Below are 127,896 nucleotides of genomic sequence, written 5' to 3' on the forward strand. Positions count from 1 at the left end.
CGTTCAATTTCTTTAAAACTTTCAATTTTAGCGTGTAACTAAACACAGCCAAAGTCTCCTTTTCATCCTGAAGCAACAGTATTTCTGTAACTGTCAATCACACAACACTACTGCTGATGATCAGTTCATGCAGACTTGCAGATTGAATCTTTTTTTTTCCTTTTGAGTTCTCTCCCTACTTTTCTGCACCAATATCAACGGATTAAGATCGAAACGGTTTGGTTTGTTACATACTTACATTACAAAAATATTTATTAACGTTAAAAGATCCTGATCATCACTGAATAATTAACTGTTTACAAACTTCTTCTGCTGCCTAGCCTGGATTAACATTGGCCAAACAAAAGGGAGAGATCACAGGACAGTACTGTAAAGGCCATGATATAATACAGCTAAGCTGCTAACTGCTGCAGCAGCTAGCAATAATCACACAAATTATTCTTATCCCCTCTTATTGCCAACATGTACATGCTCCGTAGATGGGGCAGGTTTTGCAACTAATTGCTGTACGCCTTCGGCTACTGTTGCACATTGAATCACCAGCTTGGTGTTAACCTAAGAAAGAGAGAACAATATCAATTAAATTATTATTCATGCCATTTGCCACTGCATATCGGATGTAGTATAATGCATGAACAGTATTAATTACTTCACCTGTCTCCGACACTTTTGATTGGTTGATTTCTTCTTCATGTTCACAATTGTTTTGATTATTGCTACTGATGGGTGGGATTAACGAGTCGACAGATCAAATTAAAGATCTGAACACTGGTGATCTTCTTTCTCTTTCTCGAACGGTTATGACATTGCTGACATTTTATATATGCGTACGAAAGAACAATGTGCTCTATTAATTTTAAGAAAAAAAAAATAAAACGGGACCAAACTCTACAGTTGCACAGCTAATTAAAAAAAACTAGACGAAAATCACAACTACGGCCAACATTGGTGATCTTGTCAGTGTACTGCAAATATCACCCTTATGAGGCCGTGCGTTCGTTCGTTAAAGTCTGGCTCATGATCATCATTCATCATGATGAACTGATGATGATAACGGTGACTCCTGTAGTAATCAACGTGAGACTACTGTAGTAATTAACCTTGTTGATTTTTCTGATGGAATTAAGCAGTTGGAGGAAGTTAATTGGAGACGGACACGGCCTGAATGCGTGATGGGTCTGAATCTGCACATGCAGACATGCAGTACGGGGAAGAGAAGAGAGCGATGCAGGCTACTAGGTGCAGATCGACTCTAAAACAGTTTCAGGATTGGACATGGGGGTTGTAGAGTAATTAAGCCAGACAGCCTGTGACTGAAACCAACTGAACCAAACACAATCGTAAGGTCAGTCATCGTATTAATTCTGAAGTAACTAGCTACTAGTACAGTACTCCTAGTAGAAAAGAACACAACTCGATTGAGAAATTCAGAACTAATAGGAAGAACACAACTTCTGAAAATGATAAAATGGTTATAAGGTAGAGGCTCTCTACCTTTCAGCGTCAAAAAATGAACATAGTTTATCATTTTCAGAAGTAGAAATTAAAAACAAAACAAAAGAACACAATCTCAAAGTCAGTTCGTCATCTTTACAACTAGCTGCTAGTAAAGAACAGAAGAACAATCGCGCAGGATCAGCTTGTGAAAATACTGATCAGAAGAAAATAGCAAAAAGAGCAAGAAAAAAATCAGAGGAAAATAGAAAAAAGAGCAAGAAAAGAACACAATCGCAGCGCAGGATCAGCTTGTGAAAAATATTCAGAAGAAAATAGCAAAAAGAGCAAGAAAAAAATCAGAGGAAAATAGAAAAAAGAGCAAGGTCGCAGCGCAGGATCAGCTTGTGAAAAATATTCAGAAGAAAATAGCAAAAAGAGCAAGAAAAAAAATGCTGTTACAGATGGAGATGCGGGGTATCGATCCCCGTACCTCTCGCATGCTAAGCGAGCGCTCTACCATCTGAGCTACATCCCCATTATGGTAATTGTGATTTTTTTTTACAATTTATAACTAATACTACCTCAATTCTACAATATTACTTCATCGGAAGGAGTAGATTGATAGCTAAAATTTCCTATCGGAAGGAGTAGAAAAATAAATCTCCATATTCGTCACCCTTTGCATGCATGGATGCCGGGCCCAACTCAACATATCAGTCGTCATTAGCCTTTTCCTTCTAACATCGATCCTACCAAATGTGCCTGATTAATGTACCTACCAGATCACGTACTTAATTAAACTGACACTAATAAGACTGACTACTGAGTACGTCTTGACAGTTGACACACGCACATCACTGTCTGTACTTGTACATTAATATCACTCGATGATCATTAGTCAACTACTAACCAATATGACACCTCCGCACGACGACTTAGCTAGCTAGCTAGCCCTAATTAATCACAGTCACTCTCACTGCAGAAAAAGGCTATAAATGGGGCTTAATTAGGGTATATATACACATTATATTCATACACACAAATTTGATCCCGATCGACCAACATTATATCCATGCATATATATTATTCCCAATAATCCATGTACGCATTCATCGATCAATCTGCAGTTTGCTTTCCAACTACTAAGCTATAGAACATGCATGCATGGTCCATTAATTTGCAGCTATGGCTAAGCTAGCTCGATCAGGGACCAGGGAAGAAGATGGATCATATCATATGGATGCAGATGGTTCAACTAATTAATGCATAGATCGATACGTACCCATCATATCTCTAATGCTAATGGCCACGCATGAACATAGATAGTGATAGTGTTGTTACACAGATCGACATCTCCAGATCTGAGATTTCTTTCATTGATTCCATTATTCCAATAATCTAGATGTGTATAATCAGCGGTTAGCAATCGATTATGCAGTTAGAGGATCATGTCATCATCTATTCATCCATCTTCATATCTTCTAGATGTCTTCCATGATCCGGAGAGAAAGGGTTAACTTAAAATTAAACTATCATTAGTACATTGTTAATTACAGTGTAGCTCATCACTTGATTGATCTCTGAAGCATTTGCAATTCTCTGCACTACCTCTCTGATTCTGAAGAACTCTGAAGATGCAAAGCTTAGCTGCATATGCTGCTCCTTTTGGGTCGCGTGGGCCCACCTGCAGCTGCCTGCGGCCCAATCCTAGCGATCTACAGAAAGTGGGCCCCACGCGCATCCCGATCGATGTAGACCGGGCCCACATGTCCGGGAGGTGCGTGCACCGCGGCATGTGCATGTGTGTGTGTCCCGTTGCATTTTTTTTTCTGGCGGCAATATATCTCATCTCGATCGAATGGGACTTTTCGCCTCACTCTCTTTCGCTTTTCGGCTCAGCTTGGACAAAGAAAGGATCAAGGAGGAAGAATCATGATTCATGAATCGTGTCACGTGCAGGGTTTATCAAATCGTTTTGAGTGGGGTTACCGATCACCCTATGATTTTACGGTTATCGCGAGGTATACCGTGATTCTAAGAACCGAGAAGTTTATCGTACGTGATAACCGTACGATAATCGTGTGGTTTTGTAAAACCTGGTTGCGTGATGCAAGAAGGGTGAGACGGTGAGAGGCTGCAATATATACTCATCATGTCATGTGCATGGCTTGCTTGCAGCAGGGTGGATGGATGGATGGGCTCATGGGCATGCCAAGTCCATAGCAGATGGGGCCATGAACTTTTAATGGACACATCACACATGGAGGAATGGCCATGCTTGATTAATAAAGTGTCACACATGATCATGCTAACACAATCATGACCGTCTTGTGACTTGTGTTTATGCTGTGTGCGTGAGTCATCTTTTGCAACTGTTTTTTTTTCCTTTAATCAAATGGAACTACATTAAAATAGGGATTTTATGATCTTTGAAAAATTACCTCGAGATTGCACTATAAAATTTTACTATTTTCAAAGATAGTAAAATTACCTACACTAAAATATAGGAGAGCTAATTAGGTCCGTTTGAGAAGCTCCCAATAGCTACAATCTCTTCTAATATTAAAAGTTCCATCGAACATTTTAACTTTTTATCTATATTATGATAATCTGTACGTAGTTGCAGAATCTAGAAAAAAAAACTCAAAACTACCAGAATCTGTTTTTTCTAACTTCTCCAGATTTTTATCAGCTAGATGGATTCGGAATCTAAATCCCCTCTCCCCAAAGAGGGCCTTAAATAATGTGTGCATATAAGTAACGTTCCTTTGAAGCACATGCGTTAGTTCAAATCCCGTGAATTTCCTGCGTAGATACAAATTACTGATAGCACGTCAATGCAAAGCAGGGGGGATTTCCTTGAATACTAAGCTTGTTGTTTGCGTGTGTTGTAAAGTTGACATGGATTTTCTGCCCCTGATATAGGAGGGTATACGGCAAATAGCATCCAGGCATGCACCTAGCTAGCAGACAGTGAGACAGAACAGTGGATTGATCAGTTAATTGGGACCTATTATTATTGGTGAGATGCTGATATAGACAGAGAGCAAAATAATACAACAATCTTTAGCATGATTGGTTAGGTGTTGTGTGTATGTATGTTTTACAGTGTGAGACATTTTCATTGCAACAAGGTACCTTGTCCCTTTCTTTTCTTGAGAAACAAGGCAGTTTTCACTCATGCACATCAGCACATGCTTGGAACAAGGAATTTTTTGGCAGGGTATTGCTTTCACAAGACAATGGTGTGTATTTGGGGTAGGGTGCAAGAACCTTGGTAGCCCTTCTAGTGAGGAATTGTATCCCCCACTGACTTCTAAACATGCACAACTGTTGTTAAGGTATAGCATCTATGCTCTTCATTTCTTACTCCAAGTATAGAATTCATCATTTCACACACACACACAAATAAAAAACCCCTCCGTTTCCTCTTGATATTATATGAGTCCAGTTCAAAATGTCGTTTGTGTTTACCTCTAAACTAATTGAACTCTAGAATTTATTTTCTGTTAAAGAAGTGACTAAACAAACTACTATGACTGACTAATACTCTTCCGTTCTAAAATGCAGTCAGATGTTTTAGTTTTGTACTACTAAGTTAAATAAGTTAAACTTTTTAAAAGTTGGACCAAATCTAGATCAGAAGAACGTAGTAACACTTCCAACACCAAATAAAATATATTCTAAAAATATATTCAATGGAAGATTTGATTTGGTGTTGCAGATGTTACTACTTTTATATAAAAACCAAATACTAATACCATTAGTAACATCTGTTGGGTCCTTTTATGCAAACATGATAGTATATCAACAGTACTCACCTGGCTCTGACACTCTGACAACCATGGTTGCTGCTTGATTGCTACTAGCTTCAACATCAACAGCATTTACATTAACCGGTGAAACCATGGGCGCATTAATCGTATCACGTCCTGCATTAGCGCCATATAACAGTATAACACAACATGTGCCATTTGGTTTTGAAAATCTTAGAGACTATAAATTTCTAACAATCTAACACGAGGGGATAAAAACAGGGGAACAGCTTGTTAACACAAAGGGGGGAGAACCCAAAGAAAAACAGACCTACATTTCATCCTCAGAGTAGTTCAGATTATGCGATTCCTATTTATTTAAATAAAACTAGTTTAAATAAAATGCTATATGAAATCTAAATATATAAAATAAACAGTGCTTGCAACTTAAGTTACATAAATATCATGAACAGTAATTATAGGAGGTACCATAATTCATTGATTGTACTTCGTAAGATTTATCTGTTAACTTTATAATTATACAAAAGGATCACTATTTAGGAAATTTTTCGACGAGGCGGGCTTCTTCGATATGTGAGTGAGGGAAGGAGGACGAGGGGGGGTTGCTTCAATACGACATACAATGTTTTCTGTTTGATAGTACATAGATTACTTATCTTTTCTAATCTAATACATCATGTCTATTTATACTTACATCTTAACTACTAGTAATAAAATTCTTTTTACTATAGTAGTAATAATAGAATTAATAAATCAGTGGTTAAGATCACTTCTACCGGTGACGATACTGATAGCAGAAGACTTGACAATACTGATAGCATAACACTAATAGTAGAGGTACTCAATGAGCACACGTTCTAGATGTATCAATAAATAAAACACAACCCTCTCACTTTTCACCAAAATAAAACAATAGCCTTAATTCAACTGTCCTTCCATTCATAAGGAGCTCGTGAGAAAAGCGAGTAGCTCACGCCTCGCTCACTCACACAGGCACATGCCCAACGACGTACTGATCGATTGGATGGATAGATCACAAGCTACTAACTAGGTTGATTGATTATTCGCGACTTATGCTGCAATTATACAAGGACACACCCTACAGCAATTAAATTAAATTCTTAATAGAAAAGTTAGCACTGCATGCACTGAAAAAGTTCAGACTCAGATCGATCAGGTCGTCATCAAGATGACAAATATTCTTGCACCAAACCAAACGATCCATCTCATGGTCTCGATCAAATTGGGAATTAAGAAGAAAGGGGATTAAATTATCCGAGGTGCTTTTTGGGAGTTGCATTCTTTTCAGATTCGAAGCCCGTGCATGATCTGAATAAATTATCTGCATCATGCATCTCGTCACTTGTTCAGTATTCTGTGTCCCTCTTTTTGATCCCTTCTCATGCTATATATTAATTTAGCCTTCTTTTGATTTACGGAGAAATCATAAGGAACTTGGAGGATTTCGATCCTACAGAAAAAAATTTCTGAGGCCTTTAAAACAAAAGATAGAATCCTGTTACTTCCTTCAAAATTCCTAATATTGATGGCATTGCTCAATCTGAAGGCTTCTTTATACTTTTTTTTATACAATTGTGAATTAATCTTTAGGATAAGATTGGTAAAAGAAGTTCTGTGCTTGAAATGTTAGGTGCTTTTGCATAAACTGGATGGCTGTGCAGTGGTCCTGAATTACTACATATATATAGGCAGTTGAGACTTGGGATCGATCATGTGAGCTCGACAGTACCTTACCTAGCAGGCAAGGTAACATGCATTCATGCCAGTATCCTGGCCACATCGTTTTGTAACTAAATGTGTTATAATTTAGGCCTTGTTTAGATCAAAAAATTTTAGCCAAAAATATCACATCAAATATTTGGACACATGCATGGAGCATTAAATGTGGAAAAAAAAATCAATTACACAGTTTGCATGTAAATTGCGAGAAATCTTTTAAGCCTAATTATGCCACGATTTGACAGTGTGATGCTACAATAAGCATTTGCTAATGACAGATTAATTAGACTTAATAAATTCGTCTTACGGTTTACAAGCGGAATCTATAATTTGTTTTGTTATTAGTCTACGTTTAATACTTTAAATGTGTGTCCGTATACTTCAAAGCTTTTTACATCCAAAGAACTAAAAACACCCTTAGTACATGATGTACTGAGTTACTGACCCTGAATTGATCAGGTTAACAGGTTGACGCTTCATCCGTATCAAAATATAATAACTCAGGTATCATGGAAAATATATTCTAGTATGTTAGCAGTAAAAAGAAGTGATTTAATTTGGTCTGAAATTGACTTGGATTTTGAGTTTTGACTATTCGGTGTTTGCATTTTTCCTGATAATTGGAGAAGCAGCTAAGCTAGCTGCATGCCATGGTGGACCTTTTCTAGATCTCGATCGATTCTGACTACGCAACCAAACGTAGCGAACGAATTGATTGATTAGCTAGTGCTGCACTGCGCAATAATCAAGCATAATTATTTTTTTTCCTTTTTGCTGTGACAAGCTGGCAATTAAGATTTAGACAACACTATATCTGGGAAAATGGATAATAATATATAATGTAGGAGTATTCACTATTACACCCTTCTCTCAAGATTATGCACTACACTTGCTACTCCCAACGTCAAATAATTCCGTTCGTTCAAAAATATAACCAGTTATAAAGTTTTTCACGGAGATTAAATAGCGAGATGACAATGATTAATTGAGATGAAAAAATAGATAAATAAATTACTCCTTAAAATATAACTTATAGCCCTTAGGATTTATTCCAAAATATAACAAACTCTCCATCGACATTCTCTTCCTAACCAATGACAACCCTCCACCATTCACTTTTTTCACCTATCTCCACTACTCATCCAATTACAGCTCTCCACCACTCATTCTACATACTTTCTTAATAACCGTGTCTAACCCTCAAACAAACTTCCTATATTCTGGGATGGGTGGAGTAAATGTGACGGTGTTTTGATTGATTGAAACAGGATAGTACGCAGATAAGCAACTATATTTTAGGACGAAAAACTAAACAGCAAGTTACATTTTTAAGGGTGGACGGAGTACTAATTACGAGAATATGTTTCAATCTCAACAAGTAGCTTTAAACATCCAGTCAAAGATCAATAGAAAACTCAGCTCTTTCTGCTTAAAAAAAACACTCTTTCTAATTTAAAATCAGCAGACAAAACATGAACCAAACCTTCATTGTTTTTTCTCTTTCCAGGTCTTCGTTCGAACCACCACCGAATTTTAAACCGCAAGAGACAAACCAAATCAAGCCAATTTGGACGGCCAATTTATAGTACTAAGTTTTGTATGGTTCAAACTTCAAACAAAGCGCTGACAAAACGAGCTGCCGCCCCTGTGGCGCGCAGCGACCCGGTCTCTCGAGCCGCATCCTGCGACCCGCTCCCGTCCGTCCGATCTCCATGAGACTCCATCCGACGGCTGCCGTTCAAAACGGCAAACGAGACGTTGGGACCTTATCCACACCGTGAGAGGCCGGAGTTTTTTTTTTACCGGCTACTGTTGCAGCGTGCGCCACGTCACCCCCGCTCCTCAATAATGGCGTGGATTTTAGCGAGTGCGAATTTACGCATTTACCCCTAGTGGTAACTGCCGGGAGGCGGCGTAGGTAGGCGGCTGGGATTTCACTGCGGGGTGGGCCCCGTTCATTGCTCCGTGGTGCACAAAGGTTGCAAGGTAGGAGTACGGTAAAAGACACGTTGGTTGTGTCACTGACAAGGTGTCCCGACGGGAGGTGGGGTCCACTTGTCGGTGTGTGATTTGGTGCAGTTTCTTTAGTATGGGTTTGGCTCCACGGTCGTGACGAATTATATATTTAGTTCTATCTGCTCGTGGTGTGCCACCTGTAAAGTAAAAGTGCTGTGCAAAGTGCTGAATCACTGCCTAAACTGTCGCGTAATTATAAATACTCTTTTCGTCTTATAAAAAACAAATACTGAACGTAACACATCTATTAGTCGTTCACTACGGAGCCTATATTATTACGAATATATATATATATATATACACTAAAATATGTTATATCCTGTCTTAGATTTATTTTTTCTAAGATGGATGGAGTATATGGAATTTTCACAATAATTTCATGGAAGTCAATTCATTTCACATAGAAATTGGAAAGCACTTATAAATTGGACTCTAGTAGAAGTGTAGGATCACTTTGTTTAAATCTTGAAAGTTTCAGGGGCTCTCCTGCCATTTCAGCGCGACAAAGACAGCCACAAACTTGGACCACGCAGCCGTTACCACCGTTAACCCTGCCGTTAGCCACCGGTTACTGACTCCTCCTCTGCTTTTCATTTTTTTTTCTTCTCTTCGATTTCTTCCCCCCTCCGGATCTGACGAATTATGTGCGTGCGTGTGGGCATCGCCATGTGGTCGCCGCCGATTCAAAACCTTCCCAATAACGAAACCTCCCCACCCACCCCCTCCTCCCCCACATTTAAATTTAAACATTTTTAAACCAAACCCCCCACGAAATTCGCCCTACGCAAAAAGCGAACCCCCTCTTAAATTCCATTAAAATATTTTTCTCCCCCTCTTCCCGTGCCACACCTCCTCTCTCTTCCTCTGTCTCTGTCGCTGCAGAGAGGGAGAGAGAGAGAGAGAGGCTCGTCCACGCGAGCTGCCGGGAAGGAGGAGGAGGAGGAGGAGGAGGCGCGCATCGGAGGCGGAGGAGCTCGCCTGCGCGGCCATTCGTGCGGGATCGGCGGTTTCTGCGGTGTTTTTTGGAGGATTTGTGGTGGTGTTTTGAGTTTTGAGGTGGTTTTTGGGAGGGTGGATTTGGGGGGGAGATCCCGCGGGGATGGCGTCAGTGGAGGTGCGGTCGGTGAGGAAGTCGGCGGCGCTGAGGCCGCGGGGGCCGGGGAAGCTGCAGCCGGCGAGGTCGATGCCGCTGGACTACAGGTACTCGGCGGCGGGTGGTAGGAAGGCGGCGAACGGCGTCGGGGCACGGGCGGCGGTGGCGCCGGAGGAGGAGGAGGAGGAGGGGGTGGAGGTGGGGGTGGTGGGGTTTGAGGGGGACGCGGACTCGCCGTACAGCTCACAGGCGGCGACGACGGAGGAGGTGGAGGAGGAGGGGGATGGGGAGAGGGGTGGAGGTGACGCGGAGGTGGATTCGGCGGCTGCTGCTACTGGTGCTCGGGCCACGGCGGCGACGACACCACGGAGGCAGTCTCCGGCGGGAGCTGGGAGCCCCTCGCAGCGCGACGCGCGGTGGGGTGACACGAGCTCCTACGGTGCTAGAAAGGTGGATCCTTTCCCCCTCCTTTAGTTCATTTTTCTTATTATTTCTAATGTTTTTGGAAGACGAACTTGTTGACGGTTTCATGTTAAAAAGTTTGGTCAGTTTGTGTAGAATTATGCTTGCGATTTTGTGAGCACTTTGACCAGTGATCCCGAGACGTCTTATAGTTTCCATGGAATGTCATAGTGCAGGCTTTAGGGAATTTTCCAGTAATCAGCAAAACAGTGCTAGGCTGAGCTATACCAAGATGTGGTTTTTTATGCTCGTGATCCACTCTTGTGCGTGTTATTGCTTGTTAGGAAATGTTGCCACTTGTCAACTGAGTTGTGGTGAGGGATTTCGGAATGTGAATTTCGAGAACATGTGAATTTCGTAAGTCTAGATTTCTATGTAATTATTACAATGTAGGTAAAGATCTCCATATGTGTCACCTTCAGGATAATTTCTACTGCAAGACAGAATCTTCTTTACTTCCAGCCTCTCAGGAAGTAGGAGACATTAAACATTAACTAGTAGAGCTTTGTTAAATGAGTTAACAGGGCTTGGTATCTTAAAATTTTATCAGCTAATAGTTTTCCAACTATTAGTACTTTTCTCTGTTGCCACCTTGATAATTCAAGATATGCTCTCCATTTTGGCATCTTTTCCCACTTTGATCGTCATGCATTACTCATATGCCTTGCAAACTAGGACTTCCAGTACACTAAGTGACTAAGGCACCGAAAGCTTATTTCTCAGTGAATGATTGAATCATAATTAAAGTATACCTGCTATTTGCAGAAACATATACACATCTTCGTTTTCCCTTGTATGAAATTTGTAAGCTCTGTTATTGTATGTACCACTAGCACATTTAATAACTGTAGCAACATCAAGCTAGTTATTAAGACATGCAATTTCTACTCTATGTATAATTTTGAAACCAGAGGCAGGCATTTGTGATATTCACCTATTTATATTCTATATGAAGCGTAGCATAGCACCCAGTTATCATATTTTACACCGTCTGACTTTTGCAATTATACAAGCTAGCTTGTTTTGCGTCTTTGTAACAACTTGGCAGTGTCAGCTGACCGTCTACCCTAAACTTGCTGCAGAAGCACAGGGTTTTTTGCCAGCTTCCAAATAGTGATTGGGCCTTATGCACTGTAATTACAACCTCCGGTGACGATTCCGTACTAAAGCTTCCTGAAGGAAAAGTAAGCAACCTAATTTGCTTTGTTGAAGGCCTTATGGTTGGTTTCAGAGTATGATAATCTGATTCTCAGTCATCTGATTTAAGGTACTGAGGTTGAAAACAGAGAGCCTTGAAGCTGCAAATCCTGAAATTCTTGACGGGGTGGATGATCTTATGCAGCTAAGTTATCTAAGTGAGCCATCCGTTCTGTACAATTTGCAGTACAGATACTCTCAAGACTTGATATATGTAAGGATAAATCTGAACTTCTTTTCTCCTTTATTTGGGAGTTCTATGGCTTTTATAGTGATACTATATTGTACTGTAGACTAAAGCAGGTCCAGTTTTGGTGGCGGTCAATCCTTTTAAGAAAGTTCCTCTATATGGTAATGAGTACATTGATGCATATAGAAATAAAACAAAGGATAGCCCACACGTTTATGCAATAGCAGATTCAGCCCTCCGTGAAATGAAAAGAGGTAATTCCACTTCTGTTAATACAACTACATATGTCTTGATGGCGCCATCTAAATTGAGAACTAACTAAGTATTATGTTCATTTACAGATGAAGTTAACCAGTCTATCATCATAAGGTTGGTATTCTTTTTTCCAAGTTGGAAGCATTTAATGGAATTCTTAGTGCAAGGAAGTCTTGCACCATAGTTGATGTACCATATTAATATGTTAAGCCACACAAGTATGCATTTTCATAGTAATAGGTTTCATTTTCTGTTACTTTTGCTGCATGTAAGTAGAATTAATAGTGCCCCAACTACCAGCCAACATACTTGCTGAACTAGTTTTCTCATTGACAGATGGATTCCTGTATTGTTCATTTATCAAGATCAGAACATAAGGGTTTTACTGAGATGATTAAACGATCCCACTGTTCTTTGGCTTTCTAGAGTTAGAAATTTAATGGTTGCCTAAGATATACAATTGGCGAGTCAACATTCAAATATTATGCACATTTTCCATTATGTTACCCTTGTTTTTTTCTCTTTTCTTTCCTGTAACACCAAAACTTTTACCTTTTTGTATGTCTATCAAATCCTGTGAAAAATCCGATGACAACATAATGCCATCTGGTAGAAATATTTTACTTTGATTACAAGTTAACAGTTAGCTTGTTTTTTGAGGTCATTTTTTTAATTGATGTCATTTTTAATTATACCATGGTATATATTGATTATATGAATGAAGGATGTCTTCTTTTTAATATATATAGTGGTGAGAGTGGAGCAGGAAAGACAGAAACTGCAAAGATTGCTATGCAGTATTTGGCTTCTCTTGGAGGTGGGGGTGGCATAGAATATGAGATCCTACAAACCAACCCAATACTCGAGGCTTTTGGCAACGCAAAGACACTAAGAAATGACAACTCAAGTCGCTTTGTAAGTAATTTCTTGTGGGTATTGTAATACCACAATGTAGAACAAAGAGTTTGATTGATATCCTTGTTTTGTATTACAGGGAAAGCTCATTGAAATTCATTTTAGTACAACTGGAAGGATTTGTGGTGCCATGATTCAAACATGTATGTGAATTTGTACTGAGTACCCATTTTCAATATAATGTACCATTTTCTGGTTTCAGATTGATTTTCTTACTTTTACTGACAATCTCCCCTAATGTTTCACCGTATGGCCAGTTCTACTTGAGAAGGTAACTCCTAAATTTGTGAATGTCCCTTTTCCTTATAAAAACGAATATGATATTTCACGAAGTGTAATTTAAACTGACATCCATTTTAACCTATGCCAGTCAAGGGTTGTACAATGTGCAGTTGGCGAGCGCTCCTACCATATTTTTTATCAACTATGTGCCGGTGCTCCTGCGTCCCTCAGAGGTACATATGACAGTGTCTGATTATACCATCACAGGCTTGTTTTTAGTATATCGTATCTTTTCTATGTATTGAAAGATTTCTTGTCTGTCTCGCTCAGTTTTTAACACAGATTCTATGCTACGTTTTCACTGTTGACAGTTCTCTGTTTCTTCTTTGTTGCTCATCTATTTTGCTCTGTGGACAGTACTTGGCAAGAGCAAACCATTGTTACCTTGTAAACTTACTTCTAGTGTTCTGATACAGATAAGTTGAATATGAAGAAAGCGGATGAATACAAATATTTGAAGCAGAGTTGCTGCTATTCAATTGCCGGTGTGGATGATGCTCAAATGTTCCGTACTGTAACGGTATGACACTTCTGATGTCTCATTCTACACATGCCCCTTTTTGTGTGCAATAGGACTATACCATACCATGTTACAATAATCCTATCGATGCATGTCAGTAGTATTATATTTTTGCTGCTACCACGTTTCTGACTGCTTGGCATTTCAGGAAGCTATGAACATCGTTCATATCAGCAAAGAGGACCAAGATAATGTTTTCACGATGGTTTCTGCAATTCTATGGCTAGGAGATGTCTCTTTCACGGTCATTGACAACGAAAACCATGTTGAGATTGTTGTAGATGAAGGTAAAGGAAAATATTTATGTTTTCACTCAATAATGCTATGAGTTATGACCATGTTTTGTATGATCTAATTCTAATACTCTCCAATGCCGACTGTTCTTTTGACACCGGTATTGCAAACTATTGGTGTAACTATCAGCAGTTGGTTTAGAATTGAACTAATTAATCTCCCATGCCTTGCACCTTGCCTCCTCTGACCTTGTTTTGTTGGGACCAGTATTTCATCACCATTTCAGAAAAATAGCCTTAGTTTCATTTGAGCACACATTGTGATGAAAAGAACATTACTTTTTGCATATCTTGTAATAATTTTTTCTTCTATCTTGTTCTCTTATATTTTTGGATTCTGAGGGTATTACTAGGTGGCTTTTACTATTTTGCTAACGAAGAAGTACTGATTTTGCAGCGGCAGAAACGGTCGCAAGACTTCTTGGCTGCAGTATTGAAGATCTCAATTTAGCTTTGTCGAAGAGGCACATGAAAGTTAATAATGAAAATATTGTACAGAAACTCACCCTTTCACAGGTTAGTGAGTTTTGTTCTTAACTAAATGCAAGGTAGCAACAACAGCCATGAAAGTATTGTTAAATTCACAGTTCTGCACCCACCTCTTTGAATATTGCAGGCAATCGACACAAGAGATGCGTTGGCCAAGTCACTCTATGCCAGTTTGTTTGAGTGGCTTGTTGAACAAATTAACAAGTCTCTTTCAGTTGGCAAGCGTCGAACTGGGAGATCAATCAGCATTCTTGATATCTATGGCTTTGAATCATTCGATGTAATGTACTTCCATTTGACATGCTGTCATCATATTTTAATTGGCAAATGGTTTCTCATGTCATAACACAAAATTGCAGAGGAACAGTTTTGAACAGTTCTGTATTAACTATGCTAATGAAAGGCTCCAACAACATTTCAATCGCCATTTGTTTAAGCTTGAACAAGAGGTGAGCTATTGCTATGGTTAAAATCCAGAATATATGTTTCAGGATTGCAACCTTCAACCTCTTATTTTTTTCCCATCATCGGCAGTGGCACTTTTTTAGAGTAATGATTTTCTTGTCATGCTATGAAGTTCCAATGCATATTTTTTTTCCACAAGATCTGGTGATCTTCTCTTTCTCTTTGTGCACTTCTTGAACATGCTTTTCTGTGCTTTTTGTTAACTAAATGGAAGACTTGGTAGGTGTTACTAATTCACAGCAGAGATTTTTCTCTAAATTTTCTCTGATGTCTTCGAACAGGAATACGTTGAAGATGGCATTGACTGGGCAAAGGTTGAGTTTGAGGACAATCAGAACTGTTTGAATCTCTTTGAGAAAGTATGGGCCACTACATCTTGCCTGCTACTTATATTTATCTATAGAGAGTACTGTGCATTCATTGTTTAGTAGCACTGCATTAAAGTTTACTACCTAAGTTACTATAGACATAAGCACGTGAATGGTGGTGAACTACTGCCTAAAGCACACATGGATGAATTTACTATGGGTGAGGGAAACCTAGTCCATTTCTTTCAACTTTTGTAATGTGTCGCTGCAATTTTTTCTTGTTATCTTTTATGCAGACGCATCTTTACTACTAGTTAATTGTATGTGCTTTGCTAAAGGATAAAATAAACTATACCATCTGATGTGTTGACTTACCATCATTAGTTTGGTCCGCTTCACATCCTTGGTTCCACTTCTGTGGCTAGTATCATCATCTGCTGCTGTGTTCTTAGCATTGCTTCCACACCCAGTCGAATTTTGAAGGAGATTGTTGGGATATAAGTATATATGTGCTAGTTATTTGCTTGTTTGGAGGTGTTTTTTTCTCAACATAAAAGGACAGCTGTTTTGTTAGAAAGATATTTAAGTTCACTTGGTTTTATTATCTGTGTAAATTGGCTTAAAAACAGCATACTAATATGCTAGTTCTTACTATCTAACGTTCTTTATCTCATCTACATTACTGGATATAGAAGCCACTGGGGTTGTTGTCTCTGCTAGATGAAGAATCTACCTTCCCCAATGCCACAGATCTTACTTTTGCGAACAAGCTTAAGCAACATCTGAACAATAATTCTTGCTTCCGAGGAGAAAGAGGCAAGGCTTTTGCAGTCCGTCACTATGCAGGAGAGGTTGGGAATTGACACTTATCCACAGCTGTTTACATCATGTTTCTTTTATCATGTGTTAACTTCATTTATCTTCTTGATAATCAGGTGGCTTATGACACGTCAGGTTTTCTAGAGAAGAATAGAGATTTATTGCACATGGACTCAATTCAGTTCCTTGCCAAATGCAAATCCTCACTACCACAAATGTTTGCATCCAAAATGCTTTCTCAATCTGATAATCCGTTACCTGTTCCATATAGAAATAGTGCTGCTGACTCACAGAAGTTAAGTGTTGCGATGAAGTTTAAGGTAATTTTTTTTGGCCCCAAATAACAATTTGCTAGATCATGAATGAAGTAGATTAGTTTTATTGACAGTGTCTGTCCAATTTTTTTTAAAGGGACAATTGTTCCAACTTATGCAAAGACTCGAAAGTACAACACCACACTTTATACGTTGTATTAAGCCAAACAATTTGCAACTCCCTGCAATTTATGAACAAGGACTTGTGCTTCAACAACTCAAATGTTGTGGGGTTCTTGAGGTTGTCCGAATTTCAAGATCTGGATATCCAACAAGAATGACTCATCAGAAATTTGCTCGACGGTAAATAAAATATTTGAACAGTAGTATTGCATTTCTAGTTACCTTTTATTTTGCAATACTGTAACAGTTCATTTTATCAGGTATGGCTTTCTTCTTCTTGAGGATGTCGCATCTCAAGACCCACTTAGTGTTTCGGTTGCAATTCTTCACCAGTTTAACATTTTGCCTGAGATGTATCAAGTTGGGTACACAAAATTGTTCTTTCGAACTGGCCAGGTGAGCTAAGCAGCCTTTGTTTTATTTATTCACTTCCTGGTAATGAGTGTATTGCCAATAACTGTTGGCCTTGTTTTTCTGAATGAGCGTTAAATGTTTGCAAACTAAATATGTTTGCAGTTTCTTCATAAAATTTGTTCTGCAATTTTTATGGTGCCCCAGAATGGTCTATAGCATTTAATGACAATTATCTTCTATTGCTGATTTCTTATTTTTTGGGAACTGAAGATTGGCAAACTTGAAGACACTCGGAACCGTACTCTGCATGGTATTTTAAGGGTTCAAAGCTGTTTCAGAGGGCATCAAGCCCGTCGCCATGCAAGGGAACGAATAAGAGGAGTTTTGGCTCTTCAATCATGTACTTCCAAACTATTACAATTATATGTTGTATCTGTTCCATTTTCTTGTTGCTATAACTTCTCTCTCAGCTTACAATTCACCCTTCTTATCTTGTAGTTATTCGAGGTGAGAATGCAAGAAAAATGTATTCGTCTCTGGCAAGGAAACACAGGGCAGCCATTATTTTACAGAGAAATCTAAAATGCTGGCTTGCAAGAAGATATTTCGTTAACATACGGAAGGCTTCAGTAGTAATACAATCTGGTAAGAAGATCCTTGACATCGTCATTTAGAACTTCACATGGGACTATGGAAGTGGTAATCTGGATTACTGATTATGGTTCCTTGCTATCTTTAAGGCATTCGTGGTTGTCTTGTTCGAAGATGTGCTGGCAATGTTGATCTATTGAATGTGCTAAGAGAATTCGAATCAAAGAAGGTAAGATAAGTCCTGGTTTTGCCTTTATATGCATGAGTTGGATCATCCAGTCAAAACTGAAGTTAGTATTTCTCCTGGTCCATTTGGTTCATTCAGAACTAACATAAATGGCCATTAGACTATTTTGCTTGTGTCTGAAATCATTCCTAAAATTCTTCAGGAGGCAGAGGGTGACCAAATTTTGATTAAGGCATCATTCCTGGCTGAGCTACAAAGGCGAATATTAAAGGCCGAGGCGACAGTCCGAGAAAAGGATGAAGAGAACGAGATGCTTCAGCAGCGACTTCAGCAATATGAAAACCGATGGTCAGAATACGAGCAGAAAATGAAAGCGATGGAGGAAATGTGGCAGAAGCAAATGCGGTCATTACAATCAAGCCTATCCGTAGCAAAGAAGAGCCTTGCTCTTGATGAGACGCCTAGGATGTCCGACTCATCGGTCGACCAGAGCTGGGAGAGCAATGGGGTTCACATTGGCAGCGCGTCGCAGCTGGTTCCACGCACCGTTGGACGGGAGATGAATGCCAGCATCAGCGTCATCAGCCGCTTGGCCGAAGAGTTCGAGCAGCGCAGCCAGGTCTTCGCTGATGATGCCAAGTTCTTGGTTGAGGTCAAGTCCGGACAGGCCGATGCCAGCCTGAACCCTGACATGGAGCTCCGCAGGCTGAAGCAGAACTTCGACTCATGGAAGAAGGACTTCGGCTCGCGCATAAGGGAGACGAAGGTGATCCTCAACAAGCTGGGGAGCGGCAACGAATCGTCGCCCAACTCGGTGAAGCGAAAATGGTGGGGGAGGCTGAACACATCCAAGTTTTCATGAGCTACCATGTAATGGTGTAGAAGATGCGGCGCTGGTATTTTACAAAGCCGGCGAGGTTGGTTGCTAGTGCTAGAGTTTCTTCTCAACTGAGTATTGGTGAAAGCCCAGCGTTTTGGGCTGGATTTGTGATTTGTGGAGGGCGAGTTTGTATAGTTCTTCCACTGAGGCCTTCTTTGCAGGGGCCAAAAGAACCACTGAGTTGTGATGTAATTACTTGTTAAGATAGCTGCTAAACGGGAGGAGATTGGAGATTGTTCAGTGCCGTTTCCTTCTCTTGTCCGATCTCAGCTTGTAGGTCTGTAGTTTTGTAGTTTGTATCAGGTATTATCATCACTGAATAATGGGAAAATGTATCTGCCTGTGCCAACGCATTTCTCCTTGGTCGCTGCTTGTTGCAAAGTTGCAATGTGCTCGAGCATCTTATCAGTGCTTTTTATGTGGGCCCACCTGTCAGTTATCATGTTTTTTTTCCTTCAAATTTTTATAATATCTTAAATAAATTTCCCAAAAATACAATCATTTGGTTAAAACCCTTTGTATGACTTTAGCCGAGTTCTCCCTCGGTCCCAAAATATAAGTGATTTTAAATAGATGTGATGCATCCTATATTCATATTATTAAGATGTGTTACCCTACAAAATCATTTATATTTTAAGACGAAGAAAGTATTTTATAAAATTATAACAATGGCAAATGGTTTTATAAAAAACTGCAACTTAATTCTTTGTGTGTGTGACATACGGGCCAACTTGCAATTTGCATGTGTAAATCAGTAAATTATAGGTCGGTTCAAAATTATCACAAACAAGGTTGTATTTCCTTTCCTTTTTTAAAAAAAGAATCATACACTGCCGTTGCAGCTCTCGGAAAATATCGAGCTCTAATGGTTTTGATAAAACATTTCTAAACTTTTAAACTTTATTTACGCCGTGTTTAGTTCCGAAATATTTCTTCAAACTTCAAATTTTCCATCACATCAAACTTTTCTACACACATAAACTTTCAACTTTTCACGTCGTTTCAATTTCAACCAAACTTTCAATTTTAGCTTGAACTAAACACAGCCTTATTTATGAAACAAAATTTCATAATACTCTTGGCCCGAAACACACGTTGGCTGCCTCTCACTGCCACTCGGGCCCCACCCTCATGGCGAAGTATTGGGGCCAGCGGCTATGGCGGCCGCCGGCGCCGGACGCCGCCACGACCGTTCACCTGGCCTCCCTCCTCCAGTCGTGCGGCCGCGCCGGCGACCTCCGCCGGGGCCGCCTCCTCCACGCGCGGCTCGTGCTCTCCGGCGCGGCCGCCGCGTCCACCTTCCTCGCCAACCACCTCATCACCATGTACTCCCACTGCGCCGACCTCGCCTCCGCGCTCCGCCTCTTCGCCGCCATGCCCCGCCGCAACGCCGTCTCCTGGACCACCCTCGTCTCGGGCCTCTCCCAGAACCTCATGCACGCCGACGCGCTCGCCGCCTTCGCCGCCATGCGCCGCGCGGGCGTCGCGCCCACGCGGTTCGCGCTCTCCAGCGCCGCGCGCGCCGCGGCCGCGCTCGGGGCCCCGCTCCCGGGCGCGCAGCTGCACTGCGTCGGCGTCAGGCTCGGCTTCGACACCGAGCTCTTCGTCGCGAGCAACCTCGCGGATATGTACTCCAAGTGCGGGCTCTTGTCTGAAGCATGCAGGGTGTTCGACCAAATGCCTCAGAAGGATGCCGTTGCCTGGACAGCCATGATCGATGGGTATGCCAAGAATGGGAGCCTTGAGGCGGCTGTTTTGTCTTTCCGGGACATGAAACGCGAGGGACTGGTTGGTGCTGATCAGCATGTGTTCTGCAGTGTGTTGAGTGCGTCGGGAGGGCTCAAGGATGGGTGGCTCAGCAAAAGCATCCATTGTTGTGTGACAAAGGCAGGGTTTGAACTGGAGGTTGCTGTGAGGAATGCACTCATTGACATGTACGCTAAGTCCATGGATGTGGAGAGTGCCTCTCGCGTGCTGAAGATTGACCCTGGAGGTTGGAATGTTGTATCAGGCACCTCTATGATTGATGGTTACATTGAGACCGATTGTGTTGAGGAGGCCCTTGTAATATATGTTGAACTGCGGAGACAAGGAGTCGAGCCTAACGAATTCACTTTCTCGAGCATGATCAAGGGCTGTGCCATGCAGGCTCTGCTTGAGCAAGGTGCTCAATTGCATGCTCAAGTGATCAAAACGGATTTGATCAGGGACTCCTTCGTTGGTTCCACCCTAGTGGATATGTATGGGAAGTGTGGCCTTATAAGTTTGTCCATGCAGTTATTTAATGAGATTGAATACAGAACAGATATTGCTTGGAATGCGGTAATCAATGTATTCGCACAACATGGTCATGGAAGGGAAGCAATCCAAGCTTTCGATAGGATGATCTATAGTGGTATCAGGCCAAATCACATTGCATTTGTCAGCCTGCTCACAGCATGCAGTCATGCTGGATTAGTGGATGAAGGACTCAAGTATTTTTACTCTATGAAGGAAGCCCATGGTATTGAGCCTAAAGAGGAGCACTATTCCTGTATCATTGATACGTATGGTCGAGCTGGGAGATTAGATGAAGCATATAAGTTCATATCTGAGATGCCCATCAAGCCCAATGCCTATGGCTGGTGCTCTTTGCTTGGAGCTTGCCGTATGCGAGGGAGCAAGGAGCTGGGGGAGGTTGCGGCACAAAATCTTATGAAGCTTGAACCAGGTAACACTGGTATTCATGTGTCCCTTTCTGGGATCTATGCATCCCTGGGCCAATGGGAGGATGTGAAGGCAGTCAGGAAGTTGATGAGAGATAGCAGGATTAAGAAACTTCCTGGTTTTAGCTGGGTCGATTCTAACAAAAAAACCCATGTGTTTGGATCCGAGGATTGGTCACATCCACAGCAGAAGGACATATATGAAAAACTTGAGGAACTCACTACGAGGATAAAGGAGGAAGGTTATATCCCGGATACAAGCTTCTTGCCATGTAATTTAGAAGACATCGCAAAAGAGAGGATTCTTCGTTATCACAGTGAGAGAATAGCTGTAGCTTTTGCTTTGATAAGCATGCCAGCTACAAAACCAATCATTGTGAAGAAGAATTTGCGGATATGTATAGACTGCCACACTGCATTCAAGTTCATTTGTAAGGTAGAAAGAAGGGATATTATTGTGAGAGATAATTCCAGGTTTCACCATTTTGTGAATGGTAGGTGTTCCTGTGGAGATTACTGGTGATTAACTCTTATCCTTTTTCGAGCTAGAAAGGTACAATAGGAACTTCTACACTGCTGGCAACTGACCTTTTTACAGTGCTTAAATTTCCATGTTAGTTGTTACTGTTTTTTTTATGTACTTGTATACAGTTGCTAGTTGTAACAATATTGATTCAGAAAAAAAAAAGGTAAAATCTTACTTAGAAAGGGGTAGAAATGCAAGAGCATACCTCATGTGTATGCACTAACTGCTCATCAGGCAAACACATGCAAATCTAGCCCATTTTCTCCTTAACTTTTTTCCAGTGGTTTTGTGTCTTTGTTGGGGTGGTGGTGGTGTGTGTGGGGGGTGGGTGGGGTTGAAATATGTAGGTCACAGATGTTCCATTTTTCACCAGCACCTTTCATGTAGCCTTTACATTTTGTACACAGTTTTCTCATGAAATTAATGCATGGACTCTGGACCCTATGTACCTTCAGCAAAGCAGCATGTGGATACTCTCTGCCAACCACGTATACTGCATCCTTGGGAATGGAGTGAGGGTATAATGGTTTTACTTTCTTAAGATCAAAGAACGCTGTTCAATTATTTCTTTATTAACTTTCATTAGAATGGGCTCCGGAAGACGTGTTCTAGCTTAATAGCCTCAGTTTTGACACTTTGAATAACCTCTCTTTGACTGTTCCTCCAAGAAATGTTTCCACATGGAAAATGTGCCCCTTGAACCAGTTTCGTATACCATATACCTCTTTTATTAGGCAGAAGAACCTAACAAACAAATATTCGAAGGAGTAAATCAGCATTGCCGAATTGGTACAGTTTGCTTTCGTACCGATAAAAGGAACTCAGTCAGGTGGGGTGTGGAGGTTGGATAAGGATGAGCTCATCAACTGAAAGCTTGAATTCTTTGAACTGATATGTGAAGGTGATGGTGGTGTGGTTTCTGGAAGCCTGTTGTTTGTTTCAAGAGTAGGTATGGCTATTCCCTGGCTTCCTAATACTTTCCAGCATAACATGAGAACCTGTTAATGGTGAAACATGATATTGTTTGACATTTCCTTCACTGCTACTGAATGGAGAAAACACACACATTTTATAACATGGTTCCATACTACCATTTAGAGTTGTAGTTACAACATGCTCTTGATCTATTTTTAGGCATAACATTCACTAACTCTGATATTTCATGTAGCTTGTCATTAGTGTTATGCTGGTTGAGGCAGTTGAACCTTTATCATCTGCAAAACCTGGCTATAGTTCTCTGTTAACTTCCTTTCCTTGTAAGAAATGGTCATTTGTTCTTATCCATTAAAAAATACTGATACAACGTAAGAATTGAGAATGGGCTTTCTTTGACAGAATAATGTAGTGTAATCAAGTCAGCACTTTTTCCTGCAGAGTCATCATCTGATCACCACGTTATAAATAAACAATACTTTATTGACCTAACTGGAAAGCTGTCTTCTAATGCTCTGTTGTTGCCTTTTATTTTAATTGTTGGTACCTTGGATTTTACCATGGCAGTAAAACTTGCAAAAAAAAGAAGCTAAACAACAAAGGGCACTGATGGAGAACTAACAAGGGCGTGGAAATCTATCTGATGTGTAAAGTAGATCTTTTTTTATCGAACTGGGATTTAATCAAATCAACACATGGTTTGCTCTTTTTTTCCATGTTATGCGTCAGTTTCAACTAGCTTCCATGTAGTGATGTTGAACTGAATTTGTAACCATGTGCTACCAACTGTAGAAAGTTATTTAGCATACAGCTGATCGCTTTCAAAGCAAGAAGTACTATTGGGCATTTGGAGGAGGCTTTCAATTTACATTCTCTGTGGTTCCTATATGCACTTATTACTGCAATTTTTTATGTATCATTTTTGCAACAATATTCAGCCATATTCTGGATTCTCTATGTGCTTGTGATTGCCCCAACTCCTTATGCAATTATGCTTGACAGTTTTGGCTGTTCAGTTTTATTTACATGATGCTCTCTTCTGTAACTATCATAGTACATAAGGCCAGTTAATCTACAGGAACACAGAACATCACCATTGATCACACATCAGAATCCAGAGGCCCCACGCCTAAAATGATGACACACATAAAAGAAAAATATATAAAAGATGGCCAAATAAAAGCAAGTTGAGCATAGCAAAGTAGAAGTGTAGAATATGATAATCCCTTCATATGAAAATGATCCATAGACTGATTTGGTGGCAAAGTTCATAGCTAATTTCCTAGAGCTGTCATTTCCTTGAAGTAGAAAAACTGCCGAGGAGCAGGCATTCTCCTCAATTGACATTAAATAAGGCCTTAGCTTGAACAATCGACAAATCCACTCTCTTGCTTTATTAGATTAATATGAGGTTCCATAGAGAACCAAATCGCTATATAGTAAGTGTTGGTTTGATGCTTTGGACTTTGAGCATATTATAAGTCCATAACATTCAAAAACCTTGTTTTGTGAAGAAAAAAAATGATTTTCCTTGTTCAATTGTATATTTTCAATGTACATATACCATATCAACATGGTATGCAGTATGTTTCAATTACAGAACTGGGTGTATCATCTAAATTCTGAAATTACACGCTGAAGATATTCAAATGATTTTGTGTGGCTGATGAACCCCATAAACCAAAAATCAAAGCCGTCAACAGTAACTACATCGATGTACTTCTCGTCAGGATTGTACAAATTTTCTCTCACTGCAGCACTCTTTATCCTCTTTGCTGGGATCAAGACCTGTAGAAGGTAAAAAAGTTCCCGTCAGCTTTGATTTCAAGTGCACATCCAAATATTTCTGAGCCAGGACTTTCTATTTATAAGCTCTATCTATGTAACATTGAACAGGGAATTTTGCTTTATTTACCTTGTAGGGCACCCTTGTTATGCCTCCTTTTGGTGATGTCAAATCCAAAGGCCTATCACTGTGGAAGGCAATCTTTTCAGTGGAGATGAAAAGCATGCCAGCTATAGGGCCAGCTGTGGTTGAAAGATAGCACTGGAAAGCCTTCAATAGCTTCTCATCTTTGTCGACTTGAAAGTATTGCCTGAACACTTTGTCGATGCTACCAGCTTGGAGAACCTTTGCACCTAAACTCAATTTCCCTTTGAGTGTGTCTGAAATCTTTGGTCCCAGAGTTACTGCAAGGACAAAAGAAAGGGGTTGGGAATAAGTTATTGCCTGATCCATACAAACAAAACTTCTAACTGGTAGAAGTGCATCGCAGAATACTCACTGTGTTCTTTGAAACCCTGCACATAACTATCTGTTTTCTGGCTCAGTTTGCTCATCCGATAAATGATGGAATTCTTTTTGCCTGGACAACAAAAAGGATACGAAAATCAGTATTGGCATTCTCAGAGTATAGCTGCTGGAAAAGGAGAAATCAGAAACAAGGGCATGGGGTTATTACCCTTCTTATGAACCAAAGAAGACCGGGAAGTTTTCCTTTCTATTTTCTCCTCAGCATATGCGAAGGAAGCCAGAGGAATTCCAATGACATGCTCCTGGCTGAAGCCCTCCATTGCCTGGTAAGATAGCTCTCTCTCTTTCTCTGCTTGTGCACTGGAGCTTTAAGAGTTTCTTTCCCTGTGAGTAGTTGGCTCCCTGCTCCAGGCCATGTATGGGGTTATATAAGGAGAAGCTACCTAAAGGTACTAGCTTATCTTTATTCCATTGGAACAAAGTGGCGCAACTGAATCATCACTTTATGCTGCATACTCACCGTCGCCTCATCAGGATCAAAAAGCAAGCAAAACCTTCCTTGACTAAAGCAATGGACGTGAGAAGAACTCCTTGAGCTTTCAGCCCAGCTAATGAGGAGGTATCGATGCTTCCCTTTTTAAGATGAACTTTCTGTTGCGATACTGTTTATCATGAGGTGGTTGATAGCATGCTAAACTGTTATCTTTATAAGTTGATGATAGGAGAACATTGTAGGGTTTCCTTTTTGCCATTAACTCTTTAAGTGGGTTATTTGATACGTGGTGATAAACAGGTTCTCTGTTTTTCCAGTTCAGGCATCGGGCAAACACGTGGTTGATTACTTGGTTCAAATTTCAGACCAAACTGCGGGTACATATTTGGTCACCTTTCCACTTACATTTTGGTCACGTTTTTGTGATGAATGTTGTTCAGGATGCTCGACCATACTAAGAATGTCCACTTCTCAAGTTCGTATGACAAGATCGATGCTTCGATGAACCTGATGTGAAATTACTACAGAATATAGCTAGTAATGAGCAAAGCTAAACTATAAACACTGCTTCCTACTGAGAGAGTGCAATCAGGTCCAGAATCAAACCAGACTTACTGACTGAGGCTGTAAAGAGCTGCAAAGATTCTTCAATGAATACTCAAAAAAATCTTCAATGTTTTGTTTCCAATCCTGCTGATGAAGAGGTAATGACGACATGCAATTGAGCACTTTGACTACTTTTCAATGGCAATGACGACATGCCTTAAGTTACTTACAAACCTTATTAATAGTCGCTACTATATTAGTGATCAATACATAACTAGAAAAATACTTCTGTGCTGACCCTTTCGGCCCTTTTTTTCAGGTAAGTAGAAAATGAAAAGAGCAAAAAGGGAGAAAAAAAAGGCAGGCAGGTTGTTGGTGAAGGGCTTAAGTCTTAAGATCTTCTTTTTGTTGTGGCACCACATTGGCTATGTCCCTTTTGCTTATACCTTGGGGCCACACCCTTTTAGCTGGGGATCATTTAGAATCTAAACAAACAAATAAAAAGAATCCCTTCCATTGACAGATTCAGAGTTCAAGAACATGGTGGCCCCAGGTGATGGCTGGGGCCTCTGATCTGATGTGTGATGAGACTAATCTGATGTGTAAAACTGCTCACTTTCCGCTAATTATGACTTAATTTAAGGGCGTCATAGTTACGCGTTTTTTATAAGCGTTGGTTGTGCTGCGTCTTAATGACAAGTGTTGATCTGACAGACCTGGAGCTTATGCGTAACCTCGTCAGAATTGCGACCATGCTGGCATGTTCGATAAAAGGCGTTGGTATGAGCTGTTGTTGTGACATCCCAGGTCTTAGTTTTATGCTTGATAATTGAGGGATTATTTTATGGATATACTAGATCTGCACTTTGACAACTTTTTCAGTTGAACTTTAGCTTAACTAGCATACACAGTTATAGTCAGTTACCAAACTTAGAAAAATGATAATATTTTACAGGCAATAATCCTCTTCTTTGCAAGGTGAAAACAACTCGAAATAATCTTAAAAGCAATAACAATAATATTCGGTTGAAAATATTCGTGTAACCAATGTTACAATGCTTTTCTAAGAGGGTGTGCACGTACCAACCACACTCACACGTGTCAGCCTGTCATCTACACATTTTAGATGAAATTCAGCTGGTTTTTAGAATTTTTAGATGGATTCTATCTCCTCTTCTTTAATTAATGAAGCATTTGTACACAAAGCTGGGCCATAAATTTGGTCCCAAAAGGAGCCCAGCCCAACGGGCCTTCGGCCCATCCCGAAGCAGTGGTCTCCTCGCCTCGTCGCCCACTGCCACCGCTGACGTCACCGCACTCTCGCTGCTGCTGCTGCTGCTCGCGACGCCCCGAACCCCCCCATGTTCGCCGGCGGCGCGGATGGCGGCAACGGCCACCTGCCGCGGCCGCGGAGGGCGCGGCGCGGCGGCGGAGGCGGAGGAGGAATGGGGTCTCCTCCTCTGGGGCCGCCACCGCCGCCCTGCACCGACTACGACATGGCCTACTTCAAGGCGTACTCCCACATCGGCGTCCACGAGGAGATGCTCAAGGTAAGTCGCCCTACCTGTGCATCTCTCTCTCTCTCACTCTCCGTGGTTTCGGGTTCGTGCTGGAGAGGAGAGTTGGGGGGAACCGCGCGTACCGGCGGATGGATGCGTAGGTGGGTTAGGGTTTATATTTCAGTGGCGATTTTGGGGATCGGATTCGTGGGATCATGGTACAAAATGGGGTTGTCTTGGGATCCTCGTTGTTGCGCTGCTATGTGTAAGGAGAAGCTAGTGTTTGCATTAGTCTAATTAGCATAAAAACCTGCATAGATGGGGATGTTTTAGTCTCGAATGCTATGACAGAGATCATGCTATTCGATGAAAAAATTGAGTAAGCTCCATTTCCATGCCCGCGATCATATGCATTTGGGATTGAATGTATGTAACAAGTTCGCTTACCTTGTCAAGGAACAATGGCCACTCTTTGGGTAACAGTATTTAAACATATACCACAAAGGGAATAATGGGATGATCCTATGTACTTTCATTTGTCAGATAGTAAACGAAAACTGTGACCGTAAACGTGGATGGATGTGTCCCCTGTTCCTTGTCGAGGTACTATCACTGAGACACCAACTGTTTCCAAAACGGTTATGTTAAGGTGCTAGTATATTGTTTCCCACAAACCTTGAAGTTTGAAAATCCTGATATTCTCTTCCCTTTCTTTGAAACCTTTTGTTTAATGAGACCTCTTTGCGCATGAGAAAGTCATTTCTTGTTTATGGGTGTTTCTCCCCCCTCCCTCTTTATTTTTTTAAATAAAGAGAAGGATCATGTGACTGACATTTATGCTGCTGACTGCAGGACCATGTGAGAACTAATACTTACAGAAATGCTATCATGCATCACCAGGATTTAATTTCAGGCAAAGTAATAATATTTTTTGACTTATTTATTTTCTGGACTACATGGTATTCTTGGCAAGACGGCAGATTGGATACAACTTTCTGTCCTACTAATTTAGCTCTTGTGTTTTTTTTTTTTTTTTGAAATGGCAACTTTCAGGTTGTGTTGGATGTGGGCTGTGGCACTGGTGTACTTTCTATATTTTGTGCTTTTGCTGGTGCCGCTCGGGTAACTTCATTAGTTAGTTATTAGCTGTGCACTTGTGTTCTGATGATGATACTACAATTTGACGTTGTGCTGATTTTTTTTTAAGTATCTCTCATCCTCTAACATTCCTTTTGCTCTCGAACTATTCTGAAAATTGCAATGGCATATCTTGATGGTTACCAAATACTAGTTAAATCCACGATTAATCTTTTCTATGCATCAAATTATGATTCATAATTCAGCAGTTTACCTTTTTAAAAGACATGTGAGTGAGCATGTAATATGCTGTACGAATCTATGAGTTCCTTTTGTACATGCTTGAGGGCTGTAGATTATTCTTCAGTTATTTCCATGTGGTACTTCATTTCGTGACATAGATGAAAAGATTACTGTTTTGGTCTATATAATTCATCTCTCGAATGAGATTATGTTGTTTTCACTTTTCAGGTCTATGCAGTTGATGCAAGTGATATTGCCTTACAGGTAGAGCCTTCCAACACCCTGTTTTACTTCTGTAGTTTTCCAAACTACAGTTGTATTTATTAATCATGAGCCGAGCTGCAAGACTTATTTGGTAGCATGAAAATTGGTAAATCATATAGCAAAAGATTTTGTTGCTTTATATTTTGTGATATGTCAGTACTCTGCTAAATATGCATATTCTTGAAATGCTTTTGCAGTTATGCCAGCATATGATTTTACCTTCTGCATTCTATTATTACCTTCTGCAAATTGTGGTGTTGATTCTGATTACATTTGTAATCTGAAAATGTTTAGGCTATGGAAATTGTGAGAGAAAATGAGTTATCTGACAAAGTCATTGTTCTGCACGGTCGAATTGAGGTGCGTGTTTCTATTTAATCTTTGACATTCCCCACAATTGCATCTACTGAGCTTTATCATACTTTTCATGTGAGGCTGTAACACTTTCTGGCTTAGACCATATCCTTCTTTTGCAACCATCCTTAAAGTTCTATCTTTTATTGTGGTTTTGTTACTATCCTTATAATTCTACTTTGAGGTCCTCCTTGTGTTATCCAGTATTATTATATTAGAATATTTGAAAATCAGGATGTCGAAATTGAAGAAAAAGTCGATGTCATCATATCTGAATGGATGGGCTACATGCTTCTGTATGAGGTATATATAAGTTCCATGTTTATGCTGCTGATCTTACTCCACACATCATTTTACATGTGTGCTATCTGTGGAATTTGAAATTAGTCATGTTGATGGTAGAGTATGCTGGGGAGTGTAATCTTTGCTAGAGATAAATGGCTTAAACCAGGGGGTCTTATTCTTCCATCGCATGCATCGGTAAGATTTGAGAAAAATGTCATGCTGGAATTTAACTAGCTGAGAGTTGATATAGTTATTGAAAATTGTCAGGCTGACATACAAGAATAATTTTGTGTTGCAGCTTTACCTGGCACCTATTACAAATTCCCACAGATATCAGGATAGTGTTTACTTCTGGCAAGACGTGTATGGTATAAAAAGTGAGTTGGTGTTGCGCCCATAATCCATATAGGAGTATATCCTCTCTTTCTGACTAATATATATTCTTAGTATGAGACTTAGTTATTTTGTTCATGATATGCACAATAGCTCGCAGTGCAGATAGCTTGATGAGGAAGCTAACAGTTGTTTCTTATTCTCAGAATAATTTGTAGTGTTTTCTTTGCTTGACTTCAGTGTCTTCTATGATGCCTCTTGCAAAACAATGTGCATTCATGGAGCCATCTGTTGAGACGATTAGTGGAGAGAATGTTCTGACCTGGCCATCAGTGGTGAGGTTCTAACAATTAGTTCTTGGCGAACCATTTCTCTCTTCTTGACATGAATTTAATGTGCATACCACACACAAGCCTCAAAATATAATTTCTGTTTGTGTTTCTTGCTATTTTATCTGGAGTTTTGCATTGAGTACTTGAGTTTCTGAAGCAGGTGGCGCAGGTGGATTGTTATACCATACAAGCTCCGGAGCTTGAAACTATCACTGCTACATTTAACTATACGTCGATGTTGCAAGGTAACTTGTACTAGTTTATTTTTTTACATGTGCATTTTGGTATAGGTGGCAACCAACTATGTAATAGTTTCCAACATCTGTCCCCCCCCCCCCCCCCTCTCTTTTTTACTTCACTTGCTGGGAAACTGTTGCTGATCCTGCTCTCTTCTGTCTTGTCTTGTTATTTTAGCTCCATTGCATGGTTTTGCATTTTGGTTCGATGTCGAGTTTAATGGACCAGTGCGCCAGAGATCCAAGAAGCAAGCAAACCAATGCTTGGATGGGAACACACAAGATGCCAGCCCAAGTAATAAAAAGAAAAAGGCAGATGCCCCAATTGTTCTGTCGACTGCACCGGAGGATGCACCTACCCACTGGCAGCAGGTGATTGCTTTGTGCCCTATCTATTTTCCTTTTTGTTTGGGTATATTGAAATACCTAGAGAATTACAGTTAAAATCCACAATAGTGATAGCATTCTCTCGTTCAGACCCTATTGTACTTGTTTGAACCTATCGAGCTAAAGAAAGATCAAAATATTGAGGGTTCTGTTACCATATCTCAAAGCCAGCAACATGCTCGCTTCCTCAACATCTGCCTGAAATATTTGTAAGTCTGATTACTCTAGCGCAGTTTCATTCTTATCATGATCTTCTGCTACTAAAGCTTGATATAATTCTGAATCCCTCACGTATTTGCAGTACTAGAGATCAATGGTATGTTAAAGAATCGGTGATGAAATAAGACGGGGGTAGCTTCAAGAGTGGACTGCAGGATCTCATATTTGTTTTTCCTGTGCACGTTGAAGCTTACTTGCAATTTTGGAGAATCTTTGACAAGCGTCACGTACTGACATCCTGATGACAAGCGTCTTTTGGTTCCTATTTGGAAAGCTGGATTTTTTTTTTTAGGAATTGAGTGCAACTCCGCTAGAATTCGTACAGAAATCCTTTTTTTCTTGAAAAGGGCCTGATTAGATTAACAGCCTGATGATCATGTGCATTCAGCTGATGAAAGGAGCAGTGAGAAACTCATAATTACATGCCGACCAAGGGTGGGATAGGTTTTCCTGTTAAGTTTGTCTTAGCTCATGTCATTTGGTTACGCTTTGTTATTTTTTCCTATAGACTAAGATAGCAATGTTCTTTTCTTTGTAAGAACAAATTGTCAACATTCATGCGGCCCTTGTGGTAGGCTATCAGCGGCGTGATTTTCTGATTTTCCATATGCTCGTCTTTATTGTCTAACAAATTAGTGTTGATGCCGCCTTCCTGAGGTGTTCTTATGAGTTAGTATCACTTGTAACAAAACTTGAAAGAATTCGAGAAATGGCATTTACGGCGCAATTTTTCAGAGAATCAGAGGAATTAGAGGAGATCAAGTCCCCAACCCTGTGTAGAATGAATTTCATTCCAATCTATGAGCCGTCAGTTGGAATGATAACATGTTTAGAACATCAGTGAACGATGGATTTTTTTTAAAAAAAATCAAACAGTGCATGTCTAGATAAAAATCAAACAGTGCCCTTGCCAATCGAAGGGTCACTCATGTTATCATGTATGTACATCTCAGGTTAACAGGAAGGTTTGTATTAGCGCCACACGAGCGACGCGGCCATGCTCTTCAATTCCCTACTGTGCAACACCGCACCACCAGTTTGGATTTAGCGTGTGAAAAAAAAAGAATCACATTACGAATCTCGCACCTAAAACGCTACATGTCAACCAATCAGAACGTCGAGGCCAAGACGAAACGAAATCCTGGACATGAACTCTTGTTAGTGGCCTGGAAAATATTCAGATGAATGAATATTTCTAACCAAACAATTATCTGGAGATTTAAAATAAGTTCGGTGTTTACCTCATAGTCTAGTCATCATCCTCATCATCGTTATTGTTGTTCGCATGGTATATCTTTTGTGCACGGTACATATCAGCAACCTGGGAATTTGAACATAGTAGTAGTCATGCATGAGAAATCTTAAGATCGTGCCATAAAGAAAGAAACAAGCGGGAGAAACTTACTTGCTCAGATGTGGTTGCCTGTTCTGGATTTTTATCATCACGAACACGTAACAAGCGAGGAAATCTTAGGGAGATGCCCTGGTTCAATTTGGCTATTAGTATCAAAATCATGCACTCATGCATATATACTACAGAACGGGATTACGGCGGATAGCAAAACCAACCTTGTTCGGATCAACTATACCATTGGCAGCACGATGCACAGGACTAATGCTCAAATCAGCAGCTTTCACCTCCCAAACCTGAGGATCAACAAAATATAATAGCAAACCTCAACAATCAGAAAATTAAATCAAAGCTGCCTAGACCCCTTAATTTAAACTTTAGGGTCAAAATATATCCGGGGAAGTAAGAAGTAAAACAACAAATTCAATAAAACCATGTAAAACACTACACAAAAATATGCTTAGAAGTTCTAGAAAATTCCCAAAACAATTCGGTCAATTCCATATGTAGTAAGGTGCTATGGTACACGTATAGAAAATCTAGAGATCAAACAATAGTTCATTTGGAAGATATGAAATTCAAAAACATTGGAATGTAACATCAACAAAAAAAATGTAGAATATATAGGGGTAAAACATAAAGCATTGGTGTTGAATAAGTAGAAATTCATATCATAAACTGAGTTCAGATTTGAGAAGAATGGGACAAACCCAGGTCAATCAAATCAAGAGTTCCAGACCAGCAGTGAGTGATGGCAAAAGCCCCTAACAAGAAGTACGAGTACAACTAAGAAACAGTCGGTAGTCAAAAGTTTAAGGTGGGCATTACCTCTGAAGGCTCAAACCACACATCTGGGTCCATTGTGTCAGCAAACCTATAGTATGCCTAAAAAAAATGAAAGCACAACTGTAGAACAGAACAACAGGACAAGACAATGAACAAAAGATAAAAAGAGAATAATCATGCAATAGCAGGCTGAAGGGATGCACCACCTTTGGTTTTGGTATTGCTTTAGTTCGAAGGCTCACAGAACGCTCCTCAAGCTGTTGCTCAGAAAATCCAGTGCCTAAATGTGGATCAAGATATAAAACATGAATCAAATCATCATACTAACAGGATAAGGTTAAAAAACCAACATACCTATGTTGCAGATTGTTTGGTATTCTTCGTTCTGCTCATCGTAACATGCCAGGAGGAATGATCCATATACACCTAGTAAGCACGAGCCAAACGGACACAGATAAATCCATGAGGAATGATCCATATGCACATTACTTTGTTTAACTCATTTTTATTTTCAGTACGTATGATGGAAGAAAGCATACCTGTACGTTTTCCTCTCCCATGAAAGGCAGCAATTGGCACCAAATCCAAAGAGTCTCCAATGCTGCTCCCCAAGAAAAAAAAACAATTAAATGATCCTATGCCGAGTAAATGGTACACAAAAAACTATAATGGTTGGACCGTAACATATAGGATAAACACATGATTTTTTTATCTAGCCCACATCAATTTACTAGATCTAATCTGTTGTGTAATCAAAGATGAGTAAAATCTGGCACAGCATGAAATCTGACCTGTCCATGTAGTCTTTCTTCAATTTCAACCAATTGTTCGATCGTTTTGCTGGCTCATATGTAGCATCCTTATCCAATGTCTTGATAATCAACCCTTCACAACTGCACAGCGATTGATCTTAGTGGCAGGACAAAACTCCAATAGTCTAATTGCAAACTTGCAACACCCAAAAATCATTAAAAATCCCTGCCTAAAATGTTTTTATTCCTTCACTGGAGTCCTAAAGTCATGATAATGCTACATTTTGCATGGTTTAATTTGACATCTTATTTTCACAGATATATGCATCCTAGGCGGGCTAATAGTTTGTAAGGTGTCCTTTCACAAGAATTCAATAGAAATCAACTTAACAATAAGACAAAGTTGAAATTGAGCAGTATCTGCTATAAATAATTCTGCAGAGAACGATTGAACTTCCGTTGAATTTTCTAGAACAAGCAAGGTGGCAGACCAAACTAGAAACAGGTATGATAAGTTGGCCCAAATTAAACCAACTGCTACTGAAATTCCATTTACCTGGAGTTGACAGCTGTGTCAAGAAATTTTTGTATCTCCTCGAGGTCATTTGATGTAATTGAAGTTGCCAATTGAAAAACACCTGGTACTTCCTCAAAGGAGTTGTAAAGATGCTGCAAGCATTCAGTGTCAATGGAATATCTCCAGAAACATTTGACTGAATTAGGTTTATTTTGTTGGATTTGAGGAAATAACACTTCATGTGTATCAGCTATGAAATAGACTTCAACAGATCCTTTTTTTCATGAAAACATATGCAGCACATGCGATAAATGTAACAACAGGCACGGCTGAACAAATAAGTGATTCTGACTCAGATATAGTCTGTAAAAAAACTGCAGCCATGGCTTTGTTAAAACGTGCCCTATGGGATAGCAATGGATAGATGAACTTAAACAATACAGCTCATAACAGTACAGAAAAAACAATACCTCTCGTCGAACTTTCAGTTGTTCCTGGAGAAGAGGCTTGCCATTGATGTAAAGAATATCAAAGCCAAAAGTACAGACTGACACTTTGATATCACTTATGGTAACACCCTTGCGGGCCCGTGTGCTAAGTATCTGCAAGAAAGAAGAATCAATCACTGGATCCTCAGAGCTAGTGTTAACAGATACATAAAAATCAGCTAAGAAAACAAGGGCGATAAAACAAACAAAAATTTACTAATGTGAAACAGATAAAAATTCTAGCTGAACTGCTTGGTGTTGTATAATCATATTTATATTGGTGGTCATTATGAACCAAACAAAAATCTTGTTTGGGACGAAATACAAACCTGAAAAGGTAATATTTTCTTCTTTTCACGGTCATAAGCAACAATTTCACAGTCCAAGACAAATGATTTGACTGTAGGCTTCCGGAATCTGCATTTAGATGCAACAGGATAATATTTGTTCGGAACTAGATGTGCAAGAGCAAATGAACAATAGATGGGCAAGTTAAATAGCTTATACGGGTTTGGCTTAACAGTGTTAGTACATGTGGACGTAACATGATAAAGTAAAGAGAAGGGGGTTTTAAATTTAATAAAGTAATAAACAAATCTAGCAAAGCACCTAATAAATAACAAGTTGACCAAACTGTACATATATATGTATGTAGAATTTGAACTATTGGTGGTCGACAACTGTTGCAGTGTAAGGTAAACTTAGCATCAAAGGCCTTAAAAAGAGGGAAACAATGAGTGGACCGCCAAATCTGAGATCACGATAGTGGCAAAAAAATAGGACAGTATACCTAGAAACCGCATCAACAACATCAGGATACTTCCCAGTGTTCCTCTCAGCATTACGACTATAGATCTCTACTGATCCATCTTCCAGGCAATGTATCTTCATTCCAAAGTATCAAGTGTTACTGGATCATAAATTCAGAATATAAGAAAAGCTAACCAATCATGGGCTTGTTCGTACCTGAGCCCGTTCACCATCATACTTGTACTCACAAGTGTACTCAAGACCCTGAAATTTGTCTATGATCTCTGAGACAGACTTTGTTGCTTTTGCCAACATAGGACCAACAGGAACACCAATAGAAAAACTGCATATCTCTGGAAGTTTCCAAACACCAACTTCTAGAATAGCTGGGACAATTTTATCGTATATTGGAAGAACTGAATATACTTGTTTAATTATTTTTGCAGCCTTCAAAAAACAAAGTTTAAAATAAGCATCAGAACATATCATAATTGTTGGTATTCATGCACAGCTTTCAATATGATGCCAGAAACAAAATACGATGGTACTGAACAAGCAAACCACATTAATAATCCTCCACACAGGTGCTAGCAGGAGCACTCTCAAGAGCATAACGCAAAATTGCAACTCACATAAGTTCCAATGTAGATTAGATGCACCACCAAGATTAACTAGATGCAGTGGCTACAGAAGGATTGCTAGCACTCAAGAAAATAGTGCCATTACAATTCCTGAGCTAGCAACCGTATCAAATTTTCTAAGGCCAAACTTTCAGTAGGAATAGCAGGGATCAACAAATTAGAACTATGTTGAATGCAAACTGAAAACCTCTTGAATCATGTGCATTTATCTGTAGATAACCCAAGCATTTGGAAATCCATCCACTCAAATCAAACATTACTATTGCGCAGACAATGCAAGTATTTTGAAACTTATCCACATTAATCAAACATTACGGTAAAACTTTAAATAGAAGAAATGTGCGCCAACCTCTTCAAAAGGGGATTGGATTTTTGACGGTGGAGAATGTTTTTCAGAATACACAGCAGCTTGCCCAAGAGCCATCTGGACGGTTTTTTCTGCTAACCCAATCCTCATCTTCGACTGTAACAAGTAACAGTTAATGCTTCAGGCAGAGGCAAAGACTACAGTATACTCATGGACACCAGGCACATTAAAATGAGTTACCTGAAGTAGTCGTGTAATGTATTGAGGTTCACAGTCAGTTGCGGCAACGAGAAGTCCTTTGATATGATTTCTTTTCTTATCTTGACTATCTTTGCCTGATTCCTGATGAAAAAAAAAAGTATGGTTGCTAAATGATCTCTGAAATGACAATGCATAGTAGTGCATTCTGCAACTAGAGTACCCTCCCTCTAATCCCATTGCTTACTACTCAGTGTGGATTTACTTCTGACAATCAATCGTCTCGGCACCATCAAGACAAGAATGTTCAGTTCATGTTGACAATATCAGTCCGAATAATGGGTAATGAGAAATGAGAGGAATAAAACCTTTGCAATTGTCCGGAATTTTGCAAGTACATGTGAGATCGTCAGTGGTTTCGGTTTGTACATCATCTTCTGTGACAACCTGCTTGCTTTTGCAACAAGCCCCAAATCGCCCAACTCCTACAATGGCCAACAGAAACATGTTCAAGTTAGGACTTCAGCTTCATAATGCTTGCTCATTGATTGAACCTACATTGTCCCCAATTTAATTACCTTTAGGTTCTTCTTGACATGCTCCTCTCTGCGGCCGTATGCCTCCGCAAGTGCACGGATAATTGATGCATCCCCAATTCCAAGTTCAGTCCCTTCATGAGGCGGCGCAATCCGGTTGGCTGAGAGGTATACTGTCGCGAGGAGATCCTCTGGTGTTGTGGCAATCACCGTGCGGAATACATTCGATAGGATCTCCGTGATAACAATCCTTCCAGACTCATTAGAGATGAGGTCAAGTGCCCGAGCGAGGAACAGGAACGGCACGGGCTCCTCGGGGCTCCAATAAGCAGCAGCCATGGGATTGAATTCACTGCCCTTCTTCTTGAGCTCGAGGGTGGTGTCCTTTTCCTCAGACTTGGGGGCATCCAAGGCTTTGGTCTTCTTAGGTGAGGAGGGCTTCTTTATGTCCTGGGATTCAGAAGCTAGCGCTTTTGCCTTCGTCGGAGATGGTGACCTCCTCTTCTCCTTCTCAACGCCTTCCGCGGAGGACTTGGTGTCGGATTTGGCACCTAGGGTTTTAGGCTTCTTCGGCGAGGGCTTCTCCTTCGCCTCCGGTTTCGCGCCAGCAGCCACCGATTCGGACCTCTTCCCCTCACCTGGCGAGTTGGACTTAGTCGGCGAGGACGACCGCTTGGGCTTCACCGGCGAATGCGGCTTCTCCTCCGGCTTCGCCACCGCGCCGCCATCCGCCTCCGCGGCGGGCTGGGGCTGCGTCTTCAGCTTCTTCGGCGACGGCGCCGCCCCCTTCTTCGCCTTCCTCGCCGCGTCCCGCGCGTTCCCCATCAGCACATCCGCCACCGTCCGCTTCCCTCCCCCACCTCCACCCCCACCCGCCGAGGCCGACATGGCCGCTCCTCCCGCCGCCGCCGCGGCCGCCGCCTTCCCCCCGCTGGACTTGCCCCCCTTCCCCTTCCCCTTCCCCGCGCCCGCGCCCGCGGATGCGGATGCGGCACCGGTCGCGCGGCGTCGGGAGGAGGAGGACGCGGAGGAGGAGAGGCGGAAGCGGGAGGGGAGGAGGAGGGCGGGGGGAGGGCGAGCGGGGAGGGCGAGGGCTAGGGTTCTAGGCGGCGGGGAGAGCGGGTGGTGGCATCGGAGGAGGAGCGAGGCGGCGGCGGCGGAGGCGGCGGTGGAGGTGGAGGTGGCGGTGGCGCGGAGGAGGAACATCAAATGGGGGAGAAGCGGAGACAAGGAGGAGGGGGTTTTAGGAGGAGGCGGCGACGCCGTCACGGCGCGGGACGGCGATGTTGCAGACGTGGAAGAAACAGATTGGTAGATTAGAAACAGCTAAAGAACAAATATATATATATATATATATATATATATATATATATATATATATATATATATATATATATATATATATATATATTGCTGGATGTTTTTTTTTTCTCTTAGATTAAATAACCGACGAGGAACAATGTAAATCATGGAATGGAGAGATTGAGTTGAAGGAAAGTTGAAGGAGATGGTATTTGTAGTTGGTTCATATGGTATACCAATTCTTTCTATGTAGAGAATGTAATACCCCACAGTTAAAACGTGGGGGTTTTGGGCGTAGAGATTGAACCGAAAGTTTTGGAAAAGTATATTGTCATTAATAATGGTTGTCGATCTCGATACTATCTTACACCAATTCTATATATACCATATTTTAGATGCATGGTTTGGTTGGATATTCAAGTGAAATTTTTAAATCTTAGCTATAGTAATTAGAGTAACTATAAAATTACAATAATGTTTATATAACTTGTCTATAATAATTATAAAAAACCATGTTTCGTATTGTGGTTAGCCACGCTTGCTCTCCTAGACAAAACATTCCTTCTCCAACACCCAAATGGGATCCGACACAGTTATAAATTTACAAGTTTTAGGACGAAAAATACACATTGTCACATGGGATGCGATGGTAGTAAACTAGAAAAAAGAACTTTTAGACATTTCTGCATGGGATCTGACGATCATAAGTTCGAAAGTTTTAGGGAAAGAAAACTGTTAGACATTTCCACATGGGATCTGATGATCATAAATTCCAGAGTTTTAGGGGACAAACTTAAGACATTTTTTTAGCAATTCCTTTTGAGAAATTTAAAGACATTCTTGGATGATTCTAGCCTGGTTTGAATATTTGAGATCGAGATGAGAGACCAAATTCGGACTAAATATTTTGAAATGGCAACACGAACATTCCAAACTGTGAATCAAACTGACACGAGACAGACCACAACAGGTCACCCTTACAAGATAACTCGCAGAAACACACACCATGCAAATGCAAGAGATCAAGAGCACATTATTTTTGCTACTCGACCAAACACGTCAAGAGAGTAGCAACGCTGACACGACTGACACACTGACACATACCACACGTACTCCATGCAAACAAGCGTTGCCAACGCCGGTGGCCGGCCGGCCGGCCGCCGCCGCCGCCGGTGACGACAGAAGCGGCGGCTCAGGCGTCGGACCAGGTGACGGGGACCTCGCCGACGTTGGTGTCGAGGCCGAGCGCGCTCCACACGGCGGCGGAGGTGTCGACGATGTCGTCCTTGCAGCCGCCGTGGCGGGAGTCGCACTCGTCGACGACGGTGGCCACCACGGAGCGGCCGTTCTGCCGGCTCGTGATGCGGATCCCGCGGTGGCAGCGGCGGCCGCCGGCGAACCACCCCGTCGACAGCGCCGCCACCAGGGACCGGTCGCTGTGGTAGCGCCCGTCGCACGCCGCCGGCCCGCCGCCGTCCTCCCCCTCCTCGAACCCGTTCACCGTCATCACCGCCGGCGTCCCGTCCTCCGACACCGCCGGCGACGAGCACCGCCGCATCCCCGGCGGCAGATGCGAGTCCACGCCGCCGCCGCCGCCGTCGCACGGGTCCGGCTTGCCGTGGCGCCGCGCGGCGGCGCACGACGCGAGCAGCAGCACGAGCATCGCGAACAGCGCGAGCTGCTTAGCGTTCGCCATTAAGCTCGTGCTGTTGCTTAATTAATTAGCAGCTAATGACTTGCTTAATTACGCTGTTAGCTAGTACTAGCATTATATAGGCTCATCAGAGTAAGGATACATTTTTACTTAATTACACGTGTACATCATTAAGTTGTTTGTTCGTTTAATTTTTGGTGGTTGATGTTGAACAACGGCGATGCTAATGATTCCATTTTGGTAGATAAGTACGATACTCTTTCGGTAATCTCGATACAATTAGATTAGTGGCTTCATTGTTGGACAAATGCATTGTACTAACTTTGGATTTGATGGCGTGGCTAATTTTACAGCGGTAATAACCGAGAGGAGAACAAGTGAAAGCGTCGCCAGCGACAGAGAGTTGGTGATAATTTGACATTACCATCATTAATTAAGTACAAAAATGTAAAAACTGAAAGGTTCAATTAGGCCTAAGGGGGTGAATAGGCTAATTTAAAATTTTATGCGGAAGCTAAAACTAAAATAAGGTCGGAAAGTCTGATCCACAGTCAGATTATCCGAAAATATCAGATAGTCTGATGTCTGATCCACCAATGAAGCACAACAAGTAGATCTATAATACAAGCAAGAGTAAAGCACAAACAGTGACTAGATCTATAGCGGCACAATTAAGCAAAGCTAAAAGGAGGATGAAGGGAGATCACCAATGATGAAGTTCACGAAGTTGTTCCCGGAGTTCAAATCCTTGAGGGGATTCTACTCTCCGTTGAGGAGCTCACTAAGAGCCGGGTTTTTGCTAACCCTTTCCTCAAGAGGTTGCACTAAGCACTTCTCCTTCCACTAAGGGGTATATCTTTCCTTGCGGAGGCGAGATCCGACCTTCACAAACTTCTCTCGGCCAACAACACGTAGATCGGTGGCTCAGGAGTGACACCTAGCCGTCTAGGAGTCCTCAACCTCCAAGAGTAACAAACACCACACAACTCGTGGTCAAACCCTAGTGTTCAAGATCGAGTGAAACACACACTAGGCCCTCAAACACCAAATCCACAACCACCAAGATCCACCACACAAAGAACAAGGAGGGATTTGAGAGAGGGAGAAAGAGCTCAAAGATCCAAAGCACCTTAGCACCAAGCTCAACCCAAAGTGAATGAGAATGAAATGAGTTGGGTAACCCTAGAAAAGGGTTAGGTGGGGGGTATTTATAGACCCCCCCAAAAATGTGGCCGTTGGAGGGGAATCTTTCAGCCCACGTCGGATAGTCCGATACAAGATCGGATAGTCCGATATTTTAAACCTCCAAGGCAATGAGAAATAGAGAACGAAGTTCCATGAAATTTCGGACTTTCCGAGACATCGGACTATTTGATGTTAAATCGGAGTATCTGATATTTTAGAAGCAAAAACTTCGTCCTCAAACAGAGACTCAAGTTCTATGAAATTTCAGAGTCTCTGTATCATTGGACTATCTGATCCGACATCGGATACTCCGATACTTAGAAAAACTCACTCGATAGGATTTTTTCAAATCAAGACAGAGAGTGAAGTTCTATGAAAAATCGGATAGTCCGATACATCGGATAGTCTGATTTCAAATCGGATAGCCTGATGTTGCTCAAGTAAAACTGCAATAACTTTTTATTCCGAACTCCGATTTCGAAGATCTTTGACTCTATGGAAAGCTAGTTTCATGGGCTATCAAACCCAACATAAAACATGGTCCAAAACCTTCAAGAGATGTTGAAAAACTTGCAAAGAAACCCGGTGTAAGTGTTGTGATAAGTGAAACAACTCGGGATTGAAATTTTGACTTAGGTTTTTCAACTCACACAAAGATGAAGCATTTTGAGCACTAGTATTCTACCAATAATATGCATGTGGTATCCCTCTTAATAGCACGACATTCCTACGACACAATATAAGGTAAAAGATACAATATACCATTTGATCATTGCCGCATTGTATCGTGATGTCGCATTCATGGGGTATGCATCTCATTACAACATGTCGAGGACATAACAACCTTCATATTTGCTTGAATAAAAGTGTTAGTCCTCTCTAATCGCATTGTAATTAATCATCAAAATCATTAGGGGCCTAGATGCACTTTCAAAAACAAAAACAAGTTAACTAATGATCATTCATGTACTAGGATGTAGGAGTGTTCATTTTGTTATTTGTATCTAATCATGTGAGCCATCTCATGGGTAACAGAGGTTAACATATGTGAGATTTTTTCACTCAAAATAATCGAGGAGGATTGTTATTACCGATCGAAGGGGAATTTCTAGGTAGACTGCTAAATGAATACATGACGTCTATATTCATGAGAGTGCATGCGTATTGGCGACTTGTGAGGCATTGCAGATGATTTTCAAGCAAATTGACAGAGACAAATTAAAGACTTATGTCGGCTAACAAGTTGATAGAAACTTTTTGTTGATCAACATAAATTTCAAAGGACGATATGGCTCAAATTTATCCAATCCTGGCGTTGAAAGTAAATTACAACAATGTAAAGACTGAAAAAAAAATAGAGTGTAGGTGGTGTTCCCAAATCTTATATCACTTCAATTTTGCCTAGATAGGTGTAAGAACCATGCTGATGATATTTGCATTATGAGCAATATATGATTTATATCTCATGCATTTGTATAAAATTTTTGAATAAGATTAACGGTTAAACATGTGTCTAAAAGTCAACGACATCATCTATTAAAAACGAATGAAACACATCACATAAGAACCACTTTCTTTGTTATTATCACTATTTTTTCTCTGTTATAGTACCCCTAGTATTATGTGCAAAAATTATCATAGATTCATATTGGAGTCCTAATCCAATTGGACCAATTCTATTTATCAATCAAGTGATGCGTGATCAGTCAGCCCGGACAAGTATCGGACAATCATGCCCGGGTATTTTCATAAAAAAAGGAGAAATTATCCTGTACTTGATGTCCTTTCGTTATTATTTGTATGGCACTTAAATGATTTTGTAAAAAAATAAAAAAATAACAAGATAGTTTAATATGTGATACATCACTCCATAAACATGCAAGATTAAATTTAATTAACTTCTACATGTTAAAAAAACATATTTAACTGTGAATACGCATTTACTAGTTGTAGTTTAACTTTTTTTCTTATGATTTGTAGAAGTTGAATTTTAATTTTCATGTTTGTCAAGTGATGTATCATATGTTAATACATCTTTTCTTTTTTTATGATTATTTAAGTAATATACAAATAAGAGAGTATACATTTCCTTGAGAGTATAAAATCCAATATCAACAAAAACAGTGAAGCCTGAATTTGACCAAGAAAACTTAACCAAACTGGTACAAATCCTTACTAGTTTATACTCCATATTGTATAAACTCATAGCAACTAACCCAGTATACTTTCTTCTTCAAAAGAAAGTGATTTTTATTCTCAAATCTCAACACTACCATGCATCGCAAAAGATTATAGAAAAATATACTAGCAAACTGTTCTTGGCTGAACACAATTCATGATCAGTCTAGGATCGAGCAGTTGCAATGGCGGCCGATCACAAGTAGCTAGGCGGAGCAGATCGCCGCCGGCGAGGGGTTCATCAGACGTCGGACCACGTGACGCGGACCTCGCCGGAGTCGGTGTCGAGGCCGAGCGCGCGCCACACGGCCGGTGACGAGTCGACGACGTCGTCCTTGCAGCCGCGCCGGGAGTCGCACTCGTCCACCACCGTCGCCTCCACGGCGCGCCGCCCGCCGCCGCCGCCGCGGCGCCCGTGTTCGCTCGGCGTGATGCGGATCCTCCTGTGGCACCGCCGCCCGCCGGCGAACCACTCCGTCGACAGCGCGACGATCAGCTCGCCGTCGCTGTGGTAGTGCCCGTCGCACGCCGCCGGCCCGCCGCCGTCCTCCCCCTTCTCGAACCCGTTCACCGTCATCACCGCCGGGAACCCGCCGTCGTGGTGGCCCGGCTTGTCGTGGTGGTCGTGGTGGTGCCGCCGCGCGACGGCACACGACGGCATCTCAAGGATGGCAAGGAGGACAGCGACAACAACCGCGACGATCTTGGTGCTCGCCGCCGCCGCCGCCATTGCTGATCTCCCGAGACCTTCGTGCTCTGCCTCGCTTCGCTTGCGATGGTGCACTGCCTCGAGCTCTCGAGGGGTTTATATATAGCACCCAGCAAGTGAGATAGTATATAATAATTAATTAATTATAATTATGGAGTAAGGTTTCTCCATTGATTTCTTGTGGATTTTCACGAGCGGTGAGCTCGATACAGGATCAATGGCGGCTTCCTTGCGTCGTAAAAACGGGCGCGGTAATTCCTGAGCTAAGCTAGCGAATCAAGAACGGGTCGCGAATCCTTCATATGGTTCGGTGCATCGACGATCTGTTGGCTGATTGATCGAGGCTATCGTATGGGATTATGGATATGGAGGGAGGTATTGGCGTTTCTGTGGAAAACTGGATGAGAGAAACCGGCAGCTTAGCTAGCGTATTTGTTCAGGCGCAGGCTTAAATTCTTATAAATGACAGTAAATGGTTTATGATAGATTCGTATTTGACAAGTGTTGAAAGATGTAATTTGTAATCAGTATACATTGCTTTGTTGGGAAAATGTTTTCATTCTCTTGAGGATATATCTCCTCATATCTTATACAGCATGTGTCATCTAAATAGTTATAATTTTATTTAAAAAAAGATCATATAGATTAACATGAAATATATTACTCCACGCGATGTGTGTGTTGGGGTTGTGGGTGGGGGGAATATTAAAGCGTGTTACAGTATATGCGCATGCAAATTTCGGTTGAATATGTGTATCCTGAATTTTGGCCTGCTGCTGCATTTCAAGACATGGTTTAGACACAAACGTTATAGACCAAACAGAGCAACATGGTCTTATGGACTCCTATGTGCATGTGCAATCTGATAGTAAAGCATTTAGAGTAAACCATGGCGGCAGAATGCCTAGTTTACTTTGATTTAATTAGGAGCAATTTGCAAATCTTCCAAGAGCAACAGCTGCATAAAAACATAGAATATTACTCGAGTACCATTTAGTAGCTATCATCAGATCACAACTAGAGTGCAAAAGATGATTGTCCACGCCGGTTTGTCCTGACTGATACGGAGTGTGATAATTAAATATGACAGTGCCGAGCCCAGCCAAGACAGATATTTGTTTTGCTTATTTTTATATACCTATAATATCTCTCACTGAAAATTACAGCAATTTAAACACCTTTTCTTCTTCTAGCTACAGCCAGGATTGATTTGTCTCCACTTGGAGAGATGTCTGATTATGACATCCTCCTTTGATGGATTTGTATTTTTTTTAATAATGGGTAAAATCCGGACTCCACATCCAACGCAATGTATGCTGCCAATCATATTTAAGACTATCTGAAAACACTCTCAAAAATATAGTGTGTATGGTTGCAGCAAGCACTTGCAGAGACAAGTCTTTCATCCATATGGTGAGAAGGTGAATGCCTTGGCACATGGAAGACACCCGCGCGCCAATCTATCTTGCTGTAAAGTTGATATCCGCTAACTACTAAAACTCAACATGCAAGTGCGTCACATCATCACCCACTAGCAATTATTATCTAGAGTATTTCACATCCATGCAAGTGTGCCACATCATCACTCATTAGCAATTATTATCTAGAGTATTTTAAATATCATAAAAACATGATATATCATTTACAGTTTTGTTGTATTTTTAAAACTCAATATGTAATCGATGTCAAATCATTATCGCCACATTATTTTCACATTATTTAAACATGTACATCTATCATTTCTATAATGTATAACATGTATTCATCCATATATCCCGCGGCAAAGCGCGGAGTATCATTCCATGTGAAGTAGCTAAAGGTGGAATAGGACGCACCCCTGGTCCCGAAGAACTCAGCATCTCTGGGCTCAAGCGACTTAATTGGCTTTCATACTGATGTTCCAGCTCCAGATATGGGAACCAACTCTCAGGTTATTTAGCTTTTCATATCGATCCTCTCATTCATGACTCTGTTATCTTCGGACTAAGATGCGGATTTTACCACGATTCTCGTTAGCATGTTTTTTAACCTGCTAAACGGTATATTTTGTGTGAAAACTTTTTTTATTAAAATATAAAATATATCATTTTTTAAGTTTTTAATAATTAAAACTTAAATTACGCAAACAGAATTGATAGAAAAACTTTCGCAAGTTTTTTACCCCTGAAACTTTTAGATTTATGGCCATCGGATTACCTCGAGATTTATGCATGAAGGGAAAAAAATGCTAGAGAAGATTTTTACACGTCACGCGTAAGATCCCGATGCTGGCCAACCAAATTATAGTTGAATACAAGTTTTATACTCACTTCGTCCCACTTACTTAAGACGCGGTCAAACTTAGCACAATCTTCAAGACTAATCTTTAACTTTAAATTTCTCACATACTATAATATTTATAGCAACAAAATCATAATCATATGAAAGTAAATTTAAATGATAACTCAATTATATTATTTTCATCAAATAAAATTTAAATTATAATAAACTATTTATTATATTTAAAGAGTTGAATCTTAAAATGCATGTGCGCGTTACTGAGTGGGATGAAGGGGGTATAAGATGAAGGGGGTATAAGGTATATCGTAGTTATAATGCAATTACAATACAGTTAATTATATTATGCTCAAAAAACTTGTGTAGTTTTTTTCTTATACTCCCCTAGTTTCTTCTATGCAAGAAGCAAACATAGGCAGTGTTTAGTTCCCTTTAAACTTTCAAAAATTCCGTCACATTAAATGTTTGGACACAAGCATGGAGCGTTAAATGTGGACGAAAAAAAACCAATTGCACAGTTTGCATGTAAATTGTGAGACGAATCTTTTGAGCCTATTACGCCACGATTTGACAATGCGATGCTACAGTAAGTATTTACTAATGATGAATTAATTAGGCTTAATAAATTCGTCTTGCAGTTTACAGACGGAATCTGTAATTTGTTTTGTTATTAGTGTATGTTTAATAAGGGGCGAAGGTACATAGGCTGAGGGGGGTGTACAGGAACCCCTGTATTTCTGTTTTTGCTACATGTGCACCCACCTCATCTCAGTTACGTGCACCCCCGACGACTGGCCAGACGGCGGGACGAGCGCACGACCGCAAGGCCAGTTGGTCGCATGAGCCTACTGCTTTGTTATTTTGTTTTTTTACCAATCATGTCTATCGCCAATTCGCCAGTACATGCTTATATTGATTGGATAGAGAGGAGGGCATATAACTTCCTCATCTTATTTCTTCAATTTGTCTGATTTCTTCACATCAAATCTTAAAGTTTAAATATAGAATTTAATTTTGTTACTATTTTAATGTTTCTAGATAGTATTTTAGGATTTAATCAAATTAAATTGTTTTACTGGGATTAGGAAAATGGAGCAGTATTGTAGATCGATCCAAAGTACTAATATTTTTTATTGAGCCCCCTTCACTTTACATTTTAATGTAAGAAATTCTAATCATATCTTCATTATACACTTAACCATCATCTAGTATGATGTTTAATAGTTGATAGTTTATCGTTATCTTATATAGCATGGCTTCAAAATTTCGTGTGCCACTATATGTACGGTTGAGGTGGTGCACCCCCTTCAATTTGTTCTAGCTTCGCCACTTTAATACTTCAAATGTGTGTTCCTATACTTACAAAAATTTTAGCACACGAACTAAATACGGTCATAATTTATTTGCAAATAGCAACCCTAACATCATACGTACAGATCAGAGAATAGCATAGTATACTCGTCCCATCGCGCGCCACACGGCCGGCGACGAGTCGACGACGTCGTCCTTGCAGCCGCGCCGGGAGTCGCACTCGTCCACCACCGTCGCCTCCACGGCGCCGCCACCACCCGTGATGCGGACCTTCCTATGGCTCTCATTAAGACAAAACTAGAGTAAATACCAGATATATAGTTGCCCGTCCTGAATGACACTGACTGTGTGTGCCAATCCGGCAAGGCCGTGCTCAGCCAAGAAAAGAAACATTGTTTTGCTAATTTTTCTATCTAATATTTCTCACTCAAAATTAATTAAACATATGTAATTTCTGCTTCCAGCTAGAGACAGTCAATAGCCAGGAGTATTAATTTGTCTCGACTTTGAAATGACAATAACACTATGATGCTGGATGCATGCATGATCACATCATAATAATCACTCTATCCGTCTTAAAATATAAGCATTTTAGCATAGTACAAGTCAAATATTTTCAGCTTTAACTATTAATAATTAAAAAAAGAAAGATCAATCATGTAAAATTGATGTTACTAGATTTATTATTAAACAAACTATCATAATATGCAACTCTTTTTATTTAAAATATCTTACTTTTATAGATATAATTGGTCAAAGTAGCATCTTGAAGATCATGTCAGAGTTAAAAAAATTATATTTTAGGACGGAGGGGTAGTAATTAGCACTACTAGGTAGGGAACTACTATACTGTACTACTCCCTCCGTTTCATAATATAAGACTTTCTAGCATTGCATATATTCATATAGATATTAATGAATCTAGACACACATATATGTTTAGATTCATTAACATTTATATGAATGTGGGTAATGCTCGAAAGTTTTACATTATGAAACGGATAAACTAGTATATAGCTGGATCACAAAGATACTGCAAGTTAAGAAAACACATGTCTGTAAATTATTAAGGGTATATTTTTTTTCTTATCTTTATTAACTTCTACTCGCTATTTTTTTCACACGCACACTTTCTGAACTATTAAACGATACTTTTTTATAAACAACCTCAATAGAAAAGTTGCTTTAAAAAATCATATTAATCTATTTTTAATTTTTTTAAGGTAATGTTTAATTAATAATGAGTATAGGAAGGAGAAGTTCCAACTCCTCTTCTCGAAGCCGTCATCAAACTCTGTTCTTGCTTAGATTGTAAGTTTCCTCCTATTCCTCCTCAAGCTTCCTCTTCCTTCAATTGATCAGTTCCACCTTGTCGTCGCCTCGTCAGTGAATTCCCATTCCTCCTCGTTCTCTTCGTCGTCGTTGGAGGATGTTGGAAGCGAATTTCACCTCCTTGTCAAAAGCAGCGGAGAGTCTGGCTTCTGAATCAGGGTCCAAGCCGATTCTAACTTTTGAGCTTGAGTTGAGAGATCGGGCTTAGGGTCGCACACGTCATGTAGGCGATAATCGAGCTCATCCACCGAGATCCAGGCTCATCTCAATGTCATCACTCACCAGCTTCGTCTTCTTCCTACTCTTCCCGTCCTCTGCCTCCATCTCCTCCTTCACCTTGTCGCTGGGCTTAGGCTTGGGCCTGGGCCTATGCCTCTTCTCCTTCTTCTTCGTCGTCTTCTCCGATCCCCTCCCTCCCCCCTCGAACCCTTCTCGGGCTTGGGATTAGAGCACGGGCACATGGTGACCTCGCTGCGCGGCGAAAGGCCTCACCACCCCGTCGATCTCCAACGCCACCGCTGTCGCCCACTCGCCCTAACCTCATTCTCTTTCTCGAGAGGATTCGATATGGTAATAATGAAATGGGAGTAGAGGGGCCTTATGCGGAAAAGTTTCGTGTTCTTCGATGAGATCAGGCCCAAGATAGGACCGCTACCATATCAAATTGGCCCAGTTGATAAACATCTCGAATATTGGGCCAGTGAAAAATGGGCCTGCGACTCTCGTCCCGTCCGCAATCTGGGCCATACAAATTGATGGGCTGGCAAAGTCAAAAGAGAGCGATTTTGCTATATATTTGTCGACAAATTTTCTCCCAAAAATTTGACAGATGTAATTATAGTATAATTATAGTGTAATTACACTGTAACTATAGTGTAACTTGTATGTAACTTTCAAAAATCTCTCCGTAATATGTTATTTCGGTAAAATAGAGGTTGTGGAAACAAATTCTTACACATATATGTGTGCTGTGATTTTATTTTTCTTCCTCACCAAAACAAATCTTGTAATAGATTTAAAGATTCAAAATTACATGAAACTTATATACAAGTTACACTGTAGTTACATGCAAGTTATAGTGTAATTACATATAAGTTACAGTGTAATTACACTACGATTGTACTATAATTATATCTGTCAAATTTTTAGGAGAAAATTTATTTAGGTGGTCCCGAAGAGAGAGAGAGAGAAAGAAACCATGGTCGTCGGAGCTGTCTCCTCACACAGTCTCACCATCACCACGCCACCGCCGCCGCATCGCGAGATGCTGCCCGTGGGGTGGTGGTGACGCGGGGGAGCTTGTGCCGGCGGCGGAGGCGCCGATCGACGGGCGCAGTTGCCGAATCCGTGGGGTTGGTGGGCGGTGTTGCTGTGAATTGTGAAAAAACTGACACATAGGCTTCTTATATCCGGTAAAAATCTATTGACGATTCTTTCGCTGATTGTTTGGTGCTCGTTTTCTTGCTCTACGATCCGAGATCCTTGTTTTTTTCTTTCCCTGTTGCACGTTTTCAGTCTGGACTCTGGAGATTGCGGTTGTTGCCGGTGAGCTGCTCGTTCAAATGCCAAGGAAGACTGCGAGTTGCAAGGTGATAAGCATGGGTCTCTCTGCATTTCTTGTTTTTTTTAAGAGCAGATGACATATAATCTCCTTTTAATCAAAGTGGGGAGCTCAGAGCTCTGCATTTTGTGTTGAATCATGCATCTCTGTGATTCTAGCGTTGCATGCTCTCAAGTGTGTCAAGGAATAATACTTCCTCCATTTCACAATGTAAAACTTTCTAGTATTGCTCACATTTATATAAATGATAATGAATCTAGGCATGTATATGTGTCTAGATTCATTAATACCTATATGAATATGGACAATATGAAACAGATGGAGTAGCATTTATGTACAATTCGAACTAGGAAGGGGTACCCCCAATAAAAAAAAAAGCTCAGAGGCTTAAGAAGACAAAAACTGAAGAAGAAGAAGAAGAAGAAGAAGAAGAAGAAGAAGAAGAAGAAGAAGAAGAAGAAGAAGAAGAAGAAGAGGAAGAACTCCAGCGTGGCGCTCTTACAGAAACAGCACTAGGCCAATAATCTTGCTAAATCTTAAGCACTACACATACTCCAGAGGTTGATCTCTGCCCTTGAAGATTCAGCGATTTCTTTCGAACCAGATTTCTCAAGCAATTAGGATCAACCACGGGTCTCCATACCTATCAACAGTGTCAACTCTGTATTTGGCTCTCCTGCCTATCTACGACGTCAAGTCTCCATGATAATCTCTGCACACCATGGATGATTGATGAGTGAATATATATATGATTCAGCTTCAGAAAAGCACCATCCTCAGGTAGTCCTCGAGGACGGGGAGCCTCTGCTCGCCGTCGTGGCCGTGCATGACGCCGACCATCCTGGCGGCATTGAGCGCCGCCTGCGTGAAGCCGGCGGGGAAGGCCCTCCCGGAGAAGAAGCTCTCACGGTTGAGCTTCTCCCACTCCCTGGCGATCATGCCGCGCATGTGCTCCTCCGCTTCGCTGGCGGCGAGCCCCGGGTTCTCCCTGAGGTACAACTCCTTGTATGATCCATCCAACCCTTCCTGTGTTGGAAATTTAGAGGTGTATTTAGTATCAGCATGTGTGGGATTTGGTGTAGTCATGTTGCACCAAGTAATTTGAAACTTTTTAAAGGGATCAAATGGACTTCAGAACAAGGCTATATTTTTTTTTAATCCAGAACAATCTTCTTTGGTGTGTATGCATAGTCAGTCTGTTTAAAACATGAACACAAGAATTCAGATATTGCTGTGTGATATTTTTAGGTGCTATATATGTAGTAATAGGTTTGGCATGGTGAAGAGAAGTTTATTGGGAGGTGTTCTGACCTTGGCGTTGCCTATGTCATCCCAGAGTCTGAAGATTTTTGCTGGGCAGGAGATGACAGGAGGGATGTTGTCAATGAGCTCTGCTGCATCATGCCCTAGCATGAATAATAAGTGTAAAAACATAAGTGGTACTCCTGAAGTGATAACACCATTTCTTAGGTAATCCTCTGAGGAGGGAACATGACTATCGGTCAACCATTTTGCCTCAGTCATTAATCCATCAAACAGCACTGCCCACTGCGGAAGATGGGGTACAAAGTTTTCATCAGTCCTTTTTTTTTCAAAGATCTAGCAAGAGCTGGAATTATATTGTAGACAGAGTGAAAACAGAGTTACATAAGAAATTTACAAGGGCTGATAAAAAGTGAAAAGGCTAAATCACACCATGATTTTTATCAATCTTGGTTGTCAGTTACTGCAAATTCTTTGTGAGAAAATAAATTGTAACACAGCAGGAATTAGAAATGGCATGTTTATTTGTTATGACATACAGCTTTCTTCAAATGATTGATAGGGTTTACTCCGTGTTCTCTCTCGACCATATCTGCGATATCATTTGTAACAGTGTAAATAGCCCTGTAGCATGACCTCATGCAGCTAGGCAAGGAATCAGCAGCTGCAAAGTCCCACCTGTAAAATGGGTGCATTAATTATTAGTTGTTACATGTAACCATATATGTACCTTACCAGTCCAAATCTAATGTAACCTGAATCTACTAGGACGATGTTTAGGATTGTTATCTTGAATTCAGTCTTACATTTTGATTGCCTGTGTGAAGCAGGAGCGCTCCTCTTGTGTGCTGACAAGATCAAAGATGTCATCCATAATGTAGACAAAGGAGGCGATCTTTGTGAGCTCAATCCGGTATCTGGAGAAGGAAGCACCCTGGAAGGCCGTCATTATCCAGACGTACCATTTCTGCACCTGGTCCCTGGCAACTGGTATTTCCTGAGCCAATCCCAAGTTCATCCACCATCTGCATCACGTGATTTGGAGACACTAAGTTTGAAATTTTCTTGCAAATTTACTATGAATCGATCACTGCTGTTAAAATGGTCATGATAAGGAAATACAAAAGTAGCTATTTAAAATCCACAGAGATCACTATAGAAGTACTCATTTTATATATATTAGGGATTTGCTACTCCATTAGTAGTTGCAATCTTGCCATTTATGTGTGTGACATGGAGAACCAGAACCCACATGTCATAGATACATAGGGTGGAAAATCGTAGATCATTAGGCTTAGTTATTTTCATATCATTTACCAGATTTTTGAATGGATTATTTTCTCCACGCTTTGAAAAATACATTTTCTCAAAAAAAAAAAACCTTCCACTGTATTGCTTAATCTACTTATTTTAAGTTATATGTTAAGTTTATTTATCAAAATATTTATTTTTCCCCATAACCAAGATAAATATTTATTTATCTTCCACTGTATTGCTTAAGCTACTTATTTTAAGTTATATGTTAAGTTCATTTATCAAAATGATAATCCACAGCAACAATCGCCTCAATAATCTGTTTCAAACTGAGCCAAAAGCCATAAATCCTTAAACTTTTCCATTTTATATATGTATTTATATAATACCTTTTGATCTCCTGCATTTCCATCTGATGCAGCAGCTTGTTCAGCTTGAAGTTTGCAAGAGCAAGCTCTTCCATTGCAGTGCACCTGGTGGGCAAGGTCTGCAGGTAGCTGAGGTGGTGCCTGGCCTTGTACTGCATCAAGCTGACATGGTAGGGATGTTCCAGTGACTGCCTCACATATCTTGCAAGGCCTGGCTCTAAGTAATCGATGGCAGATTGAAGGTTTCTGCTTGTGAACTCCTTTGCCTTGTAGAGTGAGGCCTCTGCTCCTATGTTCATGTGTGATATGTCTTGCAGGCTGAGTAGCCCTCTGATGTCCTTGCTGTAAGCCATGCTGAAATCGCCATTTCCATCTGTGAATCTTCCAAGAACCTCATCTGCACAGGTAATTATCACAAATCTTTTCTAATTAAACCTGGTTAAATTAAACTACTCCCTCCGTTTCTAAATATTTGACACCGTTGACTTTTTAACACATGTTTGACCGTTCGTCTTATTCAAAAACTTTTGTGAAATATGTAAAACTATATGTATACATATAAGCATATTTAACAATGAATCAAATGATAGAAAAATAATTAATAATTACTTAAATTTTTTGAATAAGACAAACGGTCAAAAATATTTAAAAAAATCAACGATGTCAAATACTTAGAAACTGAGGGAGTAGTTGATTAGTCATTGTTTGTCATGATCAGTATGTGTGACCTGGTGATACATGGTGTCCTGCTTCTCTCATCAGCCGGAACGCGAGGGTGGCATCGAGCAGGTCGCCGCCATGGGCGAGCTCCTCGAGGTGGGCATCCATGGCGCCGTCGACCTCGTCCTGGAAGTAGTGGTCGATGCAGAGGCGCTTCAGGTGGTCGACGGTGGCCATCCTCTCCCGGGCGCCGCCGCCGCCGCCGCTCGCCGTACTACTCCTCTGACGCCGCCGTTGATGCAGCAGCATCTCCTGCACGTCGTTCGTCAGGCCATCCAGGCGCTCCATGAAGCCCTGCAAATGCATGCATTTCCCAAACACAAGCGGTTAGAGAGCCAGAATTCACAATCTCGATTCTCGACGAATTTCAATCATTTCTAAAGGTCTTATCCGAAATTTAGATGGAAATGGTGGGTTGCTCGCACTGCATGAAACTCGTGTATATTTGTAGGGAAGCCCAAGCTTCTTAATTTCGTCGTCCTCTTTGTCTACCACGTACGGCGTCTTCGCCGTCAGCATCGTCTCTCCTCGACTACGTACGCATGTTTCTTCCCAGCGACGAATATACATAATACAACCGTATCCTCTGACATGACATTACACGGTGTGACATTCCTTCAATCCACACCATCCATTCTAAATCAACAGGCCATCTCGAATTCTCGATCTACGCTAGCTAGCTGTTCCACAAGCTGCAACGGCGGAGCCAGAAACCCTAAAAATATTATGTTGGAGGGGGATAATAATATGTTATTCTCTTCGTTTCAAACTATAAGTCGTTTTGACTTCAGTCAAAATCAAACTGTTTCAAATTTAATCAAGTTTGTAAAAAAAATTAATAATATTTTCAACACAAGATAAATATATTATGAAACTATATTTAATTATTGATTTAATAATAAAACTAATTTGGCATTGTATATATTACAATATTGAGTTAATTGGATGCATGCCATTATAAATTTACCTGTTTTGAGATATACCATTACTATTCACGAAATTGGAACCATGCCACTATAATTTAACATGTGTTTGAGATGTGCCACTACATACCCTTTCAATGCGGAACCGGCTCCTCTGACTTAGTGCTCCAACGTCAGAGACGAACAGTAACCCGAGTCACGCGCTACTGTTCACGGTTACTGTTTAGATGTTACTGTAGATTACTGTAGCACTCAATCTCATTCGCTCATTACAGATCGGACAGCTGAAAATAACTCACGTCAGAGTACTGTACACCTCTGACGTGAAAACATCTAAGTCAGAGGATCTCATTCCTTTTAATACAAATTCCAAGTTTTCGGACCAAACTATCCTCGTCTTCTTCCTTCATTCCCCTTTCTTTCTCTCCTCTCACCTCTGGCATGCATCGGTAGTTGCCATAAGACCAGGGATGGTCGTCAATGGCGATAAGCTCGGCGGAGGGAGCGGATCCGGAGCTCCACCGTAGTTGTTGCTGCTGCTCGAGCTCCAGTGGCCAGCACAGTGTCATGGCGATGCGCGCGTGAAGTGCCAGCCATCGGACCGAATTCCTTGGCCACGGCGCATCGTCGTCGCCTGCGCTTCAGCCACCCACCGGCCTATACGCATGCAACAGCGCTAGCAACTACGGCCCATACATGCCACCACCTCCTTAATGTGCTAGCAGCAAGCAGAAGCTCTGGATCAGCTCCGTATCAGCAGCTCCATCAGTGCTAGCAACGTGTAAATGCAGTATTCAACGAGATAATTTAGACCCACAATAGTACGATATTTGGACCGATGTCATGTCAAACTAGCAAAATCAGCAACAATGATTTTGCAGCAGTAGCAGGTCAAGGAGAAATGATTCAGTTTTGCTGGAGGTGAGAGGAGAGAAAGAGAGGGGAATGAAGGAGAGGATGGAGGAAGAAGATGGGGGCAGTTTGGTCCCAAAATCTTAGAATTTGCATTGAAAGGGTATGTAGGGCCTGTTTTGGGGAGCTTTAGATTTTGAGAAGAAGCTGTTTGGTAGCCAGCTTCTGAGAATTTGGAAAAGCTCTAAAACCCAACCCAGCTTCTCCAGCTTATGGCTTCTTAGTTCATTTTTCAGAATCTGTAACTATAGATTCTTAGAAGCTGTGGACTGTTTGGAACAACTTATAGCAGAAGCAGCTTTTGGAAAAAGCTATAGCTGGAAGAAGCTCCCCCAAACAGGGCCGTAGTGACACATCTCAAACACATGTTAAAATATAGTGGCATGGTTCTAATTTCGCAAATAGTAATGGCATATCTCAAAACTGGTAATTTTACAATGGCATGGATCCAATTAACCCTATAATATTTGCCTACAAAATTTGTTAAACTTGGAAGTTATAATCTAAAACTGAGGGAGTAGTTCTTTTAAAATTTGCTAAAGCTACATCTCTACTATTATAAAAGTTAAAGATGTTTTTTCAATTTCGTACATCACTCACTAATCCGATTCAATTGCTCGCGTCGAATTTTAGTATGTCATTCGTGTTTGAATCGATTTTAATCCTTTGCTTTTTTTTTCTATTTGTTTGGTACATCGTCGTTCAATTCCGATTCCAATTCATGTTTTGTTAGTAGGTACCGTCACGCCTAGCGGGTCATTCCTTTGGGCCCGATCAGTGATCTTTCTCTTTTTTTTTTCCTATTTTGTCCATATGCTCCACATGCATAGTGATCATACATCTAGGTTTGTCCAACTGACACCGCAGCTATTTGTTTCAATTAGCAAAAAATTACATTAGCACTTTCTGTTGGTTGATTTTCTTCCGATCCCGTTTCCGTAACAAACGAGTTCTATTTGTATGGGAGGGGAGACACGCGCATCACGCTAGCTAGCTATTGCTGTGATATATATGTTTCTTCCATCTCCGTGTTTCCTTATCTGACGACTACAGATGTAGCCCGCGCCACAGCTCCGTCACCCACTCAATGCAGCACGGTGCGTAAAGGCCTGATCGCTGCGTGTGGCAAGGGGTGTGTGAAAAGGAGCGGGTCCAATTAATTCGTCCGCGTCTCGGATAAGAGGGACACTCTGGCATAAGAAAAAAGAAAAACATTTAACAGAAACATAAAATTAAAACTGATTCAAACACGGTATCAATTTTTTAAATTGGCTCTACCCGTTGCAACGCACGGACATCTTTTCTAGTATAGTGTAAAAATCAAAGACATAAGGGGAGGCCAAGCCACTGCTCGCCTCCCTCCTCTCTCTCACCGCCTCAAGTTGTGAGCCTTTGACCGTCTTAGAGACCTATTTGGTTTAGTCGCTCTAACACCGTTTATACAATATCCGTAACAGTATTATGTAAGTTTATTTCAATTGGATCATGGGTAATACCATATATCTGCTAAGAATACTTATTCTCAAACAGTTCCATCCATATTACCTTAATTAGAGTTATCATTCTTAATTACTGTCAGTATATTGATAGAGTCATCATCCTCGCTAGCTCACAGCCACATTGCCAGATTGCCTCTCATGCTTCTTTTGTTTCATGTGCGGGTCCCTCATTATCAACTCCTAGCTAAAGTTCGACTACACAAACCACAACTACCTTATGAACGACATCCTGATCATGGCTATTTTTCGCCCTTCGCTCATGTTTACCCACCCTCGTAGCTCAGTTTCATCTTCTAAACTACGGAGACAAAACGCATATCCTATTTTTGAAATAATAATAACATTTGAGTACGGCTATTGATTTCCCACATAAACGTGTGTGACATCTGATAACACCAACTAATATAGTCTTTAAAGGATATAAGTAGTACTAAAATTTTATTGTAATATTTAGTACATTATGATCTATACCTGATGTATCAAGATGTACCAAATTATAAGAAAAGAATACCTCTATGAATTTAATAACCATAAAATCACACAATAAAAAAATAGTACCACGGTAGTACGCATGATACATTGATATACCCACATCTGTATTTCTGTTTGTCACATGAATGGGAGTGGATTATACTGTTAACTCCATTTCTAGTATATGCGATATGCAACCTTTTTAACTATGTACTTAGCCCCTCAAATAATCTAATCTAAAATTAGTTTCTATGGAAATTTGAACTCAGGATTTTTGGGTGCTACTCAGGTCACTGCAATCACTAGCCTACGTGGTTTTTTTTGCATGCATATCTATATATGTATGACCTATCTAAGCATCAGACAAGACGAAACAGACGGCTATAACAAAGACCAAAAGCAAAGAATGCAGGTGTGTGTTGCATACAAGCATGGAGTCTTTATAATGGTAGTGGAGATACTCCAGAGCTTGCGGCGGGATTTTAGAAATCCTTCTAAAACACACTTAAAAACAACATATAGAATTAAAAGGGAGACAATAAAATGTTCGATGCATATAAAGGTATAATTAATTTAGAACGGTTAGCATACACAATAAATTTATGGTTATAATATGATTAAGCATGGAAGCAATTAATATGATTAATGTGGCTCAACACATGCCAACTGGGTCTAGGAATTAATAGTAGATTCTCATGTGACATACACTACTACAGAAAGGCTCTGTACATGCGGACGAAGAGGATCTTTGCCCCAACCGCATGGAGGAGAAGGTCTGCAAAAATCGCTCTTTTTACATACGGCCGGCGCAACCGTATACGAAGATCCTATTTTCGCATGCGGTCACTTATACCGGCCGCATGCAAAAATAAATTCGGCAAACAAAAAAAATAAAATCCAAAAAACCCCCAAACCCTAGCCCGCCGCCGGATCCGTCGCCCCGCCGCACGCTGTCGCCGGATCCGTCGGCGACGGCACCGAATCGGCGTTGGGCAGCGCCGCCCGAGGCGGCCGAGCCACCCCCGCCGCCGTGGCGTTGAGGAGGGGGGATGCGCCGCGCCGTCGAGGAAGGGAGGCCGCCGCCACCGGTGCCGAGCCCGCAGCGCGCCCGCCGTCCAGACCCGCCGCCCGCCGCCGTCGTCGTCGTCATCGCCGTGCCCGCTGCCGTCGAGGAAGAGAGCGCCGCGTATGGAGGTCGGGGAAGGCCGCCGCCGCTATTGCAAAGCCCGCCGCGCGCTGCCGCGCCGGATGGGAGATCGGGGAAGGGAGGCCGCCGCCGTTGCCGAGCCCGCCGCAACCGGTGCCGCGCCGCACCGCCGCTCCTGCATGCTCGGTGCGTTGAGAGAGAGAGAGAAAGAGGAGAGGAGGAAAGAGTTAGGAAAAGGAGAGGCTGAGAAAAGGATAAGGATGGGGAGTTAAAATATCCGATAGGAGGAGAGAGAGAAGAGGAGATAAAAAAATTTGAAAGGAGGTGGTGGGAAAAAATTAATTTTAAAATATTAAAACTTCGAATCAAATTTTATCTATATAAATGAACTCATGTGAAAAAGTTGTAAAAACAAAATTGTAGAACTCATTGAGATCTATCAATTTTATTTTGGTCATTTCTCCATCCGAGTTTTATTGAACTATATAAAACTTGAATTTTAAAATATAAGAAATTCAAATAATTTTTTAGGATAGTAAATGATTTCAAATGGAAAAATTGTCAACAATAAAGTTTTATGACTTATCAAGATCTACAACTTTTGTTTTGGTCATTTTTCTATATGACTTTGTTTGAACAGTTTGAATTTGAATTTCAAATTATGAAAATTTCAAACAATATTTACTAGTACTAAATGAATTCAACTGAAAAAGTCATCAATAACAAAGTGGTATAACTTATCAAAATCTATAACTTTTATTTGGGTCATTTCTTCATCCGATAAAATGATTTGTAACATTGTTCACAAAATGTACATATCTCTTATATAGTTTTATAAACTATAAGAGAGATGTAAATTTTATGAAAATATTACTATCGCTTTGTTGGATGAAGAAATGATCAAAATAGAAGTCATAAATCTTGATGAGTTATACAACTTTGTTGTTGATGACTTTTTCAGTTGAAATCATTTACTACTTTAAAATATTATTCAAAGATTTGAAATTCAAAGTTTTAATTGATAAAACAAAGTCACAAGAAAAAATGACCAAAACAATAGCAGTAAGAACACAATAACATGATAGAGCATGATTTTAGAAACATTTAGGAAAAAGAATCATCCAATTTGGAGTTCGTATGAGTGAGATACACTAGTTTCAAATTTTCAAATTTTTTAAATTTTATTTTCGCATGCGGGCGCTTAAGTGAGCCGCATGAAAAAAATCGATTTTTCCATGTGGGCATTTAAGTGAGCCGCATGCAAAAATGAGCTCATTTTTTGCATACGGCCGTCTTAAAAGGCCCGTATGGGAAAATCGATTTTTCCATACGGGCCACTTAAGGAACCGTATGGAAAAATGGCCCTCGATTTTTGCAGACGGTACTAGTTATGATCCGTTTGTAAAAATTATGGGTTCTCGTACAGAAAAATCACTTTTGTAGTAGTGATAAATGGAACGAGTTTTGCTTTTTGGCCAAATTAGTGCCGCAATACTCTGAAAGCGATGCTTGATTGAGATTTCGAGAGTGACAAAAGAACCAATAAAATGTATTTTTACGCCGAGATTGAGACTTTGAGAGTGATATAAAAGAGAAGATCAGTCAACTTAATTACTCTCTCTGTCCTATAATATAAAAGATTTTGGGTAAATATGACACATCCTAATACAATAAATCTGGAAAAAAACAAAAATATATGTCCAGATTCATTGTATTAGAATGTGTCGCATCCATCTAAAATTCCTTACTCCCTCCGTCCCATATTAGAGGGCGTGAAAATTTTTTGGCTTTGTCCCCATAACACAAGGCTCTATGTGCTTTGTGGTTAATATTCCCATCAGTGCCCTTCTCAGCCGGTTCACATGCATGCTTGTGACGCTTTGATACTGGAACAGTGAATGCATATTCAACCGAAGGAAAGGATGACTCTGCTTGCATGCGCGTGGAGTCACAGAATTAATTATGCATGCGAGATTAATTAAGAGCAAGTTTAATAGTATAGCCAACTACTAGCTCTAAATCATCTATAGTCAATTTAATAGCCAATTCATACAATAGTTACTTACTACACTATTAATATCTGATTTCACCTGTCATACATACACACATTGTATCTTGAAGTCTGTGTTACAACTGGCTACATATCTGTAGCCCGCTGTTTTTCTCTTTCATATTTTTTCTCTTTAAAATATGTTAGCTGGCTAATAGTTTACTTTTGTAGCTGCTCATTGGGGGCACAACCAGAAGAAGCAGTTGCCCGCGCCCATGCCTTGGTATAGGAGAAAAAAAATTACGCCCTCTAGCTAATATGGGACGGAGAGAGGATATCGGAATATATTCCTCTGGCTCTATTGCATGGTGAGTATTCTGAGCATTCAGCCGTACGATGATTGATGATGAAGAGAGGAGGCACCTTTGTTTGTGGAGGCACCCTAAAAAGATCAAGATCATATCAAGATAAAGTGTCTCACTTATAGATAATTATTTAGGAGTTCAATTTCACATAGAATGGGTTTGTTACGTTGACAAGTTACACAATAAGAGGACATATAAAGAGCAATGCTAGAGATCGTCGATGTCTTTACCAGAGAGCTTAGACAGTGAACTTGACTTTTCTCTTGTTCATTTACTTCTGTTATCCCTTGTACTATTTATCTAGCTCTATTTATGTAGAAATATACTCTATATACACAAGTTTCCGGTAAACACTCTATGCACACCAACTAGCAAACGTCATAAAAAAATTCAAGAAAAAAAAAGTACATGTAGTTCTAAATTCTAATGGTACTATATCTGTGTACATGTAAGGTCTCATATTCATATTTTAGCCATAAAAAATAAAAATTCTGATAGTTTATACTCTTAAAAATATCATAATTTTATCTTTTTTACAACTAAAATATAATAAGTTTAAAGATAGGACTTTAAACATAAGTGTAGTATCGTTAGAAGTACATATACATTTTTTTTCTAGAATTTCCGGTGACATTTTATTATTTGACGCGCATGAAATATGTGAACCAGAAATTAACTTATGTACATACTTACGTACATAGGATACGTTCCATGGTTCTATAACATAACTAGAAACAACTAGGCCTATTAAAAATTTACTTTAATAAGTTGCGAGGACTATAATCCGCTACTTGTCATTTTGGCAAAGGATTGGACGAACCGATCGAGAGCCAGTCGACGATCGAGAACGGCTAGTGCCACACACCAACAAGCAGCTCTCCTCACGAATAAAAGATACATCCTGCTTCCAAATCCATGTCTTGTTTGTTACTGCTTGGTGTCATTTTAGTAAGAATCCAATTATTTGGCTCGCGATCGATCTCTGATGGGTCTATATGTCATCATTATATTTGGTCACAAAGACACGTATGGCTCAAATAATGCAATGGTGCCACATGTCTTCACACCTGGTTGCCTACCTCTCGTGGAAACACATGCTAGACAGTTGGCGCACACACCTAGCATGTATTTGATTGAAGAGATAAGATAGATTGGATTGGGATGCAGATCATCTGTGCAGTACTGCTCACTGACATGTGGGCCCTATAGCCTCTCGAGCTCATACGTTAGTAAGCATTACTGCACATGCAGTACTGTAGGGGATCTCAATTGGTTGGATTGTATCAAACTTATATTTTAGAGTGTGTTTGGCTTGAGTATATGTGAGCAGGAATAATCTCTGAAAGAGAATATTTTTTCTAAGATTCGGGTTGGCCATATCTCTAAAAAAAATTAAGATTTAGGTTAGATAGCACAGGCCGTCGAAGCCTCGAATGTAAGGAAGATGGCAGAGCGGGGCCAAAAACCTCGTTATTACCAGGAAAGAAGATGGTGTGGTGCGGGAGCAGGTATGTCTAGAGGGCCTTGTCAGCGCCGTTGACGTTATAATATAACGGATTTGAAGTAGAGACCTTTTTTCTACATTTGTTAGTTAGTATATACACGGTTTTTGCACTCAAAGATTTGTGTGCATATGGTACTAGCTTTGCAAAAGTGGGAACAGCTAAAGCTGCTAAAAATTGCATTGCTCACCTTTGATAAGTTGCGAGGATTACACTTCTAACTTCCTTACAAAGAATCTATTCAGATTAATCTTTATTACACACGTAGATAATGTTAACTGAGGTGGCTTCCGCTTTGTGTGGACCATGTCACTTTGCTCTTAAGATACCGTTCAGCAATCTTTGATGCTCGAAGTCTCTAATGGTCTAAATAGATTTTAATTGGACGAATTAAGATATGATAAAATTAAGAGGAAAACTAGCATCACTCTCTACAACAAGCTCCTCACGGATAAAGGCGATGTTTGTGCTTACTGGAATATTGAATATGCATGGTAGCTCGTGCTCTCCCTATATACTCCCTCCATATTTTAATGTATGACGCCGTTGACTTTTTAATAAACGTTTGACCTTTCGTCTTATTCAAAAAATTTATGTAATTATAATTTATTTTATTGTGACTTGATTTATCATCAAATGTTCTTTAAGCATGACATAAGTATTTTTTGTATTTGTATAAAAATTTTGAATAAGACGAGTGGTCAAACGTTGGTTATAAAGTCAACGGCGTCATACATTAAAATACGTAGGGAGTATATGGGACCGATTGGTACTGCTTCGTTGCTATGCGAACATCATATTGTTACTTCTTGGTGTCATCTCTTGCTCTGATGCTCATACTTTGTTGGTATGCGAACACCATATTGTTACTTCGTTGGTATGGCTCATTGCTCTGATGCGTCTCTATCATCATCATTAATTTGTTTTCACAAACATGAATGGCTCAAATGGAATGGTGCCACGTGTCTTCACGCCATTGGTTGCCTATTCGTGTGGAGACGTATGCTAGACAGTTGACACACACACATTGGCGATCACTTTTCTCCGGTCTCCTGTGGATTGAATATGAGATCTCTTCACGTGCGGCGGCCTCACCGATGACGTGTGCAAAACTAACACGAGATAAAATACAATCACGTTAGTTAGTGACTGTACTTTTTTTTTAACAAACGGTTTAGATTGAGTCACTACTATAAAGGTTTTTGCAGGCTGGCCAAATCCATCTTTTCACGTGGACTGGCGTTCCGCCTGTAAGCAAACGACTGTGAAAATAGATGATTATCACAGGTGGGTCTCAGGCATGCCTGTGAAAATCAATTTTTGCAGGTGGACGACATCTTCGCAGGCGGTAGATTCACCCGCCTGCAAAGCACATTTCAGCAAATAAAAAAAAGACGCACCACTGCCGCCGCCGGCCACTCCCTCCAGCCGACGACGGCTCTCCTCCTCCGTTCGCTGCCGTCCCCACAAGCGTTGGTGCCATCGTCGCGTCGTGGTGGTGGCAGTCGTTGTCGTCGTCGTCATCGTCGCGTCGGCACCATCGGTGGGGAGGAGGGAGGAGGGAGCCGACGGCGAGGAGGGAGCCGGCAGCAGAGGCGGTGTCGCGGTCATTGTCGTCGTCGAGGAGGAAGCCGGTGGCAAGAAAGGAGCCGGCGGCAGAGGCGGGGAGGAGGGAGCCGACGACGAGGAGGGGAGCCGGCGGTGGAGGAGGGGAGGACGGAGCCGACGGCGAGAAGGGGAGTCGGCGGCGAAGGCGGGAAGGAGGGGAGCCGATGGATCCGTAGCTTCGCGGCATCGTGAAGGTCGTTGTCGTCGTCAAGGAGGGAGCCAGTGGCGGAGGCGGGGAGGAGGGGAGCCGGTGGATCCGCAGCTTCATGGAGTCACGAAGGTCGTTGTCGTCGTGGCCAAGGGGAGCCGTCGGCGCGCGGAGGCGGTGTCGTGGTCGTCGTCGTCTTCAAGGAGGGAGCCAACGGCGGAGCTCGGGAGGAGGGAGCCGACGGAGGATTTTTTTTTTCTAAGTGTGTGTGTGAGAGAGAGAGATGAGGGAAGGGGAGGGAAATGAGTAGTGGAGAGGAGAGGATAATGATGACTAGATTTTTTTTTGGAGGCATGATTTTTACAGGCGGACCACATAAGATTCCGCCTACAAAATCATATTTTTTCAGGCGGACCACTCCGCCTGCGAAAATAAAGGTATTTTTGCAGGCGGACCTCTTAAATGGTTTGCCTGGAAAAATTGATTTTTACAGGTGGATGGTGAGCACAAGGGCCTATAGTGCGAATGGTCTTGTTGATTCTCCCATAATAGGGCCTTAGTGCATTTCACACCAATGTTCAATATCAAAAAGAAATCACTAGTTTTGCGAGTCACATACTCCCTGTCCATTAGATTTTGTCTTCGAGGTCTAGATTGGACGATTTCTTCCTCTGGTGAAATTATATCCTCTTCCATAGTTGCTCTTTCATGCAAAACTAACTAATTACAAAGGTTTAGACGATTTTTTTCTAGATTAATTGTTTATTCAATCTATAATTTGATTACACTGTTATATTCGTACAAATAAATTTTACAACAAGATCTCACACAATCATATTTCGATGAAAAATCTATATATGTATCCAAAAAAGATGTTGCACCACTTTTTTTTCTTACTTTATAGTAACAAGTAATTTATTTTCCTATTCACATCTTGAAGATCGGTGAGGGAACTGCTATGCATCAGTGGATTCACAGCTATACATGGCATTATTCCTCCATGTGATCCACTCTGGTAAATTATCCACCTCTTAGAACGTTATGAAAATCGATTATCACAGACAGATGTAAAACCATTTACGGAAATCGATGATATGAAATTTAGAAATATTGACCTATTATTTCAAAAAAAAAATAGTCATATCTTTTTGTTGATTCAGGAAGCTCAATTTGAGAGGCTTTAATTATATTCGGGAAACATTCGTTATCACTTACATTCCGTTTCGTATTCGCTCTATATCTTTATTTATTTGATGCTATTCATTTTTGTTTTCGAATGCAGGGTTTTCATCCCGATTAAGAAAAATATGAAAACAAATACGACGGAGCTATTTCCCTAGTCCTGATTGATGCCGTGTTGATAAATGCCATGTATTAGACGAAGGGCCGAACGCCCAAGTAATTGTTTCCAAGTCCCATATATTCATCCATCACCTGAGCAGCTCAAAAAAAAAAAAATCGACTTAGCTAACTGTTTGACACGGCACGCCAGTTCGTCCAGGGATAATGCGAGTCCGTGAACGTGTAGCTACATCTGAACACACAAAGCAACGGATTGCCGTGGCAGAAAACCAATTGATCCAGGTTGATTAATTAACTAATGCAAACAATAAAGCTATATAACCTCATATGCATCTCTAATCCCATTCCATCAACCAAATCAAAGCACAAATTCATCAAGAAAACTGAATCCAACAAGGTAGCTCAACTAGCTAAGATGGCGAGTGCCAGAGCAATGGCCGCCATGGCGATGATCTTCCTCCTGGCCGCGCTCTCCACCACCCACCTCGCCTCCTCCCTCCGCCCCGTAGCCGCCGGCGCGTGCCGCCCCAGCGGCTACCTGCCGGGGAAGTCCGGCAACTGCGAGAAGAGCAACGACCCGGACTGCTGCGAGGACGGCAAGGCGTACCCGCAGTACCGGTGCTCGCCGCCGGTGACGGCGGCCACCGGCGCCGTGCTGACGCTGAACAGCTTCGAGAAGGGGAAGGACGGCGGCGGGCCGTCGGAGTGCGACAACGCGTACCACTCCGACGGCGAGCTGGTGGTGGCGCTGTCGACGGGGTGGTTCGCCGGCACGGCGCGGTGCGGGCACCGGGTGAGGATCACGGCGAGCGGCGGCGGCGGGAGGTCGGTGGTGGCGAAGGTGGTGGACGAGTGCGACTCCGTGCACGGCTGCGACGGCGAGCACAACTACGAGGCGCCGTGCGGCAACAACATCGTGGACGCGTCGCCGGCGGTGTGGGACGCCCTTGGCCTCGACAAGAACGTCGGGATGGAGCACATCACCTGGTCCGATACCGATGAGTGATAGTGAACGTGTATGCCTTGCTTCCAGCCATGGCGACGACGAGTGTTCGACCATGTTCGATTCATCGATCGTACATGCATGTTTGCCATGTGCTGAACCGAATTTCTTTCTTCTATCTATATCTCCTTGTGTGATCATGGGCCGTTGTGATATGCATATTGGGCCATTGGGCTGTAAATACTATAGTAATTTATTTGGGCCTAGCCCATGTTAAATTCGGCTGAAATTATTGAGCTCTGTTTGTCTGTGGATTACGCCCTCTGTTGTAAAAAAGAAGACCATCTATACATTTCTCGACAATTTTTTTTAAAAAAATCAAATATAAATATAATTTAATTATAATGTAATTATATTATAACTTACATATAACTATAATGGAGGTGGTATGTAACTAATTTTGTAACCATTAGATTTACTTCAAGATTTGTGTAAGTGGAGAAGAAAAAAAATCGCAGCGCGCATTCCAAAAGTTATATGTAAGTTGTATTGTAGTTTCATGCAAGGTACAATGTAATTATATTATGATTACACTGAAGTTATATTTGTTAAAATTTTAGTAGAAAATTTATCAACAAATATATAGCAAAACTGAAATAAAAACAACTTTTTCTGAATAGAGGATTGTCTAGACTCGCTCTCAAAAATTATTATTTTTAGACGGATGGAGTATTAATTTGTGTTATATCTTAGAATCTCTCGTCCAACACTGAAACCGGATCGATTATTTGTGCCATTTTGTCTGCCGACTACCAAACCGTTGTAGGTCCCCAGGCAATTTCTTTCTATGTGATCCCAACGGAAAGCAAAGAAAATCCATTGCAGTATTGCACTGAGATATCGTTGACATCTGCCCGCGCTTAGGGCTCCTTTGGATGCAGGGGGAGAGAACCCCAGGGAAAAATTCCCGTACAGGGATTTTCCATGCACCAACTGAATCCCTCCCAATCTCCAGGGAAGCGCTTCCTGGTAGGGGAGATTTCCCTGCCACCATTTGGAAGCAGTTCTCGGGAGTGGGAGATGGTTAGGGTTTTGTAGTTTTGAACGTGCTTTTACCAAAGAATGGCTAGTAGAAGCAAACGCAACAAGATGAAAATGTCTATAACAAATTGAATAAACATCACTGAGCATCAACAATAGGATAATTCAGAACAAAATGCAAAAAAAAAATTCTGAAAAATCATACAAACTCCACAGGGAACAATAAATTCTAGGTAAAATAGAGTACGATATAGCTACAGGGTATTAGCTTAATTCATGAGATGATCAAACTGAGGTAGCATCTATAGCATCTAGCCATGTATTTTTATGAGCATCCAACAAATATCAGTCTCAGCAAATACAAGTTGTAATTCATGCAATTATCATTTGCAGGTATCTTGGAAGTGTTTTCTTCCTGCATTCATGAGCATCAACTATCTCCATGGCAGCTCTCATTTGAGAACAAAGCTGAATATCAAGGGTGAGGTCTGTTGCCTACAACCAAGAAGAAAAAACATAAGTAAAGGCACAATCTGTAGTGTTGGTAGAAAAAAAAGTATTCAAATCTATAACTCTGTGTGGGACAACCCTTGCTTTTGTTGGTCAGAGATTCAAATTTTAAAGCTACTCCCATTGTCTTGCAATTCTATCAAGATCTGTAACACCCATATATCAATTTCAATTCACATCCATAATTCTAAGTTTAATCACATGTTCTTTGTCAGTGGCAACTAGATCGTTACCCTTTCACTACATTACAGCAACACATATTGTCAAGAAAGTTTGTCATGCTATGGTGCATACAAGTCAAGAAAAATGTACTATAATGATGGGTAGGTCAATCCATATGCTTGAACCCAACATAATCATAGCTAGTCAGTTTTGCATAATCAAACAGCATAATTAGTATGGGCTATGGCAGAGGAAAACTGAAAAACTCTTCCTTAATTTTCATGGAATGCATTTTGCTCTGCTTTCTCCTTGGCTCTCTTGCTTCTGTTGTACAAATGCAAAGTAAATCCACGAGACAACTAGTCTGTATAAATGTGTGGCAGCAAGAACACAATAAAAAACAAAACTATAGATTTGCAATTGCTGTCTACATTAGCCAATTGCTATATTGTAATTTCACCATCAGTTGCATTTTATTAGTCAATAATAAGAAAAAAATAGTAGTAACATCAGCTGGTCTAATGGACGAACGATACAGTGTTCAGCTTTGAAGGGTTGGTGTCAGTCTAATAATGAATTTCATGAAGAATATCAGAATGTTTAGCAACGGGGATTTACATTGCAATGGGCCAAAGCAATCAAGTATACATGAAGCACAGCTATCAAATTAAATTGCAGAGCCATCAGACATACCTATGTAGCAATTTGGCTCCTTAGCCATATCAGGCGGACAATAGGGCTGGTTGTATTCATGAAGATTTCCCTATTCAGTGGGCATCGAAAGAGTCCTAAAGCCTTTGCTTTTTCTTCATCTGTCAACTCCTGAATCATTTCCACAGCAGCGATACACTTGGGAATAGAACAATCATTCTCCTCCTTTGATGCTTGCACTAGTTTCTCCACAACCATTTGTGTCTGATCCTTTTTGAATTCCAAATAGTTCTCGAGAACCAATGCTACTTGATTTTTCTTACGCTTCTTCCCAGGAGCACCTTCTTCTCCTGATTTGTTAGGAGTTGAGCTCTCTTGTGCCTTTTCCATACTTGTGCTTGAAGCCTCTGGCCCATCTAGAGTTGAAAGTGGGTTTGGCTGCCCATCCAGACTTGAAGCCTCTTGTGCTTTCTCCATGTTCTGATTGCTTGAAGGTGTCACCTCTTCAGTGGACGTGAAACACAAATCTCCAGTTGCTATGCTTCCTATCCAAATAAAAAGGCAGGGAAGTTATAACAACATAGATATAAATAAAATAAATGATTAACAAGAAATGAAATTGTAAAGTTCAATCACCTTCGTACAGAGATGCCAAAGAATTGAAAAGTGGGAACGGTTTGGTGCGAAACTTCCTAACCTTTGGGTGAGCCTATTGAATACAAAACAAAAACATAGTTAGTATGAAAAATGTAATTTTTTATTCTACAATATTAGTTGAAGTGAGTGGGAAAAAAATCTTACAAGAAGTAACCTATCCCAAACTGGTTTTTCAGCAACAATCATCCCGAGAGAATCATTCCAACCCAAACCACTCTCTTTCCGTGCATTTTTTATAATTTTGTAATTCGCTTTCAGCTCCTTTTCTTTCTCCTGGATTTGTTGTTTGCTGAAATAAGCATACGGGAACATTTCATTGAACTTGTTGACGATACTTCTCCATCCGTCAGGTATCCAAGCATTTTGAGCCCTAAATCTTGGTTGGTTGTGCTCATGTAATATGTCAACAAGCCCTTTCTCTAATGTAGAGTTCCAAGATGCCCTTATACGTTCTGTCGACATTGCTACAATTTCCAAATAGGCAAAGCATCATAATCAATTTTCAATAATAGGAGGAACCAGGATAGCAAAAAGCAAAATACATCAATTTGTCCAGCACACGCACATTGTTTTATATGTGTGATTGACTAACTACTATGGGCAGCCCACATCTGCATGGCTATTTGATCCCTAAGATTGTTTCCATCAATTGACTCATCATCATTGGGATATATCTCTTCATCCGGAAGATCAACATAAAGCTCTTCTGGAATATTATTTGGTTGTCGATCCAGCCAGCCCTCCTTTCCATTTAGCCCTCTAATAATGTTATGAAATACAACTGCAGCAGCTGGAATCTTAACTTGATTTTCTATAGTATGATGTGTGCCGACTTTTAGAATTGGAAATCTCTTCTTAAGAACCCCAATTGCCCTTTCAATATGGTTGCGAAGGATTGCATGGCGATGGTTGAATAATTCCTTGTAATTTGCATAGACAATTCTTCGAGATGAGCGTCGCCTCCTAAATTCACTGAGGTGGTACCGAACTCCTCGATATGGGGCAATACAAGACCGAGTATTGGCATATCCACCATCCACAAGATAGAACTTGCCCTCAGGAACATGAAAGCCCTTAGCAAGAGCGGACTGAAACACTCCTGCATCAGATGCAGATCCTTCCCATCCGCATGAGATATACGTAAAGTTCAGGTCAAAGTCACAGGCCAACATCACATTTTGTGATAAGGTGCCCTTCCTATTCCTGTAAGGGGGGGCTAGATCCTCTGCTATAGTGATAGGGACATGCGTACCATCGATTGCGCCAATGCAATTCTGCACATAAACAAGGGAAATTTAAGATAGGGAAAGATGGGACAAATCTAAGTTTCTAATGTGTAAGGCTGACCTGAAAATAGGGCCAGAATCTAGGATCTGACGCAATCTTCATGGGAGTCTCGGTTGAATTCGGAAGCTTGACAAATCGGTTAGTTAGGGCATGGACTGTATCGAAAACTTCATTTACTTTCCTACTTATTGTTTCACCACTATGTTGAAATTCATTCTGTAGATCTTCATTGCTAGCATTGTGAGAAATCATGTACATGAATATTCCTAGCTGTTCGTCAACGTTAACACCCCTCGTATCACATAGAAGTAGCTCTCTACTAAGATAATTTGCTGTAGCTCTAAATATTTCTGGTTCCATACGAAACTCAACCCGAGACCAATGCTCATGTCCTTCTAGAATTTCCCTAACTTTTGCAGCACCAGAAAGGGATGAGGTGTGTAGTGGTCTTTTTTCAGCCTGGAGGGCTGCAAGTATAGCAGGGACCAATACAAAAAATAGTTCATCATCCTCTTCTTCTTCCTCTAGTAAAAACTTCCTTATTTGCTCGTTTGCAGAGCCCATCACTTTTCTGTTAGAAAATCAGACTAAAATTACAAAAAAAATAAAATTCACTTGTACAAAACTAGAGCAAATCATTTTAATCCAAGCAAGCAAATAGATGCACGGCTAAATCATATAGAAGCATAAATTTATCTGACCACATATATTCCGGATCTGACCACATTTCCATTTAAAAACAAATTAGTGAAAGTCTTCAAAATTATCCCACCGATTAAGTTCTGTTGAGTTGTCACCATTCCATGAATGGAATAGCCATGCAGGTAGGTGAGTCACTAGTCAAAATCTCCCCTAAATAAATCTAACCATGTCAAGCCATTGCTCCCAGAAACAAAGCATAGGAGGGCACAAAGTCAATCAGTAATAAAGCCCAACAAACTCACCTTGTTTGTCCTAGCAAGAGTTGCAGGAGGTGGGCAGCTTGCTGTTCCGGCAGGAAATGGTGCCTTGTCGTTGGTTCTCCTCTTCTGGGTGGTGTTGCGCCTTGTATGCACGATGGAGATGACCGATCTATCCAAGCTACGCTCCTTAGCAGCTGCAATGGTGAGGGTTAGGATGCCATAGGATACAATACTACAATGTATTAGAAAGACAGCAGAACATATTACACTCCTCGCAAACCAAATCAAGAAACTGAAGTAAAACGAACCCCCAAGAATCAAACAGCAACTACAAGAAATGATGTGGTGGGCATGCACAAAACCTGATAAATGAATTTGTTTGATTTTTTAAGCAACTCTATATCGAATTTTTTTATGCAAAACTGTGGCAAATAAAACCATGGCCCTTATCACAACCAACACCGCAAGTGGTCAATCCAAGAGAGGCTCGCACTAATAATCAAAATGCAGGAGCCGCAAAGACGTGCTCATGTGCCATTGGCTAGCTGCAGTGAGTAGCCGACCGGACAGCATTCCCCGGCCAAGAGAATGTCAAGAACAGCCAAGAGGAGGATGAGCATTCCCCGGCCATTCCTGCACTGGACAGTGCTTTGTGTTGTATAGTGGAGAGTACATAAAATTAATCAGGACGATGAATCAGGCTTCGTTTTGGCGCCAAAAAGTGATGCTAGCTCCAGAATTCTTTCGCTCTACTGTACTATTATCTAACTGCATGCATCAATGCCTATCCCAGATTCCAATCTAGTCTTGTTGATGCAAAAGTTGACCTAGCTAGCAATATTCTCTGATTCTCTCATCAAAGGGAAAACAATGAATAATGACTACCGGAGCAAGAATTCATCTGTAGTACAGATTAAGAAATAAATCTAATAGTACAGATGAATTCTTGCTCCGGTAGTCATTATTCATTGTTTTCCCTTTGATGAGAGAATCAGAGAATATTGCTAGCTAGGTCAACTTTTGCATCAACAAGACTAGATTGGAATCTGGGATAGGCATTGATGCATGCAGTTAGATAAAAGTACAGTAGAGCGAAAGAATTCTGGAGCTAGCATCACTTTTTGGCGCCAAAACGAAGCCTGATTCATTGTCCTGATTAATTTTATGTACTCTCCACTATACAACACAAAGCACTGTCCAGTGCAGGAATGGCCGGGGAATGCTCATCCTCCTCTTGGCTGTTCTTGACATTCTCTTGGCCGGGGAATGCTGTCCGGTCGGCTACTCACTGCAGCTAGCCAATGGCACATGAGCACGTCTTTGCGGCTCCTGCATTTTGATTATTAGTGCGAGCCTCTCTTGGATTGACCACTTGCGGTGTTGGTTATGATAAGGGCCACGGTTTTATTTGCCACAGTTTTGCATAAAAAAATTCGATATAGAGTTGCTTAAAAAATCAAACAAATTCATTTATCAGGTTTTGTGCATGCCCACCACATCATTTCTTGTAGTTGCTGTTTGATTCTTGGGGGTTCGTTTTACTTCAGTTTCTTGATTTGGTTTGCGAGGAGTGTAATATGTTCTGCTGTCTTTCTAATACATTGTAGTATTGTATCCTATGGTATCCTAACCCTCACCATTGCAGCTGCTAAGGAGCGTAGCTTGGATAGATCGGTCATCTCCATCGTGCATACAAGGCGCAACACCACCCAGAAGAGGAGAACCAACGACAAGGCACCATTTCCTGCCGGAACAGCAAGCTGCCCACCTCCTGCAACTCTTGCTAGGACAAACAAGGTGAGTTTGTTGGGCTTTATTACTGATTGACTTTGTGCCCTCCTATGCTTTGTTTCTGGGAGCAATGGCTTGACATGGTTAGATTTATTTAGGGGAGATTTTGACTAGTGACTCACCTACCTGCATGGCTATTCCATTCATGGAATGGTGACAACTCAACAGAACTTAATCGGTGGGATAATTTTGAAGACTTTCACTAATTTGTTTTTAAATGGAAATGTGGTCAGATCCGGAATATATGTGGTCAGATAAATTTATGCTTCTATATGATTTAGCCGTGCATCTATTTGCTTGCTTGGATTAAAATGATTTGCTCTAGTTTTGTACAAGTGAATTTTATTTTTTTTGTAATTTTAGTCTGATTTTCTAACAGAAAAGTGATGGGCTCTGCAAACGAGCAAATAAGGAAGTTTTTACTAGAGGAAGAAGAAGAGGATGATGAACTATTTTTTGTATTGGTCCCTGCTATACTTGCAGCCCTCCAGGCTGAAAAAAGACCACTACACACCTCATCCCTTTCTGGTGCTGCAAAAGTTAGAGAAATTCTAGAAGGACATGAGCATTGGTCTCGGGTTGAGTTTCGTATGGAACCAGAAATATTTAGAGCTACAGCAAATTATCTTAGTAGAGAGCTACTTCTATGTGATACGAGGGGTGTTAACGTTGACGAACAGCTAGGAATATTCATGTACATGATTTCTCACAATGCTAGCAATGAAGATCTACAGAATGAATTTCAACATAGTGGTGAAACAATAAGTAGGAAAGTAAATGAAGTTTTCGATACAGTCCATGCCCTAACTAACCGATTTGTCAAGCTTCCGAATTCAACCGAGACTCCCATGAAGATTGCGTCAGATCCTAGATTCTGGCCCTATTTTCAGGTCAGCCTTACACATTAGAAACTTAGATTTGTCCCATCTTTCCCTATCTTAAATTTCCCTTGTTTATGTGCAGAATTGCATTGGCGCAATCGATGGTACGCATGTCCCTATCACTATAGCAGAGGATCTAGCCCCCCCTTACAGGAATAGGAAGGGCACCTTATCACAAAATGTGATGTTGGCCTGTGACTTTGACCTGAACTTTACGTATATCTCATGCGGATGGGAAGGATCTGCATCTGATGCAGGAGTGTTTCAGTCCGCTCTTGCTAAGGGCTTTCATGTTCCTGAGGGCAAGTTCTATCTTGTGGATGGTGGATATGCCAATACTCGGTCTTGTATTGCCCCATATCGAGGAGTTCGGTACCACCTCAGTGAATTTAGGAGGCGACGCTCATCTCGAAGAATTGTCTATGCAAATTACAAGGAATTATTCAACCATCGCCATGCAATCCTTCGCAACCATATTGAAAGGGCAATTGGGGTTCTTAAGAAGAGATTTCCAATTCTAAAAGTCGGCACACATCATACTATAGAAAATCAAGTTAAGATTCCAGCTGCTGCAGTTGTATTTCATAACATTATTAGAGGGCTAAATGGAAAGGAGGGCTGGCTGGATCGACAACCAAATAATATTCCAGAAGAGCTTTATGTTGATCTTCCGGATGAAGAGATATATCCCAATGATGATGAGTCAATTGATGGAAACAATCTTAGGGATCAAATAGCCATGCAGATGTGGGCTGCCCATAGTAGTTAGTCAATCACACATATAAAACAATGTGCGTGTGCTGGACAAATTGATGTATTTTGCTTTTTGCTATCCTGGTTCCTCCTATTATTGAAAATTGATTATGATGCTTTGCCTATTTGGAAATTGTAGCAATGTCGACAGAACGTATAAGGGCATCTTGGAACTCTACATTAGAGAAAGGGCTTGTTGACATATTACATGAGCACAACCAACCAAGATTTAGGGCTCAAAATGCTTGGATACCTGACGGATGGAGAAGTATCGTCAACAAGTTCAATGAAATGTTCCCGTATGCTTATTTCAGCAAACAACAAATCCAGGAGAAAGAAAAGGAGCTGAAAGCGAATTACAAAATTATAAAAAATGCACGGAAAGAGAGTGGTTTGGGTTGGAATGATTCTCTCGGGATGATTGTTGCTGAAAAACCAGTTTGGGATAGGTTACTTCTTGTAAGATTTTTTTCCCACTCACTTCAACTAATATTGTAGAATAAAAAATTACATTTTTCATACTAACTATGTTTTTGTTTTGTATTCAATAGGCTCACCCAAAGGTTAGGAAGTTTCGCACCAAACCGTTCCCACTTTTCAATTCTTTGGCATCTCTGTACGAAGGTGATTGAACTTTACAATTTCATTTCTTGTTAATCATTTATTTTATTTATATCTATGTTGTTATAACTTCCCTGCCTTTTTATTTGGATAGGAAGCATAGCAACTGGAGATTTGTGTTTCACGTCCACTGAAGAGGTGACACCTTCAAGCAATCAGAACATGGAGAAAGCACAAGAGGCTTCAAGTCTGGATGGGCAGCCAAACCCACTTTCAACTCTAGATGGGCCAGAGGCTTCAAGCACAAGTATGGAAAAGGCACAAGAGAGCTCAACTCCTAACAAATCAGGAGAAGAAGGTGCTCCTGGGAAGAAGCGTAAGAAAAATCAAGTAGCATTGGTTCTCGAGAACTATTTGGAATTCAAAAAGGATCAGACACAAATGGTTGTGGAGAAACTAGTGCAAGCATCAAAGGAGGAGAATGATTGTTCTATTCCCAAGTGTATCGCTGCTGTGGAAATGATTCAGGAGTTGACAGATGAAGAAAAAGCAAAGGCTTTAGGACTCTTTCGATGCCCACTGAATAGGGAAATCTTCATGAATACAACCAGCCCTATTGTCCGCCTGATATGGCTAAGGAGCCAAATTGCTACATAGGTATGTCTGATGGCTCTGCAATTTAATTTGATAGCTGTGCTTCATGTATACTTGATTGCTTTGGCCCATTGCAATGTAAATCCCCGTTGCTAAACATTCTGATATTCTTCATGAAATTCATTATTAGACTGACACCAACCCTTCAAAGCTGAACACTGTATCGTTCGTCCATTAGACCAGCTGATGTTACTACTATTTTTTTCTTATTATTGACTAATAAAATGCAACTGATGGTGAAATTACAATATAGCAATTGGCTAATGTAGACAGCAATTGCAAATCTATAGTTTTGTTTTTTATTGTGTTCTTGCTGCCACACATTTATACAGACTAGTTGTCTCGTGGATTTACTTTGCATTTGTACAACAGAAGCAAGAGAGCCAAGGAGAAAGCAGAGCAAAATGCATTCCATGAAAATTAAGGAAGAGTTTTTCAGTTTTCCTCTGCCATAGCCCATACTAATTATGCTGTTTGATTATGCAAAACTGACTAGCTATGATTATGTTGGGTTCAAGCATATGGATTGACCTACCCATCATTATAGTACATTTTTCTTGACTTGTATGCACCATAGCATGACAAACTTTCTTGACAATATGTGTTGCTGTAATGTAGTGAAAGGGTAACGATCTAGTTGCCACTGACAAAGAACATGTGATTAAACTTAGAATTATGGATGTGAATTGAAATTGATATATGGGTGTTACAGATCTTGATAGAATTGCAAGACAATGGGAGTAGCTTTAAAATTTGAATCTCTGACCAACAAAAGCAAGGGTTGTCCCACACAGAGTTATAGATTTGAATACTTTTTTTTCTACCAACACTACAGATTGTGCCTTTACTTATGTTTTTTCTTCTTGGTTGTAGGCAACAGACCTCACCCTTGATATTCAGCTTTGTTCTCAAATGAGAGCTGCCATGGAGATAGTTGATGCTCATGAATGCAGGAAGAAAACACTTCCAAGATACCTGCAAATGATAATTGCATGAATTACAACTTGTATTTGCTGAGACTGATATTTGTTGGATGCTCATAAAAATACATGGCTAGATGCTATAGATGCTACCTCAGTTTGATCATCTCATGAATTAAGCTAATACCCTGTAGCTATATCGTACTCTATTTTACCTAGAATTTATTGTTCCCTGTGGAGTTTGTATGATTTTTCAGAATTTTTTTTTTGCATTTTGTTCTGAATTATCCTATTGTTGATGCTCAGTGATGTTTATTCAATTTGTTATAGACATTTTCATCTTGTTGCGTTTGCTTCTACTAGCCATTCTTTGGTAAAAGCACGTTCAAAACTACAAAACCCTAACCATCCCCCACTCCCGAGAACTGCTTCCAAATGGTGGCAGGGAAATCTCCCCTACCAGGAAGCGCTTCCCTGGAGATTGGGAGGGATTCAGTTGGTGCATGGAAAATCCCTGTACGGGAATTTTTCCCTGGGGTTCTCTCCCCCTGCATCCAAAGGAGCCCTTAAGCTTTAGTAATCCCTGCCTGACTTGTTTGTTTATTCAGCAGTTGAGCACTGTCTCAGTCCGTGGTTGCTCGCAGTTGTCACCAGCATCAACCAGTTGTAGATCATTATGTGGCTTTAGTCAGAGAGATGGCAAGAAACGTACTCAAACATCATAATGTACTCTGCCAAAGGAGCAAGAAGATACCACTAATTAATCAAATCCAATTGCAGGCTGAATTGCATAGGACGCAGTTCAGTTAAAGAGTCCATAAAGGGTGTAATGAAAAAGTTACTACTAATTAACTGCCGTGTAATAGCATGACTGGATAAAATTGGCTACACCATCAATCCATAAGACTCTTAACCAATCATCTAATTACAGCCTATATCTTGTCAATCATCTGCCCTACAAGCAAAAGGAAAAGGGGGGAAAAGTAACAGCAACTACTGATGATAATCTAGATGAAATCTTTGGTTCGATTTGGATGCGAGTGAGAAGCTTCAACTACACACGTTTTGACTTACAGGGAACACCCCTTTTCTGTCTGTTGCTCACTTTGTTTACTCATCGATCAATCATCATCAGATATCTGATTCGCGTACTTATCACTCAACCACCATCAGAAATTCAGAATCCAGACGTGTGCGATGTTCCTTTGATAAAAGAACTAGAGAAGTGCATGCCGTACAAGGACGGCCACAGCGCATGTCGTTTGGTGACGAAACGTGCTTTCAGCGAAAGAACCCATCCATCGGTCCGTGCTATGAAGAAAGAAAGAACATTTGTGTAGTACTACCTCCCATATTTTTAATTATAGCATAGGACATTATTCAGACTGTTCCCTACTAGACCACAACGACGTATTATATGCCCAAGTTGTGCACGGAGTGGTTGCGCAGTTCGTAAACAGAGAACTACTGTTAATTAATTACGGTTCTAATCACAAACTTAGGGAGATGCATGCATGCAAAGCATGAACACAGGCGCCAAATCATCACAGGAGGAACAATTAATTTTTAGATTGTTTCGAAAAATAAATTATTCTGGTACAAAAGTTGATTTTAGGGTTTTTTTTCCATCAAAGTCTAATTTTCAGCATTATTTTTTATTCGTACTTTTTCCTTTTTGAAACGGTTGATAGTAGAAATATAACAATTTTAACCATAAATTGCTTTTGTTGTTTTTTTTTCTATTATTTATCAGTTGTATGTAGCTCAGTAATCAGAAGGTATAATTGTTCTTTTGGTGAGAGCTGATGTATCCACGACAACTAAGCATCCATGATGACTATCAGTCCAATCTATACCTATATTGTAATGTGTTTTTTCAAAGAAACAATTACTTCCTCCATTTCATATTATGGGCAGGTTTGGTTTGTCCTAAATTGGCATGACTAATTTTGAGAAGGTAAAGTTGTGTTTAGATTGAAGCCAAAATAGTCTAAGTGAACTATTGAAATGGCCTATTTTCTTATGCATGCTATAATTTGGCTTCAAACCAAATAGACACTCAACACTATTGAAATTGCCAAATATTGGTAAGCCAAATTTAGGCCACAAACCAAATCAGTCTTATAAGTCATTTGACTTTTTTCCAAGTCAAATTTTGCTAAGTTTGACCAAGTTTATAAAAAAAATTAGCAACATCTAAAATATCAAATTAGTTTCATTAAATCTGATATTGAATATATTCTGATAATATGTTTGTTTTACGTTGAGAATAGTGCTATATTTTTCACAAAATTTGATCAAATTTAAAAAATTGATTAGTAAAAGAATCAAACGACTTATAACATAAAACGGAGGAAGTCTCGTGCAGCAGCCCGTGGCAACTGACAATAGCAATGGCAAATTGAGAAACGACTTCCAGTTAGTTTCACAAGGTGGTGGGCCAAACGACCTGGGTTCGAAGTCTTACCCCTTAGAATTATTTGATATTACTCCCTCTGTCCCAAAATATAAGCATTTTTAGTTATTAATCTAGACAACTATATGTCAGATTCATAATCAAAAGTTATTATATTTTGGAACGGAGGTAGTAGGTCATTCCCTAATATTTGCGTTTGTTTTTTACGGCAATGGCAAATTGTAGCCGAGGTGAGGAGTACGTACCCGGGCGACGCGGTGCCCCCTGGTGCCGCGGGAGAAAGCCACCCGTTGATAGGCCATTTCCGCGTTGCGTCTCGACGATTTTCTCGTGTGCCCCATGTGCACTCAAAGGCCAAAGCCCGTGCCGACGCGACGCGCCCATCCCACCCACCAATCCAACCGCCCCCCCGCGCCGCGCGACGCGTGCTCCGAGCAACAACATCAACAAAATCGCAGGAAAAGCGCGACGCGGAGCGCGCGGGCAGGGCGTGCCGTTGGTGGCGGCAGGTGGAGACTTCACGCCCCCGCCTCCCTCTCTCTCCGTGTCTCTGCTAGCTAAGCTACCTCCTCCTCGCCGCGACACGCGCGCACTGACACTCTCACACACGTATCCCCGCTCTCGAGTCAACCACCTTTCCACCTCCTCCTCGCCGTCGCCGTCGCGGCATCGCCTTACCTCTATATAGAGACAGAGAGCAAGAGAGGAGAAAGCATTCTCTGTTCTTGCGAGGTGCTTCTTGTTCTTGAGGTTGGCCATGGCGGATCACCAGCGGATGAGGATTCACCCCGTCGACCTGGAGGCCGGTGGCCGGCACCGGCCCACGGCGCCGCTGGTGCCCGGCGGCTCGTTCCGCTCCGACAAGGGCGACCCGGCGGCGCAGCCGCAGCAGCCGCCATCGCACGGTCACCTGCCGCCGCCGCCGCCGCGCCGCGTGGCGCCGCCCGTGCCGCCGCTGCCGCCGCCGAAGCGGCGGCGGGGCTGCTGCTGCAGGTTGATCTGCTGCGTGCTGGTGACCGTCGTGCTGCTCGCCGTGCTCGCCGCCGCGGCCGTGGGGGCGCTCTACCTGGTGTTCGACCCCAAGGCGCCGCGCTACTCGGTGGACCGGCTGTCCGTCTCGGCGTTCCAGGTGGACCCGACGCTGACCGCGACGGCGAGGTTCGACGTGACGGTGACGGCGACGAACCCGAACGCGCGCATCGGCATCTACTACGAGGCCGGGTCCAGCCTCAGCGTGTGGTACGACGCGCACCGCCTGGCGCGCGGCGCGCTCCCGGCGTTCTACCAGGGCCACCGCAACACGACGGTGCTGGCCGTCGTCATGGCCGGGCAGGCGCAGCTCGGCGGCGCGGTGATGTCGGCGCTGCAGGACGCGCAGCGCACGGGCGCCGTGCCGCTCGTGTTCCGCGCCGACGTCCCCGTGCGCGTCGAGCTCGGCAGCCTCAGGCTGTGGAAGGTCACGTCGCGGGTGCGCTGCGACCTCGTCGTCGACAGCCTCGGCGTCAACAACCCCGTCAACATCAAGGCCAGCAACTGCAAGTTCAGCTTGAAGCTGTGACGACGCCATTGATGCTTCGATTCTTTGATTTAGTTCAGTTCTTGCCTAGTTCTTGCCATCTTGGTGATGGATTCTTTCAGGATCGAGTGCTTTGTACTATTTGCATTGGTGCACTCCTCCTGCAGCTTGTGTACATCCTGTGTAGTTGAGAGAGATAATAATATATGCATGATTAGTATATTTTTCGTAGTGTACATTTCACCATTTTTCATATGTCCATAGATCATGAGAGAATTTTTCATATGTCCATAGATCATGAGAGAATTTTATTTTCTGCGACAAATTAATATCTTAATGCTCTAACGCCCACACATATATGGAACGAATTGTCTCGCGATGTTCTGAAGATAGCTTACATATAGCATAAATGTTCAGATAAAATGTGCCACAAATGCAGAGCATCGTGGTACCGAGGATACTTGCACAAAGTGCAATAAGGCGAAAAGAGAAGCAATGTTTTTGACAAGATGATAATTAATAAACCGTATGTGATCAGCAAAAAAAAAAGTCTAATTGACTAAAATATACATGATTTTATAGAATCCTTATGCACGGTCAAGCACAAGTACACCAATGCTTAACTACTTCACCTAAAAGTTGAATGGAGTAAACTGGCTGTCATGTGCCTCAAAGTCAATAGACTTTTACCTAATTCACAAGACCAATCAAGTGCAAAAAATTCACAAATCCGCGCACTTTCAATATCTTTCTTGAACACGGCAATGGAAAATTACTGAAATTGCGATGTCATGCTCTTCGAGTTTGGTGCATAAACTAAGCAAAAGGGAAACATCAGACTGCAGTCTGCAGATGTCCTATAATAAAAACAGATGAAGTCAAGGCAAAAGAAATACATGTCAAATTGTCCATTCCTTCATCCTAAACTTATTTTATGAATTATTCCTGTGGAATTTAATTCCTAAAATTTATTCATCTCTCTCTCTACAAATCCCTAACGTATTTATCTGTAAGAAACTAAGGCTTCAGTCCAATATCTGTACTGTCAGAGACTTGGCAAACCTTGAAGCTCTGTTGCAAATCCCAGCGGAACACTTTCAGGTCATCTTCCTTCTATGTTTTTGGGATTATGGAATCATCGACACGATGTCATCTACCGTGGATTACCGCAATCAAGAGACAGGCTAGTGACGAAGTGTATAATGGTGGTGTGTTCCGCTAGTTTTTCTCCTCAAAACTTTCATATCTGTAACCATGAGATTGCCTTAAGATTTGTGCAAAGGACGGAAAAAAAATTGGCCCGAACGTGCGCTAGATAGGAGTGAAACTCCCAACCACAAAGCAGCAACCTAACGATGCTAGCAAATCCAGCAGAGACTTGTATGTGATCGATTGTACATTAAGTTACACTGTAACATATAATATAGCTGCATATTAGTTACGACTTGCAATGGAATTTCAAATATAGCATAACATTGAACCTGCAAATACAGCTAGCTTATAATTATGTAAAAGGCTTGTGAAGTTTGATTCTTGAAATATGTGTATATATGCACGGAGGAAATTCTCAAAGGTCTTCCTCTCCAAGAAAATTAAACGGCAAGAGAACTTCTGTTCCAAGAAAAATCAACATTTATTTCCCTAAAACCCCAAGAAAACTTTAAACTTGTAGCATATAATCTGTGGTCTGAGTATGAAATGTATCTGGCTGTAATTAAACTCTCAGCTTCGGATTAATCTAAGCCGTCCATTACGCCAATCGGACGGCTAACGAGGCGTCCTATCCCAACCCGAGATCCCCCCACCCAGCCCCCGGCCCAAGAAATCTAGGCCCAATAGCAAGCGAACGACGAGCCCATATACGCGCGCAGGCGGCGACTCGGTGGACGCCACGCGAGACGAGGAGAGAGGAGAAGAGATTCCGTAGCGTAGGCGAGAGGCGGCGGCGGAGGCGGAGGAGAGGAGGAGCGGCGGCGGCGGCGGCGATGGCGAGGAGCGACAGCTGCTTGGCGCGCGTCGGCGCCGGGGTCGCCATCGGCGGCGCGGTCGGCGGGGCCGTCGGTGAGTTCCCCTAAAACCCTAAACCCTAGCTCGAAATCAGTCCGTATGCGGGGGGCGGGGGTTGGTTCGATTTCGTGCTTAGGCCGCGGGTAGAGCCTGTTCGCTGGATTGGAGGTTTGATCTGAGGGTGTCTGCTCCGGTTAGCCGCTGATTTGGGGGCTTCGGGGCGGCAGTTTCGGTTGGCGGCGTGTGTGCGTGAGATATGGATATACGGTTATGCGTCTGTTGGGAGCTCTCGTCTGGGTTTGGGAATTTTTGGAGGGGACGATGGAAGAAACGTATTCATTGGGCGGCTAGGCGCTGAGCAGCTCTAGTTTGTTTTGTGTTGAAGGATTAGTCGTATTGACCCAATTTCTGTGCTTAAGGGGTGACGCTGGCTTTGTGTTGAAGGATCAGTAGTATTGACCCAAGGATTAGTTGTATCTCGTGGTGGTGGTTAGGACTTCAGAGCAGTGTTGTGAATAAAGGTGAAGTGTTTCTATTGTCGTGTTTGACTGTGTAGTAGTACCAAGGGTGCTTATTTCCAATGTCGCGATGCGTTACGTATTAGGCATTGGTGTTTTGGCTTTAGTTATTGATGTAATATTTGCTAATAATGGAAAGTTACCCCCTTTTGACAACGTGTTCATGATTTGCGAGTATGTTGACTTCTTTTGGCATTTAGTGGTTAACTATAGTTGAAGACTTTATTGATGAATATATCAGCGGCGGCTCAGTATTTTTAGTCTATATATTAAGAAAAAACCCTGCTCTGTTTCAAGACCATATAAGCTAGCTTGGATCTCAAACGCCACCTATCTGTATCGTTCTGTTTTGGAGATTGTAGAAATATACATAGGGCCTATTCTTTTAATTAAATCCCTACTCTTAATAATAGTTAGTATACAGAAGTTTATAGCTCTACGTGCTATTGGCATATTAGGATTTTTTAATCTAAGCATATTTGCATTCTCAGCAGTTACTTTTGGCATTTGGAGGCATAAATGATGCTTGTTTTGCAATTTGTTTTTGTTTTCCTATTCTTCTGCTTTGTGCTAGAGGACCATTTGTTTTTGTAAACTTTGTGATGTGCATACTTAAGTTTTTTTTTAAAGTTGTTTATAATCTTAAGATGGAACTACAAGAGCGAGCGGGCTACTTATTATATGTTTTAGATAATTTAATTCTAAAAAGGGTCATTATTCAAGTGTTAACTTATGATATGGATACCAAGATGATAATTTGTTTGTTTTGCTCTTCTTTACACAGGTGCTGTCTATGGGACTTATGAGGCTATCAGATACAAGGTATATGGTACTTCAATGTCTGCTTTTGAAGTTGTATTTGTTCCTCCTTATTTTCTTGGACCTTTTGGTGTAATGAGTAGACTTTATTTGTGTATTTGCTAATTGGGAATTACATTTACTGTCGAAATCTTTGATATACGAAGGATATATCTTCCCATTTTGGTCATGACTTTCCGGGTGGCATATTTGCTTTTTGTGCCTTGACAGTTGATTAGTTGATTGTGTTGGATAATTACCCCTGTTTGTTTTCTCAACACATATAGCACAGAGGGCTAATATTACAGTCATAATCCTAGATTGTAGATATCATAGGAAATGAGAAAAGTTTATATGTGAGTTAAATTTGGTGTCTAAAACTTGTTGACTAATATATTCCATAACCTTAGCCGGATTCTAATGAGCAAGCAAACACTTTGATTTAATTTCACAGGTCCCTGGCTTGCTGAAGATCAGATACATTGGACAGACCACCGTTGGTAGTGCTGCAATATTTGGACTTTTCCTGGGAGCCGGGAGCTTGATACACTGTGGAAAATCATATTAGTTAGCATTCTAAGTTTTGAACTCTACCCTTGTCCGTTGGGCCTCAAAGGATCGACCAAGTGAACATTTATTTGATCTTTATGTAAAAGATTACTAATACCTGGTGGCTTGGGTTGGAAAGGACAATCAGATTCTTCTGTTATCATGTGTTGCTCTTCCTTTTGGTGTGGAAATAAAATTTGTTCATCTGTATGAGGGATGCTGATGGTTGAAGCAGCACCGGTGAAAACTGAAAAGTGGCCTTTTTGTAATTCATATTTTTGGGGAAAATCAAATTCATCTTTTCATGATCACTAAACAGCAAAGCAGCAAAATACTATTTGTAAGGATGACATGGAAGATTGAAGAGCCATAGAGATGACAATGTGCTAAACTGCTGATGCTGCGTAGTACATCACTAAAGAAAATGTGTGTTTAGCTGTACAAGACTTAACTGAGGTAGAATAACAAAAGTGAACTGCAGTTCTAGGAACAAGGAACATCTAAGGAGTATTGTTAGCAAAACACTACGACTACAAATGCACTTTTACAAATTGGCTGGCAAAACGTACAACAGGGTTATCAGGTTGTCACAAGCCAATCAGCGCGCGAGGTCTGTGCTCGATGGTCAACAAAGGCATGCCACTCTGTGAAACGGCTCTTACAAACCCCATATTAGCAGTCAAAGTGGGAGCACGCCAATGGTCACCTGTGCCGAAAACCACCTTGTTCTTCATGGCAAGCTTCCTTGTCGTTGGTAGATCCATCATACGGGCTGAAGGACTGTCTGGGACAACTCTGCAGGTTCAAAACCAAGCTGTCAACGGCGCTGTAACAGGCTGTGTGATTAAAACTGAATTTAAGAGCATTCACAGGGGCCAATTTATTCGAAATGTGATAAAACTAATGTTTGCAGGATATAAAACCCCCTATAGAACTTGTGGAGTAAGGTGTGTTTTGCATGATCAAGAATGAAGTTAAATGGGTGATTTCATGTATGGGTGAATCGTAAGGGGCTTCTCACAAATCAACAAGACAACATCAACCAAGGTTGCTAGAATAAAACATAGTTTGACAATATCCCACCAAGGCACCAACTTAACAAATGAAGCAGGAGCCATAGGACATTGCTAATGCATTTTTCTACATGGTGTTACATCGATCGTTTAGCCCTAGCAAGTTACTACATGGTTTGGTACTTGTACTGTTGGTGAACCATCAAGAGTGTCAAGTGACTGGTGATCAATGCGATAAATCGGTGAAGGGCTAAACACTTCTAAGCTTTGCTCAGTGTACATAAATAATCATTCATGACAAGGATTAGTACAGAATGCCCAATGCAAGCATCTGAAAATGTAACTTACATGTAAGCAAGAAACTGGAATAAGTTTTGTTTGAACCAAAGGAAGCTTCACATTGTGAAAACAAGTGTAACGGAATTAACAATAACATAGTACAAACTTGAGTATTGGGAACCATAATAGTGATTGGACTAAATGTTTTTGTGCATAATTTTTCTATTCCAAAGGAAAATATATGTTGCAAAAAGAGAACGAATAAATTCCTTCAGACTTATGAAGTGCTTGGATGGAAATTACTTCCTACAAATCTCCTTAATTGAAAGGAAGACCACTTGCACTGAAAATTTTATCTAACAATACTTACATAAGCCGCTTCAGTAACTGACTTGATCTTGTTTGCTCCTCAGGCCCACCACACATTGTAACAATTTCTTTAAACTCCGAGTTAACGGTTTCACATATGATACATTTCTTTCCATCCACTGCATTCCCCAGCTCAACAAGTATTGGAGACTGAAGTTCGGAATGTGCCTGCAAACAAGCATGGAAACATCCTATAAGCACTAGTTATTTTGTTAGCACAAATCATCCAGTGGAAACATGTATTCTTCTGACCATTTTTTTTTACTTAAATAACATCTGATAGATTCCAGCAAGCCTTTGCTCAGTAGTATATCTTTCCAAGGAAACCCAAATCAAGAACTAATCTTTCTACAGCTTGGTCAAGGAGAAACTTGAATAACACAAACCTCCTATCTCAGGCAATAGAATGGTAACTAAGATTCACATGGCAAGACAAAAATGTAACTAGATTCTTCACCAGCACAAACTACTATATTGAAATGTAAACATTGTGAGACCACCTGATCCATGACGAACTTGTAGTTGCACTTGAACCTTGCCCTGGTCTCTGCCTCCGGTATGCTCATCAGCTTACCTACACCACCATTGCTGATCCCTGACACTATAGCAACCAGAGCCGTGGTGTCCAAATTCACCATCTCCCTCGATCCCATATTCATCTTCCTCACAAAGACACTAAACTCGCCGCCCAAACTACCCTCCTTCACCTCCATCTCCGGCAACGGTGGCGGCGGCGGCGGCAGCGGCGACGACAGCATCTCATCACCACACTCCACGACGTCAATCTCGAACGCCCTGAAGCTCCTCATGTCCTCATTTGGGTGGAAGCTCACGCTAACCCACCCCTCCTCCTCCTCGCTATCGTGGTCGGCCTCGCCGACGAAGTCCACGAGCAGGTCGATCTCCACGGCCCCGAACTCCTCCGCGAGCCCCCGCGCGGGGTCCGCGCCGACGCCGCGGGCGAAGACGAGGAGCAGCTTCTCGGGGCGGGTGGCGGGAGGCGCCCCGCGCGCGGCGCCCAGCGCCGCGGCGACGCGGGCGCGGATGCCGTCGGGCGCCGCGGCGGCCCACGCGAGCCTTGACGGGTTGCGCGCGGAGAGGAGCACCCAGGCGGCGCGGGAGCGGAAGGCGCAGGCGAAGTCGACCCCCGGGAGCGGCGCGAGGCGGGACGGGCACCGCACGGCGGGGTGGGCGGCGAGGAGGAGGTGCAGCGCGGCGAGGTGGGGCAGGTTGGTGGAGAGCGGCGCCCCCTGGTCGGGCCGGCTCGAGTCGAGGAACCGCTGCTCGGCGGCGACGAGGCGGAGGAGGGACCGCAGCGCGGGGTGCCGCTGCAGGGAAGGGGACGCCGCGACGCGGTCGTGCAGCTCCCGGCACCGCGCCCGCGCGAGCCCCAGCTCGTCGGAGACGGGCGGCGCCGCCATGTCGCGGCCGGTCTCCGCGTCGAGTTGGGGAAGAAGCGGTGTGGCTGCGTGGGCTCAAATGGGCCGTTCCATATGGGCCAAAAGGCCGGGCGGCCCACGGGATTGTGACGTGTGAAATGGAAAGGAAATATTACCGTTGGGCTCGGCTCGGGTTGGCTACTTGGGGTTGGCTCCTCTCTCCGTTTTTTGAACCAACGTGGCTTCTCTCTCTCTCTCTCTCCATCGCTTCGTTTTTTGGATTTCGGCGGCGCGTCGTCTCGCTCTCCCGCCGCCGCCGCCGCCGCTTGCACGGCGAAATCAGCCGCCCGAGGCGCCGGATTCCTCTGGATCTGAGGGGCACAGGCGCTTCCGGAGCTCTACTCGCCGGTAAGCTCCCGAGATCTGACCCCTCCCGTTGTTTTTTTTTTTGTACGCCATTTTGGGTGACCCGTTTGCAGCCCAGTTCGTCGGTAGTCTGTTTTTCTTTTCGCTCTCAGTCCAGAGGGTTAGCTACTTAGATCCAAACCCAATGCTCTGAACTTCCAATCGTCTGGTGATTCGTCTAGTCAGGTTGTGTATGCCTGCCGCCGTGGAGAAATATTTAGGGTTTGGGGTAATAGGGAATTGTGAATTATTAGAATTTCAGTCGATGTGACAATTCTTACTCTAGTTTTTGAATTCAGTCGATGTTAAATTTTCTGGTCGGTTCTATATTTTATTTTATTTTTAACTAGTGATATTTTTCGACTAAGTTTCTCTGTAGATATTCTTCCTAGTTCGTTTTGAACTATTAGGGTATATCAGATTTTCATCTGCTACACTTTTTTTCTATTCTATTGGATGCAATACCCATGAGTTTCGTAGCCATAGAACATGCCGGCCATAATTCCCATTGATTTAGAAATTTCGGTGATATTATACATATTTAATTTTTTTATTAGTTATCCTGATTAGATGGCTATCCCGCCTTTATCACGTATGAGGCAAGAGAGTCTGCTAAAATGTGGGGCAGTATTTGCTGTTGTTGGATTATTTTGTGCTGTATTATGTATGATTGATCCAGCGAGCTTTATTTGAAGTATAATTTGCTGATACATTATCATCCCATAACTCTAGGGCTTGTAGCTAAAGATGACCGAGGGGAAAAATACTCAGCTTGACCTTGAGACAGAAGGTTCAAGTAGCCCTGCAGCAACACAGAAGATGAAAGTCAAAATGGAAGATTCTGAAAGCAAAATTGAATCCCCCACACTGGAGAAGTCTGAATCTAGAAGGAATGGGGTCGTTATCAGTTCACTTGCAAGAAATTTGCTTGCAGAGAGGTACAAGGACAGATTTGCTGCTCAGTTGTTGGGGGATGAGGATGAAGACGAAACTGATGATGAAGATGATAGCAGCAGTACTTCGCCAGATGGTAGTAGTCCATCTGTTTCAGAAAGTATTGATATCTCTGGCACATCTCCAAAGGATAGATCAAATGATCTTCTCGAGAAGTGAGTCATTTTATAGTTTTATCTTATTAATACATGCTGCCTAGGCCTAGTTATTCACCTTATTTTGTTGTTTAAAATGACAGGCACAATAATTTGCTAAATCTATTCAATCGAATGATGAGTTCTATAAGGTTGCTGCACCTACGGAAGAAGATGACTACATTTAAGAACATTGCCACCCAGGTGGAAATACTCACAAAGAGGTAATAAAATGGAGTCATCGACATGCAGAAGGTTAAGATTTATTTTAGTCTGATGAGGTTATTTCTTTTGCATCACAGGGAGTTCTTATATACACATTTAGCCCAAATGAAGCATTTATTTCCAGAAGCAATCCAGATAAAGAAAATACTTTTGCATGACGAGAAAAGCCTATGCATGTATGCTGACATGGAAATTACAATTCTAATGGATACCGTAGAAAGTAGTAGTCCTGATCAGTCCCTGTCCATGGCAATATGCGAGGCTTTTCACTCAAAGCTTTTGAGTTTTTTGGATGCTCATCATAAGGTACTAAACTTAATTCCACTTGGCAGTTTATGAAGCTTTTATTGTCACCTGGTACAAAACTTCCTATGATTTGCATTCTGAACTTCAACTGAAGTTCCTTTTCTAATCTCAATTAAATCCACCTCTACCTTTTCTTTTATTAATCATGGTTCTTGGACTATGATAGATATCTTGGCATTCTCATTGGAACTTCACTATTATTGTATGCAGGATATTGATATTCCTGAGGCCATGCTACCAGAGCCCTTCAATTCAAGGGATAAGCTGCATCTCAAGGCACCACTTGATGGACATTCTGCTGAGCCACTTCTACAGAGTTCTAACAGAAATGAACTTTTGAATGCTTCACACTTCCCATGTTCTTTTCAAAAGCTTATGTCCCAGAAAATTATTGCTGATGGAACAGATAGGACTAAGTTGCTTTCTGATCCGGCAGAACTCAGTATGCTGAGTGCTGATGATACAGAAGGGCCCAAGAGAAGCTCTAACAAGCAAGACCAGCATGCTTCGATTCCATTCAAGACTGATATTTCTTCTACTCCAAACCGCCATTTGATCTCCAGCTGTCAAGGGAGTACACCAAAGCAAGGGACTTTATTACATTCACCCCTGATGGCTGAAACACCAGCAATGCAGACACCAAGAAGGCCATTGCCCACTCAGATTGAGAAACTTGAAACCACTAGTGGACAAACTTCTGAAGCACGATCTGCCAGTTCAGCTCGCAGGTCACTAAAAATGTTTTCACCATCAAAAATTCAGGAATGCTCTTCTGATCATGATGGGGCCATCCTTACCCTGGAACATGAGGTTACAGCTGGCAAATGCCTTTTCCCAGATGAAACTCACAATTTTACTAACTCACTGGAGGTATGCGTTGTTATTTGTTTTCATATTTGTGTGCTCTGTTTAACGAATAATTGCATACCATGATATGAATTTCTAAACTGCAGTAAGCAATTGCATGACTAAATAGCAAATGTATTTGTGTAGATTCTCATTACTTTTAAAACCTCCGCATGCAATGAATTACCTGATGGTAGCTGTTATTGTTCCCTCTTTTCTTTCTTGTTTGAAGTTATATGCTTGACATATCCAATTTTGGATCAATTTTAATGTCCCTTGATTTCCTTTTAAAATTATTAGTCTTGTTATTATTGGTCAAAGTGACTGTTCAGACATCCTAAGGATATTGGCAGTGTAGTAATCTATCCCTGATATTCTTTTTCCTTCTGTCAAAGTAAGACCCAATAAGAATCATTTTGCTCTTAGATAAGCTTACAGATGAGCCATATGGAGACTAAATATAAGCTAATAGTATCCTCCCGATTTGCCTGTTATAACAGAAGGCTTTCTTTTCAGTTCTTTCTGATTCTCATTACTTGGTGAATATTCCATAGTGAATTCACTGCATTCTGACCAGATGAACTGTTCTTTGCAGGAAAACAATCCTGCCATTTGCTTTGCTGATGTAGACAAAACCAAAGAAGTCGACCCAGCAGAATCCCAGGAAAAGATAGCTTCTTTACAACTCACATTCGACATAGTCTGCGATATTTCTCGGTCTACCAAGAATTCACTTATTACAAAACAGGAACTTTTTCACAATATTCTTGCTAACAACTTGGAGATAGAAGAGACAGGTATAGCATGGATCTAACAATTCCAACCATTTTGTACTTATTGTCTCATGCTATACTGAATGATTTCCCTCCTTTTATGGACTATCACTTGACAGGGGAGATAGAAGAACAGCTGCATATTTTGGAGGACCTGTCTCCTGATTGGATATCTAAGAAGGTGATACCTGGTGGAGATATTCTTTACAGGTTAGTTTTACATGACTTGTATAGGGCATCTGCTAATATGTGTTTTGTGTTCATTTCTAAATACCATAGTATCTACAATCACTATACAATTCTTTTTAGTGGACATGTAATTTAGAGATATTTTACGGGTGTCATTAAGTATAAACGCCTTTGTTTCCCATGTTGCAGCATTAAAGAAATAGCAGATCAGAAATCAGTTCGTGCAAGACTCGTAGAAGTCATATGAGATACTACTGATGCTTTCAAGGCCGAAGAATCAACAATGTGATGTGACTACTGATGTTGTAGGACTTGATCAGCTGGATTGCTGAAATCCCAACTTACCATCATGAAATCCTCTGGATTGCTCCTTAATTTCTTCGTCTACTTCCAAACATTAGCAGAAACAAACGCAGATTACTCAACATGTTCTTTTACTGGCACTCGACATTTGAGTAATCCTCTGGATCTCTTTAGTGCTGACATGGTTTGGAATTCACACCACCATATAATAGGATTGAACCATGCTATCTGTGAGACTCTGAACAGCCTTGTTAGATTGCACGAGAGCACAAGTGCTGTGGTTGTTCCCACGAGAATGCGATGTTGCAAATTCGATCGGTTTGTGTATGAATACGATGTAATGTAGGTATGTAGCACATGCTCGTATGGTTCTCTGAGTGTACTATGTTAGTCATGAGCGAAGTGAGGGAATTCCTTCTGATTGGATCCCTTAGGAGAGAGACAGAAGGTATTATGAAATATAATCAGATCTTTGACGATCCAGTATTAGCTAGCAAGTGTATGGACTCAGACTTTGATGACTCCCTAGTGGCCAGGGAAGCGTTAGCTTCACCCTTTGAACATCTCATTTACTCTCTCTAGCTCTCGACTTTACGTATAGGAATTTCAGGTACATTGGTCGATGAAAGTGAACATCTATCTTATCTTACGCCACTTACTCTAGCTTGACTTTGTGGAAGACGCCCGATTGAATGATCTCCAGTGGGTTCTATTACCATGTGTTCCCGGAGCTGATTTCATTCCAGTAGTTTCTTTTTTGTCTTCAATCCCTTTCCTATTCCTCTCCACTTGGTGATGTGTGGTGATAATGGTGCACTAGTGATGCTGGTTGTATGATCCTAGTGGTCACTTGATAATGCTACTGTAATCCCAATTGCAGTACTGTATTTCCTAGAATTATTATGTAAGCATTCATCTATGCATTCATGGCATATAGACATCATTCAGCAAACCAAGTCAATTGACCTAGAACCCTTAAAAAGATTCTTCTATTATTATAAGTGTGGTGATCTTTCAAATCAATATATCGGTGTGATGGTGTCAACTGTTAACCCCAAATAAATTTTCTCAACCGCACTGCTCTCAAGTATAACTGTTGCACTTTCTACAAGGCACATTAACAATGAAATCATATAGTCATACAAGACAATAATCAATTTGCAGAAAGTTGCAGTCCCAAGGTCGTGTGGATATATACGAATGGATATGTACTTACGTTCCTTTCATGATTCTGGTAGCAAAGCTGGATTATATAAGCTTTGACGGGTTCATATTTTTCTGGATTACAAACTTTGACGGGTTCGTTTTTCGTGATTTGCTTCACACACGCTCTCTGACGAGAGCAACTCCTCGCCCATTCGATATGCGGGTATACGCTTCTGTTCTGGGCGAACTTAGAGCATCTCCAACAGTTAGCCATCTCATCTCACTCTTCAAGTTAAAAAATATCAAACATAGCAAGAAAATGTGATCCAACAGCCTCTCTATTTAGATGGCTAAGCCATCTCACTGGCCAAATGACCAGCTCGGATGGCCAAATCTAGCCAGTCAGTTTGGCTGGCCAAACACAGCATCAACGGCTAGAAGCTGCAATCTCTCATCTGCCTCTCCCCATCGACGCCGAGTTCCTCCTCCGGCCGCCCGCGAGCCGGCCGCCGCCTCCCCTCCAGCCGTCGTCGCCCTGGCCAGCCGCCGCCTCCTCTCCAGCCGCCGTCGCCCCTGCCGGCCGCCGCCTCCCCTTCGAGTGCCGTCGACGGCAAGAGAGGGAGGGCTCGACGGCGACGAGGGAGAGCAAGGGAGGCCGCCGAGGAGCAGCTCCACGCGCCAGTCGCCGTCGCCTCACTCGCCCGCCGCCGTTGCCATCCTCATCCCAAGCTCCGCCACCGCCCCCCATGCCGATGTCGCCTTCCCCATCGCGAGCTCCGCCGCCCCCCATGCCGATGTCGCCTTCCCCATCCTGAGCTCCGCCGCCGCCCCTCCCAAGCCGATGTCGCCGTCGCTTGCTGCTTTCCCGTGCTGCCTCCCACGCCATCAGCATCTGCGGTCGACGGGAAGGAAGGAAAGGGGAAAAGAAGAAAAGAAAAGAGAAGGAAGAGGAAGGAGAGAGAGAGAGAGGGGAAGAAGAGGAGTAGAGACTGTGATGTGTGTCTATTTGTTATTTTAGAGAGGATTAATAGAGAGTCTGTTGGAGTGAGTATCTAGTTTAACTAGGCAAATTAGATGAAGAGTTGGCTATATGGGTGTTTAGAGACTCCGATTTGAAGAAGCTGTTGGAAATGCTCTTATAATTCATCTTGTTCATCAGACTACTTCCACAATAGAGTAGATAATTTACGATAAATATAGTCTATTAAGATGTATTAAAAATTTTAGTGGAAAATTTATTATTAATTTAGAAACACCAATAGATATGAAATTTCATACGTAAGACGATTTGAATTTTTTAAAGTAAAACTTACAGTTTTATAGAAAAGAGATAGCAATATTTTTAATGTTTGATTTAATGAAAACTAACTTAGTATTATTGATGTTGGTAAATTTTTTTATAAATTTAATCAAAGTTAAACAAAATTTAATTAGAGAAAGAAACCAAGCATCTTAGGGTCTGTTTAGATCCATTTAAAATAGCAAATGACAAATGGCAAAAATTTTGGTATAGCAAAAGTATTAGTTGGTGTTTAGATGCATCCTAAACTTTTGCCATTCTAGCACTAAAGTGAGAGAGAGAAAGAGAGAGGGAGTGGTCCAAAGCACTTTTTGGCACAATTTGCTACTATAGACTAGCAAATGCCAAATGACAAATTGCCAAGTTTTACTACTAGTGTTTAGATCTAAAATAGCAAAAAGTGCTTCAAAATGGCAAAACTGGAGGATCTAAACAGGGCCTTATATCATTAAGCAGAGGGGGACTAGTAAAAATGTTGTAATTTTTTTAACCTCTGAACAACGTTAAAGAAAACGGAAAATCAGTTGTTTTACGGTTTGGAGGATTAGGCTGCTTGCTCGGTTGGGAACCATTCCCTTCGCATGAAAAATGGAGCGGTATATTAACACGTGATTAATTAAGTATTAGCTATTTTTCTTTTAAAAATAGATCAATATGATTTTTTAAGCAACTTTTGTATAGGAACTTTTTGTAAAAAAAAAAGCACCGTTTAGCAGTTTGAAAAACGTACGCGTGAAAAAGATGAATATGAGTTGAGAAAACGGGGAAAAGAACACAACCTTAGTCAGGAAAGCATCCAACATTAGGCTTGGGATTCTGCACAGCGCAGTCTCAAACCTTAGCTTTAGCAATGTTTTAAATAGCGGGGTAAGACATTTAGCAGTCAGTTTCAACCAGTTTTAGCGGATAAATTATACATGAGAAAGAGCTAGAATCCTTCTCAAACAACCGTAAGGGGAAGATATTCCTCTAGTCAATGGTCAACTGTACGCGCGCGTTCATCTCCTTATATCTTCAAGCTGTCAATGCTGCATCAACATCACACTAGCACAGCGCAAGAAAATGGCGGGTGCCATGACCATGAGTCGCCGCCGTCTCTCCCACGCGCTCCTCCTCGTGCTCGCGATCCTCCCCAACCTGGCCGCTCTCGCCGTCGCCGCCGGCGGCGGCAGCGGAGGCGGTGGCTTCTTCCCGCACCGGTCCCTCCTCCAGTCCTCCAGCTGCCAGCCGAGCGGCGCCATCACCGGAACGTCCGGCGACTGCAACGCGGACAACGGCTCCGAGTGCTGCCAGGACGGCGTCCAGTACATGACGTACGCCTGCTCGCCGCCCGTCGCCGCCGGCGGCACCGGCACCGCGGCCCTCCTCACGCTCAACAGCTTCGCCGACGGCGGGGACGGCGGCGGCGCGCCGTCCTGCACGGGGAGGTTCTACGACGACGGCCAGCTGGTGGTGGCGCTGTCCACGGGGTGGTTCGACGGGAGGAGCCGGTGCGAGAAGGACGTCGTCATCCGGGCGAGCGGCGGCGCGTCCGTGACGGCCATGGTCGTCGACGAGTGCGACTCCCAGCGCGGCTGCGACAGCGACCACAACTTCGAGCCGCCGTGCCGGAACAACATCGTCGACGGGTCGCCGGCGGTGTGGGACGCGCTGGGGCTCAACAAGGACGACGGCGAGGCCCAGATCACCTGGTCCGATGCTTGACGACGACGACGACACACGTAGTGACGTAGACGCCATGTAACACGGCCGTATAATTTCCCATTAATAAGCTTATATATATTCCCTAACAGTGATGTATCGTAATTTTTCTTTTGTAAAATTAAACACCTCTTGATATATCAAGTAATAAAGAGGGAATACTAAATTATACTAAGAGAATTGATACCTCTTGGTACATCTCAGATACTATAAAAATTTTTCTTAAATTTTATCATTCTTTGGTGACAGATGAAGCTCTAAAAGAAAATGAAGGATGGAGATGTTGTAACCGAACACAACACATACCACACCATATTTATATATTTATATTGTAACCTTAGAAAGTAAAAATAATTTGAGTCGTCTAGCTCTAACAGAATGTTGTCTATAACACTGAGTAAAACCAGCATCGCATCGCTGCTATAGGGCAATAGCAATGCGGCTTGTCTTATTGAGGAGCCCAAATATCCACGTAGGAAGAAAAGCAGTCGAAACTCCCCTCTCTACAGTGCACTCGTAGCTTTAGTGGGCCCATCACCTTTTCTTTTCAAGCTGGTCTCACCACTTTTTCTTCTCCTTCCCCGCTCTCTCTCTTCCTCTCCCTCAGCTCCCACGTGCATAGCAGCGACTCCCCCGCCCCCTCCTCTCCCACCCCCACCCCACTGACGGCGTGGATCTGGCGGCCGTGCTTCTTCCCACTCCTGCACCGCCGTCTCCCGCCGTCTCTCGCATCTCCCGCGGCGACAAGCTCGGCGCCATCGTCTCCGGTGGTGCACGGCGGTGACTCCCCCGCCCCATCCTCTCCCTCCCCACACCCATCTCGTCCCCAACCGGCGGCTCCCTCCCCCTCTCCCCTTCCCCCACCAACCCCCCTTCAAGTCCTCAACTCACTGGCGGTGTTGAACTCCGTCGCCTTCGACATTTCCCCAGTCCCCCTACCTCAGCGGCGAACTTCGCCGCCATTGGTTTCTCTACTCCTGTCACGAGATCCACCGCTGCCAGCACCTCTCCCATCCCAGAAACAACAAAAAGCTCACGGTGGCAGCCGTCCGGCGCCTCACCACACCGCTCGAGCCCAACACGAGGAAACCATCCATGCCCGGAACTGGCCTCAAGCTCGGCGGCCATGGATGGATCTAGCTATAGGAGGCGAGGGCCGGTGAGATTAGTTATCGGGGATGGCCAAGGTCGCTACCGATAGGGAGCTCGGCGTCGAGCTCGACAGCATCTTGTGGGGGGCGTCCGTGGCGACGGAGGCAGTTGACGGTCGAGGATGCTTGCGACGGTTGCATGGTCCTCGACGGCAGTGAGCAAGCCGAGTGGGGCTTCCCCAACCCCTCCGCCAGCTTTCCCTCCCCCTTCGGCGACAACCGCCGAAACAAGTTCCGTTTCCTCCATCTCTCTTCTCTCCTCCGTCCCCCTTCTCTCTCTCTCTCCCTTCGCAGGCGATGCGGGTGTGTGGGCCGGCCCTGACAAATATTGACGAGGAACCCATGGCTCAAGTATGCTCCGCGGTCCTCACTTTGTAACGAGAGATGTTTGATGTGGTGCGGAATCTCCTACGTAGAAGGGACCACCTATACATTTGTCGACAAATTTTCTCCTAAAAATTTGACTGATGTAATTACAGTACAATCGTAGTGTAATTACTGTAACTTGCATGTAGAGATGGCAACGGGGAATTCCCCGTCGGAGGTTACTCCACCATACCCGCCTCCGCGGTGGGGAATTTTCCCCATCACCATCACCGTGAAATGCAACGGGGCAACATCTTTCCCCATCACCGCCTCCGTGCGGGTAATTTATCCCCGTGGAGCCTCCATCCCCGCTATCAACTTACTCAACAGTCAACATGTATGCATTTCTCATATCAAACAATAAAAGATTAACACTCAAAATAGCAATTCCAGCCATCAATTTCAGCACATGAACAACAACTACAAGAACACAAGTTCACAGATTCAGATCACAAATTCGCAAATGCACATCATCAGTTCACAAATGCACATCATCAATTCATCACTTACAACAGCAGTGCAGCAACAAGCAGTGCAACAAAAGTGTGCCCAAGAATACAATATCCATCATATTCCCAGATTAAGCAACAACACAATAATACATGATCATTCATCATTCATCAGTCATCACTCATTAGTTATCACCACATTGCAGCAACAACACATGTTGTCCATGCATACGTAAAACCATAGTTCGGAGTAGGTCTTTTGTGCCAAATATCCAAAAGCATTGCCATGGTTTACAAGTTTATCATGACACATAACAGGGGTTACAAACATCCAAAATCATTGCAAGAACAGTGCATGTCCATACATTCATGTCTTCAAACAAGAGCAAGTCCCTAAATTAAAGAAGTAGCAAAAGATATTCAATTAGTCAAGTATTTTATAAGGATATAACAAATAATGGCAATAGGAGTTTGATTGCTAATTTCAAGTTGTTGAAAGAATACCTCAATCCGATCTTGGATATCTTGAAGGCAACTCCAAAAGCTTGCTGCTTCTTCATTATCAGCTACAAGATAACAATTATAACAATTATTTTGCATCCATTGCATTGTAAAATCTATGCTAAGCATGATGTATGAATAAAACATCATATGTACCTCGATACTTGTTTCGCAGCCAATCTTGTGAGCACATTAAGGCCTCCAAGAGTTCTGGAGTAAGCCGGCTACGATGCTCACTAAGAACCCTTCCACTTGTGCTAAATGCAGATTCAGATGCAACAGTGCTAACAGGAATAGCAAATATATCTCGTGCTACCTTCCTCAATGTAGGAAAGCTTGTCCCAGCCACTTTCCACCAATCAAGAATCTTAAAGTTTTCTGTATTAATTGAAACCAACTCATCCTCTAAGTACCTGTCTAGCTCTGATTTAACGCGTATTGCTGCTGGTCTCCTACTAGTAACACGTGCTGTGATTGAAGACAATAAATCAGAATTGACAAGTGGAGGAGCTGAAGATTCCGTGTTATCCTCATCATCTTCCACTTCATACTCCTTCATCAAATCATATAGAGTGTCTTTCACCTCAGCAACTTTCGTTGCACACTCTTCACTTGACTGACCAGTGATGGTTTCAATGAACCCAAGGAGGTAGTCAATCTTAAACCTAGGATCAAGAATGGTGGCCAACCCCATTGGCCCTTGAATATCTTTCCAGTACTTATCAAACTTTTGAATCATTTCAACTGACATTTCCTCTATAGTAGAATCACCACAAACAGCCCACTTCCTAATTTGCTCTTTAGCCTCACAGATTTTAAGTAGTTGAATATTGGAAGTCACATAATTTGTGCCAGAAAATACTGCAGTGATGTCATTAAACAACTTGAGCCTATCAACTACCTCACTAGCAAAAGCCCATTCTTCTTCACTAGGAGCACAATCAAATAGCTTCTCAACCCGTGTTGCACGGTCAAAAGCACGTGCACAAGGTAAAGCAATACTGAGCATCCTATAGGTAGAATTCCACCTAGTTTTGCAATCAAGGCCTAACTTGTTTTCCATCTTAACTTTCACATGCTTTGCAATTTCCTCAAACTTTTCTACTCTTTTAGGTGTGGCTGTCCAAAAGGCAACACTTTCACGAACCTTTGCAATTGAATCTTTTATCACATCTAAACCATCCCTCACAATCAAGTTAAGAATATGGGCAGCACAACGCATATGCAAAAGTTTCCCCTCTAGCATAAGCTTACGCTTGCCGATCTTTTTGATGAGTTCAGAAATCACCTTATCATTTGTGGTGCAGTTATCAAGAGTCAAAGTTGATATCTTCTCATCAAGATTCCATTCAACCAACGCTTCATAAAGATGTTCACAAATAACTTCAGCTGTGTGTGGAGCGGGCACATATATGAATCTACAAATGGAATATTGCAGCAAGATTAAAATGTTGAATTTAAGATGGTGACAAGAGGATAATCATTTGTGAATCATGTACCTCATGATAATGCTTCTAAGTGTCCATGAATCATCGATGAAATGGGCTGTGATAGCCATGTAGCCTCTTTTTTGATTATCAGAGGTCCACAAGTCAGTAGTAATACCCACTCTAGACTTAGCTCCAGCCATATATGCTAATGCCCTTTTCTTTTCTTCCTCATATGTATCCATAATGTCCTTCCTATATTCAAACATTAATCAATAAACTCACTAACTAATCAAATTTCAGAAATGCAAAACCAGCAAATAAATAATAGATGAACTGAAATTACCTAATAGTGTTCCGAGTCACCATCTTGAATAATGGCTGAAGTGCACTAACAAATCTTCGAAAGCCAATATGGTCAACAATAGATAAAGGATACTCATGTAATATTATCATGGCAGCAAGCTCTCTCCTAGCCACTGCTGGATCAAATGTGTATGTGTCCACAGAAACTTTCCCTCCCTCTACGGAATTGAACCTCAATGAAGATTGTGCAAGTGTCTTTGGCCCCATCTTGATCTTTCTCAATGTGCAAATTTTCAAATGGTCATGTAGATGTGAAGTCCCATTGCTGCTCTTCCCTCCAAGCCGCTTGTGGCAATGAAGGCATTCAGCCTTGACATCACCACAGACTTTGACTTTCTTGAAATCCTTCCAAACAACAGAAGTAAGCTTCCTCTTTGTGCCAAAATTCTCAGAATCATCTTCTGGCTCATCATCTTCAACTTGTATTGGCTCAGAATCATTAACAGACTCTGCTTGTGGTGGAAGTGACTGCGATTCTTGCTGGCTGCTACTCCCACAACCAGTACCAGCAGTTGAATTCGTGGTAAATCTGACAAATGACAAATAAATATAGATCAATATATCTTTCAGCCTATAGAATAATCTTGGCAAACTTGAAATGAAGAATCTCTACACATAAATCATACTGAAATCTGCTACAGCCTATAGAATAATAAATTTCTTATGATCTACACTACACAGAATCGGATTCCTTTAATTTCAAAAACTTAAGTTCATAACATATTTATAACTTAACAACATTCAATGTGCAACCATACAATATACATGTAAAGATATCTAATTTTCTACAGATACTCTAAATACAACATTCAATATCTAAGAAAATCAAGCAAGCTGCAAATTAATAAATTGCACATGCTAAATTGTTAGGAACTTAGGATTACGAAAGTGAAGCTACAATGTATAAAGGGTTAGCGTGAAATCGAACCCCATGGATTTGAATAAGCGCAGGCCGTTGGCGGAAGATGAAGCTTCTGGAGTTCTTGGAGCAGAAGGAGCTCCTGCCTTAGTCGAAGCAGAAGGTGCTCCTGCAATCGCAAGACGGCTTTTTGACCTAGTGGTGGTCCTTTTTATAGGTGGTTGCGGCGGCCGACAGCAGGCCTTTGCACCGGAGTTGGAGGAACCAGATCTGCCCACATGAACAATGGCAGATCCAGCAACAGGCACGACAGCGGGTGTGGCTGCAGCTGCAGCTGCAGCGCTTATAGCATGCGATGGCTGGTCCAACTCCGCATTGGCGTCCCTTATTGTGGATCGCCGAACGTGAGTTAGTGACTCAACGAGATAATGATGCAGCCATGGAAGAGGAATTTAGTGGAGGGGGAGGGGGATATGGTACTATAGGTAGGCGTCTAGGGAGGGGTACTGAGTTGGGAGTAGGACAGCTAGATGTGCTCACCTTGCATCATCGTCAGAGCTTAGCGGTGGTGAAGGCGAAGCCATGGCGGACTCGAGCGGCTGGTCGTCGTGTGGACTCGTCGTTTTCCCCTTTCTTGCCACCGAAGCCTTCACCTGCATCCACCATCAGCAAAACAAATAAGCCTACATGACGGATCAGATATTGACGGAGGGTGGAGGAGGAGGCCGACGTCCGGTGGCCGGTGCCGAGTCCACGGCGTCCTCGGACCTGGGAGGCTGGGAGTGAAGGGAACGGGACGGCGTGGCGTGGCGCTGGGACCTGGCGCGGCGGCCTGGCGCTGGAGCGGACGGCGACACGGCGGGCGTGGCGGCCCGGCGCTGGCGCGGACGCCGGCACGGCGGGCGCGGCGGCCCTGAGCGCACGGACGCCTGCACGCGCGGGCGCGGACGCCGACACGGCGGGCGCGGCGGCCCTGAGCGCACGGACGCCTGCACGCGCGGGCGCGGGCGCGAGATCGGGAGCCGGCGCCGCTCAGTCGCTGTGGCCGACGGACGGCGGCGTGGACTAGGGAATGGGGACGGAGGGGATAAGGATTGGAATGGTTAGGGTTACACAATTGCTTTATATACTCTATGCTTTGGGCCTGGTTTTTATGGGCCATATGGGTCAAATACACAGGATATTACTACACACATACTTTTATATCGGGCCTCCACAGAGGGCGGGGACGGGGGACGGGGAACCAAACCCGCCCCCGCCAGACCCGACGGAGAATACTTTCTCTCCATTTGATTCCCCATGGAGACACAATTAATACCATCACCATCACCTAATGGGAGAATTCTCCACGGGGGACCGGGGACCGGGGACCGGGTACCCATTGCCATCTCTACTTGCATGTAACTACAGTGTAACTTGTATGTAAGTTTCACGTAATTTTAAATTATTAGATCTATTATAAAGATTTGTTTTGGTGAGAAAGAAAAAAAATCACAGTACACACATATCTGAAAAAAAATTGTTCCCACAACCTTTATTTTACCAAAATAATATATTATGGAGAGATTTTTGAAAGTTACATACAAGTTATATTATAGTTACAGTGTAATTACATGCAAGTTACAGTGTAATTACATTACGGTTGTACTGTAATTACATCTGTCAAATTTTTAGGGGAAAATTTATCGACAAATATATAGCAAAATTGACGTAGAATTATATGGCTAAATGACACGTAAGTGCACTATGAAAGCCCCAAGGTAGGGTCATGAGCATGCAGGCCCACAAACGACTCAACCTTGGTGCACACGGAGTATAACTGAACGTAATTGCTATACATTTGTCGAAAGATTTTTTGGGTGTGGATTTGTCGTTTTTCCTGCCGTTGGATTAGCTTTTGCGATTCGTGCGGATGGATGGATAGTCTTGCTTGTGGTCAACGTGGGCCCCACCTTTTGTTTTTTTCTCAAATTTTGGATTCCGCGCCTGTCCTTACCTGCTTTTTCTCTCTCTCATTCTTTCCCCTCTTCTCGTTTCTTCTCGGTTTCTCTGGCGAGAGAGAGAACGAGAGAACTCGCCGACGATTTCGTTGTCGCGGTGAGATTTCTTCATTTTTCTTCGGTGAAATTGATCTCTCTTGCTTGTAGATTTAGGTGGAGGTGGAGGTCTCTCTCTCATTCTTTCCCCTCTTCTCGTTTTTTCTCAGTTTCTCCGGCGAGAGAGAGGGAGAGCTCGTCGACGATTTTGTCGTTGCGTTGAGATTTCTTCATTTTTCTCCGGTGAAATTGATCTCTCTTGCTTGTAGATTTAGGTGGAGGTGGAGGTTTCTTAAATCGTTGGCTTGTGTGTGTAATTTTTTTGGTTTTTGGTTCATAGGTTGCTCTTTTGCTGTTGATTTTTCTGTTGTTTCTGAAGTGTTCGAACTAGATCTCTTACATTTTGTTTGTTCTCGTTTGGGATTTTTGGTGTATGGATGTGTTTGTTGATCCGATTCGGTGTAGTTGTTCTCTCGTCAAGCATGAGCTCTTTTTGAAACCTATTTTGATTGAGTTTTCTCTTGGTGGTCTTCGAATCTGTTAGGAAGTTAGGTATTATGTGATGTTCGTGAACTAGATCTGTGTGAAGTAGATCTCGGTAGTTTTCTCTCGTTAGATTAGCAAGTTAGTGTATATATGTGAGCTATTTGAACAAAATTTGGTGTGCTTGTGTTTTATTATGCTTTAGATCTGGGGATGTTTGTGAGGTGTTCGAATTAGTTGCAGTTGTGTACTGTTCAGGGTAGTATTTTGATGGCTGGCGCGCATGTGTTCTATTATGCTTTAGATCTTGGGATGTTTGTGAGGTGTTCGAATTAGTTGTAGTTGTGTACTTTTCAGGGTAGTATTGATGGCTTGTGAGGTAGAATTGATAACTTGACAGCTAGTTAGTTTCTAAAATTTTGTGATGTCTGAACTTAGTTTGTTGTATTTTTGTTTTTGTTATTATTATTACTGTAATTATTTTTGAATTTTGTATATTGTAGTAGATTAAACTTTTTACAGATTTTTAGTTGTAAGCATGATTCTACTTTCCATGTCCCTTGGATAGTTGTAAGCATTTCCTAATTTTTTACTTCCAAGTTATTCTTGTGTAATTGACAGCTACTAGTGCTTCAAAATCTACTGATTGTTGTTTGTCAGTTTTTTTTTAATTCCTATCAACTGTACCCTGTTTTCTTCATCTTCATTAACTTGCTGTGCCTGTTGATTCCATTCAGCTTGTTGTTATGTTATTTTTCTGCCACCTTCTCCTTGGTATAGCTTGTGTGCAGCTGCTATACTTCTTTAGTGAAATCTTCTGCTTGTTCTTTTGTTTCCATCAGCTGTGTCATGTTGTTGGAGTCTTGTTTCCTTGTGCACTCTCCATGATAAAGCATCTTTAGCTGTGCACTCCTATTTTTTTTTGTTTTTCTTCTAATTATAGTTGTAAAGCCAAGTTCATGGTCTGCATGATTTGCCTTTTTCATTGTTGTTTGTCTTATTAAGAAAGTGATTTAGATATTTGTTTTATATTTTTTGTTTAGATGGCTCCTGCTGCTAAGAGAAATTTGGGTAAAGCACCTATTGTAGATGATTCTGATGAATCTGATTGTGTAAGTTATAGTCTTTTATTAATGTTTTTTTTATGAAATACTATGTTATATGAATTTAGTTTGTAGTTTACTAATATCTATTTCGAAATATATGAATTATAGGATGGAGAGCTTTCTCGTCGTGAACTTGATGATATTATATATGAAATTTTTAGAAAGGAGGTAGTATTACTTTCTTGACTGTATTTATAATTTGTTATTGTTTTTTATTTTTTTAATGTATATTTTTTCTATTTTTATTATAGGTTGTTAAAGATGTTAAGAAAGAAATATTGAATCGAAAATCTTGTTCTCATGCTTTTCGTTATGCGAAGGTATGTTGTTATTTACTAAGTTCTTTTACTGTTATTTTTATATTTGTAAGTACATTCCTGAATTTTATAGGCAGTAATTTATTTTTCTGATTTAGGTGAACTACACATTTGATTTTAATTTTTATATTGCTTGTTGTTATGTAAGTTACCCATTTCTTTTCCTACATATGTTCTATTTTATTGTACTTTAGATATTTTTTCTGTTTACTTGTCTCAGATTGTCTTAAGATCTTGCATTTGTTTAGAAATTGTTCTTTACTTAGAGTTTAAGCAGTATTGTTCTTCTACTTTACTTAGTGTTTATTTTTTTCTACTGTTTTCTTTCAATTTTGTTTTCTGATGATTCTCTATTTAGTAGTTGTTTGTTTACTTGTCTAAGAGCACCAATAGTGAAGAAACTCTTCTCACCATCATATGCGAAATTTTTTTTTGCCTGATCACTTGAATTAGTTTGCTCACTTGAAAAGAGCTTTTTCATTATTGTTGCTCTTCCACAACATGAACATTGGTACCTGTTTTATGTTCGCTGCGTATTGCAAATGGTTTGCCAATACACATAATAGGTATATATCTTACATTTTGTTGTGCTTTACATATTTGTTCTGTTTACTTTTGTATTATATATCTATTTTTTATTTATTTTGCAATTTTTTTGTTATTTAATAAGGATAATAAGCTAAAGGAGGCTGCAAAGATTGATTCATCATTTACAAGGTTTTCCACCAAGTATTTCTGTCGAGTTATATCTGCACTTTCTCCACATCAGAAAACTATTATTCAGGGTGCTGGTTTTCAGAATTTGCTTGAGTTCAACAGCAATTATGTTCCAAATAAATTTGCTACTTGGATTGCAAAACATGTGGATTTTAAGACCTCACAAATAATTTTAAGAGACAAAGTAATTTCAGTTACAAAGCAGACTGTTTGTGACATTTTTGGTTTACCTTCTGGTGGCTTGGAGTTTGGAAAGGATTTTGAAGCTGGAAAGGAATACATTCTTTCGATGTATGGGCTTAGTTGTTTGCCTTCAGTGAGGTTCTTTGGAGACCAGTTCATTAAAAAGGAACCTTTGACAAATGAGAAAGTGATTACTTCATTTCTTATTGTTGCTTTGGCTTGTTTTCTTTGCCCGAATTCTTCTATATTGCCAAGCACCAAGTACCTCACCATTTTTCAAGATGTTAATAATCTGAGGAATTATGATTGGTCCAAATTCATATATGATTGGTCAATGAACTACATGAAGAAGTTTGTGAAGACTAACAGCTTGGGAGGATGTTTGTACATGTGGGCTGTAAGTATTTGACATATTTGTTATTTTTAATTTTTTTCTCTTTTCAGTATTAACTTATTATTAATTTGTTCTTTTTATATTTTTTTGGTAGGTGGTGTACCTTGACAATGTTGAATTTGGTGATAACAATGTTTCAAATGAAATTCCACGTATTTGTGTTTGGAAAAGTGACATGATCCATGCTTATTCTGAGTTTGATAAAATTGATGATGACACTTTTGGTCTTAGGCCTCTAAGGGATTTTAAATCTACTTGCTATTTCCAGGTTAATACTATTTTTAAAAATAAAAATGAATTTCTTTATTATTTTTCCTTATAATGCATATTGTATTAATGTTCTTTTTTTTCATTGTAGCCTCAACCTTGTGATGAAAGAAGGATTTCTTTTCAGCAGAAACTTGACTGTGCTCTTCAGAATATGTTGCCAGTTTACATGAAAGAGAAAATATGTTCTATGTTTGATAGTCATTGCACTTCACTTCATACTATTGATGATTCATCTTGTGGAGATCTTTTGATTTCTGTTCTTGCTATGATTGGTGAAGCTAGCTGTAATGAATCAGATCAAAATGTTGTAATTGAGGAAAATGTAATTGAGAATGTTGGCACTTCTAAAGCTGATGATGACATTGGTATTTCTTCTGCTGGTATTAGTGCTCGTAAGTCATATTTTTATAATACTTTTGGTGTTTTGAGTTTTTCCTCTTGCTGTTTCTATTTTTTTATTTTGTATTCAGTTTATTTTGTTAATGCGTTCGTTTTATATGCAGAAGTTCATGTGCCTAATGATAATGTGTTACCTCATTCTCCTATTCATAATGCTTTTCATGTAAGTTTTTTTTGTCATATATTGCATAATTTATTTGCAAGTTTTATTTATATTATTTGTTTTTTGAGTTCTTGAATTGAAAATTTTATAGGGAAATGAAGATGCTTTTGTTTCTAAATCTGCTGTTGAACTTAATGATTCAAGACAATGTGATGATGGTAATTTTGTACCAAATTTGTTATGTTAAATTATACTGTTAATTGTTTTAATCATGCATTAATATTTTTTTAATTTCTTCCTGTTAGATCTGAATTTTGTTACCCCTCAAGTTGGTAATGCTAATCATTCCAAACAGTCTGTTGATGATCTTTTGGATGGTCAGTTACCTTAAGCTTTTTTTCTTTTCGGTTACTGATTTTTTTACTTGTGAAAAGTTTTTTCAAATTTATCTGTTTCAACTTATTCACTTCGGAATGTTTTCTCAAATTTAGCTTTCTATAAATTTTTGTAGGTTCTGGAATTGCTGCTGCAGCTGCTGCTATTCATCGTGTTGCAAAAAAATTTAGATCAAGATTTAATGATTATGGGAATGTGGAAAATATCTTTAATCAGTCAAGGCCCTTATTTAGTTTGCTAGATTCTGAAGATGATGTTAGTGATTATGAACATGTTTTCTCAGTTCAGAATGAAGATGAAGGCTCTGAAAATGTTTCCCCTTCTTCAACCCAAGTAAGAATTTTTATGTTCTTTTTTTGCATTGTACTGTTTTGTGAAGCAAGTTTTATATAAACATATATGTTTTCAGGCAGCATTTGTATTTTCATTGGATATTTTTACATTATTTAATCTTTCTTCTCTGTTATATTTGAAATTGCAGCCTTTTATTTCTTTTCAATCACTCCCTGAAACTCCAGACAATGATACTTGCAACACTGTCATTAATGAAAACCCTGGAACTAGTGCAGCACATAATTCTCAGAATTCGAACAAGAGGCTTTTTAAAGATGTTACAGTAAGTTATACTTTTTTTTAATGTTCTTACTTATGTTTCTCGTAACTTCAAAATTTTCTTTATTATGTTTTTTGATCTGATTTTTTTTTCAATTTTTCATTTCTTTCACAGAATTCTCCTGATGTTGTTTGTTTGGGTGAAAATAAAATTTGTGATTCATCAAAAAGAATGTGTGTTAAAGCTGAACAGTTATATAATTCAACAAATCAACTGAACAAGTACATTCGTGGAATGAGTTCTTCTGGCGGAAAGCTTCCTATACATGGTCCAAGAAGGGTTTTAGTTCCTGCTAGGCATGCTTCTGATCCTTTTGTCTTTTCTCCAAGGCGTCGTTTTACAGTTTCTGATCAAGAGAATAGATATTATATTGCAATTTGTCGTCTTTCAGATAGTTCAAAGTGGCAGAGGTACTAAATGGCTAATCTTTTAACTGTTTATTTTTATTTGATTTGATTTTAGCTTTTTATGCTTTATATTTTATTTTTGTAGTTACTATGCAGTTGATATTGACAATGTCAAAGCAAAGTTCTACAGTTTTGGTCATTCCCTCAAGAAGAATTGTATTGTGTCACCTTATGTCATTTCAGTCTTCTGCCGTGTTTTGTTTCAAGATAGTCATCCATCAAAGTCTAAAAGAAACTACTTTTTTCTATCAATTGGTGTAAGTATATATTTTTATATCTTCAGTTTTATTTTTTTTGCCAAAATATTATGCATATGTTGATTAGCTGTATTGCATTTGATAGGCTGAATTGATTAATGATATAAGTGATAAAGGACTGGAAAAGGTTAAGAAGTCATTCGAAGGAGCTACCAATGCTAGAAAATTGCATCTTTGTGACATGGTATTTTGTTAGTAGTATTTTTTTTCCTCTTATTATTTCAACCATCTTTTTTTTACTTATATGTACTTTTGTCATATGTATTTTTGCAGTTATATTTTCCTATTCTACATCTTCAGCATTGGTTTCTATTCATTGTGGATTTAAAGGATAGAATGCTTGTCATACTAGATTGTGTATATCATGAAGGAGATGATTTCTATGAACCTATTATGACTCAATTGGTAAGTTGCACTTTTATGATTTTAGTTTTATTATTTTGATTTGCATTTTTTTATTTTATATTTAATTGTTATTTTGATCTGTTTTATTTTCAGATAAATAATCTCCAGACTTTTTGGGACAAATTTGAATGCTCTCCAATGAATTTTAGCAATTTCAAATTGAAGTTTCCATCTGTTCTAGCCCATATTTCTAGGTTAGCTTATTTTATTTTCTCTGATTTGTTTGTAGTTTTTTGTTCTGTTTTGATGTTAGCTTATTTTTTTCTTTTTTGTTTCATAGTGCGGATTCTGGGATTTTTGTTATGAAAAGCATGGAATTGTGGTCTCCAAGAGTTATTCTGCAAAATGAATTCTCAAATGACAATATCAGTAACATTCGAGTTCAGTATGCAAATAGAATTTTCTTCCATCCTAGCAACAAGCTTTTAAGTACTGAAGTTGAAGATGTAGTTCTCAATTGGTTTGACCCTGTAAGTTAAAGTTTTCTATCTTCTATATATTTTTTTCATTTTAATTAATAATTTTCTTTGTAGGCTAAGTTTCCACGTGTTGATACTCCTGGTGCTGCTTGATAATTGTTTCAGTCTAAAAGCTATTTGGTTTGACCTTGTAAGTTAAGTTTTAATACCTGTTCTATATTTTATTTACTTTGTTTTGTTTTGACTTTTTTAAAAAAATTTCCTTTGTAGGTAAAGTTTCTTCACGTTGATCGTACTGCTGCTGCTTTGACCAGTGTTTCAGTATACATTTCACAGTTTTTCTTGAAATGAGTTGTGTGACAAAAATTTGTATGACGAGGATATTTGTTCTACTGGCAGTACATTAGATACATATAATGTAGCACTCTAGCAGTATATTACATACTTGTAATGTAGTATGAGAAAAACAATTATACAACATTTGTAGTGTTTACAGTCTGAATGCTATTACATAGAAGAAAGATCTCTTTTTTTTTTCTTCCATTACTGATGGTATTCAATTTGTCCTTTCATTTCCAATGTCTTTGGTCAGCTTGTCTTTGCATGCAACTTCTCTTTAGGAGTTTCCTCTTGAGTATTGTTTTTCTTTCCTGCAAAAAAGAAGTATGCATTAGGTTTTCATTATATATAGTTTCATTTTTGTATATGTATTATAATTGATTTGTTTATTACTTCTTTTTGTAGTTTTTGATGTTTTCATCTCTTCTTGCTTGTTCCCTATATTGGTTATCTCACTTGTTCCTGCAAAAAAAACTTGTTATTTCTACAATTTATAGTTATATGTGGATTCTTGATCTTGCTACACTTACTTGTTTCTGTTGTGTGTTGCTCATCTTTACTTTTCCTTTTTGAAGTTTCTATCATCTTCTCCACTATTCTTCTATATCTTTTTGGTTTTCTTCCTTTAGTATTGGCCAAATCTGGGTCTTCTATTTCCACTTCTTCTATTATCTCTTCTTCTGCATGCTGCACAGTATCATTTTGTACTGTGTTGCTTTCATCTTGTGACAGGTGTGTTTCGGCCTCCTGTTCAATCATCAATTGCACATTCATTTCTAATTTCTCAAGTTCCTCCATCATGAACTGATATGTTCTTTTTCTTTTTGATGCTTTTGATGCTATGTCAGCACCTTTCCTTGATAGAACATTAAACATCAGAACAGAGTTGTCTGTTGCATCTGTATGTATGCTGCCTTTCACTTTCTCCTTCTTTTCTTTTTTTCTCCATCTATCAATAATGTATTTTTCTGGAATTTTTCTCACATTGAGTTCCAACATCACTTTCAGGATATGTGAACATAGCATTCCATCCTTAGAGAACTTCCCACAAATGCAACCGAAGTTTTCATTTGGTAAGTCAATGATCACTATATGTTTCCTTTGTCTATATTCTTGCTGGATGCTATTAGGTGACACAAACACTTCATACACTTTGCCCTGTTGTATCACAGATACTTGCAACCTTAAAGTATCCTTTAATTCATTTTGGAATTTTCTGAATATGTCTAGATTATATAGTTCCGATGCCTGCTCTTCAATGAGATAGTTGAACCATAGTGTTTTTGGCATTTTTGTCCTTGATTGGAAATCTTTGCTGTACTCAGTATCAAAGATAGTATCATTTATGTTCTCATATTCCTTCATAAAACTCATCACACTGTGTTGTGGTCCAACTCCTCTTTTGAATCTGCTATTTGTTCCCTCACTCAGCGCTGTGCTTTGTATAAAAGGGCAGAAATCATATTTGAAGTAGACAGGCACAAACTGAGCTCTATTCTTCCACATTAGTTGCAAGTATTTTATATTTTGCAAACTGAACTTTTCAATCATCTGAGGCCAAAGCACTTCAAATTCTTCTTCTGTTAGGCAATTGTTTAGTATGTCATCATATTCCTCATACAGGTTTCTATTTGCTTTTGCAGAGAACATGCTTCCTATCTTTTCTCTGCAATTTTTCTTGATGTGAAATAGACAGTTTCTGTGCTTTGTGTTTTGAAAAACCTGTGCAATTGCTGATCTCATGGCATTATCTTGATCTGTAATTATAGTCTTGGGATGTTTCCCTCCCATTGCTGTTATAAATGTTTCAAAAACCCACTTGAATGTCTCTGCCGTTTCATCTCCTAAAAATGCACAACCAAACAAGCAAGTTGACCCATGTCCTGTAACACCAACAAACGGTGCAAATGGCATATTGTATCTGTTTGTTCTATACGTTGTGTCAAAACTGATACAGTCACCATATTCCTCATATAGCTGAGTCGATCTACCATCAGTCCAAAACATGCTTGTCACCTTGTTTTCTTCATCTAGCTTGAATTTGTAGTACATTCCAGGGTCATCTTGTTCCTTTTTCTTGAGATAATTCAACACTTGCTTCATGTCATTGTTTCTTGTCTCTGAATTTATTGCTGTCCCAACATTACTTACATCCTTCTTGGTGTAGGGTAGTGCTGCCAAGCCACCTCGGAGAAATGATAATATCACAATCATGCTCCTAGTTGGTATGTTGCACTCTTTTAATGTCCTTATTAGTCTCTTTTCTTCCTCTGTCATATCCTTATGAGACCTCAGAAATTTAGCTTCTCTTCTTGGGCAAAGTGCATGGTTATGATTCAGATCAAGCCTTGATATTTGCCAAAACTGTCCAACTTCTTTTGCTACCATTGTACATTTGCAATTTGTTTTGACTAGGACTACTGTTTCCCTCTGCTGTTCAGTAACTTGTTCATTGCTCTTCTTCTTGTTTGCTGGTTCATTTTTGCCTTGCAAGTTGCATTTGTATGTGTACTTTGTAATTTCACCTTGTCTTTTCTTGCTTGTTGTCTTGTAGTGGTGCGCAATCACAACAGAAAAACCGGCTAGGTATGCATAGAAGTTGAAGAAGCCTCTAGCTTCTGTATGTGATTTGAACTTCATTCCTAGCTTAGGTATGTGTTTATCATCTATTGGTAAACTGCTCTCCTCTTCATTTTGTAAGAAATTGTCAATGTCTTCCTCACTTAATTCCTCCCCGTTGTTAGTAGCTGAATTTAAATTATCATTCATTTCAGCCTCTGTTTGCTGCTGTTGTATCCCTGAAATTTCTGTTGCTTCAGGTCTTGTTTGTTGCTCTTCAATATCTTGCTCATGAAAGTTTTCATTGTATGGCTGAAAACAAGGATTAATAGTAGTAAATCAAATTTTTTTGCAAAGCTAATTTACAATTCTAGTTAAAGAAAACAGAAATAACTTTGGAATCTTCTTAGTGATCTATATGTTTATTTTTTACAAACCTAATCACTTTCAAAGTCCTCTTGATCTCTGTTCTGAGTGGCCCAGCTTGTAGGAATTCCCTGCAGATATCTCTTACAATAAATTTTTGATATGTAGCCTATATCATTTTAACATGATTAAATTATTAATTAATGAAAGTACCTGTGATTTCAAATGTGTGTTTTGTAATTTGTACAATTCCTCCATAGTTTTGTCAACTGGAATCTGTATATTTTGATGAAATGTTAGCATACTACTCATACAAATTTAAAAATGATTATAATTTATTTTTGTAATTGCAATTTTTACCTCTGGTGTGATCCTTGCACTGTTGTAGATTTCATCAAATTCTTGGTAACTGTAATGTTTGCTTGGGATTAATAGGTCATTGTTTCTGTCTTCCAGCAGCATGTCTTGTTCACAAACTCTGCTCGTAGTTAGTATCATTGAATTCTGCAGTGTGGAAATTTTAAAAAATATTACATACAATTAACAAGAGTATTTCTGCAAAATCGATTAGTAGCTGTGTATATAAATTAAGTTTAAAATAAACTTACATTATATGCTGATGGTGTTTGAAGCATACTTGTGAAACTTTCTAGTCCTCTTCCTCCCTGCATCATTTTTATATTTTGTTAGTGAAGCATATGCTGTTGTACAATAATATTAATATTACGAATCTATATCCTTACCATATTTGGTTCTATGTTAATCCTTGGACTATTTATTACTTGGTGCATTAGACTTGTGTACGACAACTGTGCTACCTGCATTTCAATTTGTTAGTATCAAATAAAGTGTTGTGACATGCATTTTTCTATGTTACTTGTTTATTCAAATTACCGGTGTAGTATGTGACTTAAGCATGGTTAACTCATCATGTAGTAATGCTGGGCTTTGTGGCGATTGGGTTGTGCCGATTCCTGTGAATTGAAAAGCATGATGGATCAGCTAGTTGAATTTTCAAATTGAATTCATTTGGCGTAAATTACATATGGTTAAAGAGTATCATTTTTTTCTGACCTGTAATTTGTGTGATACTAGAACTTGTTTCTTCAGTATGCTTTGTATCTATTTTGTTTCTCTCTGATTCTTTTAAACTTCTTTCTCCATCTTGTAGTTGATGAATATTTGTACCTGCAAGAAGTGTCAATTTTATTGGTAAGTTTGATATGTTTCTTTTCTTTTTTGTACAAGTATTGGCATGTCAGATTTTTATGATCTAGCACAGTGGATTTGTATGTTTACTAACCTGACTGTATTGTTTTGTTGTTACCCTCTTTGCTTCCTTGGGTTATACTCTTGCTATTCTCATTTGGTTCAGCATATGGCATTATCCTTATTCCTACAAAATATAACACAAAATAGTGATACCATAATAATTCATGTTTATACAGATCATCTAAGAATAATACTAAGTTACATAACAAATTAAATGTATGTATATATGTAATTTTTGCTTCTGATTCACTGTACAAATCCTGGTGTTTTAATTATTTTGATGCTTGCTTAATGCTTGTTAAGTCTATTTTCTGCTTTATGCTTATATCTCATACCTGCATTTTGTTTCATATGGTTTTGTTTATTTCCCTGTGTCTCGAAGCTAACTTTCTGTTTATGTTCTGAAATTGAGTTCAATTCTGCACAAAAGAAAATCAAACAGTTAAATGAAAGAATCCTAGAATATATGAAGTTATACTCTAATTATATTGCAAATCAACTATACTTACATGTGTAACTTTAGTTATTTGTACATGTAAATATAGATGAAATTTAATTTGAATGACACAAATTTTCCATGTTTTATGAGTATTAAAAATTATATAAGATCATGCATATTTATATATTTTTTTTGCTATTTTGCATCTTGGTCTCGAATAGTCTACTTTTTTTTTTACCTTTTTTCTCCAGGGGTCCAATGCGAACTGGTTCGGTAAATTTCATTCCTGCAAAATTCATAGAATAAATTAGTATATTTGACTGCTGAAACCATCTTACAAGAATGCTAAGTAGTAGATATTTATTTTCAAAGCATATGCAGCAAAATTAAAATGAACTTATATGCAAGACAAATTGTTTTTATAAATGTTAATTTATCTAATTACTAATGTAATTTATCAAATATATGAAGTGATGTAAATCTGAAACTTTATTGGGTTTCGATATAGTTATATAGTCAAGTATAACTGAAATCAAGTTAGTTACAATATGATTTGACTGTTTTTACACTGCAGTTACATGTCAGTATAACTAAAGTTACAACTGTAACTTCACATATTTCATAATGTAACTTTCTATAGTTCTTTTTATACTGCTGTTTTTCTTGCAAAATTTGCCAAAGTTTTGCTTGTTAGTGTTGGATGTGTGTAATACCTATGAACTATACTAGAAATGGACAAATATATTTGCTGTGTGCCTTTATGGTGGACATTTTGTATTAATTTCATGAATGATTCTTGCTACTTAACATAAATTGGATTTGGAGAGAATGCTTAATGTAGGTGTTTATTTTATATCTGATTGCATATTTATTTGTTAATTAGAGATATTTTTCATATTTATCTGATGGCAAGGACTGTAACTTTATATTATCAGATTTATTTCATGTCATATTTTTTCTCTGAATTTTCTGACTTTTTGCGGATTGGCAGTGTGCTTGCCATGTCCTGTTTACTATTTTATTGTTTCTCCCTGTTCTTTCCAGTGAAGTTGCTGCTTGTTTGGAATGATATCCTAGAGCCATTGAGTGATTAACTCATTGCATGTAGCTTTATTAACTCATTGATAGCTAACTTTGACCTTTAATTGCTGCACAAATTCCACTTGACTGATTAACTCATTGCTTGTAGCTTTATTACAAAATTGGTTTTTTATTTTGGACTTCTGATTTGGCATTTGTTACATATGTTTTCAAAAGTGGTTAATTTGCACTGCTGATTATTCTACGTGCACATTTGCTGATTGTGACTGTCTTGTTCTATTGCAATACTCCAGTTGGACTAGCATGTCAATCCCTCATATTTGTCCAACTGATCCCATGTGCATATTAAATTGAAATGTACATTTTTAGTGATCAAGTATTTTTGTTTAAAGAAGTTTGTCCAACTTGTTTTAATGTGGTTTGTTGTATAGTCAGTGGTTAATGAAATGATATTATCTAATGGAGTTCATGATCTGATCAGATTTATATCTTCAGATGATATGTCAGTTTCTAAACATTATTGTATATGAAGTTTTTGAATGTTGGTTTTTTTTTACCAAATTGATGTTTTTGTTCTCTGAAAAATTAGTGTTAGCTTTCATTTCATTTGTATGGCGCTACAAATAGATTTGTATGAAGTTACAGGATAAAATAATGGAAATTACAGTTGTAGTTACATTGGAAATATATATGAATTACAAATGTAATTTTAGGTCTGTGGTGATGTAAGTTGTTCTTCAAGTCAAGTATAATTAAAGTCAAGTTAGTTACAATATGATTTGACTGTTTTTACACTGCAGTTACATGTCAGTATAACTGAAGTTACAATTGTAACTTCACATATTTCATAATGTAACTTTCTATAGTTCTTTTTATACTACTGTTTTTCTTGCAAAAATTTCCAAAGTTTTGCTTCTTAGTGTTGCATGTGTGCACTAGCTATGAACTGTACTAGAAATGGGCAAATATATTTGCTGTGTGCCTTTATGGTGGACCTTTTTGTAGTAATTTCATGAATGATTCTTGCTACTTAACAGAAATTGGATTTGGAGAGAATGCTTATTGTAGGAATATGTGATAACTTAGTGTGTTTTTTTTATATATGGCATGTGCATTTTGTATGGCAATAGATTTGTATGAAGTTGCAGGATAAAACAATGGAAATTACAGTTGTAGTTACATTGGAAATATATATGAATTACAAATGTAATTTAAGGTCTGTGGTGATGTAAGTTTTGATATTGTTCCAATTGTTCTTCAAGTCAAGTATAACTGAAGTCAAGTTAGTTACATTATGATTTGACTGTTTTTACACTGCAGTTACATGTCAGTATAACTGAAGTTACATCTGTAACTTTACATATTTCATAATGTAACTTTTTATAATTCTTTTTATACTGTTGTTTTTCTTGCAAAAATTTGCAAAGTTCTGCTTCTTAGTGTTGCATGTGTGCACTAGCTATGAACTGTACTAGAAATGTGTAAATATATTGTTGTGTGCTTGTATGGTGCAAATTTTTCAGTTCAACATGTGTATGTACAGTGTAATTTTCTGTATTTACTATATGATTGTTTCTTGTTAATTAACTGACCTTGTTTGGATCTTGATGTTTTGATTTTTTCTTCAGATTTGATCTTGGATTTTGGTTCTTCTTCTTCTCTTTTCTTCTTTGCCTTTTTCTTTTCGCTCTCCATGTCTATCTTCTTCGATCTGACTTTGGATCTGTTTTGGATGGGAGAAGCGTTGATTCGCTGGATGTGTGCTTTGATCACGTGATGTATGTGCTGTCCTTTTCTCCAGCTTTCTTGATTGCCAAGTTGATTGATTTTGGGCTATAATCATAAAATTATTTGTTGTGTTTTTGGCCCAATATGATTTTATCGGCCCATTATTATATTTACACGTTGCAATTTTGGCCCAATTTAGGCCTTTTATTTTTTTTCTATTTGTTTCCTTCTTTATTTTTGCTGCCGTTGGATGCTAATCCAAGGGATCAGAAATCTGACAAATTTGGGGCCTGAAAATTTGTCGAATGATGTGTAGAGAGACCCTAACTGAAATAAAAATAGGACGGAGATGTTGTAAGTTGTAACCGAACGCAACAAATACCATATCAAATTTACAGCCCAATGGGCTAAAAGTGCATAAGACAACGGCCTCCTATATGACCACACAAGCTAGATATAGATAGATGACGGCAATTCGACATGGCAACATGTACCAGCAGTTGAACATAGTCGAACCCTCCAGCCCATGAATGCCACTACTATAGTCTATAGTAGCTCACTCATCGCCATCGTCGGACCAGGTGATGTGCTCCATCCCGACGCTCTTGTCGAGGCCGAGGGCGTCCCACACCGCCGGCGACGCGTCCACGATGTTGTTGTCGCACGGCGGCTCGTAGTTGTGCTCGCCGTCGCAGCCGTGCACGGAGTCGCACTCGTCCACCACCTTCGCCACCACCGACCTCCCGCTGCCGCCGCTCGCCGTGATCCTGACCCGGTGCCCGCACCGCGCCATGCCGGCGAACCACCCCGTCGACAGCACTCCGACGGCCCGCCGCCGTCCTTCCCCTTCTCGAAGCTGTTCAGCGTCAGCACGGCGCCGGCGGCCGCCGTCACCGGCGGCGAGCACCGGTACTGCGGGTACGCCTTGCCGTCCTCGCAGCAGTCCGGGTCGTTGCTCTTCTCGCAGTTGCCGGACTTGTTGGAAATTTGGTCATAATTCGGCATATTTTAATCCAAAATAACAAGATAATAAACATGATATTTACAATAGGATTTGATCCAGTGATAGTGGTGAATGTAATCAACATGAGCATGCTTAACGTTGAATAAGCATCAACAATCACATAATGACACAATGTTGACATTGCGATGAACATTAACAGTAAAACTTCTAATTGAAATAATGTAATAAGGTTATACCCCAAGAATGGTCCTCCGCTGGAGTTTGAGGCAGTATTGCCTCCGTTGGTGTTGACGGGAGTCTCCTTCTCCTTGTCTCCAGTGTTCGACATGTTGGTGAAGATGAAGTAGATGTTGACGAACAGTGAGTAGTCGCGCCTTGCGCTCCCCAAAAACCTGATCGCCCGCCTGTCTGTGCAAACGTCGCAGCAACGCGTGGTTTCGGAGGCCTACTCTCCCAACGCGTGTGCACACACTCGTCGGGATGGGATTACCGTAGCAACAACAGCTTTGGAAAATGGATGAAAGTGTGTCTTCTTTTTCTCGCGGGAGATCAAATCCATTCCCATTTTATAAGAGGAATGGAAGATGAAGAGTAAGAGTCATGGAATAGGAAGAGGAATGGAGCAACTAATTGTCATCAACTAGCCATGAACCATCCTTCACTACACAACCATCAACCAACAATCAATTAAGAGTAATTGATGTAAGTTACCAATGGAATAGGAAGAGGAATAGAGCAACTAAATGTCATCAACTAGCCATGAACCATCCTCCACTACACAACCATCAACCATCCATCAATTAGGACTAATTGATATAAGTTACCAATTCCTTAATCAAATGGATTAATTCTCAAAACTCTTCATCCCATTGATATCCCATAGAAGAATGAATTCACATGAATTCCTAGCATAATGAGCCTTGGAATTTATTTGATTTAATTGATTTAAATGGATTAATTACCCAATTAAATCTAACAATCCCCACCAAATTTTCAAGGCTCATGAGAATGCTCTCTATTCCATAGCAGCTTTTATATACCAGTGTTTCGGTGAAGACTGTTAAGTTGAACTTTCACCTAGAAAAGGAGCTATACCTGACCACAACTGAACAATGGACTATGCCTTGAATTGTCAGTCTTGTGCAGTTAAGTTTCACTCAATTCCATAACTGATACTAGGCAACCATTAGTATTCCCTCGGGTTGGAGCTTATAAGTCATACTCCAGGCCTTTCATGAGTATCTAGAGATCACCCAAATCTCATAGACTGTGACTAGCAGTCGAACTCATATAGGTGTGTTCCTTCTAAGATGTTCTGCAGGTCAACATCTCTGCTTGGAAAAGCCACTCGGATCACATTAAGACATAAGCCATCCTACCATGCAGGAAAGAAGAGAAGCACATCATGAAAATGAGCCCTTTTCAAGGGTCTCTTCTCTCAGTCACACAATAGTTTGTTTCACCATCCAAATTCACGGGATCTCCGATCATAATGGACAGGTTTCCACTATTATGCAACCTTAGGTGGGTATCAAGCCCATTTCCCTCGATGCACTGTCTATCACATTACATGGTAGCCCCTTGGTAAACTGATCTGCCAGATTTCTAGCCGTTTGGACATAGTCCAATGCTATCACTCCGGAGTTTTTCTGCTTTCTGACAGATTTCAGTCTTCTCTTGATGTGTCTAGATGACTTCATGTTGTCCTTTGAACTGTTCACTTTAATAATCACTATTTGATTATCGCAGTTCATTAGGATAGCTGGCACTGGTTTTTCAACCACCGGCAAATCCATCAGGAGTTCACGAAGCCACTCGGCCTCAACTGTCGCAGTATCTAGTGCTGTAAGTTCTGCTTCCATTGTTGACCTCGTTAAGATGGTCTGCTTGCAAGACTTCCAGGAAACAGCGCCACCTCCAAGTGTGAACACATATCCACTTGTGGCTTTTATCTCATCAGCATCAGATATCCAGTTTGAGTCACTATACCCTTCTAGTACTTTTGGATACCCGGTATAGTGAATTCCATAGCTCATAGTACCCTTTAGATAGCGCATTACTCTTTCCAGAGCCCGCCAATGATCATCTCCCGGATTTGAGACAAACCGGCTCAGCTTGCTTACAGCAAATGAGATGTCAGGCCTCGTTGCGCTAGCCAAGTACATCAATGAACCAATGATTTGAGAGTATCTCAGCTGATCCCTTGCTATTCTTCGGTTTTTCCTTAATAGCACGCTGGGATCATAAGGAGTAGGAGCTGGCTTGCAGTCACTATATCCAAAGCGACTCAAAACCTTGTCCACATAGTGGGATTGCACAAGTGTAATCCCACCCTCATCTCCTCTTTGTAGTTTGATGTTAAGAATAACATCAGCCTCTCCCAAATCTTTCATTTCAAAACTCTTGGACAGATAGTCTTTGACCTCCTCAATCACATTAAGGCTGGTCCCAAAGATCAGTATGTCATCGACATATAAGCACAAGATCACCCCTTCTCCCCCACCATAGCGATAGTATACACATTTGTCAGCTTCGTTCACAACAAAGCCTGCAGATGTAAGCGTGGTGTCAAACTTCTCATGCCATTGCTTAGGTGCTTGCTTGAGGCCATACAAGGATTTCAATAGTTTACACACCATTCCCTCCTGACCTTCTAGTACATACCCGTCTGGTTGATCCATATAGATCTCCTCCTCCAGCTCTCCGTTTAGGAAAGCTGTCTTAACGTCCATCTGATGGACGAGAAGACCATGAGAGGCTGCCAGAGCAAGTAGTACTCGAATCGTGGTCAAGCGAGCAACTGGTGAGTATGTGTCGAAGAAGTCCTCGCCTTCCTTTTGGGTATAACCCTTGGCCACAAGCCTTGCCTTGTACTTTTCGATTGTACCATCAGGCCTAAGCTTTTTCTTGAAAACCCATTTGCATCCTATGGGCTTGCACCCATATGGACGCTCAACGACTTCCCAAGTACCATTAGACATAATCGAGTCCATTTCACTGCATACTGCTTCCTTCCAGTAGTCAGCGTCAGGAGATGAATATGCCTCTTCTATGGTTCTTGGGGTGTCATCCACGAGGTATACAATGTAGTCATCTCCAAAGGATTTTGCAACCCTTTGTCTCTTACTCTTGCGAGTATCTACAATGTTGTCCTCCTCAGGATTTTCCTCAGGCGTTTGATCATTGTGTTCTATCGGTGCAAAGTGCTCATGGGGCATGACAGTTTCTTTACTAGAAGTGCTAGGTGTATATTTCATAGGAAATTCATTCTCAAAGAATGTAGCATCTCTGGACTCAAGAATTGTACCAACATGCATGTCGGGTACTCCAGAGTTTACTATTAAGAATCTATAACCCACACTGTGGATAGCATAACCAAGAAACACACAATCAACAGTTTTTGGTCCAAGTTTCCGCTTTTTGGCTATAGGTACATTTACCTTGGCCAAACAGCCCCATGTTCGTAGGTATGAGAGATTTAATTTCTTCCTTTCCCATTCCTCGAATGGTGTTACTTCCTTATGCTTCATTGGAATTTTATTCAGGACATGACACGCAGTCAAAACTGCCTCACCCCACCATTCCTTGGAAAGCCCCGCAGTGTCTAACATGGCATTCACCATCTCAGTTAGAGTACGGTTCTTTCTTTCGGCCACCCCATTTGATTGGGGTGAATAGGGAGGCGTCATCTCATGAATAATTCCAAACTCTTCGCAAAAGGATGCAAACTCATTGGAAAAATACTCCCCACCTCTATCAGACCTCAACCGTTTGATTTTCCTTTCAAGTTGGTTTTCTACCTCAGCTTTATAGATTTTAAAGAAATGCAATGCCTCATCCTTTGTTTTCAATAGATACACATAGCAAAATCTAGTGCAATCATCTATCAGTGTCATGAAATATTTCTTTCCCCCTTTAGTCAACACGCCGTTCATTTCGCACAAATCGGAATGAATAAGTTCTAGAGGTGCCAAATTCCTCGCCTCAGATGCCTTGTGAGGCTTGCGAGGTTGTTTCGATTGAACACAAGTATGGCACTTGGAACCTTTTACCAAAGTGAATTTTGGAATTAAACTCATGTTAGCTAAGCGCGTCATACAACCGAAATTCACATGACAGAGTCGCGAATGCCACACATTAGACTCATCATTCTCGCTAATATGGTTCACAGCATTATGATTATTACACATGTCATTCAAAGAAAAGCGGAACAAGCCTCCGCTGTCATAACCTTTTCCAACAAAAGTCCCATATTTAGATACGACACATTTATTGGACTCAAACACAAGTCTAAAATCTTCTCTACACAATAGAGAGCCGCTAACTAGATTCTTCTTTATTGAAGGGACATGCTGCACATTCTTCAGCTGCACGGTCTTTCCCGAAGTAAACTTCAGATCGACCGTACCAACACCATGAACAGCCGCAAGCGACCCGTTTCCCATCAACAAGGAGGAACCTCTCCCGACCTGATAAGAAGAAAATAGAGAAATGTCAGCACATACATGAATATTAGCACCAGTGTCCACCCACCAATCAGGTGAATGAAAAACAGAGAGAACTGTAGGTAATATTTTACCGTACCCCGATGTTCCTCCGCCCTCACTAATGATCATGTTGGCAGACTTCCTGTCTTTGCGCTCAGGACAGTCCTTGGCCCAATGCCCAGACTTGCCACACACAAAGCAGTCTCCCTTTGCCTTTCCCTTGCTTTTCTTCTTAAAATTGGTTGCAGCCTTGGGTTTGACATCAGGCTTGACTTTCTTGTTGTTGTGGGATGCATGAGGGTTCTTCTTCTGTACCATATTGGCACTAGAACCTCCCTCAACCTTTTTGCCCCGGACGTCCTTTGCCCTCGCCTTCTCCTCAACACCCAAAGAGCCAATGAGATCAGGAACACTGAACTCTTGTCTCTTGTGCTTTAGAGAAGTGGCAAAGTCCGACCAAGAAGGTGGTAGTTTGGCAATAATGCCACCTGCCACAAACTTGTCCGGCAACTCACAGTTGTTGTTCTCAAGTTCCTTAGCCAGCATCTGAATCTCATGAGCTTGTTCAACTACAGAACGGTCATCGACCATCTTGTAGTCATAGAACTGCTCCATAACATACAGCTCACTGCCGGCGTCAGAAACTCCGAACTTGGCCTCAAGTGCATCCCGCATGTCCTTCCCAGAAGGCATGTGCATGTACACGTCCACTATGTTGTCAGCGAGTACACTGATCAATGCTCCACGGAACAGGCAATCCGAAGCCTCGAACTTAGCCTCTTCCTCAGGAGAAAGAGGTGGTTCACTTCGTTTGCCCCGTGAAACATAGAAGCACTGCATCGCTGTCAACCACAATAGTGCACGTGTTTTCCATCTCTTATAGTTTGAACCATCAAAGGCATGTGGTTTCAGTGCAGCAGCAAAGCCAACTACCGAAAATGACCTATCAGGTTTTTGGATTGTTGGAAATTTGGTCATAATTCGGCATATTTTAATCCAAAATAACAAGATAATAAACATGATATTTACAATAGGATTTGATCCAGTGATAGTGGTGAATGTAATCAACATGAGCATGCTTAACGTTGAATAAGCATCAACAATCACATAATGACACAATGTTGACATTGCGATGAACATTAACAGTAAAACTTCTAATTGAAATAATGTAATAAGGTTATACCCCAAGAATGGTCCTCCGCTGGAGTTTGAGGCAGTATTGCCTCCGTTGGTGTTGACGGGAGTCTCCTTCTCCTTGTCTCCAGTGTTCGACATGTTGGTGAAGATGAAGTAGATGTTGACGAACAGTGAGTAGTCGCGCCTTGCGCTCCCCAAAAACATGATCGCCCGCCCGTCTGTGCAAACGTCGCAGCAACGCGTGGTTTCGGAGGCCTACTCTCCCAACGCGTGTGCACACACTCGTCGGGATGGGATTACCGTAGCAACAACAGCTTTGGAAAATGGATGAAAGTGTGTCTTCTTTTTCTCGCGGGAGATCAAATCCATTCCCATTTTATAAGAGGAATGGAAGATGAAGAGTAAGAGTCATGGAATAGGAAGAGGAATGGAGCAACTAATTGTCATCAACTAGCCATGAACCATCCTTCACTACACAACCATCAACCAACAATCAATTAAGAGTAATTGATGTAAGTTACCAATGGAATAGGAAGAGGAATAGAGCAACTAAATGTCATCAACTAGCCATGAACCATCCTCCACTACACAACCATCAACCATCCATCAATTAGGACTAATTGATATAAGTTACCAATTCCTTAATCAAATGGATTAATTCTCAAAACTCTTCATCCCATTGATATCCCATAGAAGAATGAATTCACATGAATTCCTAGCATAATGAGCCTTGGAATTTATTTGATTTAATTGATTTAAATGGATTAATTACCCAATTAAATCTAACAGGACTTCCCCGGGAGGTAGCCGCTGGGACGGCACGCGCCGCCGGCGACGGCGCCGGGGCGGAGGGAGGAGGCGAGGTGGGTGGTGGAGAGCGCGGCCAGGAGGAAGATCATCGCCATGGCGGCCACTGCTCTGGCACTCGCCATCTTAGCTAGTTGTTGCGCTACCTTGTTGTCTTCAGTTTTCTTGATGAGTTTGTGCTTTGATTTGCTTGATGGAATGGGATTAGAGATGCATGAGGTTATATAGCTTTGTTGCTTGCATTAGTTAATCAATTGGTTTTCTGGCACGGCAATCCGTTGCTGTGTGTGTTCAGATGTAGCTACACGTTCACGGACTCGCATTATCTCTCGACGAACTGACGTGCCGTTCCAAACGATTCTCCAATACCTTTTTTTTTTATTATCTGTACGTTGTGAATCTCTTTAATTTCGTGTCTAACATGCATAAAATTGATTGTTAATAATCGTGCTTAATTAAGCTTTAGTTCAACTAACTCGCATGTTCAATTGATTGGTAATAATCGTGCTTAAGATTCACCTCTTTAGGGCAACAACAATGCTTAAAATCTTGGTGAAAATTTAGGACCCATCATACTTATGTTTATGACCACAATGTATATCATAAAATCTTATAGCTCATTTTTATGGCATATTGTGGATGTTCTTAGTGTCTGTCAAGGAGGCACACGAGTGTTATTTTTTTTAGTGTGTGCATTTTTTGTAAAGTATAGTTTTGTGAGTATTGAGAAATACCAAGAAATGACTTATTTGAGCACACAGTACTACAGCTGCCGTAAATCAGTGTACCCATTCCTATAAGAATCCGTAATTTTTTTTGCGATAAAAAAAACCGTTGTATAGCATAAAAACCGTCAAATTCATTATTCTGTCGACCAACCGTCAAGTAAAAACCGCCGAGTCGTAAGGGAATATTCAGTTTTGTTGGCCGCCGAAAGGGAATGACCTCTTTAGCGTTCTTCAGACAAGACCACACAACCTCGAATTCTCCCACGCTCGCGTTGAGCCCAAGCTTCTCCCACACCACCGGCGACCCGCCGACGGCGTTGTTCCGGCACGGCGGCGCGAACCCGTCCTCCTCGCGGCACCCGTTCACGGAGTCGCAATCGTCCACCACCCTGGCGACCACGGACGATCGTCCGCTCGCCGCGCCGGCGACGGCGAAGACGCGGATCCTCCGGTGGCAGCGGCGGCGGCCGCCGCCGAGGCGCAGCCACCCGGAGGACAGCGCGACCACCAGCTCCGTGTTCCGGTGGAAGCGCATGTCGCAGGACGTGGGGACGCCTCCGTCGTCCTCGCCGTGGTCGAACACCTTCAGCGTCAGGATCGCCGGCGTCGTCCTGGCCGATCGACACCGGCGGCGAGCACCTGAACCGCGGGTAGCGCTCGCCGGCGACGCAGCAGTCATGGCTCCCCTTGGGACACCTCGTCTCGTTGCCGTGGAGGTAGACGTAGCCGCTGGCATGGCAGCTGGCCGCTGCATCAGAGACGCCATGGATGGTAGGGGAGGTAGACAGCAAGCTCATGGCCTGCAAGAGAGCAAACAGAAATAGTATAGCCTTGTGTTATCCATGTCTCCTACTACTGATTTCAAAG

At 40.9% G+C, this 127,896-nt stretch overlaps 17 protein-coding genes, 3 long non-coding RNA genes, 1 other non-coding gene and 1 pseudogene across 27 annotated transcripts; 12 read left to right on the top strand and 10 right to left on the bottom strand.

Moving 5' to 3' along the window:
• Positions 1 to 1,899: 1,899 nt before the first annotated feature.
• Positions 1,900 to 1,972, bottom strand: TRNAA-AGC (transfer RNA alanine (anticodon AGC)). Its single transcript has one exon. It is a non-coding gene; the product is annotated as a tRNA-Ala (tRNA).
• A 7,942-nt stretch (positions 1,973 to 9,914) lies between these two features.
• Positions 9,915 to 19,059, top strand: LOC4348961 (myosin-1). Its single transcript, XM_015758904.3, has 23 exons — positions 9,915 to 10,512; positions 11,607 to 11,708; positions 11,792 to 11,935; positions 12,015 to 12,165; positions 12,253 to 12,280; positions 12,916 to 13,081; positions 13,161 to 13,224; positions 13,339 to 13,352; positions 13,452 to 13,536; positions 13,780 to 13,883; positions 14,032 to 14,170; positions 14,574 to 14,692; positions 14,793 to 14,945; positions 15,025 to 15,114; positions 15,412 to 15,489; positions 16,131 to 16,289; positions 16,374 to 16,577; positions 16,669 to 16,874; positions 16,955 to 17,090; positions 17,319 to 17,448; positions 17,547 to 17,693; positions 17,789 to 17,868; positions 18,029 to 19,059. Exons 1-23 carry the CDS (start codon positions 10,069 to 10,071, stop codon positions 18,686 to 18,688), a joined length of 3,603 nt encoding a protein of 1,200 aa, XP_015614390.1. The 5' UTR covers positions 9,915 to 10,068; the 3' UTR covers positions 18,689 to 19,059.
• Positions 19,060 to 19,786: 727 nt separating this feature from the next.
• LOC4348962 (putative pentatricopeptide repeat-containing protein At5g52630) lies at positions 19,787 to 22,381 on the top strand. The gene has a single exon (XM_026020723.2). It carries the CDS (start codon positions 19,838 to 19,840, stop codon positions 21,932 to 21,934), a length of 2,097 nt encoding a protein of 698 aa, XP_025876508.1. The 5' UTR covers positions 19,787 to 19,837; the 3' UTR covers positions 21,935 to 22,381.
• A 1,993-nt stretch (positions 22,382 to 24,374) lies between these two features.
• On the bottom strand, positions 24,375 to 25,469 carry LOC4348963 (putative GEM-like protein 8). Its single transcript, XM_015757440.2, has 4 exons — positions 25,333 to 25,469; positions 25,156 to 25,236; positions 24,786 to 25,060; positions 24,375 to 24,658 (listed from the first exon to the last, which is right to left on the bottom strand). The coding sequence occupies exons 1-4, from the start codon at positions 25,442 to 25,444 to the stop codon at positions 24,482 to 24,484; spliced, it is 645 nt and encodes a 214-aa protein (XP_015612926.1). The 5' UTR covers positions 25,445 to 25,469; the 3' UTR covers positions 24,375 to 24,481.
• Positions 24,517 to 26,829, top strand: LOC136353646 (uncharacterized). The gene is made up of 5 exons (XR_010736997.1): positions 24,517 to 24,667; positions 24,793 to 25,573; positions 25,659 to 25,743; positions 25,935 to 26,321; positions 26,483 to 26,829. It is a non-coding gene; the product is annotated as an uncharacterized lncRNA (long non-coding RNA).
• Positions 26,830 to 27,474: 645 nt separating this feature from the next.
• LOC4348964 (probable protein arginine N-methyltransferase 6.2) lies at positions 27,475 to 32,129 on the top strand. Of its 2 annotated transcripts, none has more exons than NM_001423378.1 (13): positions 27,475 to 27,713; positions 28,515 to 28,580; positions 28,716 to 28,784; positions 29,211 to 29,246; positions 29,541 to 29,606; positions 29,835 to 29,903; positions 30,003 to 30,080; positions 30,184 to 30,262; positions 30,459 to 30,553; positions 30,711 to 30,795; positions 30,965 to 31,158; positions 31,264 to 31,382; positions 31,475 to 32,129. In NM_001423378.1, exons 1-13 carry the CDS (start codon positions 27,525 to 27,527, stop codon positions 31,515 to 31,517), a joined length of 1,188 nt encoding a protein of 395 aa, NP_001410307.1. In that variant the 5' UTR covers positions 27,475 to 27,524; the 3' UTR covers positions 31,518 to 32,129. The 2 variants fall into 2 exon arrangements, with proteins under 2 accessions (NP_001410307.1, XP_015614475.1); XM_015758989.3 differs by having other exon boundaries at positions 27,498 to 27,713; positions 30,708 to 30,795; positions 31,475 to 31,998.
• Positions 32,130 to 32,244: 115 nt separating this feature from the next.
• Positions 32,245 to 39,046, bottom strand: LOC4348965 (DNA ligase 1). Of its 2 annotated transcripts, none has more exons than NM_001423379.1 (18): positions 37,761 to 38,928; positions 37,551 to 37,667; positions 37,225 to 37,326; positions 37,027 to 37,140; positions 36,253 to 36,483; positions 36,077 to 36,171; positions 35,616 to 35,703; positions 35,269 to 35,400; positions 34,838 to 34,950; positions 34,321 to 34,422; positions 34,069 to 34,130; positions 33,884 to 33,955; positions 33,736 to 33,809; positions 33,572 to 33,628; positions 32,962 to 33,039; positions 32,798 to 32,875; positions 32,634 to 32,713; positions 32,245 to 32,533 (listed from the first exon to the last, which is right to left on the bottom strand). In NM_001423379.1, exons 1-17 carry the CDS (start codon positions 38,922 to 38,924, stop codon positions 32,642 to 32,644), a joined length of 2,751 nt encoding a protein of 916 aa, NP_001410308.1. In that variant the 5' UTR covers positions 38,925 to 38,928; the 3' UTR covers positions 32,245 to 32,533; positions 32,634 to 32,641. The 2 variants fall into 2 exon arrangements, with proteins under 2 accessions (NP_001410308.1, XP_015614474.1); XM_015758988.3 differs by having other exon boundaries at positions 32,281 to 32,558; positions 37,761 to 39,046.
• Positions 39,047 to 39,943: 897 nt separating this feature from the next.
• LOC107278196 (putative ripening-related protein 6) lies at positions 39,944 to 40,716 on the bottom strand. The gene has a single exon (XM_026020569.2). The coding sequence runs from the start codon at positions 40,714 to 40,716 to the stop codon at positions 40,213 to 40,215; it is 504 nt and encodes a 167-aa protein (XP_025876354.1). The 3' UTR covers positions 39,944 to 40,212.
• A 3,262-nt stretch (positions 40,717 to 43,978) lies between these two features.
• Positions 43,979 to 44,884, bottom strand: LOC136353785 (putative ripening-related protein 7). The gene has a single exon (XM_066305012.1). The coding sequence runs from the start codon at positions 44,765 to 44,767 to the stop codon at positions 44,279 to 44,281; it is 489 nt and encodes a 162-aa protein (XP_066161109.1). The 5' UTR covers positions 44,768 to 44,884; the 3' UTR covers positions 43,979 to 44,278.
• A 5,980-nt stretch (positions 44,885 to 50,864) lies between these two features.
• LOC107278477 (uncharacterized) lies at positions 50,865 to 55,323 on the top strand. Of its 5 annotated transcripts, XR_010736843.1 has the most exons (8): positions 50,865 to 51,078; positions 51,182 to 51,255; positions 51,546 to 52,220; positions 52,564 to 52,697; positions 53,321 to 53,480; positions 54,169 to 54,354; positions 54,430 to 54,517; positions 54,875 to 55,323. It is a non-coding gene; the product is annotated as an uncharacterized lncRNA (long non-coding RNA). The 5 variants fall into 5 exon arrangements; XR_010736845.1 differs by lacking the exons at positions 51,546 to 52,220; positions 52,564 to 52,697 and having other exon boundaries at positions 53,318 to 53,480; XR_010736844.1 differs by lacking the exons at positions 51,546 to 52,220; positions 52,564 to 52,697.
• On the bottom strand, positions 51,987 to 55,138 carry LOC4348966 (S-(+)-linalool synthase, chloroplastic). Its single transcript, XM_015757750.3, has 6 exons — positions 54,841 to 55,138; positions 54,134 to 54,509; positions 53,297 to 53,515; positions 53,030 to 53,168; positions 52,539 to 52,775; positions 51,987 to 52,253 (listed from the first exon to the last, which is right to left on the bottom strand). The coding sequence occupies exons 1-6, from the start codon at positions 55,136 to 55,138 to the stop codon at positions 51,987 to 51,989; spliced, it is 1,536 nt and encodes a 511-aa protein (XP_015613236.1).
• An 11,681-nt stretch (positions 55,324 to 67,004) lies between the features above and the next one.
• Positions 67,005 to 67,931, top strand: LOC136353483 (putative ripening-related protein 5). The gene has a single exon (XM_066304478.1). It carries the CDS (start codon positions 67,115 to 67,117, stop codon positions 67,703 to 67,705), a length of 591 nt encoding a protein of 196 aa, XP_066160575.1. The 5' UTR covers positions 67,005 to 67,114; the 3' UTR covers positions 67,706 to 67,931.
• A 2,117-nt stretch (positions 67,932 to 70,048) lies between these two features.
• LOC136353563 (uncharacterized) lies at positions 70,049 to 72,514 on the bottom strand. Its single transcript, XM_066304570.1, has 5 exons — positions 72,011 to 72,514; positions 71,256 to 71,937; positions 70,808 to 71,127; positions 70,643 to 70,715; positions 70,049 to 70,551 (listed from the first exon to the last, which is right to left on the bottom strand). Exons 1-5 carry the CDS (start codon positions 72,512 to 72,514, stop codon positions 70,049 to 70,051), a joined length of 2,082 nt encoding a protein of 693 aa, XP_066160667.1.
• Positions 72,515 to 75,029: 2,515 nt separating this feature from the next.
• LOC136353564 (uncharacterized) lies at positions 75,030 to 78,488 on the top strand. The gene is made up of 6 exons (XM_066304571.1): positions 75,030 to 75,533; positions 75,607 to 76,288; positions 76,417 to 76,736; positions 76,829 to 76,901; positions 76,993 to 77,456; positions 78,366 to 78,488. Exons 1-6 carry the CDS (start codon positions 75,030 to 75,032, stop codon positions 78,486 to 78,488), a joined length of 2,166 nt encoding a protein of 721 aa, XP_066160668.1.
• A 3,054-nt stretch (positions 78,489 to 81,542) lies between these two features.
• Positions 81,543 to 82,566, top strand: LOC136353482 (NDR1/HIN1-like protein 6). The gene has a single exon (XM_066304477.1). It carries the CDS (start codon positions 81,586 to 81,588, stop codon positions 82,384 to 82,386), a length of 801 nt encoding a protein of 266 aa, XP_066160574.1. The 5' UTR covers positions 81,543 to 81,585; the 3' UTR covers positions 82,387 to 82,566.
• Positions 82,567 to 84,195: 1,629 nt separating this feature from the next.
• On the top strand, positions 84,196 to 86,426 carry LOC107279222 (uncharacterized). The gene is made up of 3 exons (XM_066304479.1): positions 84,196 to 84,405; positions 85,654 to 85,691; positions 86,122 to 86,426. Exons 1-3 carry the CDS (start codon positions 84,330 to 84,332, stop codon positions 86,233 to 86,235), a joined length of 228 nt encoding a protein of 75 aa, XP_066160576.1. The 5' UTR covers positions 84,196 to 84,329; the 3' UTR covers positions 86,236 to 86,426.
• Positions 86,427 to 86,600: 174 nt separating this feature from the next.
• LOC4348969 (uncharacterized) lies at positions 86,601 to 89,301 on the bottom strand. The gene is made up of 3 exons (XM_015759050.3): positions 88,378 to 89,301; positions 87,879 to 88,045; positions 86,601 to 87,011 (listed from the first exon to the last, which is right to left on the bottom strand). Exons 1-3 carry the CDS (start codon positions 89,296 to 89,298, stop codon positions 86,804 to 86,806), a joined length of 1,296 nt encoding a protein of 431 aa, XP_015614536.1. The 5' UTR covers positions 89,299 to 89,301; the 3' UTR covers positions 86,601 to 86,803.
• Positions 89,302 to 89,486: 185 nt separating this feature from the next.
• LOC4348970 (CDT1-like protein b) lies at positions 89,487 to 93,912 on the top strand. The gene is made up of 8 exons (XM_015759049.3): positions 89,487 to 89,664; positions 90,394 to 90,770; positions 90,854 to 90,973; positions 91,052 to 91,280; positions 91,491 to 92,150; positions 92,722 to 92,923; positions 93,019 to 93,109; positions 93,278 to 93,912. Exons 2-8 carry the CDS (start codon positions 90,409 to 90,411, stop codon positions 93,333 to 93,335), a joined length of 1,722 nt encoding a protein of 573 aa, XP_015614535.1. The 5' UTR covers positions 89,487 to 89,664; positions 90,394 to 90,408; the 3' UTR covers positions 93,336 to 93,912.
• Positions 93,913 to 96,878: 2,966 nt separating this feature from the next.
• On the top strand, positions 96,879 to 97,716 carry LOC4348971 (ripening-related protein 3-like). The gene has a single exon (NM_001423071.1). It carries the CDS (start codon positions 96,900 to 96,902, stop codon positions 97,539 to 97,541), a length of 642 nt encoding a protein of 213 aa, NP_001410000.1. The 5' UTR covers positions 96,879 to 96,899; the 3' UTR covers positions 97,542 to 97,716.
• Positions 97,717 to 99,739: 2,023 nt separating this feature from the next.
• Positions 99,740 to 100,278, bottom strand: LOC112936562 (uncharacterized). Its single transcript, XR_010736836.1, has 3 exons — positions 100,162 to 100,278; positions 100,009 to 100,070; positions 99,740 to 99,897 (listed from the first exon to the last, which is right to left on the bottom strand). It is a non-coding gene; the product is annotated as an uncharacterized lncRNA (long non-coding RNA).
• A 5,941-nt stretch (positions 100,279 to 106,219) lies between these two features.
• LOC136353565 (uncharacterized) lies at positions 106,220 to 111,222 on the top strand. The gene is made up of 17 exons (XM_066304572.1): positions 106,220 to 106,288; positions 106,391 to 106,450; positions 106,534 to 106,602; positions 107,369 to 107,896; positions 107,988 to 108,161; positions 108,252 to 108,555; positions 108,667 to 108,725; positions 108,817 to 108,883; positions 108,971 to 109,042; positions 109,177 to 109,394; positions 109,543 to 109,677; positions 109,789 to 110,084; positions 110,167 to 110,338; positions 110,424 to 110,522; positions 110,612 to 110,743; positions 110,837 to 110,937; positions 111,024 to 111,222. The coding sequence occupies exons 1-17, from the start codon at positions 106,220 to 106,222 to the stop codon at positions 111,220 to 111,222; spliced, it is 2,754 nt and encodes a 917-aa protein (XP_066160669.1).
• An 8,240-nt stretch (positions 111,223 to 119,462) lies between these two features.
• On the bottom strand, positions 119,463 to 119,911 carry LOC112936584 (putative ripening-related protein 5; annotated as a pseudogene).
• Positions 119,912 to 127,896: the final 7,985 nt, after the last annotated feature.

Source organism: Oryza sativa, chromosome 10 (assembly GCF_034140825.1).
Source record: "Oryza sativa Japonica Group chromosome 10, ASM3414082v1".
NCBI lineage: Eukaryota > Viridiplantae > Streptophyta > Magnoliopsida > Poales > Poaceae > Oryza > Oryza sativa.

Excerpts from the sequence above, each read along its gene's own strand:
- LOC4348961 (XM_015758904.3), top strand. The coding sequence starts at position 10,069 with ATGGCGTCAGTGGAGGTGCGGTCGGTGAGGAAGTCGGCGGCGCTGAGG. Across the intron at positions 13,082-13,160 it reads ATGACAACTCAAGTCGCTTT|GGAAAGCTCATTGAAATTCA; the intron begins GTAAGTAATTTC and ends TTTGTATTACAG. Across the intron at positions 15,490-16,130 it reads GTTTGAATCTCTTTGAGAAA|AAGCCACTGGGGTTGTTGTC; the intron begins GTATGGGCCACT and ends TACTGGATATAG.
- LOC4348962 (XM_026020723.2), top strand. The coding sequence starts at position 19,838 with ATGGCGAAGTATTGGGGCCAGCGGCTATGGCGGCCGCCGGCGCCGGAC.
- LOC4348963 (XM_015757440.2), bottom strand. The coding sequence starts at position 25,444 with ATGGAGGGCTTCAGCCAGGAGCATGTCATTGGAATTCCTCTGGCTTCC. Across the intron at positions 25,237-25,332 it reads TTCTTTGGTTCATAAGAAGG|GCAAAAAGAATTCCATCATT; the intron begins GTAATAACCCCA and ends TTTGTTGTCCAG. Across the intron at positions 25,061-25,155 it reads GCAGGGTTTCAAAGAACACA|TAACTCTGGGACCAAAGATT; the intron begins GTGAGTATTCTG and ends TTGTCCTTGCAG.
- LOC4348964 (XM_015758989.3), top strand. The coding sequence starts at position 27,525 with ATGTTCGCCGGCGGCGCGGATGGCGGCAACGGCCACCTGCCGCGGCCG. Across the intron at positions 30,796-30,964 it reads CTATACGTCGATGTTGCAAG|CTCCATTGCATGGTTTTGCA; the intron begins GTAACTTGTACT and ends TTGTTATTTTAG. Across the intron at positions 31,159-31,263 it reads CACCTACCCACTGGCAGCAG|ACCCTATTGTACTTGTTTGA; the intron begins GTGATTGCTTTG and ends TCTCTCGTTCAG.
- LOC4348965 (NM_001423379.1), bottom strand. The coding sequence starts at position 38,924 with ATGTTCCTCCTCCGCGCCACCGCCACCTCCACCTCCACCGCCGCCTCC. Across the intron at positions 37,668-37,760 it reads ATGTCAAGAAGAACCTAAAG|GAGTTGGGCGATTTGGGGCT; the intron begins GTAATTAAATTG and ends TGGCCATTGTAG. Across the intron at positions 34,951-35,268 it reads AACTGAAAGTTCGACGAGAG|CATCTTTACAACTCCTTTGA; the intron begins GTATTGTTTTTT and ends GAATGCTTGCAG.
- LOC107278196 (XM_026020569.2), bottom strand. The coding sequence starts at position 40,716 with ATGGCGAACGCTAAGCAGCTCGCGCTGTTCGCGATGCTCGTGCTGCTG.
- LOC136353785 (XM_066305012.1), bottom strand. The coding sequence starts at position 44,767 with ATGGCGGCGGCGGCGGCGAGCACCAAGATCGTCGCGGTTGTTGTCGCT.
- LOC4348966 (XM_015757750.3), bottom strand. The coding sequence starts at position 55,138 with ATGCATTTGCAGGGCTTCATGGAGCGCCTGGATGGCCTGACGAACGAC. Across the intron at positions 53,516-54,133 it reads GAAATGCAGGAGATCAAAAG|ATGGTGGATGAACTTGGGAT; the intron begins GTATTATATAAA and ends CACGTGATGCAG. Across the intron at positions 53,169-53,296 it reads TTCACACAGGCAATCAAAAT|GTGGGACTTTGCAGCTGCTG; the intron begins GTAAGACTGAAT and ends CCCATTTTACAG.
- LOC136353483 (XM_066304478.1), top strand. The coding sequence starts at position 67,115 with ATGGCGAGTGCCAGAGCAATGGCCGCCATGGCGATGATCTTCCTCCTG.
- LOC136353563 (XM_066304570.1), bottom strand. The coding sequence starts at position 72,514 with ATGGGCTCTGCAAACGAGCAAATAAGGAAGTTTTTACTAGAGGAAGAA. Across the intron at positions 71,938-72,010 it reads GATTCTGGCCCTATTTTCAG|AATTGCATTGGCGCAATCGA; the intron begins GTCAGCCTTACA and ends GTTTATGTGCAG. Across the intron at positions 71,128-71,255 it reads GATGTGGGCTGCCCATAGTA|CAATGTCGACAGAACGTATA; the intron begins GTTAGTCAATCA and ends TGGAAATTGTAG.
- LOC136353564 (XM_066304571.1), top strand. The coding sequence starts at position 75,030 with ATGGGCTCTGCAAACGAGCAAATAAGGAAGTTTTTACTAGAGGAAGAA. Across the intron at positions 75,534-75,606 it reads GATTCTGGCCCTATTTTCAG|AATTGCATTGGCGCAATCGA; the intron begins GTCAGCCTTACA and ends GTTTATGTGCAG. Across the intron at positions 76,289-76,416 it reads GATGTGGGCTGCCCATAGTA|CAATGTCGACAGAACGTATA; the intron begins GTTAGTCAATCA and ends TGGAAATTGTAG.
- LOC136353482 (XM_066304477.1), top strand. The coding sequence starts at position 81,586 with ATGGCGGATCACCAGCGGATGAGGATTCACCCCGTCGACCTGGAGGCC.
- LOC107279222 (XM_066304479.1), top strand. The coding sequence starts at position 84,330 with ATGGCGAGGAGCGACAGCTGCTTGGCGCGCGTCGGCGCCGGGGTCGCC. Across the intron at positions 84,406-85,653 it reads CGCGGTCGGCGGGGCCGTCG|GTGCTGTCTATGGGACTTAT; the intron begins GTGAGTTCCCCT and ends TTCTTTACACAG. Across the intron at positions 85,692-86,121 it reads ATGAGGCTATCAGATACAAG|GTCCCTGGCTTGCTGAAGAT; the intron begins GTATATGGTACT and ends TTAATTTCACAG.
- LOC4348969 (XM_015759050.3), bottom strand. The coding sequence starts at position 89,298 with ATGGCGGCGCCGCCCGTCTCCGACGAGCTGGGGCTCGCGCGGGCGCGG. Across the intron at positions 88,046-88,377 it reads ACAAGTTCGTCATGGATCAG|GCACATTCCGAACTTCAGTC; the intron begins GTGGTCTCACAA and ends GCTTGTTTGCAG. Across the intron at positions 87,012-87,878 it reads CAGTTACTGAAGCGGCTTAT|AGTTGTCCCAGACAGTCCTT; the intron begins GTAAGTATTGTT and ends TTGAACCTGCAG.
- LOC4348970 (XM_015759049.3), top strand. The coding sequence starts at position 90,409 with ATGACCGAGGGGAAAAATACTCAGCTTGACCTTGAGACAGAAGGTTCA. Across the intron at positions 92,151-92,721 it reads ATTTTACTAACTCACTGGAG|GAAAACAATCCTGCCATTTG; the intron begins GTATGCGTTGTT and ends TGTTCTTTGCAG. Across the intron at positions 93,110-93,277 it reads GGTGGAGATATTCTTTACAG|CATTAAAGAAATAGCAGATC; the intron begins GTTAGTTTTACA and ends CCCATGTTGCAG.
- LOC4348971 (NM_001423071.1), top strand. The coding sequence starts at position 96,900 with ATGGCGGGTGCCATGACCATGAGTCGCCGCCGTCTCTCCCACGCGCTC.
- LOC136353565 (XM_066304572.1), top strand. The coding sequence starts at position 106,220 with ATGGCTCCTGCTGCTAAGAGAAATTTGGGTAAAGCACCTATTGTAGAT. Across the intron at positions 109,678-109,788 it reads GGCTTTTTAAAGATGTTACA|AATTCTCCTGATGTTGTTTG; the intron begins GTAAGTTATACT and ends TTTCTTTCACAG. Across the intron at positions 110,523-110,611 it reads AATTGCATCTTTGTGACATG|TTATATTTTCCTATTCTACA; the intron begins GTATTTTGTTAG and ends GTATTTTTGCAG.